At 37.8% G+C, this 142,216-nt stretch overlaps 11 protein-coding genes and 1 pseudogene across 19 annotated transcripts in view; 7 read left to right on the top strand and 5 right to left on the bottom strand.

Annotated features, from left to right (window-relative positions):
* The window catches only part of LOC103700985 (beta-carotene isomerase D27, chloroplastic), a 10,596-nt gene extending 874 nt beyond the window's left edge, over window positions 1-9,722 (top strand). The window contains exons 3-8 of the mRNA XM_008782905.3: window positions 1,593-1,697; window positions 4,646-4,745; window positions 4,969-5,060; window positions 5,170-5,250; window positions 7,901-7,969; window positions 9,394-9,722. Coding sequence (XP_008781127.1) covers window positions 1,593-1,697; window positions 4,646-4,745; window positions 4,969-5,060; window positions 5,170-5,250; window positions 7,901-7,969; window positions 9,394-9,531 — 585 coding nt within the window. The 3' untranslated portion in view covers window positions 9,532-9,722. The remainder of the gene's footprint in view (window positions 1-1,592; window positions 1,698-4,645; window positions 4,746-4,968; window positions 5,061-5,169; window positions 5,251-7,900; window positions 7,970-9,393) is intronic.
* Window positions 9,723-11,142: 1,420 nt separating this feature from the next.
* LOC103700986 lies at window positions 11,143-19,193 on the bottom strand (annotated as a pseudogene).
* A 3,226-nt stretch (window positions 19,194-22,419) lies between these two features.
* LOC103700984 (aldehyde dehydrogenase 22A1-like) lies at window positions 22,420-33,912 on the bottom strand. 3 transcript variants are annotated; one of them, XM_039124531.1, is made up of 15 exons: window positions 33,535-33,912; window positions 33,382-33,425; window positions 33,026-33,290; window positions 32,757-32,858; window positions 31,213-31,340; window positions 30,695-30,817; window positions 28,788-28,941; window positions 26,896-26,999; window positions 26,728-26,806; window positions 25,950-26,045; window positions 25,653-25,790; window positions 24,711-24,926; window positions 24,436-24,627; window positions 22,779-22,922; window positions 22,420-22,703 (listed from the first exon to the last, which is right to left on the bottom strand). In XM_039124531.1, exons 3-15 carry the CDS (start codon window positions 33,122-33,124, stop codon window positions 22,560-22,562), a joined length of 1,719 nt encoding a protein of 572 aa, XP_038980459.1. In that variant the 5' UTR covers window positions 33,125-33,290; window positions 33,382-33,425; window positions 33,535-33,912; the 3' UTR covers window positions 22,420-22,559. The 3 variants fall into 3 exon arrangements, with proteins under 3 accessions (XP_038980459.1, XP_038980460.1, XP_008781122.2); XM_039124532.1 differs by having other exon boundaries at window positions 33,026-33,278; window positions 33,535-33,588; XM_008782900.4 differs by lacking the exon at window positions 33,026-33,290 and having other exon boundaries at window positions 33,535-33,911.
* Window positions 33,913-36,581: 2,669 nt separating this feature from the next.
* Window positions 36,582-47,836, bottom strand: LOC103700983 (proline-rich receptor-like protein kinase PERK15). Its single transcript, XM_008782899.4, has 8 exons — window positions 47,435-47,836; window positions 46,235-46,717; window positions 45,071-45,445; window positions 43,438-43,650; window positions 38,220-38,591; window positions 37,858-38,101; window positions 37,601-37,748; window positions 36,582-37,188 (listed from the first exon to the last, which is right to left on the bottom strand). Exons 1-8 carry the CDS (start codon window positions 47,475-47,477, stop codon window positions 36,814-36,816), a joined length of 2,253 nt encoding a protein of 750 aa, XP_008781121.2. The 5' UTR covers window positions 47,478-47,836; the 3' UTR covers window positions 36,582-36,813.
* Window positions 47,837-53,207: 5,371 nt separating this feature from the next.
* On the top strand, window positions 53,208-54,234 carry LOC103701135. The gene has a single exon (XM_008783110.3). It carries the CDS (start codon window positions 53,252-53,254, stop codon window positions 53,819-53,821), a length of 570 nt encoding a protein of 189 aa, XP_008781332.2. The 5' UTR covers window positions 53,208-53,251; the 3' UTR covers window positions 53,822-54,234.
* A 2,724-nt stretch (window positions 54,235-56,958) lies between these two features.
* LOC103700982 (protein starmaker-like) lies at window positions 56,959-63,454 on the top strand. Its single transcript, XM_008782898.4, has 8 exons — window positions 56,959-57,423; window positions 58,089-58,849; window positions 59,089-59,758; window positions 59,852-59,952; window positions 60,047-60,136; window positions 60,221-60,348; window positions 60,574-60,760; window positions 62,892-63,454. The coding sequence occupies exons 2-7, from the start codon at window positions 58,148-58,150 to the stop codon at window positions 60,716-60,718; spliced, it is 1,836 nt and encodes a 611-aa protein (XP_008781120.2). The 5' UTR covers window positions 56,959-57,423; window positions 58,089-58,147; the 3' UTR covers window positions 60,719-60,760; window positions 62,892-63,454.
* Window positions 63,455-65,241: 1,787 nt separating this feature from the next.
* LOC103701134 (cysteine-rich receptor-like protein kinase 2) lies at window positions 65,242-70,254 on the bottom strand. The gene is made up of 7 exons (XM_008783109.4): window positions 69,131-70,254; window positions 68,341-68,445; window positions 68,105-68,244; window positions 67,767-67,977; window positions 67,429-67,663; window positions 66,268-66,421; window positions 65,242-66,169 (listed from the first exon to the last, which is right to left on the bottom strand). Exons 1-7 carry the CDS (start codon window positions 69,900-69,902, stop codon window positions 65,837-65,839), a joined length of 1,950 nt encoding a protein of 649 aa, XP_008781331.3. The 5' UTR covers window positions 69,903-70,254; the 3' UTR covers window positions 65,242-65,836.
* A 9,872-nt stretch (window positions 70,255-80,126) lies between these two features.
* LOC103700981 (RNA polymerase II-associated protein 3-like) lies at window positions 80,127-88,522 on the top strand. 4 transcript variants are annotated; one of them, XM_026802189.2, is made up of 12 exons: window positions 80,130-80,345; window positions 80,628-80,726; window positions 82,633-82,708; window positions 82,781-82,854; window positions 82,955-83,079; window positions 83,693-83,814; window positions 83,921-84,003; window positions 85,080-85,238; window positions 86,623-86,808; window positions 86,904-86,998; window positions 87,099-87,196; window positions 88,146-88,522. In XM_026802189.2, exons 1-12 carry the CDS (start codon window positions 80,304-80,306, stop codon window positions 88,247-88,249), a joined length of 1,263 nt encoding a protein of 420 aa, XP_026657990.2. In that variant the 5' UTR covers window positions 80,130-80,303; the 3' UTR covers window positions 88,250-88,522. The 4 variants fall into 4 exon arrangements, 3 of the variants coding, with proteins under 3 accessions (XP_026657990.2, XP_008781116.2, XP_038980457.1); XR_603106.4 differs by having other exon boundaries at window positions 80,127-80,345; window positions 82,633-82,854; window positions 87,131-87,196; window positions 88,146-88,488; XM_008782894.4 differs by having other exon boundaries at window positions 82,633-82,854.
* Window positions 88,523-92,794: 4,272 nt separating this feature from the next.
* On the top strand, window positions 92,795-112,373 carry LOC103700980 (protein SEMI-ROLLED LEAF 2-like). 4 transcript variants are annotated; one of them, XM_039124526.1, is made up of 21 exons: window positions 92,795-92,950; window positions 93,122-93,329; window positions 94,452-94,526; window positions 94,595-94,710; window positions 95,660-95,774; window positions 96,563-96,688; window positions 96,795-96,842; window positions 97,541-97,743; window positions 98,569-98,765; window positions 101,173-101,456; window positions 101,632-101,781; window positions 103,694-104,092; window positions 104,341-104,490; window positions 106,741-106,816; window positions 107,356-107,477; window positions 108,246-108,305; window positions 109,064-109,255; window positions 109,364-109,504; window positions 110,950-111,087; window positions 111,589-111,789; window positions 111,872-112,373. In XM_039124526.1, the coding sequence occupies exons 2-21, from the start codon at window positions 93,195-93,197 to the stop codon at window positions 111,983-111,985; spliced, it is 3,042 nt and encodes a 1,013-aa protein (XP_038980454.1). In that variant the 5' UTR covers window positions 92,795-92,950; window positions 93,122-93,194; the 3' UTR covers window positions 111,986-112,373. The 4 variants fall into 4 exon arrangements, with proteins under 4 accessions (XP_038980454.1, XP_008781115.2, XP_038980456.1 ...); XM_039124528.1 differs by having other exon boundaries at window positions 92,811-92,955; XM_039124527.1 differs by having other exon boundaries at window positions 92,812-93,004.
* A 1,265-nt stretch (window positions 112,374-113,638) lies between these two features.
* Window positions 113,639-125,034, top strand: LOC120110205 (ATP-dependent Clp protease proteolytic subunit 5, chloroplastic-like). The gene is made up of 9 exons (XM_039124525.1): window positions 113,639-113,892; window positions 113,982-114,086; window positions 114,204-114,321; window positions 114,409-114,501; window positions 117,319-117,364; window positions 117,457-117,529; window positions 123,878-123,912; window positions 124,019-124,107; window positions 124,510-125,034. The coding sequence occupies exons 1-9, from the start codon at window positions 113,759-113,761 to the stop codon at window positions 124,708-124,710; spliced, it is 894 nt and encodes a 297-aa protein (XP_038980453.1). The 5' UTR covers window positions 113,639-113,758; the 3' UTR covers window positions 124,711-125,034.
* A 3,275-nt stretch (window positions 125,035-128,309) lies between these two features.
* LOC103700978 (protein trichome birefringence-like 6) lies at window positions 128,310-131,784 on the bottom strand. Its single transcript, XM_008782890.4, has 6 exons — window positions 130,841-131,784; window positions 130,530-130,722; window positions 130,265-130,455; window positions 129,003-129,161; window positions 128,579-128,901; window positions 128,310-128,451 (listed from the first exon to the last, which is right to left on the bottom strand). The coding sequence occupies exons 1-6, from the start codon at window positions 131,701-131,703 to the stop codon at window positions 128,441-128,443; spliced, it is 1,740 nt and encodes a 579-aa protein (XP_008781112.2). The 5' UTR covers window positions 131,704-131,784; the 3' UTR covers window positions 128,310-128,440.
* A 4,775-nt stretch (window positions 131,785-136,559) lies between these two features.
* Window positions 136,560-137,086, top strand: LOC120110204 (cytochrome c oxidase subunit 5C). Its single transcript, XM_039124523.1, has one exon. It carries the CDS (start codon window positions 136,594-136,596, stop codon window positions 136,783-136,785), a length of 192 nt encoding a protein of 63 aa, XP_038980451.1. The 5' UTR covers window positions 136,560-136,593; the 3' UTR covers window positions 136,786-137,086.
* The last annotated feature ends 5,130 nt before the right edge of the window (window positions 137,087-142,216 follow it).

Here is a 142,216-nt window from a genome sequence, read left to right as displayed (position 1 = left end):
TGTATCAGTTGGCACTCTGCATGATATATGTTTTCTTTGTGCTAAAACCTTGCATGCAAGTACATGGGCAGACACACAGCCATGTTAAATGGATATTCTAGCTGTAGGAATTTGCTAGGGAAACCTTTTTTTCTTTCTAATCTAGAGTGTCTAGAATACCTATGTGTTGATGAAATATGCATTTAAGAAGCTTCATGTACCGGTTTGACCCATATAATCACATCATATTGAATCTGTGAATCTCATTTTGATAACTTTTACTGAAACAAACAGCATCATTTTAATAAATGAAGATCACAAACTGATATCTAAATATAAGTTTGAAGAAATGCAATTCTACAAAAAAAGTATGCATTTTAAAAATTTCAATAAATTTAAAAAAATTAGTGACTGGAGCAGTATTTGCGAATTAATTAATACTTGCTGATGCATGACCTCCTATGATATGCAGATAGGTCATGCCAGTAAGACTACTACCGCATCATTTTTGTGCTACTATTTCTAAGGAATGGCATACACCTTTATGTTAATATTGATTTTCATGCCACGCAGCAAACTATGCATCTAGACTTTATTTCAGACTCTGTATAACCATACCCAGCAAATTCATATGCCCTCCGTGAATGCCAATACTCATCAATGGCTTCTCTCCATCACCTAAGAAACATATGTTGAAATCAATCGTTGTGAGGAAAAGAGCAAAAAAATATAAAAAACTAAATTTTGTGACTAGATAAGAAGAATAATAATTGCTTTAAGCAAGACTTGTTTATTTGATGTTTTCAAAACATTGTATCCAGGAAATTATTTTGGAAAGGTTGTGAGCTGATCTAGTTGGATTTGATTGTTATACTTTGAAGTTGTCACTGCTCTTTTCACATTCTGCAAAACTTTAGTTTCATTAGGTTGTCTTGCTGTTGGTAGGTTCTTGCATTGTCACATTTAGTCTAGAAGAAAAGCTTTGCCTACCATGATCATAACCGGATGCCACTTTAAATTTCTTAGAATTTTTTAAAATCAAATATTTGAAATTGATCTCGTTGGGGGCATTGCTGAGCTTAATTTATTGAAAGGATATAACATTTGAGAAGAATGAAAGGGCGTCATAAAGCTCTGGACCTGCTATATAGCAATAGGGATTGTTAACGATGCTTTTCATCAGAGAGGGACACTAACAGAAACTTTATGTCGTCATCTCTTATTGAACATAACGTAGCCAAAAGAGGATCACAAAAAGCATATTTATTTGTTTTTGCCCCCTTCTTTTACTTGGGATGGCATTTTTTAGTTTGATTTTGAGCTAGGTGTATAAAGTTTTCTTCAACTGTTCTAGATATTGCAAAAAGGTGTTATATATTCATTATGTTAGGAACACAAGAAATAAGTTGCTATATAATATATAACAGCAACCACCATTTCTTGTTTTCAACTTCTATCTCTCTGGGTTCTTTCCTTGTTCTCTGCAATGTTGTTCTTTGTTATGCCATTGCATACTCTTGCTGGTAAATTGAGGGCATGCAACTTTTTTTCTTTGCCTTACCTCAGAAAATAAATGATGTTCTTGCAACATGTTCATGTTTTAAAAGCTGTAGGAGGTTGGATGGGATTCTGAGAAGCCTGGATATGGTGGGCTGATTGAAGTTGCAAATCGTCTTATGATGAAGGGGAAAAGCAATTTGGAGACTGAGCAATCTGCGGTATTTCAAAAAACTTCTATATCTCCTTCTATATGTGTGCATATACATGTGTATATGCATGCCCACATGTTCATGTAACATGTATCCATCCCATCCATCTATGAATCTATCAATACTATAAGCACGTTTATATCAATCTATATGCATGTGCATGAGCATTCACGTGCATATGCGAGCGCATGTATGAAATGAAAATATGTGGTTTGTGCATGTGATATTTATATAGGTCTTTACTCAAACTTTTGAATGCATTTATGATTAGATATTTCTGTTTTAACACAACAAAAGACCAATAACTTCCCATGCACTCTTACAACTCGTGCATAAATTGGGGCATTTGCATGCATACAGACATGAAATCATGCACACTGCCATGCATGGATATGCACTCTCTGTTTCAATGAATGATACACTATTCATGCTTATGTTTTTCTGTGTAGTGTATGCCCTTCAATGGTTCTATAAATTTATATTATATATCAGGCACGTCTTTACATATATCACATAAAGTTTATTATATATCAAGCAATATTAAATGATAGTCAACTTAATGTTCACTTTGTCTTGATGGGTTATATAATTTTTTGTTTTGTCATGGTTTCTCCAACAAGTTTATAAGCTGGTCTCACGTTTTCAGATGATGATGAGTTGCTTTCCTTTCTCAGGTACTTTAGGGTTTTTATCAGCAGTTTTAGGTTTTTGAGATAACAACTGGATCTTGGCACTTTTGAGATGCCAAGAAATCCATAAATCATTTTGCAGTGCACATATTTGATTTAGAATATAGAAATTTAACCAATATGCAGACATGGATTAGGAGGATGTCAGAGGATAACTTCAGAAAACCTTTCAAATTTCCTTGTATATTTGCTTTTCATCTCAGCAACAGCCTTAGTGAAGAAGATGTCTTTAATTTCAGGTTGCAGGATTAGAAAAAAATAAGGAAAATACTTAAGAATATCTGGGTCTTTAGTAACAAAAAATGATTTGGACATTTTAGCAATTTGAACAGCCTGGCATTAAACAGGAAGCATTAACTTGGTCAGTATCCAGTAAAGCTAAACCCAGCTTAATCGTTAGGGCTTTTTCTTTGCATTGATATGTTATAGGCTAGATGCTTAGAACATAATGGTAAAATATTAAAATATAGCATACAGACCTGTACATTGGTAGTAGCATGGTAAAGTAAAATAGTCCAAAGAGCAAGGAAGAAAAAAGAAAACTGAATTAGCTATCTTGTACCTTGTATTGAAATTCCATGTCATCATAGATTCTGACCATTAAGACCCAATGTTTATATAGACGATAGCTCAAAATCCAGCTTGGAAAAGCTTTTGAAGGATAAAATCAATTTCATGTATGTCAAACATTCCAGAAAGCAGGTTATGTGGACATTCATTAAAAGAAGTTCAAACAAACATGGAAAATGTTGATTTACCATATGTATCAATAGAAGAAGGCATCTGTAATTTAGAAAAAATGGGGGGAAAGAAGGAAAAGAAAGAGAATAATTTGAAGAATTAGGTGCATGATATGTTGACCATTCGCTACGATGAATGGGTAGAGTTGGGGGGTACCCTCCCATTACCAACTAAAGGCTACACCAGACAACAAGGTCGAGAACCAGCAAAATGACTGACGCTCGTTATGAGCGGTTCTCCACAACTAGTCTCAAATGAGCAATTTGCTCAACCGGGTCTTTGGTCCCATCATGTATACGTCTGGGGCATAACAACATCCAAAGGAAAATGGACTGATGCAGTGGTAGCGGGTCAGGTTTATGATAACTTTGGTTACAGCCTAACATGTCTCATTCTCTTGAAATAATCTTCTGGATTTTCTGCTTTCTTAGTTGAGTCTTTGGAGGCCAAGGCTCATCCAGCTGTTCCATGTCACACTTGCCCCCCCACCTGGGACCTAAGGGAAGAGGGGCGTATCAACTCTCTCTCTCTCTCTCTCTCTGTCTCTCTCTTGTGCCTTTTGTTAGCTTGGTTCTTCCTATTCATCCATTCGGGAGAGGGCAGGCATCCCACAAACAAGGAACATCCTTCTTCTCTTCATGTATGTGCAGTATATTCTTTTACTGGTACGTACAGCTTCCTGTAGAGCTTTGTCAGCTTGTATTCTTAAGGAGGTTTAAAAGTAGGATTCTTCTATATCAACTTTGAAATGATCTTCTGTCTTTGCTCTCTGAATTTCGCACGGAGCCTAGCCTCCCTTCCATTTATCTTAACACCCAAATCATCTTAAATTGATAGTGGTTATGGAGACCTTTCATTCTCCAGTGGACTGTCAACAAACTCTAGTGCCTTCAGCTTCTGGTTTATCTCAGGAAGCTGAATGTTCAACTTGATTTCTGGATCAAGAAAAGTTTCAGGTTGACCATAATTCATCAATGGCAGATTATTGAGGCTTAATAACAATATAAGGTTCAAGATCTTCACAATATGAAGATTATCCTATTTTTTGTTTCTTCTTTGACCTTATATTTGAAAAAAAGGGAACAAACCAAACAAACCCCTCCCTCAAAAAAAAGAAAAAAAGGAAAAAGGAAGAAGAAAGAAAAGGAATAAACAACAGCAAACAAAAAAATAGAAAAGAAGTACATGCACATAACAGACATGATTTCAATTATTAGTTTACATGTACTATGGCCGCTGCACTATATTTCTCAAAGTTTGATAAACTTTCTACCTTTTCCTGCATAGACATGTGATCTTTATCTGCTTATTATATTTAATATGGCCTACCTTCAAAGAGCATATTTATTGTTAACCTTACTCTAGTACTTTGTGTCTATGTTATCTTTTTTTTTCTTTTCCGTGTGTGCGCATGCGCGTGCATGTGTGTGTGCATGTGCTTTTGTGGTTTATTTATCTTTCCTTTGTTAAGCATCTGACTTTATTACTTGAAAATCTTTCTCTGCCTATGGGTATTCTGGATGACAGGTCCGCATACTACAATCATTGTTTCCTCCATTCTTACTCATTCTTTTTAAGATGTTCATAGCACCTATAGGTGGTGGCAGAATAGCGTCCATGATGGTTGGTGAGTTATTGTAAATTCAATTTATCAATGATTACTGGTTTTCAATTTCAATATCTTATGTTCTTTGCTTTTCCCGTTCAATACTGTGCTATATAGAAACATTTAGTACACTAGCTGATCTTAAAACCTGAAATTAAGTAGCATAGTTTCCTATTTGAGCTTGATATGCATCTTCAATATTCCATTTTGTGGTGGTTACTTAAGGTTACTTTGTGTTCTGAAGCAAGAGCAACTGCACTTTCTTGTCAGTGGCTGATGGGCCCATGCTCAGTCAATTTAGTTGATCTGCCTGATGGGTCCTCTTGCACCAGTGGGGTACTGTATTTATCTGAAATTTGCAGTTTTTATACATTCATCCAATCCCTCTCTTGATTTATTGTGTCTACTTTTGTTGGTTGGTTACACTGGTACTCCATTCATGTAGGTGTTTGTAGACAGGTGCAAGTATCTGGAAGAAAGTAAATGCATTGGAATTTGTATTAACACATGTAAACTGCCAACACAGGTTAGTGCTGATTTACATATTTTCACTTTAAGATTTATGTTAATTTACTATGTCTTTTATACCATAAAATGACATGAAATTGCTTATTTCCCTGTATCTCTAGCAAATTATGATTGTTTCTTCCAGAAAAGGTGGTGCCTCTATCTAAGAACTATGATTTTCCACAGCTTCTTGTAGATAGGAGAGTGTTTCCCAAGTAAGGAGGCATTGCTACCTAGGAACTTTCGTTTACATAGTTTCTTGTAGACATATAGACATTTGAGGACCCTAATAGGAAATTTGAGAAGGAAGCAACGTGAAAAGGTAGAGAAGAAAAAACTTTTAAGAGCATTAGATTATATTTGGAGATTTACTAATTTGAATCCTCCTTCCGGGACTTCAGAATAAATATTTCAATTTTCTTATACTGCTGGAAGTTGATCGTATTACTAATATAAAATTTCATGATCTGATGAGAGGGTCGATAATCGAGGTTGCTATTCTTTATTATTCGTTCTTGCCGAACCCCTCACCACCATCATCAGGTGATTGAAGGACATATTGAGTTGTCAAGGATAAGTATTTTTACTGCCATTTTAATAGCACATAGTGTAGCATTGTAAAGCTGTTTTGTGTTTATAGTTATCAAGACAAACAAGATTCTTGGTGATAAGTTGCTAGGCCACAGGGGCAGTGACCCAGATGTTAATATTCTTCCCGATAGAAGGAAGGTTCCACAATCAAATCACTGTGGTGTAGCGCAATCCAGTGATTGGTCCCCAGTGTGCAAATGCTTGGTCTGGTCCAATTGATAGTGGTTTATGGTTTATGGGTTAGCATGGTAGTTCAGTTACGAGCATTGTCAATTGCTTGGTTCAGAGGGTGGAGATTGGCGTGATTCTGCATGATTTGACACAATTCAGAAGCAATCTGACATGGTTCATCATGGTAACATGGTTCAAGTGCAGGTTAGTACTGAATCAGGCACAAGTATGGATATCAAGCGACAACTTGCTGCCAGATGACAGACTGGTTATGTTGCTCTATATGCATTTGCAGGGGCATGCTAGCAGAAGAAGAATGGATATTATCCACCTAAAAGACAATTCAATTTATATAGCCATTGGCATGCCTTTTCACATATTAGGAACCATTTCATAGTTTGAGATGCCTTTTGCAACTAGCTATGGACCTAATGGCAATCCTCCATTTTTCCATCTAGGCTTAGAAGCAGCATTGGCAGTGTTATTGATTTGCATCTAATATTAAATGCTTCTCGCTGGCTCCAAATACTGAAACATGTTACAGCTGGACTCAAGCATGTATGTAAACATGGCATCGGCAACACCAAGTGACATTCTTTAAGGGCTCGTTTGGTTCACGGGAAGTATTTTCCCTCCTAGGAATATGATTCCTGGGAATCAGATTCCTAGGAAGAGGATACCTAGGAAAGTACTTTTGACATGTTTGGTTAACCATGGAAAAGTGACTAATTTCCAAAGTGCTTATGTTTGGTTGACCATCCACTTTCCTAGGAAAGTTATGTATAATTCCTATTATGCCCTTAATAAAAATTAGGTCTTTAATGCCTCTTTAATGCTTCTTTAATGCTGAAGGGTCTTTTTGGGAAAAAATAAAAAAGGAGTGATTCCCACCTCATGGGAAAGTAACTTTCCCATGTTTCTCATGGGAAAGTAACTTTTCCATGTTTCTCATGGGAAAGACTTTCCCATGAAATGTGGGAATCATATTCCCATGGGAATACAACTTTCCCATCTCTCTCCTTTGAAAACTCCAACCAAACAAGAGGCATTTCATTACTTTCCCGTTGACCACACTTTCCCCCCTCGTTTTCCTGCGAACCAAACGAGCCCTAAGGAGATACTGTAGTTCAGTTAACTCCAAGACGCCGATAGTTATGCGCTTAAGTACAGCAGTGGTAACCTCGTCCATTCCAAGTTTTATTGTTCGGACTGTAACTGTGGGCTGCGTAATTGTCATGGAGAGAGGAAAAAAAAATTGAAGTGCTATACCTTTGCATGTCAGATATCATCGAAGATCTGCTTGGCAATAAGAATTTGTTAAGCGTTCCAAGAGACAGAAGAGATGTCAATCTGATGTAAGGAATTTAGGTTTAATATGATTAAAGACTTAAATTATGTGTATCTGATTTTTTGCCTCCTTTTTTTTGGGAGGTAGGGGGCATTAGGAACCTTTAGGGCTTCTCTCTCTCTCTATCCTCCTAGAACACTCATTTTCTTGGCTATATGATACTTGGTTTATCTTTGATTGCCCATTAAGAGACCAGAGGAGTTGGCAGCCTTCCAAACGTAGTGGTTTGTGCATCGCTAGAACTTGGATGATTTTTATGGTAGGTTAACTACATGAAAAGGGCATGGTATCAATGCTCAAGATATTTGTGAATGGTAGAAATATTACATTTTACTAAATACTGCAGTATGATGTGAAAAAATAACAGCTTTCTCATTTGTCAAAAGAAGAAGAATTTTCTTCCTTTGGGCAAGATGTATGAAGAATGAATTTCAATCTTTGATGTCCCAGGAATGTCAATACCGTGAATTTCAGCATATTAGAATATATAATATATGTTACTTAAAATTTTTTTCTTTGATTAGTATTTATTTAATAATTATGAGATATCTGCTTTCAGACTTTCTTCAAGGAATGCATGGGAGTCCCACTACATATGGAGCCAAACTTCAGTGACCATAGCTGCCAGGTAAATTGATTTACATTGTTGTCTATAATGCCGTGCTGCTAATCTAGTTTTACCTCATCAGTAACTAGCTTTCCTTGTGTCGGAACACTTCTAGAGCTATCCGATACTGCATCTTTTAAGAGCCATTGACTATAGTCCCATTCGATTGTTATAGGTGGTAAAGCTTTTGTCTGTAAGGCCTTTAAACAATACAGTTAATAAAGCTTTTAACAAAAAGTTGCTTGATGTTTAGTAACTACGTTTATGAAATGTTGTGGAACTTTAACCGGTAACCAAACTGAAAAAATGCTTTTAGTATCAGAAAATGATAATAAAGAATATTATACAGTGATTTCAATTTTCTAAATATTCGTATTATGAAAAATTGTTACTAAAAATATTCTTAATCTATAAATTATTTATTTTGATATTTAATCTAAATGATATAATAAGTAATATTTTTTTACTCATTTAAAATATAAAAATATTTTTATAATGTTATAATATTATAATATAATTATAATATATAATAATATTGATAATAATAAATATAATATGTATATTGTTATTATGTTGTACTATCCAAAATTGTTATTATAAAGTATAATTAACTTATAATTTAGTTTTTATTTTATTTTAAATAATATAATAAATATATTTTTTTTTTATAGGTGATTACCCAGTAAAATAGAATATCATGATAGCAAATTGAATAATTCTTGATTTTAATAGAAACATAAATGTTTGACTTTATTCTATATTTCTTTCTTTATGTAATTCATCAATCGCTAAATAATTAAGTGGCATAATCTTGAAACTCAAAATCCTTAATTACATGACTACAACATTAAAAATGTACCAACTTAAATGATTATGGCAATAAAGGGTATTACATTAATCTTTTTAAAAAAAATTGTTGTGGAGATAAGAATCCAAATCTCTCGAGTGAGCCACCAGAAAAAGCTTCCCAACATATTTCAAAAGGCTTTTGCCCAACAGCTTAAAATTAGAGCTGTTCCTTCATCAATATTTTTCAACTTTAAAAGTAGCTAGAAAACTATTTCAAAATTTGGACCACACATCTTAAAATCATCCAAAAAAGCATCTAATCTTTTAGGAAGAGCTTTTTGACTCTTCAAAAACAATGCCAAACAGGGCCTATGTGACATGCCTTCGTAGAAAAGCAATACTTTTTCACCTCATTTATTTGTGAATGGGATAGTCTGGATAATTTATCTAAATATACCTCCTTGCAAACATGTTGAGCCCCATCAAAATAGCCATGTTGTACAAACCCATTTTCGTGTCATCAGAGTGAGCCACAAACGCAGATATGCTCCATCTCTCTCTGTCTCTCTCTCTCTCTCTTCCTTTGGGAAGTGAGGTGCTTAAGAGGACGTGGAAGCTATCACCACCAGTTACTAATTCGGGTTTCCGTTTGGCAGTTCAACTTTGGAATTCTGCCTCCACCACCGGCCACTGACAAAGCCCTCCAAGAGCCTTGCCTGGCCATATGCCCGAATGCCAGCCGTCGCAGAGACCTCGGCAGAAGTGGTGACATTGACCTATGCCCAAAGCTATAAAAAAACATTCAGAAACCTGTTATTGTTTTCGTTATTCACATGTACCACCGTGATTCTGTAAGCGTAAGATTATAACTGCAAGCCGATTGCACCATAAATCACGAAAGATGTGCGCAGATCTTTTCAAATCCGTCATCAGGCCATCACATTGTCCTGTCAATAATGGATAAGCTTTTCGGTTTAAACTTTAATGGCTGTATGCGTGCTAGTTCATTGCCCGTATCGGGCATCTGCGGTGAGATTTATATTCCTGTTTTGATGGCCGCATAACTAGTCCGTGGATATAATCCACATCAGAAGACAGCAGCTGTAGACAAAAGTCGGACGGTAACGCCAAAAAATGGCAAGCTTTATCCCTGAAAATTAGGATGTTAGAATCTTTCTCAGAGATGATTCCCGCCATCTTAATATTTTTGGAATCACACAAGCCAGAGATTCTTTGGTCAGAAACAATTTTTCACTCTCCCACCGTTTGTTCTCTAGATAGCTCATCCAGGCATCCAAACAGCCAAGCAAATTGTTCGTTTATCGTTGCCGCCAAAAAAGCGCTTCGCCCATCCTCCGGAAAGGAGAAAATTCTGGTGGCAATGAAGAGCAAATCAGAAGTCTAGGTTTTGGGCTATACTGATCATGCGTTGTTTATTCCAACAAAATAACGAACCTGCCATGTTCAAAAGCAGACATGTTCCGCGTGCAAATGAATCAGGTACAACATAAATTCAATCGTCTCTTAAAATACTCCAGCCAAACTTCCTGAAGCCTCTATCTAAAATATAATGTCAATAGAGCTGGATTCAAATCAGGAGCAAATGAACCGAAGACACGCCGAACAAATAAAATATACTTCACCATAAAGAAGCCTCATGAAAAGCACTTTCGGATATGTATCTGCAATTTACGAACATTTGTTACTACTAAATCCGTCACAGCTCTCCCACTGCTCAATTAAAATTCAAATGTACCGGGCAACAGCAGAACATGGGGAATAGTAGGTGCCAAGTTCATCAACTACACCATTTTGAACATGCCTTTTGAGCAAGAAAGTAGGATTACCATTTTGAACATGTTAACTTGCTGGTTTCCCATATATACTCATATCTAATTGAGCTCCTGTGCGTGCATATCCAGCTGACTCAATTATCAGCTTAATTAGACTGAGCCTTGTGTCTGATTTTTGAGACTTCGCATGCTAATAGACACCTCAATGACATTTTAATTATTCTGCAAACCGAGTAATCATAACAGATCTCTTCGCAAATCTCTGTTATTCATAAACAACTGAGTGCTATTAGGAAATAAAAGAAACAATGAGCCAGTCTGCTCATCTACCACTTCGGTGCACGGAAGGAAGTCACCTAGTCTGATAGCAGCCAGACGTCATCATCTTATGCTGTATTTCTACCTGGACATTGACACCTACATATCATCATCACTGCATCTGAGTTTCAGCCCTTGTTTCCTGCTGTTTAGAACTTAAACCATCACATTTTCCCATTCTATGATTAATGTTGGTCCCTTAGACAGACAAAAAAAATACTGCAAGCAGCTCTAATTACAGCAATACTCTGTTTTCAAGTTACCATGGGCTACAAGAAAATAATGATTAAATCCTGATTAAAATGCATCAAAATTACCTTTTCCTTAAAAAAAGATTACAATGCCAATGTAGACAAGCAGCAGAGAACAACAGTAAAATACCAAGGACAGGTAACAAAGAACTATATTCGGAAGTATTTTATAGCTACTAGGATAGCTCAAGAAGAGTCAAATACATATCTAACATGCATGGTTAAAGAGAGGCAACTGACCTTTTTAATTTCTAAAAGATAATTTTTGCCCTTAACAGTAATATCCAGCACCTTGCAGTCTTGAAGGATTTTATCTTTCTTTCAAGAGCTCCCCCAAACTAGAACTCTGTTACCTGGTGCATTATCACAAGGAAGTTTGGATATGCAGCGGCAAACCATGCCTCACAGGTTCGAGAATAGATATGAAAGTAACAGAATGAATTCACTCTATGCAAGGGAAAAAGTTTCGGAAGAATTTGCAAATCATGCTTCGCATTAGCTCTTAATTGTTTAAATACATTAATCAAATTAGAGGATACCCACTCATTTTTCATGGTGTCAACAATCCTGTAATTCTATTGTCTCTGACTATCAAAAGATAGCATTTACTACTACAACCAATGAAAAAGGAAATGCTGCTACAGCAAGAAATTTGCTGCATGTTAGAGAGAAAGAGGGGGGATTGATATCAGAAATTGAAACAATTAATGCATTTACCAAGTAAAACATAAATCAAAACGTTTTAACTGCATATTAACTGCATACCCATTGCCTTTCACTTTGAAAAAGTTAAAGCGCAAATATCCTGTCAGGTCTTTATGCACGCACGCACTAGTAAATGCTGATTAAAGATGCAAAACTTAAGGAATTATATTTCTACCACAATCACATGAAGCTATATGTGAATATGATGAATGCAAATAATGAATCTAAAAGATTTAACAAATAAATTATCCTTAGCATTAAGCAAGAACTGACCATGAATTCAAAAGAAAGAAACTCTTATTTTATCTTTCAGTGAACGTAAAAGCTGATAATCGTAAAAGCTTCCTCATGGCGTAAATATCCACTTGCCCTATTGGATAAAAAGCAAAACAAAAAAAGGGATCTTTAAAAGCTAAGCCACAAGTTCCTGAGGTGAGATAAACACTCTAATGATCACATGACCGGCGAGGTATGTGGTGATTAATTTCGTCAGACCTCTTTTAATCAATCAGTAAATCATACCCTCTCATACAGGTGGAAGAACACCAATTGGCTTTTTGCCTATGCTCCAGGAAAACTCTGCTATGAAAGCAATGTCCACAAATAAACAGAAGATAAGCATTACCTTTTTACCTGTTTGCATCAGCGAAGCTAAAGAGGTGTAAAAATACTGATATAATATTTGGAACTCATATGTTAATAATATTGCAGCTTTTCAATGAAAACCCTTTACAGCATGCATATTGTTAAGTTGTGACTCGATCTAGTCAGAATCTAAAAATGTTGGCAAACAGCAAAACAATAAATGGCAGGATATGTTTTTCTTTGTTTCAAAGTTAAACAGATTGGTGCAGCAACAGATTGCTATGTATGTTAGTCAACATGCCCGTTAGGAAACAAAAGCATTGTACCAGATGGTGCAATGATTTTTTATGATGAAACTTTAATCACTTTATCATTGAATTTCTGCAAGGGATGCATGCATAGGCTTTTGGTTTGATGATGGGACCGGCATAGCAAGGAGGGCAAAGCTATAGAGATGGCATAGAGGTGCCGAGTTGCGGAGCACTCTTGGGAAGAAGAGTCTATACTATAGCATGGAGGTGCGCATGAGCATTGCGGTTGACCCAAGGGGTCAGGTTGCTTGCAGGCACTCGAGAGTGTCACATGTGTTCAATTCGACAGAGATGCCAGGCAGGGGCATAGAGGTGCATACTTGGCTACGGGGCTGGACTGCTGCTTGTTTATATCATTATATGTATGTCCATAGGAAAGACCTAGGAGGGCTGGCCTTGGTGTGTGGTATGTCAGGGAGCTGCCCAAGTGTTTATGAGTCAGAAAACACTCACCTCGTGACAGGGGGAAAGATAGGGATGAAAATCAACCGCTATTGAGCAATAGACAAAAGCAAAGACTTCACCAAGACATGATGAAATTAAGCATAAATGCAAGTCTTGATCTATCAAAAAAGGAAAACAAAAAAGCGTAATCATACATTGGAGTAAGGTTAACGATCCCATCCAGATGGTCGCTTTCTTTCCCGAGGCCTATCTCTAGAACTGCAATGATGAAAATATATAATCAGCAACAAAAACAAGCATAATAAAATAAACAAATTTTTTAGTGATTTGTGAATAGTTATATTGCTAGAGCTACATTTTCGAACCATAATGATGGCCAGCTAAAAACCATTAAAAAAGGAAGCAATGAGGAAATCGTGAAAATTGACTTCAGATGGCTAACCTTTCAGGGTTCTTCTGATTTCCATTTTCACTTGTGTTTCCTCCTGACTTAGAGGCAGGAGTAAAAGAAGTAGCTGGCTGTGATTTATATGCCTCTCCACTAATTAAACCACCAGACACAAAACCACGTAGAACTGGTTTCCCACTGGAAGATATACTACATTGGTTTCTACCGTCACACTGAGGACTCGATGTGGCAGCAACAAAATTGCTTTTATACTGTGTCATCATCCCTGTCCTCAGGGAATTAACAGTAGCTGATCGACTTGGAACAACTTGTGATGTTGCATTTGCGGACTCAGGATTATAACCAATGCCGAGACCGTAATCAACACCACGTACACCTCGCCCACTTGCACCTTTTCCTCAGCTTCCCCCTTTCTTTCCACCTGAGAAAAGTTCTCATCATGTTACTAAACAGTACAAGAAAGCTGAAAATTTAAAGTTACACAATATACAAATCACCTCAACAGTTAAATTTGCAGACTGACATACATCAACAGTATACACTCACTACACTCACCTTTTCTTGCATCACGTTTGGCCCTGAACCTCCCATCCTGAAATTTTAAAGAATTTTGATTCAGTCTTCAAGCAAAATAAAAAAAAAAAGAGCATTGCAACCTGTTATTTCAACTATTTGTTTCTAGAAAACCAAAAGCTTCATGTTTATTCTAAAGAAGAACCTAAGAGTCCAACTAGCATAGCACTAGTATGAAGGAAAAGAAAAAAATGAGACATTAACACAGAACCGTGTTCAAAGTTCAAAGGAGCAGCATTGAGATGGAGTGTGCATCTAAAAGTTCAGAATATGGAAGAAAAGAAAGAGAAGGATCATTCATGCAGATTTTGAATGCATCAATAGAAGAAGAAAGCGAACTTGTGTAAGATGCAGACAGAAAAGATGGCTCTGTAACAGAACAAAGGAGAAACAGACCTACAAGCTCTTACTCGACACTTGGTGCAGAAATAATAAATACTGAGTTTGCAAAACCTTACCTTCATAGCAAGATTCATCAGTTCAGGAGACACATTTTGACCAGCAGCAACTAAACTGTTGACCAACTCACCAGCAAAGCATGCCTCTTTCTGTGTGATAAGAGTGTATGCAATCCCATCTTTATCTCCAGCACGGCCTGTTCTTCCAATACGATGGACATGCATATCCATGTCTCTGGCAATATCAAAATTAACAACTGACTTGATTGATTTTATGTCAAGTCCACGCGCAGCAACATCAGTTGCCACTAGGACATGGTATGTACCAGATTTGAACTTCTGTAAAATGTCCATTCGAGAAGCCTGGTCTTTGTCCCCATGAAGGGCTCCAACTTTGCACCCTTTTTGAATCAACTGGCTTTCAATCTCATCTACTGTAGTCTTTTTAGATGCAAATACGAGAACATCTCCTTCATCAATCATTTCAGGTAATTTTTCAAGAAGCCATGGCATTTTCTCATCATCAGAAGGAATTACATTAACAACTTGGGTAATGTCCTCATTGGCCATCCCAACCTCCCCAACTGTAACTCTTACAGGATCAGTGAGAATCTCTCTGGCCAATCGTTCAACTTTGTAGGGCATGGTTGCAGAAAAAAGTAGTGTCTGCCGATCAGGTCTTATCTGACCAACAATAGATCGTACCTGTGGTTCAAAGCCAAGATCAAACATCCGGTCGGCTTCATCAAGTACTAGGTAAGTTGCCCTTAACATTGTCAGTGCCTTCATTTTCAGCAAGTCGATCAGTCTTCCTGGAGCGGCAATAACTATCTCACATCCTGCCTTGAGTTCTTTGAATTGATCAAGTTTGGACATTCCACCATAGACAGCAGCAACCCGTATTCCATAAGGTTTTGCAAACTTCTTTGCTTCTAGATATATTTGATGTGCTAATTCTCTTGTGGGAGCACATATTACACCTATTGGGCCCTCTTCTTTTTGCAGTTCAGGCTGATCCATAATATGAACAATCATAGGAAGTACAAAAGCAGCAGTTTTCCCTGAACCAGTTTTTGCAATGCCAATAATATCTCTCCCAGAAAGCACGATTGGTAGAGCCTGGCATTGTATTGGTGTAGGTTTTTCATAACCTTGCTTCGCAATAGCATTCATTAATGCAGTAGAAAACCCACAATCCTCAAAGGCTTTAACGGGGCTTGGTGCATCAAAACCTGAAGTACGTATAGCTAAGCTTTTCCGATATTCAGTAACATCCTGCTCACTCATCCCTGGAGGTAGAGAAGAAAAGAACACAGTCAATGGCAGTTCACCCCATATCGAATTCACATTAATCTCCACATAAATCCAAAAGAAACTGAAATTCACAGCCAAGAAATTATGTTCACAGCAAGAATATCACTAAACAAGCAGATCTCTGAATGCAAAGTTACTGCACATTAGATTGAATCAAAAGGTCATTTACGAGAAAACCAACAGATAGATATAAAGAATATTTATAGAGAATAAGCAATGGTAAGTACCTTATTTTGTTCATGGAAAGCACATAAACTAAAGTTATCTATGATGGTCCCCCTTACGAACCCATCTCTGCAAGTGCCTTTGCATGATTACAATCTAAAAGTAAATACTATCATCAAGGTCATGACTTGCTCTCACATATATCTACAGCTCTGAATAATCATAGACACTTATACAAAAGAAAATTATAAACCATATGTACAAATCATAATAGGAAAGGCAAAGGCTACAAATATAACTCAGCCGAGGCAAAAGCAACAAAAATAACTCAACTGGAAATTTTCAGAAATCTTCAGAAATCCTTTAACAATATATAACTACCACAACCCATAAAGTGTCGAACCAACCAACCATACCATTTGGCGTACCTTTATACAGTGTGTGCCAACCAATATTGATAAATATCACCTCCAAACACACAAGCCTATATGTAACAATGCGGAGTTATACCCTACTTCTCTGGTTCAAACCTATACCCGGCCATCTTGAACAACCTTTCTTTTTACTTTACACTGTCTTGAACTCCTAATTGTTCTCCTATTCTCTATGAGGCTTTTGAAAGCCAATATTCAAAAAGAACATGGTATTTATAAAATATCTTCATATCATATCTCTCGAAGCTTAGAAACCATTGTATAACATAGTGTCAAAGCTTGTTTCAAAACTCTTACTATGTGAGCTACCCATAGTATCCACTGCACCAGTACGACATGTAAAATTCCTTTAGATGTGCAAACAGGGTTACATGTTCCTCTGTAGTTCATAATAAATGAATAGATATTTATGTAATGTATGTATGTACGTATGATGAATTTTGAGATTATGTTTTTAATGTGTAAAACAATCATGAAATTTAAGTTTTCATGGCATAATACATGAGTAGATATGTATGTCAATACATGAATAGTTATGTATGATAATTTGAGATTCTATATTCTTTGGATAACTATATACCATGCCTATACCGTTCTAATCTCTAGAAGACATGGGTACATCACACGATACTTTCATCCTTGATCATTACATTAACAAGGAAAGAATAAAAATAACTCAACCTCATAATCTCAATATGTCAACTTTCAGTAGGTAATGAAATATTGCTGAAGTTGATATACTTCAAGGTTACATTATTTGCAGTTGAATAATATGCTACCTAACATGATATGCACATGCATGTCAATTGCAGATTGTGCCTGATATTTATTTCCTGAAACAGTCTAGAAACAAGCATCAGAATTACTTAAGAATTCTTCCTAAGTTGCATATCTTGGTGGATGCTATTGTTCAAGGTAGCCCAAACAACTACAGTCCAACAGCTCCAAAAATATAAAGCTTCTCGTTACAATTTAAAGTTCTTGAGAGAGAAACCAACAAGAAAGCTTAACCACACAAATGTGAAAAATAAGTCCAATCAAGAAGGCTTAACCAAGCATTAGGAATTCTACAACTGGCTGTCAGCCTATGTGAACCCTCCCAAAAGTTGTGTCACCACTTCACATATATCCAATTAAAATGGGGAAAAAAAAGATAAAGAAATTAAAAAGCAGCATTTTACAAAATATGGGAAGCTCAGCATGTGATAAGGATCAACTCATCATTAATGTCATTATTGTGATTGAAATGGCAGAAAGAGCATTCATATGCTTCATCATTTAAACACTTCGCAACTCCACCATCTTGTAGCAAGGTCCATACTGCTTTGTCCTGGATTGGAATGATATCAAGACAAGACCATCCAGGCTCGCCCCGTACTTTTTTGTCCTGAATCAGGATGGTAGCAATACACTAACATCCCGTCTAGCATTGTGGTACCGTACCACCATGCCCTTTTCTTTTCTTTTGTTCTTTTGGTTTGTTCAATTTCTTTTTAACCTTTTTCTGGTCCTAAATGAATATTGATATGTTTTTTAGTCAATGACTGGTGTGTCGTGCCAATATTGGTACCAATATCCTTGGAGGAGGCCGGATCACTGAGAGGCTAGCCAGATCTCCTCTCCTTTCTCTTCTCCCTTTCCTTGGTACCAATATCCTTTCTCTCCTAAACCTGAGCTGCATGTGAGCAGCTAGGATCATATCCAAGATGCCACTTTTTTTTCATTGATTATCTTTTTTCTTATAGCTATAAACCAAGATTCTTAAGAGGTATATATGGTTGAAGAAAATTATAGAAGCACAATATAACATAAAGGAGAGTAAAATCATGACTTGTCCACAATCTACTCAACCCAGAACAAAGAAAATTTTTAGTGTTATTATAACACGCCAAAACACATATGAAGGCTAATAATTTATATGGCAACATTTCCAGAAATGGTAAGCAAGCATGTCTTTAGGTGTTGAGCACGAAAACATGTTTCGCTGTGTTCAAGTTAAACTCCTATAGAAGTCATCAAGTACTCTCATAGGAAAAGAACCCACCAGCACACAAGCAAAGAGAAAACAAGTTCGGACTGGCCAAAAAAAAAAAAAAAACACGCAGCAGTATAAGCAAGAATATAGACAAATAGGAACCCAACAATCAAACAGTAGAAAATGGCACCAACTTACCTGAAATTGAAGGCTTTTCTTCTTAAAAATCCTTGTTGAACAGCTCGTACTCTATAGCGCTATGATCCAACGCTGGAATCGGCTCAATCTTCTTCTTATCCACAACAATCGGGTTATCATCCGAATCATATTCAATCATCCCGGCATCCACCGCCTTCGCCACAGCATACACCTCCTCGTCCGAATCATACCCGGCGCGAAGTGCCTCCGATGCCAGCGTCAGGCCAACGTCCTTCTTGGCCCTCAAGAAGCTCTCCACGGGGTCGTCCTCCTCGTCGTCCGGGTAGTTGTCCTCTTTGTCCTTTGGCTTCGCGGAGGGCGGCGGCGGCGCGCGGATCTCCTCCTGTATGCCCTCCATGAAGGCGTCGAGGGGGTCGATCTCGCCGTCGCCGTCACCGGCGTCGGGCCGGCGGTCGGTTGCGTCGGACTGGTCGTAGTCGATGTTGTCGAGGTCGTGGTCCTCATAGCTGTCGAGCCCCCCGCCGCGGCGAGAGGAAGGTGGGACGTAGAGGCGCTGCGGCGCTTGGGATCGCTCGAAGCTGTAGGTCGCCGGCCGGTTGATGCCGAAGCCTTCGAACCCGAATTTCGATCTCGAGCTCGCTCGCGAAGAACAACAGCAGGATTAGGGCTTGGAGTTGGGGGAGAGGACGAGGTTGGAGAAAACCTAGCTCTGGATCGTTTCTAGGAGACTGGAGAGGGGATCAAGAGGAGCAGCCCTAGAAAGGCCTTCTATTTTGTGGGATTTCATTGGAGAGACCCCGGAGGGAAGAGCGAGAGGAGCCGGAGTTCGGGTTGGCGCTTCGCTGACCGACCATGCGTCAATATCGTTGCCTGCCTCCAGGCGAGGATGATTGAAGCGGGCCGACCGGCCTTGTTTTAATAAAAATGGACCGGTGGTATCGGGTCAGCCGGAGCGGCCAGACCGGGCCAAAAGGAGGTCGGATCGGAGCTTCATATATATATATATATATATATATATATATATATATATATATATATATATATATATATATATATATATATATATATAGCTACAATGGGTGATTTATACCGTTTCAGCACAGGTATATCCAACAAGAATAAAAAATAATAAATTTTGGAGCGCTCTAAGTAACTTTTTTTTTTTTTCCAACACACATATAAGACCACTTAGGCCGCGACACTGTTAGCTTATCTGAATACGTGCTTAGCTTGGAAGGCCACACCGCCGCTGATTATAGATTCGAAACAAAAGGTAGCATCCTTCACCGCCGCTATTGCCATCCTGAATTCAACTAATTATCATGGCCGAATCATCCTTAAGTATGATTGAATTAGTCCATAACATATGCCGAGCACGTCTCACGCGGCCCTCAGCGTGTTTTGCCTTTTCAAATCACCGTCCAAGCCCTTGTAGCAGCGGCACTAGAATTTGAACTCAAAACCTCGTCCCCTGTGGAGGAGATAAATTTGTGCAGAGCACCAACCGTGACAATCCCTTTGGCAGCAGTGATCCCTTCGATTCGTGCATCATGAAGGGCCAACATTTAGCTTGGCCCCCTCTTTCGAAGGATGCTTTGGATAGAAGAAAGAGTAGAGAAAGAGGAGGAACGGGAGGAGAAAAAATACTATGCAATATTTGTAAAACGAAATCTTTTATTGTTTTTTACTTAATTGAATAAGCGAATGAATATAAGTGTCATCTTTTGGGTTTTAAAATACTGCCATAAATTACCTTATTAAAAGGGATATGATAGTGAGATTATTAATTTATCAATTTTGTGGGCGAAAACTTTTGCAATGGTGCACTGCAGGAGAATGGGAAGGGCCAGAGACCCAATGGAACCAAATGAGCGAAGTGGAAGGGAATTTTAACGGCATTATTGGGGATGCTTTTGTACCAAAAAAAGAAAAAACAGAGAATCCTTGGGGTATTTGTAAAAAACCTGACTAAATGGTGGTTTCATTAATTGAAATTGGATTGTTGTGGGGGGGGGGGGGGGGGGGGGGGGGGGGGGTGGGGGGCCTGTTTTCTTTTGCCACTAATGTTACTCATTTCCCATTTTTTTTGCCACTGATGTTACTCATTTCCCAAATTTGTAGAATGTAAGGCTAAAAATGAATCGAATATAGATAAAATAATAATATATCCATATTTATATCTATATTTTAATAAATATAAATATAAAGTATAAATATTAAATAAATACCAAAATCTATATCTATATTTGTTCTAAAATAGTACGGTACAAATTGGATATTAAGCATATCAATATTTGCTTTAAATAAATATGAATATAAATTGGATATTAGTTTATCCATATTTTCTTCCTTTAAATATAAATATAAGTTAAATGTTATTTAAATATAAATTAAATTTTCAATGAAATACAACAATAAAAACAAATATAAATAATATAATCATAAAGGATTGCAATAAAACCCATCATCAACATCACATACGATGAATAATAATCAGGTAATCACCTATGGTGTTATTATTAAACTTGGACAAAGATTGTTTAGATATGGCTGGTATTACTCCTTGTGTATGATTCTTATTTATGTGAGCCACCTTTTGTATAATTTTTATTCATACGAGCTAATTAATGTAATAAGAGTATGAGATTCTGATCAGACTGGAGGATAGTTCAGACATTTATCCAAGACCATCAAAACCTGAACTACTTGCATTTAGAAGTATTATAGATTTAAATCTCGATTATAATGAATTCAAGGAAAAAATGGAACCTGTCAAGTGCCCGCTCATAGTTCCTCGTGCCTGCGTGTCCTGTCTTGCAAACTTAACAATCAACCATAAAAAATGGGGCATCCTGCAGATTTTTTACCGATTTGAAGGGAATCATACGGTATATAACTTTACAGTCTTTACCCCCATCATCCCCACAGTGGACCAACCTTAACATTTCTCCGAGGCTCCTCCACTACCAACCACCTCATATACATCACACCAATTCAGACCAAGATTGGAGCTAATTGGCGTGGTTGTGGGTGCTTCATACGAGATGCTTCAATGTAGTCTTTTGAGAAACAAGGTAATTTTATATAAATCCACGCATCCGAATTTTTAACTCCACAAGTCGTGGACAGGACCGAAATTGTCAACTTAGAACTGCAGTTCTGTTGTTATTAGCACTAAACACAACAGTTATCATACGATTCAATGAAGTACAAAGCCAAAGATTTTCAGAATCTTAATTATTTTTAGTTAAACTTATTTAAGAATTTGCTCTCCCATATTATCCATTACATGCTGTCAACCTTTCATAACAGGGCATGCCAGCTTATAACAGCAATAAATTCTAAAGAACACAACATTTTTTCATCTAAACATTATTATCTAGAAATTGTAGTAAAAAATTAGAGGTATTAAAAACCTTGAAATATTGCAAATATCAGATAGTGATTGTTTCCATCACTATTCAGTGCCACTCTAACAATGATATATATTTATGCAGCATTCCTAATGCTTGGAGTATGATGCCATGCTCTGCATCAACAGCACAGAACAATGCAAACTGACCAATGTGTATGTCAGTCATAGATGAGTTAGATTTTCCTTTTCACCCAAACCAGATGACCAAATTATCTAACTTTGGAGAATGATGTTCACCTTAACCAGAGATGCAAGTAAATGCAGATTAATCTTACAAAATAACAAATACTCTAATAAGGTTAAGGCTGTCAAGTGTCTGTGGAAGAACGGTATCTCAAATTAGGCATCTCTTTCCCATTCGGTTCAAGATGATGAACCTATACAACATCCATGTACCAAAAAAACCCTCTATGAGATCTAGGTGTAAGTAGAAACATGACAGATTCTCGCATATAGGTGTGAGTCAATCACATCTACATCAAAACAGGTCAAAAAAGATGTTCAAAGCTGGGCAAAGGCAGTGTATTTAAGGATTAAAAGATCTTTTGTATAATTGCACATAATACGTAGAAGCAAATCATACAAATTTCATATACCTTCTCAGTGCCCTTTCTAAAGAGTCCTAGAAGCGGAGTTCTGCTCTAAAAGGATCTTCAACACATCGACCAGTGCCCGCAGCCTGTCCCATACATTCAAGCCATAAAGAGCTTCAACAAGTGATTCCTGAAACTCGAAGCCATTCTCCGCAACAGGGTACTAGTAAACAAGTAAAAAGTGCATTAGTAAAATAGACACCACACTTTATTTGGGGCAAGTTTTCTAATAGCAGACCTGGATGGGCTTCGGGATCTTTGTTTTAATGTACGGCCACCATTTGTCCTCAACTACTGACTTAACAAGACAGCAAGCTCGCAACCCTTCCACACCCGCAAATCTTCCAAAACCGCTGTGCTTTACACCACCAAAAGGCAAAGACTACATTGAAGAGGGAAAATAAGTAAGCAGCCAGTGGTGTTGACTGCTAGATATTCCTGAGTGTAATGGAGGGAAATTAAACTAGATTTTACAGCCATGTAAGATCATTAACTGGCCTAGAGCTACAGGTGAAGAACAATACGTCACTTCCATGTTAAAACTATGGAGAGAACACTTGCACAGGGGAAACCAAATATGATACCCTTACGCCTGTTCTAAGTCCAAATCATTTGCCATATTGATCAACCACTTGCCATTGGCACATTTATAGAGGAATTTTTGGTATGCAATGCATCAATAGTAACAGAGGACTGTCCAATAAGAATGAGCACTTCTGTTAAGGGCAAATATAGAAATTAAAAAATTTTATTTTATTTGCGAATTAGAAAATTTTATTTTTATGTAGACTCTAGGACTAGAATTTTGTGGATTCTAGAATTAGAATTTTATGAGGACTCTAGTATTTTAATTTTCTGCAGGCTGTCATTAGGGTTTTGAGCTGTCCATATAAATCCATTACTATATTAATTGATAATACAGCTTATATTATTGAGATTACATAATATTGAAAATTCGTCTTTTCTCTCTCCCTCTGCCTTCTTCTCTCTTCTACTTTTCCTCCTACTTCTTCTTCTCCCTCTGCCTTCTTCTCTCTTCTTCTACTTTTCCTCCTACTTCTTCTCCCTCTGCCCTACGTCATACAAAGCTTTTCAATGGAAACCATACAAAGAGTCTCATGGTTAAATCAGATGTCCAACAGATGAATTTTCTGGGGCCAACAGCACACATCTACATTAACAACCCAGGATTGCCACAGCTATAAACCAACAACCTACTGATTTGCATGAACAGTTCACGTGACTTGATAAAATAGATACAACGTAGACAGCAGAAAAAATATTTGGATTCCAAAAATCTGATGGAAGCTGAAATCCCTGTATCTAAGCAATGGCATATCCAGACTAACATTAAAGCAAGTGTAACCAATAATGCTACCTTCTGATAGCATGACATATTTCGAGTAAGAGTGGAAAAACAAAGTTTATAATGGGTTCTTATATCACAAAATCACTGAGTCTTAAAAGAAATATTTGAAATGAGGAACATCCTGCAGAATAACATACTTAAAATAAAATACCACGTATGTAACTTTAATTTGTTCTGTTTTGCACAATTTTTTTAACTTGTTGATAAACCACAACTTATACTACTAAACTTTGATAGCAGAAAGACAAGCGTAACCACATTGAATGGAGTAAAAGCATGCAAAAAAGCTAATTCTACAAAAAAAAAAAAAAAGCAATACATCAGAGGTAACACTTAACAGAAATAATTGGTGAATAAGGACCATATTGCTGAACCCAAATTGTAATGACAAGGCATAATTTATTAGAAGAAAATTTTACTGTGCTTAGTTATAGATGAATATAGCATTGTGAATGGATCACGAGATTCAGAATTGTATCTAGCCCAGGAAACAAGGCCAACATAACAGACTGCATCTTTCAGATACCTGGCACATATATGTTGATGCAAAATCATTGATTGCTGCAACTCCACAATGCAACTGGGAAGCTATTTCAATGGCACGCTTCTGGTTGCCAGAAAACACGGCACAACCAAGTCCGTATTTCGAGTCATTTGCAAGTTTAACAGCCTCTTCATCAGAACTGAATTTCATGATTGGGATGATTGGTCCAAAAGCCTACAGATCAATCAAATATGACTTTACGAAGAACATTGCATGGAAAAACTAATTTTTTAAAAGCTTTACAATTTCTCAGCTACCTCCTCTTGCATCAATTTCATGGAGTGATCAACATTCACCAGAACAGTTGGAGGAAAGAACTGATCAACTGCATCTTCTCCCAAATTGCCAAAGCTTCCCCTACAAACAATTTCCGCCCCTTTCTCCAGCGCATCATTCATCAGATTTTGAAGTTTTTCAGCATGCTCTTGCATACATATTGCGCCCATATCATATCTGCCAGCTAGTGGTGGACCCTACACAAACAAGATGGTCAATTAAGGATGAAATTCAATTTTATTTTAAATTCAACATTTCAATCAACAAACAAGCACAAGCTTAATTCAACCATCCGCAGATTTAATATGGTCTAGAAAATGTAGACACTGACTATATTACATGAAGAAGCATTGACTCGCAGGAATCTTATGTGCCTGTGGTGATGAAGACAGGTAAATCCAAGAAAATGATGAACAAATCCAATTTTCAAAACACAAAAAATGGTTAGCATCTTGTTATCGCAGGAGTAATGACATAAAGTTATTTAGTAGCAATTTTTGTCTTTCTAACTCATTATCTACGAGTACAAAGACCTGCAAAAAATGGAAAAACAAAAGAAAATAAAGATAATTCAAATTGAAGTTCACTGAAATCAAGATAACTAAATCAAGTAGCTGGAAACATTCTTCCAATCTCCTCATATCATTAACTTCTTCAGAAACCACTTCAGAAGCAAACCAACGTACAATATTTTTGTGGTAAACTACTGTTGCAGGAAGGCTGGTGTTATTAGAAAGTATGAATAGGGCATATACTGCCTGACAGTCATCTCTCTCAAGAATATTGTGAATAAATATATTGATGGCTTCAATTATTGACTTACATTTCACGTTAGTATAAGTGGTTTAATTTGCAGTCGGGCATCTTTAGAACATATGATGTAGAACAATTTAACATCAGCTAAGCTAGACGGATCCACTTACAACGGAAATGGATTTAACAAGTTTGACTATTTGAGCAACAAAAGTAGAATAGATGTCTTTGTGGACATAGAATCTTTCAGCACCAGCACAGTTTTGTCCGCTAGATTGGAGAGCACCTCTAGTTGCAACTTGCACCACCTACAAATGGAAAAAATATGTCAAGCAACAGATCAGTGGCACTCTTCAAAGGTTGCTTCACATAACAAAACATAATACAGATTTTATTTTAAAAGAGAAAATACAATAGAATACAGCCAATACAAATAGTACAATTTAACAAGAAGGAAACATCAATACATGAGGCACATCTACATCCTCGCACACAATAAATGCATCTTTTCCACCAAGCTCCAGGGTGACAGGTATCAAGGTCTCTGAAGCCTTTTGCATGATCTGTAATATATGAAAAAATAAATATGAAAATCCAGCAAATAAAGACATGAATAGGAAAAGTAAACAAATCAACAGTTCATAATCATGACCACTCAGGTGTTCCACAGCCCTTAGCCTATTGAGCCCAAACAACTCTGTGAGGGTTACATTAATGAGATTAACTTTTTCTTTTTTTAAAAAAAAACTACATTCTTTGCTGTTAAATATCTTATAACCCTTCTCTGAGGGATCGCGAAACATGAGATACGGCTAAAACTAGGTTTTTGTACCCTTGAAGCTCTTCCCCTCCTTTATCCAGCCCAGAACTACATAAATTAAGTGGTTCTGAAACTAAGAGGAAAAAGAAATGGAATCAAATACTTGTAAAGATGTAGTGAGATACCCTCAACTTAAACTCCACTGGTTTTCAATTAGCATAACATGCAAATGTTTGGCTACAGAAAACATATTTTCCACCTTCATAGAACTCTGAAGTCAGTTATTTTTGAGAACTGCAGCAGCATGATGAGAATGCCATTTCTTTATTATCAAAATTAATGATCACAAATGAACAAATTGAAACTGTGGGCATCAAAAGTAATTTTTAAGGAAGCTTTGGCTAACTCAATGGTTCAGAAGAACATCAGATAATTAAAAACCATTAACAACCAGGAAACTAGCCAGGACATCCTGTAGGCAATACCATCTTGCCCACTCCAGGTGATCCAACAAAAATGATTTTGTCAACTGAAGATACAAGAGCCTGTCCTGTTTCTGCAAATCTGCAAAGGAAAAGTAAAACTATATTATCAAACAATTTCCTAATAATTCAACTGCAGCACAAACTTGAATTCTGAAAGTCCATGTATACCCTGTTAATATATGAACCAAATTATCCGGCGCTCCTACAGCAGCAAGAGCTGCTTGAATGATTCGAAAATAAAAGCACCCAGACCAACTTGCATGCTCTGAAACCTATTAAAAGAATGCAATTCAATCGGATATGAGGTCATGAACAAAAATTACTAAGGAATGATACTTAGGGGTGATAAAACTCCAACTAGGAATATCATTAAACATATTTCTGCAGTGGAGAACATCCATGTTGGTGCTAGTAATGTTCCAGATTTGAATGCCTACTTTTTTGGAAATGCATTAATAAATGAAATTTACGATAAAGATATTTTAGATCGCCACTCCAGCATAGTCATGTAAATAGAGACAATAAAACTAGCAATGAATATGCCATCTGCATTTTAGTTTCTGCATGAGCAAGGACTGGATGATCTGAAAATATGCAATTCTGACCAACAATATCAGGTTTCTGGCTCAAATGTAAAACAGCAGTAATAGGCCTAGATATGTAGAACTAACCAAACAAATGAGAAACTGAAATTAAACACAAATTTGTCTATATCCAATACAAAGATCAATCAGAGCGCTGCAGGTAGAGTTTTTTTCACCCCTATCTCAATCTCATCAAAAGTAAGAAGAATTGTTGAGTGGACAAGGTCATCATCATCAGCAGGCAGCGAATCATGCAAAAGCCTGGCCAAACTGATCTCTTAATCTGAAAAAAAGGCCCAAACCAAGCCAATTTTCTCTGCTGTGCACATTATTAGCTATCCCCGGTTCAGCATGATGATAAATACTCTCAAATAAGTATCTCAGCAACTCCAGCACTGTAATAAAAAATATCTATTTAAATAGGTATATTTCCCACTAAAAAATTGGTACTAGACAATGTTCAATGTCACCAGTACCATGCCGAACGGCCCAGTTCGGGCGCACTGAGCCATACTGGAGGCTGATCGGGACAGTTCTAGCCTTCAAATCAAGAACTTGGTGAAGAGAGGGAGGGAGGGAGGGAGGGGCGGAGAGCGAGGAAGGCGAGGGGGGGGGTGAGGGCTTTCGAAGCCCTCTCTTCTCTGCGGTGCCAAAATAGGGGCAGAGACTGTTCTAAAATGAAATAGGGGCTTCGCCCCTTTATTTTTATTTTTTTGAATTTTTTTAAGTGAAGTTGTTTCATTTCAAAATAGGATCTCTGCCCCTATTCTGGCACTGCAGAGAAGAGAGGGCTTCGAAAGCCCTCTATCCCTCCTCCCTCCGCCTCTCTCGCTCTCCGCCGCACTCCCCCTCCCTTTCTCTCCCTCTCCCTCCCTCCATCTCTCTCTCTTTCTTTTCCCCTCTTTTCTATTCCCTCTCCCCCTCCCTCCGCCTCTCTTCCCATCCGTCACCCTCTCTCGCTCTCCCTCTTATCCTCCCTCTCACTCTTTCCTCTTTCTCCTTCTCCCTCTCCTCCTCCCTTGTCGGTTCCCACCAGAACCGCATGGCATGGTACCATACCATACCACCAGCCTACCAGCATGCGCGTCGGTTCCAATACTGCGGACCTTTATATTCACCTTTGGTGCTTGCTTCCTAAATTTAGAATTCATAGATAGGTTATTTTTTAACACATCTTCCAGCAAGATGGTCCGATATTAGAGATAAGCTGGTTTTGAATTTCCACATGCCACATACTCCTTCAAGAACAAATCAATCCGAGATCTTGCATAGAAAATTTTATTCATAAGTCCAGCAGCAGAATAATCGTTCAAAACAGATAAAAGTAGGCTAATATCCCAAGGTAAAGAATGCTTCCATCATAAGTGCATAATGAGAAATGAGATAATACCTAGGAATTTCCTTTATTATGCAGAAGTTTCATGAGAAACTAGCTTAAATCAGGGGCAGAAATAAATCCTAATTGACGTAAGATACCTTTATAACTGCAGCATTTCCTGAAAAGACTGCAGCTAGCATTGGGTTGAAAACATTGTGAAAGGGATAATTCCAGGAAACAATTGCCCCTATCACTCCTAGAGGATAAAATTCCACCTTTGCTCTCTTGTGTAACATCGATCTTCCAGAAGATCTGGACACCAGTGAAGTTTGAAACAAAACTTAAAATATTAAGATTCAAATACATTTACTTATTCCACTAATTCAAGAGCTCATTTTACTTCTTAGAATGGAGAAAACAACTATAATTATCTCGGCATCTGGAATACTATTTTCATGACCCTTGATGAATTGTATGCGACACTACATACATGAAACAAACAAAAGTGTGATGTGTGTGCACGTATGCAGATGTGGATACAAAACACAAGCAAATGTATTTTTTCCTTTCCTTCATTTGCCTGTATGTATATGTGTTCATGTCATTTTGTCGGTCTAGCATTTTTCAAGAAACCAAGCAGACACTAAGCAAATAGAAGCACAAACTCAAAGATGACCAATTGCATGAATATGTTTAATATATTATGCAATGTATGATCTTTCCTGTAGGTAGAATTGCAAGAAAATGTGCATTTACTTTGAATACAGGGGTTGATGGTCAATATCCAAAATCAAAGACGTGAAATAATGTTCATAAATAGATATGAACTGCCATCAGGAGTATTATATGGTTGTAACACTAAAAGTTCGGAAAATGGTTCTACTACTTGCATGGGAGATGGCATCTATAATATATAAATCTAGTACATCCCGATAAGTATCAGCGACGGATGCAGTCCTAGTGGTGGACAGGCAGAACTACTGTTAGCACTAGTGTATCTATATCAAATATATCATAGATATCCACAATAGTTAGCAGGACATAGTCATACCATTATCACACATACTGCCATCTTTTTTTCATTGTCCCAGAAAACATATATATGGTAGTAAAGAATGTATAATCTTTACTCCACCTGAAGGTTGGTACAATTGTAAAGAAATGTGCTAGTCCGATGTTAATTTTGAGACAACAAATATTTCTCCATTTGAATAAAACTGCAAGGACAAGTGAGTGCCTATGTGTTCTATGTTTATGTCTATACAAGTGCAGATTTATTCAATGCAAGCACCAAACTTAGGTTTCCTTCTAATGCAACAATAGCCTGTAACATGTAGGGACAAGGGCAGGTCGCCACCAGATCTAATCATAAATCAATTTATTTAGGAGTTCAGATTTACCTATATCCTTCCTTTTATTCCCTTTTCATTTGACCTTTGTCTTTTACCAGTTTATCTACTGCGAAGCATGGCGGACAATTTGAGGAGAAAGAAACAGCAGAATCCTAGAGATGCAGAAAATAAGGGAACCATCTTAGAAGACATAAAATGGATCGTGGTTTCATAGTCTTCTCAGCAGGAGATGGGGCATTTCTCAAGTAAGTTCACAACACATAGATAAGTATGCTTCCAGTCCCCTCCATGCAACCTTGTTAAAAAACAGAATGCAACTCACTCTTTAGTATTCTCTGAGCAAATCTTCATGATGCCAAAATGAAAGATTATATGGATTAGGCTGTCTTCATGTGGTCTCTAATCCCCAAGAATTTTAAAATATTGTGCTGGCTTTGAGCCTATAGCCACTTTTGAATAATTACTCAATATGGGGACATATGGCTTATAATTTAATTTCAAGCCAGCAATTTAGTGGAAAAGAAGAAAAATCGCAACTATGAAGTCACAGAAACAGGTTTTTTACTTAGTGCAAACCTCAATTCAATGATGTTAATTGTCATGTGAACTGATGTAAACAACGCATCAAATAGGTGGTAAGACTGGAAGCAGATAATTACCAACAAAACTTCTACATATGCATTTTTGAATTGGAACCAGATTTTACACTGAACCTGTATTCAGGCTTTAGCCACTTCTCACCCTCTGCTAGAAGCCAAGTGATCTTCTCACATGTTGTCATAATCTCTCCTAATGAAGCATCCACCATTGTTTTTCCCGTATCCCGAGAAGATATTCTATGTAACATAAACAAAAATCAAATTTCTGCATCTTTGATATAGATACCTTGGCATTGACATAAAAACACACACACACACACATACAGATAGATAGAGAACAAATAAAGGTTTTTAATGCATTAATTTGTAAATAAAGAAGGCATTCATAACCCAAATTGAATATCCAAGAAGGTTACGTTTATCAACAAGAGAACAGCTGACACAGAGATCCAAAGAATTATTTGAACACATGCGAATGGAAAGGTCTTCCTGCAGTCTCAATTATTTTGGGAAACAATCAAGGGTTGAAGCCCCTGAACATCTATAGTTCTATTTCAAGAAGAGACACTTGAGCTACACATTCAAAATCAAACCACGACAAGAAGAGTTCTAAATGTAATTATAGTCCTTACTCGCATATAAGCTCCTGATGCTCAATGATGTATTTCAGAAGGATTCGCAGAAACTGACGTCTTTGCTTAAAGCTACTCTGTGCCCATATCTTTTGTGCTTTTCTGGCTTGTGCCACATGCTCCTTAACCTATTCAAATGGATTTTAACCACACTTGGCACTTTTGAACAATAAAATTTGGAAAAAAAATTCAAAAATCAAGGAAAAGGGTGACTGCAAAGACAAAAGAAATAATATTTTAAGGAAACAGATAAAGAACTAAGATATGATATTCATGAGATACAGAGGAAGATATTAGCTTATGTAGATGTCAATGACTATTTTGGTTGCAACATTAGGCTCGTCCATTTTTGCATCTGAATAACCAGCTACATATAGGATGATTATCACATATCCATATTATATATGTTATTGGCATCACCATATCAGGCCAATAGACATTTCCTAAACACTTTCAATTAAAAACATATACAGTTGTCCAAAACATGAGATTTACTAAAAGAACCAAAAAAAAAAAATGCCAGCAAAAGATAGAGCTAGTAATGAAAGTTTTAGCTAATGTGGCTGGAAAAAAAGTGATAACCATCACAATGCAACACCAGTTTGGTGGGTTGTACCTATGCTGAAGATAATACTGCATGACTAATGTTCAGCTCTTAATTAATTTACTGATGTGTCTCCACTGAAGACAACCTTGATTATCATCAAATCCAAACATGCTTTCTCTGATGGAGAATAAACAGAAATGACAAGCCTAATCCCATCTTATATGTCAGGCATTATTAAAGTAAAAGGTCTTAATAACATTGCTGCACAACTGCACAAGAAACAAACAATACAGCAATCATTAATTCCCTTTTTCCATATATCCCCCAACAAGGGAAACATGTTCCAAGTCACCCTAATGTAACTAGATGAGCGTAAGAAGGGCAACTTCGTATAGACATCAAGAATCTTCTCTTCCTATGTATCCTCCTGCAACACTTATATAATGTCTCTTGCCCCTTTATCAGTTACCCTACCATGGCAATGAAACATTCGATAAGAATAGTTACAAATAATCTGTGCCGTAGTGTTGCTTTTTGATTAATAAAAAATCATGAAATTGATGAACTGATTGGGCACCTAAAAGAAAAAATGGAAACAGCAAAAACCCAAATACATGGCCCATAAAAAGTGGAATACTCATAGTTGAAGAAGGTAATGGTGCCCTCCATTTTATTCTCAATTGAAAACTGTTACAAGATAAAACAGAATATATTTCTAAATGAGAAATCAAGAAAAAAATATTAGGATTTTTCTTTAAAAAAAAGGGGTTGGGTCCAGTCCAAGCAATGTATGGGCAGCTTTTCTGTTAAATCCATCTACGAGTTTAAATGAGGATTAGATCTGTTCTACAGTTGATTTTCTTGTGACAGAAATTTTGCAAAGTTATTCTGATTCTCTTTCCAAACGTCCATCAAAACTACAAGCATAACTTAGAAAGTAAAGCTCATTAAATCAAGTTATGAATATCAAGAGATGAAAAAAATCACTATCAACAACCTCATCAGGTGTCAGTGCCGGAAAATACCCCAGGTACATCATCGTTGCTGGCTCATAGCACTGAACCTTGTCAGTCTGCGCCATTTTTCCCTTTCGTGGTATCTACAACAGGTCAAACAAACAAATTCAAAAAAATAGACATTCAGGTAACCCATTTTGATGCATTAACACTTCCAAATAGAGACTCAATACAACCAAGAACATTCAGAAGAAATGAACATTAGGAGACCAAAAACATTAAATTTGCATCAAACAATAAATTCACATACTGAGCAACTGCTAAATTCCAGTAATATCAAAGCGACCAAAATCCTAAAGATGCAAAAGGTATCAACCCCGGTCAACAACAATCTTATACTCCCGATCATAAATTTCCGGCAAGGAACCAGCTAACAGCCACATTGTCACTTTTACTAGTTTAATCTCGTTTCCTCCTTTGGTGAGAGCTCAACTCAGTTCAGATCCTCATCTCTTTGTTATCCGATGTTTCTATTTCCGTCAAAGAGCACAGAATCTTCGAAACTACAAGAAATGCTATAAGATCATCCGAATCAACCAAACAGAACGCGATCAAAACAAGAAACCCTAGAAACAACACAATCAAGCAGCACCAGGGGCTACTCACATAAATGTAGCTGTTCTCCTTGGTCTGGCTCCCATCTTCCAACACTGCCACGAATTCGAGCTCATTAACCCTCAAAAATTCCCCAAGAGGACCAAGAAATCAACAAAAAGACACAAAAAGAGCAGAGCAGCGACAAGATCAGTTTCGGAGTACCATCGTAGGCGTCGACTTCGATGGATGGGACGTTGGGGGGGATAAGCATGAGCAAGAACCGGCAGACCGCGAAGGCGATCCCGAGGACGAGTAATGGCCACCAGAACGCCATTGCCGTAGCTCGGATGAGACCAACGGAGCTCTGGAATCCGGCTAGAAGGTTTTACGGGAAAAAAAAAAACTAGGGTTTGGATTTTGGGTTGCCGGGAAATCGAGGCAAGGATATTAAAAAGAGGAGGGTTAGAAAAGCGCCTATATGCGTTGTTATCTTCCTTTGTTCCAGTCTTTTTCTAGTCCCTGCTCTGAAAGCTACTCTCCAAGAGAGGAGGGTTAGAAAGGAGTGGAAGCAGTGGCAGAAATGGTAAACTGGAGAGACATATGAGCAATTTCGATCACCTACCAAGGTTTTTGTTTTTTTCCCATATACTTCAGTAGCAGTAGACCGTAAGAGTGAGCAGAAACCAAAGAAGCGAAAAGTATTTATATTTTCTTTTCTTTAAATCTTTTGTCGTAGAAACGAGCCAATAGTAGATTTTTTTTGTTGAATTACTGCAGTACCCCTCGGGCCTGCGGGCTGACCCGTTGGCGGTCAGAGCGCAGCAAAGACAGCCCGACGCCGGCAGATTGCAGGCAGATTTCTAGCCTAGGACTTGCGGCAGGTGGCAAATTTTATATATATATATATATTTAGAATGGCAGCACGCACCAAGAAATAAGCTATTTAAAATTAAAATAATTAAAATATTTTTAATTTAATAAAAATATTTGTCAAAAAAATAATTTATAATATATATATAGTGAATTTGAGAGGATATATATATAATTTTAGATATTTATAAGGATACGCATATAAAAAATATAACATCAAAGCTAGACGTGTGATAAGAATAATTTATAAAAATATATATGCGAATAGTGAATTTATAAGAATGTACATATTTATAAAAATATACACATAAAAATTATAAAAAATATATAATTTTATTTAATTAAATTTTATCCTGCACATCCCCTTATCTCATTGTTTTGCTTTTTTTGCCACGTCAGATTAATACAGCACTATTTTCGGTGTATTTTGGGTACTAAACCCTTTCTTGCTCTGCTGGTACTGTCTCAGTCAAAATTCAGTCTCATTCAAAAGTAGGAACAAAAATTCATATTAATAAAAACAAACGTAAAAAAAAGATACGCCCATTTAGGTCCTGTTTGGGGGAGCTTTTGGAGGGCCAGAAAGCACTTTCTGACCCTCCAAAAGTACTTTTAGATGAAAAACTTTGTTTGGTAAATTTTTCAAAAAGCTGTTTCAGCTTTTGCGGGAAGCTGAAAACAGTTTTTGGGAGGAAGCTCCAATTTGAAGCTTTTGGGAGGAAGCTGTTTCAGCTTTTTCGGAAAGCTGTATTTTTGACAAAAATGTCCATATTAAAATAACATAATTTTATAGTTTGTCCCTTTATAAACCTAAAAATCTGCTGGAGCCAAGAACCCTAACCATCAGACTCCCTTCCGTAAGAAAAGGTATTTTTCTTTTCAATTTTTGTATGCATTTCTTGAACCACATTTTAGAAGAAAAAAAATTTTAATCCTTTTCCACACCTTCCAAAATCAATCTATTGTTTTTTTTTTTTATCATCAACCTCGTGGCCCACGCTGAGGTCCTCCTCGAGCGTGGACCACGAAGAAGAGCCCCTGGACCGTGAAAAATTATTTTATGAAAAATTATGAAAAATTATTTTATACTAATAATTACAATAGTTTATACCTTTATTTTTGTATTATACTATAAATATAATATCATATTATATTATATCATAATACATTAATATGTTATGTTAAATAATTTAATATTATGTTATATTATGAAAAATTATTTTATACTAATAATCATAATCTTTTATACCTTTATTTATGTATTATACTATAAATATAATATCATATTATATTATATCATAATACATTAATATGTTATGTTAAATAATTTAATATTACGTTACATTATGAAAAATTAATTTATACTAATAATTATAATATTTTATACCTGTATTATTGTATTATACTATAAAAATTATATTATATTACATTACATTATAATACATTAATATGTTATTTGAAATAATTTAATATTATGTTATATTATGAAAAATTAATTTATAATAATAATTATAATATTTTATACCTTTATTATTGTATTATACTATAAATATTATATTATATTACATTACATTATAATACATTAATATGTTATTTTAAATAATTTAATATTATGTTATATTATGAGAAATTAATTTATACTAATAATTATAATATTTTATACCTTTATTATTGTATTATACTATAAAAATTATATTATATTACATTACATTATAATACATTAATATGTTATTTGAAATAATTTAATATTATGTTATATTATGAAAAATTAATTTATAATAATAATTATAATATTTTATACCTTTATTATTGTATTATACTATAAATATTATATTATATTACATTACATTATAATACATTAATATGTTATTTTAAATAATTTAATATTATGTTATATTATGAGAAATTAATTTATACTAATAATTATAATATTTTATACTTTTATTATTGTATTATACTATAAATATAATATATATTATATTATATCATAATACATTAATATGTTATGTTAAATAATTTAATATTATGCTATATTTCTAAATATTAATTTACTCTAATAATTATATTACTATTATGCTATATTAACATAATATTATTTTATATTACAATAATATTATACTATATCGTATATTTATGTATTAATTTATGTTATGTTTTATTATGTTCTGTTGTATAATACTATGCAATGTCCTTTATGGTAATTTTGTCATACAAAAGTACTTTCTCAGTTTGTTTACCAAACACAAAACAAAGTACCACAACACTTTACGAATGTAGTTACCAAATAGCAAACAGTTTTTTATAACAGCTCTACTTCAGACAGCTCTACTTCCAACAGCTCTACTGCCAGCAGCTCCCCCAAACAGGACCTTAATCACATACTTCAAAACATAGCCACAGAAAAAGGGGAAAAAACAATATTTTTAATTTTTATAGGGATAAACTCCACAGCTACCTGGGTGTATGAAAAATTGAAATATACAACCGACAATCTACCAAACAACCTCTGTCAATCTCAAGCCATCAATCCAAGACCTTGCCTTCTTCCCATAGCAGCACCTGATTCTTATATCGCCATATTGGCTCTCGAGTTTTTAACGGCCAGAAATATTGTTCTCTGACTCTCGAGCCTCAGCGGCCTTCATGAAGATCTTCCGAGAACACTGCTGTTCTGGAGATGTTGTCATTGTCAAAAAGGCTTAGACCTGAGAAAGGTCCAGAAGAGAACATGGAGGAAGTGCCATCGGACTCGTAGGTCGTCGAAGACTGCCTGATATTGGGGCGGGCAGATGGAGTTGGCATGGTATCCTGATACTCTGTGACACGCTGCACCATTTTAAGGGACTGAACCACTTCACCCATTGTAGGCCTCTGGTCCGCCTCAGGTGCAACACAGGCTGCTGCAATTGTGCACACTCGCACGAAGTCATCCTTTGGATACTTACCTGCAAGCCTTGGATCCGCAAGCTCTTCTAACCTATCCTTGTCTCGAAGAATTGGCCGAGCCTGCAGGTTATAGGACCAAGTAAACTGGCTGTCCTTATCCAGTCAAAGTAACTAAATAAGCGGAATGAAGTAATACAATCGCATATTGTTTGGCATTATAAGATGATGATAACAGAAAATCAGATGTGAAACTATGCAAAAAGAAAACTCAACAGGGAACATTCAAGCAAATGAAAAACTTGATGCATGTGTGCACCTTCCCTTTGCGTTTAACTTAATATGCATCCTCCTGGGTGCCCATGCATCATTTTATTCCAGTGCATGCCTTAAACCAATGTCCAAGAGTGCAATTCTGGATTTATGTATTGGCATGTAAAGATAGAGATAGATAACTCTGATCTTAGAAATGATCAAGATAGTTAATGGGTATAATTTTTGAAATATTAAAAAAGAGAGGAAATATAGGTCTCACCCAAGTTACGAGGTTTTCCTGGCCAGATGGTTGCGACATATCTACAGGCTTCCTCCCTGTCAGCAGTTCAAGTAGAACTACTCCATAACTGTATACATCGCTCTTTACCAAAAGATGTCCTGTCATGGCATATTCTGGTGCTACATACCTGAAAAACCACAAGGTGAAGTTTGGCAACACCAGTAACAGGGTACAAGAAAAGAAACCAATTTAAAAGAAAGGAAACAAATTTAAAAGAAAAGAAACAGACAACTAACCCAAATGTTCCCATCACACGAGTTGAAAGATAATTTGTCCGACCTTCAGGTGCCTGTTTGGCAAGACCAAAATCAGAGACCTTGGCATGAAAATTGTTCTCAAGCAATATATTCGATGCTTTGAAATCTCTGTGGATCACACAGGGTTGGGAGTCCTCATGAAGGTAGGCTAACCCTCTAGCAGCATCAAGAGCAATTTTCATTCTAGTGTCCCAATCCAAAGGGCAGCTAGCTCCCAAGGGACCTGAAGAGAATGCAGTCCATGTCAGCATCATATTAGAACTTTTATTGGCCCCCAATGAAAAGGTCAAATGGGACCTCATCAGCATATGGAATTTCCAGGGTTGGCCATAAGTAAATACCATGAAGCCAGGACTCCAAGCTTCCATTTGGAACAAGTTCATAACAGAGAAGATTCTGCGACGAGTCCCGGCTGCTGTAGTAACCAACTAGTTTCACAAGATTTCGGTGATGCAGCCTGCTCAGCATCTCCACCTCAACCAAGAATTCTTTATCTCCCTGGTGTCCTCCAGTGCTAAGCTTTTTGATGGCAACAGCAGTGCCATCACTTAAAGCACCCTTGAAGACACGGCCGAATCCACCCTCTCCAAGCACACTTGCAGGCTCAAAGTTATTCGTTGCTTCTTTGAGCTCTTCATATGTGAGGAATCGTGTGCTGGTGGGATGTGGAAGAGACCCTTCTAAAGAAACAGCGTCTGCAGTTCTTGGCCTCGCTGCGTAATTATGATGCAGTGAAAGCATTAGTCAGTGGATAAAAATCATGTCAAAGCATGAGAAAAATCAGAATCCAGTTACTGACTAGGTTCATTAGTAATTGTAAAAGGAGGGTTCCTTGGAGTCTTACTAAAAGCACAAGGGTCGGATGCTAAAATAAATGGCTACCATTATCCCTTTTTCCATATGACAGCATACCATTCTCTGTTAATAAGTGTCCAACAGATTGCATTACATTAGGGTGTGTTGTTACTTTGAACCGATCACAATCACGATACTCCATATATTGCATCACAGCATACTCTGTTAGTCCATAACCATCTGAGATGTTGCTTCTTTGTCACGACTCCTTAAAAATCTTTCCTCCATCCTTCTAGTTATCCTGGGTTATTCCTCTATTGACACACCAAACCGAAGAAGTATGTTCATTTTCCCATAGTAGCCCATTAATTATTATAAGGCATAGGTGGAAGGAGAAAATACTTCACAACTGATGCTTTTTCCCTCAAACTGAAATGAGAGCACTATCAGGTGACTTGATTTGACACTAGCCTCCTAATGTGGGCCATGTGTTGGATTCCTGTGAGGTGAGTCCAAACTCCAAAGGATATCCAAACACCTTAAGGCATGATATTAGCAATGGATTTTGACATGATAGTCCCTTATTTCAGGTTTAATCCCAACTAATCCCTTTGTTTATAATAAAAACATCTAGCCTTGCAATTTCAGAATAGTGGATGAAATAGCCCCACGTATCCATTAAATTGATCACACTGGCAGCTTTTTTCTTCAAATGACCATAGCATGCTTAATGATTTTTCTACCTTGGGATGTTTGTATTTTTTCTCATTCACCTTCCTCTCTTTGGACCATCTGCTCCACTCATTCCCCTTCTTGCTGCCAGCCAACCAAAAGGTTGTAAACCTCTATCATCTGACTCAAGGATCAGCTGCTCCTTTGCCATTAAAGTGAAAAGATTTGTTTGAGGTGAACTTTTAATACAAAGTAACATGCTTCGATCCCAATATGGTATCCATCCATCATCCAAACTAATTGAACTTCTTGAGAAAGCAATTTATATGAGCTGGTGGGATGTTCTATTCTATTATGAGCATTTTGTTGTAAGAGCACCTGATGTTGTGCGGTTAGATCCCTGGTTTGCTGCATGCTCATGAAGAGGAAATATTGGCATAGAAAACAACGCAAATTAGGCCACTCTTGGGAAGGTCTAAGGCTCTATCAAGAGAACCAAGACACACATGTGAAGGTATTTATTCAATGAACGAATACAGAAATGGAACTCCTTGACCTTAGAATCCTTTGAAGAAGACTTTTATGTTAGGGAGATCCCTTCCTACTACTTAAAAAGCAAGGTTCGCCGTACCGGTACCGAACTCCGTACCGGTGCCGCACTAGTATAGGCGTACTGAGTGTCGGTACGGTACCGTACGCTCGATACCGACCGTACCGACATTGGTGTACCGATACCGGTACCCATCGGTATGGGTACGGTACGCTCGGTACCGACCGGTACAGCGAACCTTGTATAAAAAGTGAATCTTACACAATACTTTTTTTCTTAGAAAAATAAGTTCTCTCACATCTCCACCATCATTCCCATCTTATTCTTTCTCAACTCTGACTGAGCTAGATCCTCAATAAGGATTTCACAACCAGGATTCCCGCATCAAATCTAACCCATGTTGCTAATTCTTTTACTCTTTCTTCATAAGACTATACAAGATTCCCCAGTAAGAGTTGGAGCAGAACATGCCTGTGCCTTGTTTGAGATCATGAAGTTTATTTGCTTGTGGGCTGGTGAAGATGCAATCTAACTCCACTAGCATGATTGGACAGGATGAGGGTGTGAAAATTAGGTTGGGTAGATTGGAAGTGGGCTTTATTAGGTGATCCGGTTGAAGAATGTATGCCCTTAAAAGGGTGTAAAGTCATTTGATAAACTTAATGGTGTGAAACATGGTTTGCTGAACCCAACCGAACCAGACCAGCCGATTACCGGCATGTTCCTTATGTCGATTTGAAATAAAGGGAGAGGGAGAAGGAGAGAGAAGAAAAGATAGATAGGGAGGGAGGAAGGAAGGGAGAGGGAGGGCTCGAAAGCCCCCCCTATTTCGTCTCAAAACAAGAGGAGCTTTTTATTATTTGCCAATTTTGTATTGAAGTTGGCAAATAATTTGCCGACTTCGCTATAGTGAAGTTGCAAACAATTTGCCAACTTTAGTTCAAAAAAATCAAAAAAAAAATAATAGTTAACTCCGGCATAGTACGATATAAATCCGTACTGCACTGTGCCAGTCGCCAACCGGTATGGGTCCTAATATTGGTTGGAAGAACCTTGGACTATAAGTTGTTTGGTGGATGGAGAAGACTACTTGGTCCATTTCGCTAACACAGGAGTCCTATTTGTATTTATTGTAGAAAAAGGGGCTAACATGGGATTAGACCAAAAACAAAGGATCATTATGTCAAATTCCCAAGGAGCAATACATAGTGCAATCAACAAATGTTTCAAAATCATGATCAGATATGGAAGCAATATAGTGGGCACAATTATGAATACTTGGGGCCTATGAGGTGCTCGTATAGTAAGACTCAAATAGACACATGGGTATATATACATACATGAAGAGTGAGCGAGCGAGCGAGAGAGAGAGAGAGAGAAAGGAGGGAGGGAGGGAATACTTCATAGGATTTGGCAACCCATGATCCCTTGAAACTGGTAAGAAGCATTCAACTATGATGTGATGAATGAGGAAAAGTGTGAAGATTTAGTTTGCTGAAGCTTAATGAGAAAACGAAGTTCTAAGGAGATTTTGTACTGTTATGTGGGTCCAAGGCTTGTGTTGATTAAGGCAGCGCCGCCAACTTAAGACAAGAGTTACAAAAATGAAAATGTTGAGATGTACGCGGTGAAACCATACAAGAACTCATTAGAAATATTTATACTGAGAAAGCTTATGAGTTGCATTCGTATATAATACAGTGATGGCTAGCTAACTTCAAGGTACAGGCATGTGTGTTAAAGACAGCAGGAGGTTCACACAAGAGCATAGTTTTATTCTGGGCGGTACTAGCTATCAAGCACATGCAAAGCACATTAGAGGGAAGAGAGAAGAGGTGATCGAATTCAATCTGTTTAGCAGTCGAATCAAAGAGTCCAGACTATATGGGAGTCCAATTAGAGAAAAAGATGGAGTCCAATTTGTCTAGGAATTTTATCAAGGAGGCCTGATTTGAATGGAGGAGAGAGAATGTTATGGTAGTTAAACATGGGCGAAGTTAGTGGGATAATGAACATATTTTTAAGATAAATGGGAGGGATATTCTCAGTACGAAAAGTGACAGACAAGAGTCACGAAGGAATATTTCCTGATTCCAAAACTGTCTTTTTTATATATAGTATAGATAAAGAGATGAGAAAATGATCAAAAAAGAGAGAAGGGAAAGAAATTGTGACAGAATATATGTAAAACTTGCCTAAACAAGGAAGCAACCCTTGATAGAAGTTGGCTACAAATTCATGTATTATGGACCATCATGTTCAAGGGTTGGCACAATATGCATACTGTAAGTTTCATGCTTGGAAAGATGATGGCATTGTCAATATATAGTCAAGTGTGCATGAATACATGAAGCAAGCATGACATTCTTGTATTACCTATTATTGTTTGTTTTTTGGTGGGAGGTAGATATGTTTGGAACACTCAATCCAGAATTCCAAAAATTCAATGCGTCATCTTAAGTCAAACTACTTATGCTGTTTCTGATGAATATAGTCTAACTTGCATATCGCATTGTTTAACAAATTCTAACAGAAAACAAACAGAGATGTGGAACAACAATAAGCTACCCTAGTTCACACTGATTCTTTTTGAAAGGCAATTCTGATATTAAATTCTTTATGTGAAATGTGTAATATATTAAGAGGAGGGAAACACTGTAATTGCATATTAACCTGTAAGATAATCCATCAACATAAATTCACTGTAATTGCATATTAACCTGTATGATAATGAATTACAGTGAAACACTATGATACAGGCTGATACAGATAAATACTAACTGCTACATGGTACATACCCATGCATCATGCCAGTAACCTTGCAGCATAGTATATATTGTGTGGCCAGGTGTGATGTGTACTAACTTAAATATGTGTGTGTAAGCACAAACATGCAAGTTTTTCCCATCAAACTTTTTGGCACAAGTTCCTGATCATTTTTTGTTCAAAAATTTCAAGTTTGTAATCTTAGATTGCTGATATTGTAAGAGTCCTCTTCATGGTACGCCGTACCGGCCCGAATCGGGCAATATAGGACGTACATACCATATCGGTTTGGTACCGGTACGCAGTACAGATGGCGTACCGACACTCGGTACACCAAAAAAATTCTGTATCGTACCGTACCGACACTGTCTAGTATGGCATCGGTATGGGATCCGGTACCGAGACGGCGAACCTTGGTCCTCTTTTTTTCTTTTGTCTCTTAAAGTAAAAAAGTATTGTTCAATATCATAAATGTCAAGTCCTAAAAACATCAAAGGAAATGCACAAGGACCATTGATCAATGCCTTCCTGCAGCATCACTAGTTATATAAAGCCTCGGCCAAAGTTTATGAGGCATAAATTTATGCAAAAAGTGGAAAAATCTATAGGTAATAGAGATACATTTTGACAAACAACTGGAACTTGGAACACAAAATTGACCTGCTGATGCTTCATAACTATATGAAAAAAGATGAAATAGCTATAGGTGATAGAGAGGTTTAAACAACAAACTGAAGCCTGCTTTAAACAACATAACTAAAACTTGAAGCGCATACCTGTTTCTTTGACTGGTATCCTTTTCCTCCCTTTGCCAGACATGCATGAACAGATTATAAGCACACTTATGAAAACAATGATCACAACACCAACACATATTCCAATCACTATAATTAGACTTGAATGTTTCTCATCTCCAGTATCACTATTTGGCCTAGGCCAATAGGACCTTGCAGGTGGTGAAGCACCAGGTGACACAGTCAGTGCTGGAGCTGGAAAATACAAGTGATAGAGAAGCAACCATTTTAGTAAAAAGTTGGTTATTATTAGTAACACTGATAATATAACAAACACAAGTAACCACCAGAAAGCCAATCCTAGACTTTGAACAGGAAAAAACAGGCAGGGTGGATGGAGATAAGCATAGAAAACATCTACCAAGGTAATAAAGATTCATTTCATATAGTCTGATCATGCCCAGTGTTATCTAGTAACCATAGTTCTGCCTCTAATAAATCATTTCTGAAGACTGAAATTATTTTAATCCACTATAGGGGATTAAAAGCAGACAGAACCCTAATATACCCTAAGTTGGATTTGTAATGTACAGCGCTAGTCTAGCTTCGTTTAATCCCCTTGAACCTAACAAAGCTACCTACCATAATTTTTTTTTTTTTTTTTTTGCATGTAGCTTGTTTTAACCACTAAAGAGAGTAAATGTACACAAGAAAACCAACTTTTGCCTCTTTCAAATTAGAAATAACATAGATATGTGAAGAATGACAGGCTTGAGCTTATATTCTTGCATGTTTTCTTATATATGTTCATAAATAAGCAAGATAAAATTGATTATAGGTTGATTTTCATAACGTTAAATAAAGAGAATTCTCAGATCTATTGATTACCAAAATATATAGAAAAACATCAATTTGGTGTGCTCTGAGCTCAAATCATTAAATATCCTTTTTGTGCATTCCAACAATTTACCTGCTTCCAAGCTAAAATTATTTCTTAACCTGAGTTTTGACATTTGAATAGACTTCTTTTAGCAATAGTGTGATATGGTTGGGAAAATGTTCAAGGGAGAAAAAAAAACTAACCTACAATACCTGAGTTGATGTTTTTCTCTTATATTTAATAACAGGAATGTGACAACACAACCATAAGGATATCATGAGAAAAATGACAAAAAGATTACAACAACCTTTTTCTAAGTTAACAATGGATTGATTCAGGGATAATATTGTACAAAAAAGTGCGGCATAATTGCCCGCAGGATACATTTGTGTTTTTACAATAGATTAGATTCGAGTAAATCAACTTATATTAAGGCATATAACTTATAGTGGGGTTCATACGGTTTATTATGTTCAAAATTTATACTTTCTGATGATTTTCTTGTTTGCCACTAAATTTCTGTTTTCTTCTTATTCGTAATATACTTGTTTGAACAAAAATATATCTGTTATGTAGTTGCATATTTTGTTAAGACTTAGAGAAAATGAAGTACATGTAGCAAGAAAATGATGTCAAAAAGTGCGGTTAATCATCAATCAGATTCTAAAATAAGTTCATATCTGGCTGCAAGTAGACAAACTCAAATAATGACCATGATTTTGCCCCAAATAACTCATATCATGAGTTAAATATTTTCCAACACAATGACATGAAGCGAATGTAAAACAAGATTACCAGGAGAAGGAGCAAGTGGCCTGAACCAAGTTAAATTAAGAAGCTTGTAGTTTCCAACCAGTGCAGGGCTAATACGAACCCTATGCAAGGCAAGCGAAGAATTCATTGCATCAACTTCATCCTTGGAGAAACTTATCCCAGTAAGTGGGGCTATATTCATTGTGATATTTAGCCCCGATGCACCAACAACATAGAAGTTATCAGTCTCAAATTGAGTAGCTTGCAAATTGAGCTGCAACGCCAGTTCTTCAAGAAATTCATTACTCCAATTTGAACTCAGAGAAACATTCAGGAGAAACAACTCAACTTTTACTGGGTACACACAATGACAATCTCGGGTACCTCGTCTTTGCACCCTGTTCGGTCCACAACATCCTGCTCCAACAAAAAAGACCATTACACATGCTTAAAGTTAAGGTAAACAAACCCAAAGCTAAAAGATTGGTATTTGAACAGCATTACTCGTGGATGAGAAGTAACCAGGATGATTAAATGAGATTCAATAGTTAAATATCTGACTCGTACCAAAACTTATCAACCACCCAATCAGCCAGCAGTGACCAGGAAACCTCCCCCAAAACCAATATGTATTTCAGGGTTAAAAAAAACATACAATAAGGAGTAGTGTTATTAAATACAAAATTTGTTTCAAAAATAGCAATCTGCAGCAAAAACATGACCTAATATAAACTTTTATTGGAAGTGAATTCACTAAATTTTATAACAAATTGGAAGAGGGGTTGGAAATATAAATATATGATGCAGCCTTGGTGAATCCAAAAATATTTTTTTCAGAAACATGAAAATAAGGATATATCAAATTCTTCTATAAATATGTTTCACATTTCATTTCCATGTTTGCTATATGTTTGTTATATTAATCACCTACAATCAATCATTTCCACTGTGAAGATGCTAAAGTGATCTGTACTTAGATATAAGGTCGTGCATATGGCTTACAAGTTACAACAGAGAGAGAAGTAGTATTACTGCAAGACTTAAAAAAAAAAATCAGGAGATCACTCATCTTATAGTCTTAAAGCTTTAACTGCCTAAACATCAATCTTAGTAATTGACGAAATAGTATTCGGCAAGAATGGAAATCGCTAGAGCTTTCAGAATAGAATGTTAGACTAATATCAACTCATTGTGATTTCAACTTACCAGAGTGAGAAGATGGAGGTTCTGCCGGACCAGAAGGAACTGAGCTAGAACTGGAATGTCCAGGAGCAGAATCCCCAACAGGTGAAGGTACAAGGGCCAATCCCAGTGCAGGATGCTCGTTGTGTTGCACTGAAGGATCTGATAGGCATGATGAATTCAATAAGGGGTGATCCTTAGTTGTTAGTGAGCCATGATCTGGAGGAGGAGCCGAGGCCAGCACTGGTGAGGGAAAAAATTGTGATGAAGAATGCTTCCTGTGTCTTTTATCAACCATAGGAAGACTTGCTGGCAAAGAGATTTCGAGCTTGGCGGGTGCAATCCTGGAATGAACTGGATTCCATCCACCTAACGGAGAAGCAGCTGGAGCTACCACTGTTACTTCTTTTTTATGGCTGCTCAGTTTTGCCTCAGCAATGAGTTCCAAATACAATACAATCAACAAGTAATTCAGCACTGAAATTCTTGAGAGGCTTTTCAGCAACCCTGTAATTTCACAATTAACGACAATATTTAACAGCAATCAGTATAATGAGAACAAAGGAAAAGCCAATCTCTCAACAAGAAATCTACTACTTGTTTATTGTGTGATATGAAACCGTGCAGCACAGAATGAATTGGACAAAGGAAAACCTAATCTCTCTCTTATCCTTCATAGCTAGAAGCAGAGCTAAGTGTCACCTTTCTTTGGTCGGAACCAAAAGGAAAGGAAAACTTCAATAGCCTACCTAAATCTATGAAACAATATGTCTAGAACTTTTAATAATTTTCTCTTCCGTGACCAACCAGGAGATGTGGCAGTTGGGCTTGGAACCACTTGTGTTAAATTCTGTCCTTAAAAGTGATATCGGAAACAGTGAAATTTTTGAGTAAGTTATTGAGAATTTCCATATACTATCAGTTCAAACACAACTCAGAGAGATGGCATTGCAAGGCACACCCCCAATCAGCAAGAACAGAGCTCACCTAGGGGTTAAATCTCCACAAAGACTGCTTCTTTCTGATCTCTCAAAGAAAGAACAAAGCCCTAAGCAAGAAATATAAGTTAAATCCCGAAACCCTAGCTCAAGAAACTGGATTAATTCATCAAGAACCGCCAGTGTTCGCATTCAAAGATTTGCAACACTCTAAAAAAGGAAATTTTGATCAAGAAAACAGCCGAGATCAAATCAAATCTTTCCGCGAAAGAAGCTTGAACAGTACCTCTACACCGATAAATCCGGAACACACCCCCGAAACTCCTCATTCCCGATCCCGTCCGAGGACGAACGACACGGATCCACCGAGCCTGGAGAGATCGATTTGGCGAAGGGCGGGAGAGGGCATGGGGTGCGGTGCAGCTCCTAAGGAGGCTAGGAGCGGGGGCGAGCGATGTCGGCGAGCGGGGAGGGGTCGAGAGGAGGCGAGATCACGCGAAGCAGAGCTCGAAACAGTGGATTCGGCGATGCGGAACGCGATGATCCGAGAGGAAACAGAGATCTCCAGTCCATGGGAGCGAATTTTGAAGCGGAAATGGTGAGCGTTTTGGAGCCTTTGGCCTCGAGCTCCGTCGCTTTTTGCGCCTGCGCTTTTCTTTTAGCTCTCTCTGTTTTTTATCTTTTTTTTCCTTTTTTTTATTGATTTGGGTCGGCAAAACTAACGGGCGAAAGAATAGATCCTATAGAGTGGAAAGGGAAAGGTAGTGGTCGATACCAACCGTTCCTAATCTTTCTTTTATCTCTCATTAATTATTACCTTACCACATAGAATGGACTGTGATTAAGCAGCATCCATGTTTGATGTTGCCAGGGAAAAGTTTTTGTCTAAAAGTCCACCAAGTATATACTCTTTTAAATCAAATGAGTTGAATACTTAGTGATTATGATATGCAAAAATTAAATAGTCATAAAATTTACTAACAGCTCGCGTAGGACATCTAATTATATCTCTGATTTGGACAGTTTTCTGTAACAGTATCATGGCCAAGTATGGATCTAGTCGAAAACGACTAATTTTTTTGATGCCCTCTGAACCACTTGTGTGTCTCCAATCCACTACATTGATAAAGGTACATTCTACTCTATCGGACATCCATGTGCATTTTAGACAAGCCTCTTCTCAAGCTTTTGCATCCCTAGCCATATCATGCTTCTTCCTTCTCCCCTTCCTCTATCAGATGCGGATGAAAGAGCTGCTTAGGACATTCATTCATTTCTTTCTTCCCCGTCGACATTTGACAGCCTCTAACATGTTCAAAGTTTTTTTAGAAATCTTTTGTTGAGAGACTAACACGTGCCCTACCCTCAATTCACCAACTTTAAGTACCTATTGGGGTAGCAATATAAGTTATTTGACGAATTAAATCCTTTTGACACCAATTCTAAGAGAAAGACTAGAGATTTGGAAAGAAGAAACTCACCCATCCAAGTGCTCCTGATTATAACATATTTAGAGAAATTATAGATTTGTTTGAAAAGGTGATTTAACGTGGCCCTACTTTCAATATGATTTGGTTAATCTTATAGATAACTTCAACAACAGTGTCTAATGGAATGGGCTGCCATGCAACTACTTTCTCACCACGACAAAGTGAATCAACTTGAGTTTTGGTTATTTTTTCCCAAAAAGTAAAGCATGAATCAAGTCATAAGCCCTTAAATATTATGAGATCATCAATTTAAAGATATTTTACAAGTAGTCAATGCATGCCAGCCGTTTAAACCTTTAAGTTTCTTGCCGAACAATGGTTGGCAGAGTAGTAGCGTAATATTACTTACTTTTAGATCGCTCGTACTTTGGATCATAGATAGCATTTGTCAAGGTGACCACAAAAAATATCGACACCTAAGTGCCGTATCCTTTAATTCTTCTCACCATGATTAGAGTATTTAAAAATATATATTAAAAAAATAATATTTTAATTATTCTCACCATAATTAGGATATTTAAAAATATATATATTAAAAATTATGATATTTTTAACAACTCAAAATTTTAGTAAAAAGACTTCTGATGAATCTAATCATAAATAGCACGACTAGCCAGTGGCCTGCTTTAATAAGCCCGTACTATAGTAGCTCCTAGTTTATATAGGTCATGGGTCGAATCCGTTCTGAATCATCTGTAACAATTCAAAATTTTAAAAAAAAATTAAAAAATATTATTTTAATTTTTTTAATTTGGTTAGTACTCAAATTTTTTGGACGAATATTCTATATAAAATTAAATATATATTAGAACAGATCTAAGTTTTTTTTATGGTATCTCGGAAGTTGGACCCTTTCTCACGCAACATATTAATATATAATACGGCCCACGCAATGAGAGCCAAGCGCGGCCTTGGTTTTCGTTTGCCACTACTGCAATTATAATGATACCTAGCTTTTGGCACGTGAGGTGACCGATGATGTCAATAGAATGGTTGGGACTTGAGAGTGGAGCCCGCGCAGGGACAACAGGGCACTGCGTACAGGATAAATTATTGTTTAATTTCAAGCAAGTGTCCACTGAAAAAAGATTAAATCTGATGCGGAGAATTTTTGTCAATTTGACCTCAGGCATACCAAAGTGTCTAACTTCAGAATTTTCAAAAATGTCTTATCTCGGCAATAGCTGAAGCAAGCAATATTACATAGCCGTTGGGAAGCAATGAGAGTCTATTAACTGCACACCCATGATTTTAACAGCGATTATAGCGCAATGAGCTGTTACTGAGTAGTTATTACACACCTCGCCAATTTTGGTAATAAATCAGTAACAAATATTGACCCTGTCTTATATATAGGAGAAGTTATGAGACCTATAGAAAAGTTATTTTCTATCTTAACCAATATTTAGAAAATCTGATCGTCGGAGGATCCTTTGCAGGAAATTTTTCAACAAATAAATTTTATTTCAAGTTGGCTTTATACCCTCAAGGTACTACTGGCAGATTCACCGACCACTCACGACGTAAGTTTTTGCACCTCATAGCAGAACCGATCTCAATTGTACCTTGGGACAATATTGATCTTCATTGACCTTGGATTCTAGCGGCAACAAAATCCTTCCACAGCTGACTATATTACAAGGGCAGCTTAAATCTCTCCATGCCATGGATTAGAATCAGATTAATTCATGTTGCATGCAAATCACGGCGGATGCAGCTCATGGGACTGGAATGTGTCATCTCACCATAATGTGAGAACTTACGAGCTAAACCACATCCCTCTAGCAATTGGGTACAAACTTAAATAAGCCTTGCATGTCAATGAGACGATAAAGATTATTGGATTTGACATAAATTGGTGGCTTGGGCACTCCTCTTGATCCCATCATGAAAATAAAAAAGAGACCAAGAGAACACAAAATAGCCACCCCAACGAATTGGACCGTGACCTCTGGTTAATAATTAGATCAATTAATGCGCTTCTTTTAAGTAGTGGTGTTCCTTGTGTGCAACTAGGTCAACCATTGGCCAAGTTAACTTATCTTTGGCACATGCTACTCGAGCCTTCATCAAGCAATATTATCCAATGGGTCAAGTTGGCTCTACACACAAATAGGACTACTTTATTGCCATGAAAGGGCAATTTTGATATACAAGATTATAGAGTTGGTGTATGGAATATGAGACACTTTCTAAGCATTCCATGGAAGGACTGAATAAGTCATGAAAAATTTTATTGACATAATGTTGCGAACACTGATCTCGATGTCGTATGGCATGCTCCTACAATAGAACACCATGTCTGTTATGAAATAAATTTAAATTGCATTCTTTTATTAGCAATCGTTATGAAGAGGCTACGAAATTAATTGATAGAAATGACAAAAATTGACCCAATCAAATTCTACTCTATTTCGGCTGGGTTTGGCTAAGAGTTTTTCTGTTAGAATAGATTATTGGTTAAATTTCTAAATCAAAATTTTAAATGAATCATGTGCGGAACAAAGTCGCAACGTTCTATTTGGATCAAAATAATTTAAATTTTATTGAGTTATGATGTTAGATAAGTTGGGATTGAACTGTGATCTTAAAAAATCTTCAATATGGTTGTCTTTTTTTAATATTAATTATTTAACTATTTTAAAAATTAATTTATAAGAACTATAATATTGATGGACTAAGTTAAATGGGTATGATTTGAGAGATTTTGATCTGATAGTCGGCCACATCACGTATGGGTCAAAGTTTTATATATTGTTGGCTTTACTTGAACCCCGTGCATTACCACCAAGTACGTGTGTGTATATATATAACCGGAAGCTCTTTCATTTATATTTTATTTTATCCTTCTCGAGAGTCGATGTTACAACTGATTAAATAATAAATCTGTAGGTCTTGTCGCAGTAGCAGTGAACAATCATGACCGCTGATTGGGCCCCATCAATCACATCTGACATGACTACATGTGGATTGCGGTGTCTCGCTGCTTGCAAACAGCCCCATGCAACAAATCTTAAATAAAAAGATGGAGCAGAAAAACCAAAAGCATTTCATTGGGAGTATAAAAGGAATTGTGTTTATTTTTGTCAGGAACAGACACAACATGAATAAGAATTGTTGGCTCAAAAGGTCTTGCCTGAGGACAAACACAGCAGGACGAGATCTAAAAGTAAAAAACTCTGATAAATTAAACGAAGGCAAGGCAACTTTTTTGGTGAAATATATTAATTCTAAAATGTTTCAGATGACTCAGTGGGATCCATCTTGCTTGTCAAATTAATTTTTGATTGTTCAGCCTCTCACCAAGAAGGGCATTAAGGAAGTAGTTTTTTGAATTAAATTAGTAGATAAAGTAAGATCAAAGAAGCCAGCCACGAAACAAAGGAGAAGATACAGAATAAAATTGTCCAAAAATTTTTATTTTGAGATTCGATAATCTGCTGTAATGCTTTTTTTTTGGGGGGTACATCGGCAGTTCATATACAACATGTGTGAGTACAACCTAAAGAGTCAGACAGTAAAAAATAATGCATGAGAGATAAAACAGAGGCATGATGTAGTAGAAAGTTACCCAAATATCCAAAAATAATGATAACAAGATAGAACCATTCAGTAAAAAGTTGCATAAATAATCTATTATTATTCCTAAATAAAGCAATTTTGCCGCTTATATGAGTGCGATGGTCAATCATTTTAATATCTTAATTCTTTTAGTTTTAACATTCTTTGAGTTTTTTTTATTCTCTATTTTGTTTGGATCAATTATGTTGCTATAAGGTTTCTTAAAACATCTTGCCGTTGCAACTCATAGATGAATTTTCATAACAAATTTGCATTCAATAACAATGGAACTTATATCTATATGTTGAAGAAGATGCATTAACGAGCCTTTCTGTTTTTTCTCCTTATATTACTTTCTAATCTTCTTGAATAACAAAAATTGTGTTGGACACTTGGAATCGGTTTAACCACAAATTTAGCTACACCTAACATCCGTACGAGTCTATTATAGCTCCTTTCTCAAAATCCAATTGTTTCGTGTATTACATGAGGCTCTATCTACCGCTCCTCCATCCTTTCTTAGAGATATTATTCGCGTTACGGTAAAACAATTTATAAATAAGACTAGATCCTTATTTTTTTTCAATGTATTATGACTAGAAGCATTGTCTATGCTTGCTAACTAATGTAATTAATTAATCAATGACTATCCATGCATCTACGAAGAGTGATTAATCTATACACCAAAATTATCAAGGACCTTCTGCTCTAATATGTTCCTAATAGTTTATAGTTGATGTTACATTTGCCATTGCTTCCTTAATTTCATCATCCAACCTTAATATGAAGAATTGTTCAAACCCAAAATTTAAGGTGCAAAAGATGAATGGTTGTTACATGTCGGAGAGTGCATTTATTTGTAGCAGTAGAGAGCAGCGCGGGCATTAATATAGTTTCAAACATGAGGCCTTCCAACTACTTCGCCATCCAAAACTCCCTCCACCTCTCATGTCCTCCTTTCTCTTCTCTCCCTTCTTATATCCTCCCCTCTCCCCACTCTTCCCACTTCCTTCCCTTCCTCATCTGGCCTCACTTACCCTCTATCGGCAACCATGAGGCCAGGAAACACCCTCCTCCTCCTCCTTGCCATCTCTTCTTCCCTTCTTCCCCTTGCCTCCACCGCCAGCGTCCTCGATCTCCGCCCCCTTCCCCCTCGCAAGCCTCTTCCCCCTGTCGACCCACAAGTCATCCCCTTCTGCAACAAGGCCGACCACCCCAAAGTATGCATCAACTCCGCCCGCTACTACACCCATGAGTTCCCGTCCATCGACGCCACCAACATGTTCAACGTCATGGCCTACGCGCTTAAAAACCGCATCAGATTCGTCCAAGAGAAGGCCGTCGCCATGTCCAAAAGCCAGAAGGTTAGCGACGCGGCGCGGGTCAGCATCAACGAGTGCGTCAGTTTGTATAGCGAAGCTCTCGATAGCTTGAGCACAGCGATGGTGGGATTCGTGACACGCGACGGGGGGGCGTTCGAGGCCAAGCTCAACTCGGTGATCTCGATACTCAAGGCTTGCGACGGAGCCTTCAAAGGGAATCCCAACCCGCTGTTGAAGGAGGATGAGCGGCTGATGAAGATGACGAGCAACAGCATCGCCATGGGCAAATTGTCCTTATAAAGAAGAGAAAGGTGGCCAGGGAACCGGTTTCTATCTGTGTGCTTTAATTCTTCCACACTATATATATGTGTGTGTGTGTGTGATTAAAGAGATGGAAGGAAATGGTTGGAGTTTATAGGATTGAGTTGAAGAAGTGGATCATGGGTGGGTTTCCAGCTCCTTTGCTTAAATTGCAATGGTTATGGGTGTTCTCGGATTATGGGAAGGCAATTACGTCCCATAACCATAAGTTTTCTCCTGCATCAATCAATATATAAGTCCATATATATGTATAAGTATCGATAATTTTTATTAGCCTTATGATTCTCCAAATGACACTGCGTTGATCGGATTATCATGAACAATGCAGTGAATTTACCATGTTTTATTAGCCTTATGTTATAATCTAATGCAAGATAATTTTTAATAGTTTCCTTACTGTTGTAGAATGAATAGTTCTGATTGCTCTCATGGTGACCACCTATAGCTCCTAGAAGGTCCAAGTATGCATGGCAAAGTATCATAATTTGGACAAAATCCAGTGGTCATAATTGATACCATATCTATGGTAAGTATTATAATTTGATCAATATTCAAAGGCCATAATTGATTCATTCGGTAGTTTAATCTATCCTAGATTGTTCAAAAGTCGGGCAGCCACCCAAGCTCGAACCATTTCAAATGAGCCGAGCCTGGTTTTTAAGTTTGGCGAGCCGGCCCAGGCCGAGCTGAAAATTCAAGCTCGACCATTGAACGAGTCGAGCTTAGATTTCCATAAACCAAGCTCAAGCTCGGCCCAGAACTAATTAGTTATATAACATAGAGGACATTACAAAACCCTCTGAGGTTTACGTTTATACACTTACATCCAATAGTTTGTAAAATCTACATCTACAGCTGGTTAAATTAACAATGTCAGTGAATCCATTTACCTCATGTGAAAAGTCAAAATTGTCCCAAAATGAGGAGGATGATATATACATTTTTTTTATATTCTTAAGTGGTTGCTGTATCACCTAAGATTATTTTGGTCATTTTTTAAATTTTTTTTCTAATTTGATATTGGGATCTCATTAAAAATTAGCAGTTTGACTAACGTTCTGTTAAATTATAAATTAAAATATTGAATAAAAATAAATTTTGAAGAGTAAACATAAAGTTTTCCATATTATGGGATGTAAATATAATTTGGGGGGGTAATCTATCCCGTTGGTAATCAGCAGTAAAACCGGAAGACGGAGCTAGGGGGAGATTGATCGATATAGAGAGATGCGTTTAGGGCGATAAGCTAGAGAGGAAGTTGAGAGAGTGACACAAGAGAGGTTGAACGAGAGGGAGAATAAAAAGGGAGATGGAGGGCTTGGTAAGGCTAGGCACAAGCTGAGCTAGTGATAAAAAATATTTTATAAAATGTGCGGCTATATGAGGTGGGCAAACTAACCGACCAAAATGCTCCTCCAAAATGGATTCAGGACATGTAGAATAAAACAATCCAAGGTATCTGGTCCAAGTACCAACATTATGGGCTACCAATAAAAAAAAATATTGTTGTCGAAGCTTCCTTGGTCATATAAAGTGAGATCTAATGGGTGCAATTATCCAAGAATCTCGTTTCCTATTTTGTAGTCATTCTTTTTAGATCCACGAGGACGCACAGGGGTCAACTCCAGGGAGGTCAACCCTATCCTCTAAACCTAACACCTTCGAACTATATAGAATGATGACCTTGTCGAGCCATCCTGAGGAGAGGCTGATATACGACTCACGTTGCTTGTTGCTACTCCATTTGGAGCATATTGTTAGCTAAAAAAAATAATTTCTTCGTGGTTCCCTCAAATTTGAAAGTTCCATTGCATATTTTTGGACCATTGAGGGTTTTTTTTTTTTGCGGACAAAGCAAAGCCAATTTTCATCCCATAGCGAGGAAATTTATACCTCGAGCGGAAGAACTGCTTCACCGCCGAAAATTAGTAAGATATTGATTGCAAAAAAAATAGAATTTTGTTTTTAGTGCTTTGACATCATCTCCATCTAACATAGAAAAATTTACAATTTAGGACAGCTCTCTAAAATACTGGAACTCCAACTCTTTAAACTAACAAAAGATAGCGGAGCACGGAAATTCTTCTTCTTTATTGAATATCTAATTGATTGAGAGACAAACGGGATAGATTCTATTAAGCACAAGCGCTTACCTTTCATTATTAGTGTTGTGCTTCTTTCTCATGAGTTGCACTAATCAAGTTGTAACATGTGGCAAAAGAAAATTTTCGTCTCCATAAAACAAATATCCTATAGCATCAATTTTTACATATAAAATTTGCCCACTTGATCAAATTTCTCTATGACCACTCAAATCTATATCTTTGCCTTCTCCCTCCCTTCGATTCCTCCCTCTCTTTGGGGTCCTAATCCGAGGTGGAGCCTTCCTCGATCCTCCTATTGGATAGAGACGAGTCCTTACCGCTCGTGGTTCTTTCTAGGTCATGCTTGCCAACAATTTAGCAATCTCATTACAAGAAGAAATTATGGTGGTAGGATCGGGAGAGACTATAGGAAGGACACGAAGTTGTAGCTTCACCGCAACAGGTTCATCGAGCCTCTAATGAAAATCTCCTCCACCGCCACTACCTCTGGATTTCCCTTAGCTTCGTTGCGGAGAAAGAAGAAGAAGAGGAAGATAGGTGAAGAAAGGAAGGGGGAGGGAAAGAGAAGAAACATGAATTTTGATTTAATTATTAAGTAGACCCGGTCCTGGTCCTGTGTAATATCATGATCCTTTATTTTTGAATTTACAGTAAATGTCATGAACCTATAGGAAACTTAAAAGCAACTCAAATAACTCATAATTATTTTTTGGGCAAATAATGATTAACTTTTTTGCTAGATCTAAGGGCTCCTCTTCCTCTTCCATGTCCCACTAAACTCCTTGCTTGCCACGCCGTGCAAACTCTTTCGATTCTTTAATTGCGAGGAAGAAGAATATAAAACCATAGAAAGTCGTCAAATTTCGCCAACTTCAAATGAAACTTGTTAAACAGATAATTAAACTCCCGTTTAAGAATACTAACCTACAGTTACCAAAAAATAAAAGGTATACTAACCTTAGCCTACGACTACTCCCATAGAAAAGGGAAAAAAACACCATCTGGTTTTGTATGCGAGGAGAGAAGAGAAGAGAGGAGCGAGAGGGGAGAGAGAGAGAGAGGGTCCAAAGAAGGAAAGGAAAGGTCGAGATGGGGGCGTACGACGACTCCAACTCCACAACGTCCGCAGTAGGTTTGGATTGGGGTTGGGGTGGGAATAACAAAGGACATGGCCGAATTTACCAATCATCATCGCCCCCATCATCACCATCACCATCGCCGCCTTTCTCGATCCAAGGCAGAGGAGGAGACGCGAGCAATCTCCCTTTGACGCTAACCCTAACCCTAGTTGATCGTTTTTATTCCAATTCCGCTCCTTCGAGGCCAGAGACGTTGCTCCAGGAGAAAATCCCCCTTGACTCATGCGTTCCTGTTAACTTTTGCTTCCAAAGCCGTCGGCTTCATCTCTCCCCTCCCCGTTCTTTTGTCGCGCCGCTGGAGAGAAGGTGACCTGAGGTTTTCGGTCGCGCCGCCGAGGTAAGGTTTCTGGGTGAGAGGTTTTCTTGATTTCATTGGGATTCTTGTTCTTAGATGATCGTTACTTGATTCGATTGTTTTTGGTTTTGTTTTTCGATCAGAGTTTCTTGATATTTGGTTCTTTTGATCTGAATTGTGTTCGTCTCTGTTGGATTGTGATGCGTATGTTATGAGATTTGACGGGGTTTTCTTCTGGAGATGTTGATTTTACCTGGATTTAGCAAAAGGTTTCGATTTTTATGAGAGTTCTTGACGTAGTTTTTCTCAATATCTGTGGTTGTGAGCCTGAAAATTTAGATTTTCCCCTCCATATTCTGGTGGATTTCTAAGTTCTATTGGTTTTGGGGTTTCACTTTCGATTTCCATGAGTTCTTCATTTTTTTCTTTATTTTTTGTCAGCCTTTATTTGGTGGGCCTTCGTGTAAGCTGGGTGTCATGGGTTTGAAACATGAAAACAGCCTCAGCCTCAGCCTGACCCTCCCTAAACCTCATACTGATGGGAGCCCCGTGCACTAGGAAACCCTTTTCGTTTTTTAATCAACATTTATTGTGGGGAAGCAATTGCTGTATATGTGGCTCTTGGTACTTGTGTCTTTACTGCATTCTCTGTTTTTTATTACACTTGTTGATTAGTTGTTTTTGTTGGAATTTTCTTCAATTTACAGTCAAGAGTGGGAGTAAGTGTTGATATTTTGATTGCGATTGTGAAGTTGAAATCCTCTCAATGGAAGGATTTGGGGTTTCGGGAAATGCTTTTGCAAGGAAACGGAGGAGTGCAACGGCAAGGCGGCCTCGGCCAGAGTCACAATTCATATTGGAGGGTCGTGATGCCTCACCTCCCTCATCCACACCTTCTTCAGATAATGCTAGGAAGCTCTCTCCTGATGATAGTGGTGGCCATGATGTCTCTTTCCGGAGGAAAGAATTTAACCTGAACAGCTCTGCCCCAAAGATTGCATCAATTAATAAGATTGAAGGCTTGGCTGCCTCAAAAGAGTTAAAGAAAGATGATAAGAAATTTGGAGATCTTGAAGGGTTCTATAGAGATAGTAGTTCGAGAGGTGGGCTGTCCGGAAATACCGATCACAGGAGAACTGGGTCTGAGCCGAAGCGATGCAGCAAAGGTGCCCTTGCTCCAGCTAACTGGAAGGGTGCGAGCAAGGTTAAAGAGAACTTGGAAATTCCATCAAGGTCCCCTGATAGCTATGCTGGCAAGAGTGCTGATGGAAATAATGTGCATGGATCTGTTGGAACTCCTGACGGATCAGCTGACAGCAAACTGAAAAAAGTCAAGCTCAAGGTTGGTGGAGTCACCCGCACCATTCATGCAAAATCAAATTCGGTGAACGAGAAGAATGGTTCATCAACTGCAAAGCCTTCACGTTCTTCAGATGCTTCTCGGCATCGACAGAAGCTGATTCTTCAGGTACCACACTGATTTATTCTGTTGAATAATTTTGGTTAGGATAGTTTTGGTTTAAGAAGATGAATCAGAAGTGTATTCAACTTTATTTTGAGCAGCATTCTGATGTTAAGTTGACTGGAAGAATATACTCCTGTTCCTGCTTAAAACAATAGCACAGATATCTTGAACTGGTTGGTTTCCACTTACTTAAAGATAATGCATTATGTATAACATCAACATGGTTTCTTTTTCTTCTGCAGGATACTTCAGACGACGACTATCCTCCACCTGAGAATCAAAATGGATTGCAAGGAGCTCCACAGAAGGATTTTGGTGGAGGCAGCTTTTCTCATGGGGCAAAGGATAATCCACGGGCCAAAACAGGAGAAGAAAGCCTGTCTGGAAAGCAAACAGATACACCACATCGTATACCCTTCTCCGAGTCTGTTCGTAAAAGTAAGAGGGTGCCCAAGCGACGGGTGTTAGATGGTGAGTTTGATGATGGTATTGAAGATGATGAGCTACGCTATCTCGGGAGACTCAAAACCTGTAAGTCCAGCTCAGATTACAGTGGTGAGCAGGAAGATGATGGAGAGGGCAGTGTCAAGAAAAAGAAGGTTTCTAAGGTAACTAAAAGTAGGAAAAGCTCATATGATGCAGACGAGGACTTTGGTTTGTCACGATCAAATAAGGATAGCAAAAGAAAGTCGAGGGAATCTGATGACACAGATTATGCTGAAGAGGAAGAACCTGGTTCCGATGATGGGCCAGATGCCAAGAGCAAGAAATGCAAGAAGGAACCTGTAGATTCATCAACAGATGCCAGATCTGAACCTCTTACGACTCGTCAGCGAGCCCTTCAATCAGGCAAAGGTGCTCGCGAGAGTTTGATTGAGTTTCCAAATGGGCTACCTCCTGCACCTCCAAGAAGTAAGGACTTGGTTCATAATCTGCAATTTATTTATCAACAAAAATTTCGATGTTGGAGATGATATTGTGTCTACATCTACATTATGATTACAGAACAAAAAGAGAAGCTCTCGGAAGTGGAGCTGCAGGCAAGGAAAGCTGAGGCTGCTCAGAGGCGTAGAATGCAAGTTGAGAAGGCAGCTAGGGAATCCGAGGTTCATTTGTTGTTTCCTGTTTTAAGACTTTCTTGCTATTTATGAGCTTGCATCCTTTTGTATGGAAGTGACCTCATTACTTTTAATATTACAGGCTGAGGCAATAAGGAAAATACTGGGCCTGGATTCCAACAGGAAGAAAAAAGAAGAGAAGATTCGTAAGGAGCGTGATGAAATGGCACAGGTAAATACTGTACTAGTGCTCTCAATTTGCTGCCAGTTTATTCATTCGCCTATACTTACCCCTTAAACCTGTTGCTTTACTCAGAAGAGGGCTGCTGAATCTTTAATATTAGCACCAAACACTGTCAGATGGGTTATGGGACCAACTGGCACGGTGGTTACATTTGCTGATGATGTAGGTCTCCCAAGTATATTCAGCTCCAAGCAATGCAGGTTAGAACTGATCTTCTGCTGAAGCCTCTAAATCTTGTTTCATCTTGTGCCAATTTTCTGATTTAAATTTGCATACTTCTATTTATCAGTCTACTATGTTGCTAGTCATCCATGTACAGGAAGTGATAATTTTATTAATGCCTTCAGTCATATTCTACCATGGTTATTCATTGAGACATGTAGTTGTTAGCTAATTATTTTCTTGGTGCATTGCTCTGGACTCAGTTATCCACCCCCACGAGAGAAATGTGCTGGCCCATCATGTACAAATGCGTATAAATACCGAGATTCCAAATCAAATCTTCCACTGTGCAGTCTACAATGCTACAAAGCAGTGAAAGAACTTGCTCAGTCTGTATCAACATGTTGATGCCTGCTTCATTCATCCATTTTCTGGTCTACGCAGAAGCAGGTAATCCTGCTGTTACACTGATGGTTGTATAATCCAATGTTGGTGGAAGAATGTCATTTATATTATTATTTTAAGTGTATTAAGTTGGATGAATTATCAATGTATCTAATCAAACATAGAGATAGAGGTGTGTGTATATAACTTTGGCCTTATGAAAATGAACAAATGGTGCTAATTTTGCACCCTACCTACCTTATCTTATTGAGTCAAATGAACATGTGCTATCATTTTGCTCTATTTGTCTCCATGATGTTTGACTGGTGGTGCAAGTGATAATCAAATTTATTCATTTTATCGATTTACTAAGTTGAAGGTTGTGTAGGAAACAACTCCTACTCCAATCCATGGTCATCTCCTTTTGTTAATATTTGTGCAATTAGTGTTATGTGTCATGTTGGAATCTACATAGAGGAATAGGCTTATGGAGCATCAATTTCAGTTATATTGATCATACCTTGTCTTTTGTAGGGTTAAAGATCATAAAAAATGGTTGTAGAACTTTCTTTTTTCAGTTATTGCTTTGATCAGGGTTGTCATTTTTGTATATCAGGTTCATGCTATTGTTGTCGCATGCCACTTATAAATTTGAAAGCAAATAAATTTGATTCCAGCATCAGCCTGATATGTTATAAGATAATTGTTAAGTGAAATTAAGTGAAATTGAGTGAAATTGTTAAGCAAATAAAAGTGTAATACTGCAATTCATTATGTGCTAATTGCTAAGTGAAATTGTTATCACTGCTTTCTTAGTTACAGGTGTATTAAGACTTGGTTTCACCTTTGTAATTCTTACATATCAGTCCTCCAATCTTGTTTAAAAGAGAGAACGTGTATAGTTATCTCACCCATCTTACTAGGTTAGGGGGCTAGGGGCAAAAACTTCATCCAGTTTATTCATTCAATCCTCGGAACATTTATTAGAAGTAGATAATTTATCAAACTTGCACTTCGGTTTGCTGTTATAAACAGTGTATAGGGCAATATTAGATTGAATTGAGTCACAGCTGTGGTTGCATGTTTCTATAATTTTCTTTGAGAATACACTGACTATTTGTGTGTTTGAGTTGTCAACCAACCCAACATGCACAATGGTGTTTGGCTAATGGTGGATTATCAGTGCAAGCTTCATAGTACCCATTCATTTATTGCTTCAAGTTGTATTATTTGTTACTGTAAACCTGAATTTTTGACCAATAATAGAATTAATTGTGGTCCCTCAATTTCTATGAGCAACTGATGGGTCTCTAAGACATTACATGATGTTAAACAAATGATTTTTTTGTCCTATGTTGAAAATAATGGACCTTCCATTGTTCTATTTATTCTTGAAAGAATCTACATCAAAGCATATCAGGCCATGCTTCAATTCACATTCTAAGAAAACCATGGGAAAATTTAGTTTCTGAGCTTTGCAGGCTAAGTTGTCATTGCAGAAGCTAATATTATTGAACTCGTTTGATTGTTTTAAGTTATGTGATGGGATATTTTGATAGAACTCCATTTCAAGTATATCTTCAACTGATAATTTTAGAATTTGGTTACCAGAAAACCCGAGTTGCATGATGTGTTTAGGTAAAAGCTTGTGAGTGGAGATTTTTGAATGATTATTCTAAAGCAAAAAATGGTATTCGTCAATTTCCATGAACTTACATATGTATGTTGTCTGGTTGATGGTATTATTTACCTGTGTCCTGTTCAATCTTGAAAATATCTGTGGAAAATTATTTCTAAAACCCACTTCTATGTGACATGTTAAAAATTGTTTCTTACCTGCCACTGAGTAAAAGTTTATTATGAACGATTATGTCAGGCTTAGGAATTTCCAGGTCCATCAAAAATCCAATCATGGTTTAGACTTGGATCACATTTAATCTTTATTTTAAATGTCTTGGCTAGTTCGTGTATGTTGGCAGGTTTATTTGTGCCCTGGGCTGGCAGTGGGCAGACCCCGATCGTACCTTTGTTTTGCCTGCTGACAACCCAAAGGGTCTAAGTGATGCTAAATTTAGTTGTGGAATTAGCTCTTGCAACAATTATTCATTTACAATCTACAGTGCCAGTTAATATTATTCCCAAAATTTTGACTAGACATCACTTACATAGGCCAATCACACTTGGTTTGGTTTGGCAGATACCTGTTTGCTAGAGAATTCAGGCCATGCTTCTGATTTCATCCTTTAGAAATAATGCAATTTGACGAGGATCATCATTCAGCAGTTGAAATGGAGGAAGAACTTGCTGGAGCCTGTTAATATATATGCGTAATCCTATCGTGATTCTACAACTACTGTGGAGATTGTGATCAATGGGCTAAGAGGGGTTTCCTCCAAGAATATTCAACGTCCTGCAGGATTAATATTTAGTGGCTATTTATAGATTCCTTTGGTCATTGCACCCAGCCAGAAACAACGCCTGGAGGAAGGGCCTGTCCTCATCCTGAAGAGGTGGCATCCCTTGCTTTTGCTAGTTGTATCCATGCTGTTGGTTTTCTAGACAGCTTGAACCGCTCAACGAATAATGATGTCTAGCAGATATGTCAAATTTGTAAATTCCATCTACTCAAAGAAGTTGCGCGTTCGTTCTTGGCAGTTCTTTAAATTTGATTGACGGTAGTGAATCATTTCCAACAATTCATTGGTTATGCCAGTTGTTGAAATTTTTTTGATTACTGAATGAAAGCAAACTGTTTTAGCGCATCCGTAAAAGTTCTTTACTTGATTTCTTATGTAAATTAGCACTGATTCTCTTAAACATGTTTGTGACCTTCAAAAGACTAGATTTTTCTGAATATTTTATGATTATTAACAACTTTTCTTTTTCTATTTTCAATTCCGAGATACTGGTCAAGTTGTTTCTGTTATTCTTATGCTCAAGTTTCTGTTTTTACTGTTTCTAGTTCTTCTCCCTAATTTTGGGAAAGACCCAATCTGTGTCCTTGATTATAGTCTTGAATACCGAATTTGTAACTACGATTCTTTCAATGCAAAACTGTATATTTTATGTGGAATGGCAATGATGAAATCAATCGATAACAAGATCATTATGTAAAATAATCAATTTGAACTGAAATTACTTTTGGAGCAAGAAAATTTGTGGTTTTGTGCTATGCATTATCATGTTGCAATTATTTAAGATGCACACAAGCAATACTTTCATGGATGATTTGCATGGCTTCAGAATTTTGCGAACAGCATGCGTTCCCTTGAAATGCTGGAAAATTCCAGGATAGAGGCACATGCTAGACTCATTGGCAGAGTACTTTTTGGGTCAAAACAAACATTGCGTGGATGCTGCGGGCAGGCATTCTGTGGTACATGTTGCATGTATGTGTTCTCAGCTAATATTCACATTGTACAGGCGGTTGGTTTTCACTGAGGAAAACTTTAGACATATTTGAGAAGAAGCTAATCAAGTTGCAGATGCTGAGCTGCATGGGAACATCTAGGTCGGCAACTTGGGCGGGTTGGGTTGAGTTGAGGGCTATTCCTAACCCGTAAACCGACCGAATATGACCTTGGGATTTCTCCAATCTGAGCCAACCCAAACTCTTCTTCGTAAACTAGGTTTGGGTTATGTTGGGTTGGCTTGGGTTGTGTTGGATTAATCAGGTTAGGTCAAGTTGTATGGGTAACGGGAGATGGGGGAAGAATTTTGGGCATTTTTGTTAAGTCGGTACTCTGTTGGTTGATCCTGTTGGGGTGAATTTAGCAATTATACAACTTAACAAGGTTGAAGATATAGCTAAAGCATTTTATATGAAATATAACCATAGTTTATATATTTTACTGATTAGATCAGTTTAGATTGGGTTTGGGTCGAGTTATGATCAAGTTTAGGTCGGGCTTTAACTCAACCCTAACCAACCTGTTGGTATCTTACTGTAGAAGGTTCATAACTTGTTTATGGACATGCTTCTAGCAGCTCCACTGCTAAAATCTGCAAAGGAATTAAGTGGTTTTCAAAGATACATGCAGTGATTTGCTCTGTACGGATTTTGACATCTGATCCTCTGATTCCATGGGCTCCAGTCCATTATTTTCAGTCAATTATTCTGCCTTAATTTCTAAGTTATTTAAGGACAGGAGCTGGAACCGACCATATTGACCTAGGTTGTTTATGATGAGATCTTGATATAAAGTGTCATTGTTACTGTTGGAATTCAATGATAGCCAACATCAGTTTAGCTGTCTTAGGCGATTATCAAAGTGGTGGAGCACCTATCTGAAGATCTACAAGGAAAATATGAGACCAGTAATCACATAACTATGCTGACAGAGCCTAGCACAGAGTCTAATTATTTAGTGATTGTTGAATTTAAACAAGTTGTAAGACCTACTTTAAAACAACGATTTGATTGTTTGACTACATTCATACGTTAGCACATCTCTGAGCGGTTCGTTGAGGTGAATCATGATTCTAGATAGTAGACTCAAATTCAGAGGGAGCATGATAGTGTTACAACTGATTGCCAATGGACTTTTCAGAAGAATCGAAAATTTTCAGCACAGATGTCGGCACTAGTACAATTTCAGCATAGGTTAATCATGAGAGCCCGATCAGTATAGCCACTGCTTTCATGCCAGTGCTATGCTGCAGTTGGGTGGAAATTCTGTTGCTATTGTTCCTTCTTCGTTTCAGTTCCTGCTAATTACCCTAAACTCATCTGGCATTAGCAGAAGCAGTACCAACCATGAATCTGATTACCTTTCAGTACCTGCTAATTAGCCTAAACTCATCTGGTGTTAGCAGAAGCAGTACCAACCATAAGTCTTCTTGGAATATTGGAAGTTGTCACAAGAATTTGAGCAGAAATGTAGGCCATCTGTAGTTTTTGAGAACAGGTGGGGTGTAACGTGTAATCCAATTTTTTTGTATATTGACAAGATATGTGTTGTATGCAATATAACAACCCGTATGGCTTATTTATAACAAAACCCGTAAACATATGAAAGAATCTCTAACTTGGCCAAATTTTGAATCGCATTGCTTCAGTGAAACTGCATGATGATTTATTTTCTATCCAAATTATAAGCAAAACTGCTGTGACTTTCTTCTTCAAAGATAACTGGATGTATGTTATCTCCCTTGCACAGCACTCACTGACATCTGATTCACTGAATTGGGGGACCTCAATGAGGATGTTAAGAGAGAGGAAGTTTCGGACCCCTCGTTTTTAAAACTTGCACCCTTGATGCCAATGAAAGGAGGTCGTGTGGGAAGAGGAAGGTCCTTTGAGTTACTTCTCAACATCTCCACCACCTTCCACATTGGTGGCCTGAGACTAGGAGAAGCTTGTGTGCATAGAAGACCCACATGAAACACCTTTATAGCTTGCTCCTCGGAGCACTGGTCTTGAAGATTAGGATCCAGCAGCTCAGTTAATCTCTCTGAATTGAAATTTTGCCATATCTACCAAGAAGCACAAAAATTTGTCCACAAGAATGCAAGTTAGAGCATGGGAATGGAAGTTTCTGATCAAATAAATATTGGAACAGGGATTTAATTACCAAGGACACGAGGGAATGGCCTTCTGCTGATTCTGCTATGGAACTGTGGTTCTTTCGGCCTGTAACAATTTCAAGAACTAGTATACCATAGCTGTAAATGTCGGCCTTCTCTGTCAGCTGCCCATGGACGATATATTCCGGAGCCATATAGCCACTGAAAGCGGTAAGGATTCAGTTCTCACTTTGAAAATGTTTGTTGAGATCCATTAGTGTTCTATGATTGGAGAATAATTTTTGGTAGAAAAAGAAGCGTTTAAGAACATGCAACCTTTATCCTTGTAAAGAGAGCAAATAGATCAACAAGTCAATCAGGGATATGGATTGGCAAGAAAACTAGGGATCTAAACACCTTTTTAGGCTGTCACTCAAACTTTTCTTCTCAGTTTTTCATCGAAAAAAGAAAAAAAAAGAACTTTTTCTTCTTGGTTGACCTTTCTCCTTAGATGTTAGGTAGTTTCTCAAATAAATGACTGTCTCTGTGTACAGGCTGAATTCCCTATATACAAGGTTCAACAGGCAAAGGAGTAGAGCTTAATAGTTTCACTTGATGAGTTATTTTTCGATCATTGCTATAAAGAGCTACATCCCGTGCCATAGCTCTTCCAGATTGATTTTGTTACCTTTCTCATATATAGGTTGTAGCTCTTAGTAGTTTCTCTTTATGAGTTATTTTTCAATTACTCCTATAAAGGGCTACATCCTCTGCCATAGCTCTTCCAGATCGAACTTCTATACATATCGTCACCTTTCTCATACATTTTGCAACATGCCATGCTAATTTTCATGTACTTCCCTGCTTGGTTCCCCATTAAGGTCCAGCTTCCTGAGCCACACAACTCCTCGTCTTCTACTTTATCCTCAGTTTTGGAGGATCGCATGATATCTCAAAACCTCCTAGCTCTAATTTCTTAGACATCACTCTTTTGTTTTTTTTCGTATGAGGACAAGTCTACAACTTAGATTTATTTGATCAGTTTGAATAACCATCTGTAACATATTCATTTAAGCAGTGTTTACAAGAGATGGTGATTTGAAGCATCCAATATCTCTTATAAAGGCCATGCCTATAACTTCCTTTAATTTGAATTTGAATGCTAAAAACTCCATGTCTGTTAAGAAGTTTGATAGCATTAGTAAACAGGGGAAAAAAGTTCGACTTACAAAGTTCCAGCTAGGCCAGTGCTGAGATGACTCTGATCCCCTGCAAAACACCTCGCCAGTCCAAAATCTGATATTTTGGGCTTAAAGCTTTCATCCAACAATATGTTGCTGGCTTTTATATCTCTGTGTATAATCCTGACTTCGCAAGAAGTATGGAGATACGCCAGCCCCTCCGCCGTTCCAATGATAATATCGAATCTTCTTTCCCAATCCAATGCGTTCTTGTTGAATGAGTCTGCAAGCAAATCAGAGGAGAGCTACTCATGCATGTTCATTGTTTATATCTAAAGCAGGGTACTCTGCAGTAAATAATTACATTAAGATTAAAAATACTGTACCAAATAAGAAGTGATCCAAACTAGTATTGCATAAATACTCATAAACCAGAAGGCTTTCGGGTCCTTCAACACTGCAACCCAGAAGCTTCGCGAGGTTTTTGTGCTGAACTCGGTTAATAAGACTAACTTCATTGACGAACTGATCGATCCATTGTCTTGCATCGGAGAACAGCCTTTTAACAGCAATTTCCGTGCCATCTGGTAGAACTCCCTAGTGATGGAGAGAACAAACCAATCTATTTTTGTTCTTATGCTAAGGATAATTCTGATGGACAGTATCATATAGCAACTAAGGTAGAATCAAGCAAACTTGAATAATATACATGGCTTTCGGTTACCTTGTAAACTGAGCCAAACCCCCCTTGGCCGAGCTTATTCATCTGACTGAAGTTGTCGGTTGCTTTTCTCAAATCTTCATATTTGAAACTAAGATTGGATGATGAAATTGATCTTATAATTTCTTGTGAACCATCTATATCTGCAGCAGGCATCCAAATAGCAAGTTAGTCTCTCAATGTATCAAACTTGTCTCCATTGAACTTAGACATTTGATTGTCTATTAGATTTTTTTTACCATCATTTGAATCAGTGGGCCTTAATTTCATCCAGAGGATAGCTATTCCTATGACTGCTAATGCAGCAATGATTGATCCGAGGGCAACGATCAGTCGACGCCGGGCTGCCATAATCAATGAAGACCCAAAGTGATTATTATGAAAAGAAAAAAGAACTGTCCACACTTATCCAGATACTTCAGTTAGGTGGCACTACACAGTGTGACTCCCATTCAGTCTTTAAAACGTAGCAGAAGAAAGCAACAAGAGACCCATGAATTCAACATTGCAAAGAGTAATTGACTAGACTTAATCTAATCTTCTCAAAAACAAAAGGCAAAAATCAATGATGAACAGCTGAATCATAAGGAAATAGAAGAAAATTTAGAACAGAAGGCTTCTTCTCATGGACTACAATCCAAAACTCAGGAGGAACATCGTTTTTATGAATTGATTAAGCCATCTTCTCTCCTCAATAAAGCCACCAAAATTAACAAAAGAAAGGAGAAAAGTTGACCATGAACAAAAATCAATGTGATTGCCTGTGCTACCCTAGGTCTCCATAAATGAAACATGAATCTGACAACCGATTTTTTATTTTCTGAACTACCTCTAGATCCAATCGATATAAAACATGACCAATATCATCATTGAAACAATAAAACACAAATAAATCAAACATTAAGCATTCTGCTGATAATGAAAACTCCCCAGAAAAGCTGAATAAGGCAAACCAAAAAAAAAAAAAAAAGAAGTTAATTAATGCATGTAACAGAATATAGCAAGCATAACAGGACTCGATTGAATTACCAGAAGAAGAGCCACCACTTTCCACTGTCTTCGCCAAGTAGAACGGCTCCGTCGAGTACCTCAAGTAACACCCTGCATTCAGGGCCTTCCCATCTGCAGCCGGTAAGCACCGAGCCACACTATCTTTTGCACTCTTCAAACAATCCCTGCATCCACTCACATTCAGAGACCTCCAACACTGTGCCATCCCATAGACCGTCACACCTGATGACCCAGCTGAGCTCCCTGCCTTGTAGTACTCCTTACTGCTATATGCTTCTGATGCCAAACTCCTCACCAACCTGATTGCTGTGTCCTCAAATTCTGTGGAATTCGATGCCGATGAATTCCCACAAACAAATGCGTCGAACTCGTCGACCGCGTCGCTAGATACGTTGTAGTCTGCATACCTCAGGAAGCAACCATCAAGATAGATACGGGCAGTGGTGGCAGGGAGACAGTGAGGGAGTTTGACTCTACTCTCTGCGTAGCAGAGCTGACAAGCAGTGGGGGAAAGGTAATTGAAGCACTGGCCAAGGCCATGCACGATGTTGGAGGTGCCCGAGACTGCGGTGCCAAAACCAGCTCTGGTAACATTCTGGAATACCATCTCCATGGTGTTCACAAAGTTGACATCGAAGGCTTCGGGATTTTTCGACTGGTTTCGGCCGCAGATGGTGCGAATTATGGGAAGGGAGTCATCAGCTTTGGCGAAGAAAGCACCAGAGATTAGGAGGAGGAGGAGGAGGTGGTGGTGGTGTTGGATCCATGAAAACAAGGTGAATACCATCATCTGAGGAGTTGGAGGAAGGAAGCTTAGTTTGTTCCTGCAGCCATGTTTGGATGGAGAGATCTTTTCTAGTATGCTTTAAAGTTTTCTTTTCATGGGGTTAAATGAATGTCTTGGAGTTGGAGATGATGGGAGTTGGTGGGTAGAGGGCTTGCCATTGGTGTTATCTAGAAGTACTTGACTTTTCAGCTGCCATTAAAAGAGGAGATTCTTCCAGGTCCCTTGATGCACTCTTGCTTGCCTGTGAAGTTGGGGTGGGTGGGTGGGTATTAGTTGGTAATTTCTAGTAGTTTTGTCGTTGGAAGAGAGAGATCTCCCCTGGAACATGACACCTACTGGAATTGTCAAGAATTATGAAAAAACTTCTTTTATTTCGCAAAGAAATTGGATGTGCACTTTGGAAACATAATATTTGAAAGAAAGAAGGTCCTACAAGAAATATTATCTAAAACTTAAATGTTAAAAAAAAAAGACCATTCCTAGTAGTTAGGAATCATTGACTTTGTAGCCAAACACCCGTCATCGCATGTGCCAGTTATTTTCTTTTTTAAAATTTTCCACACCGAAAAAGTTGATTCCAAGACCGGCATTTTCCAACATCAAATCCAGAGTGGAGCCCACGCCATGTAGAAATTAAAGAAGCACGCCAGCGTTTCTAGCCTTATCTTTTGTTCTGATGTTATGTTTTTTTTTTTTTGTCCGTTACTTCAAGCACCGTTCCACGAAAGGACAGTTAGGGGGCCTGTTTGGTAATTAAATGTAGGATTGCTGCTCGTTGAAAGATTTTCTATGGACCAGCAGACTTTTCCACTAGTGTTCTTGTTAGTGGTGCAGCTGGATATGCTTATACCAAAACTGTATAAATAGCTGATTTACTAAAAAAAATATATAGCATTAGTGGGGTGGCCCAGCACAAAGAGACAATATGAAGCTTGCTTGCCGGTTCAATCAAAAACTTATAACAATACTTATTTACGAGACAAGTTTTAAAAAAACATTCAACAAAATAAAAAATCTCTCTGAGCTAGCTTGGTCATTTGGATTGAAAATATTATTTTACTTAGATGAATCAGGATATCAAATAAACCATTGATCTTGTTATTTGATTCTATCTAAAAGAAAAGCAACTATTATTTGAATTCATATTGTCGAGTAATGGGAGGTCTCTAAAACTACATCCTTTAACTATCACATTTCGAACCTTTAGCCCCTCCAGTATTTTTTGTATAAAATAATAGCTACTAATAGCTGCCATTAGCTGATGAAAAATAATACAAGGTGATGAAGAGATAATGCTATGATTGATTGTCATTTTTCATCAAAAAATATTAAAGTTTTATCTCTAGATATCCTTATTTTAATAAGATGCATGGATAGTGAACAAGCCAAATTCCATTTAATTGTATAATTGCTAAAATATAGCTAATATCCAAATATCTATTGTACATAGGCATAAATTATTAGACAATGAATTTTGCTCCTACACCCTATCCAATCCTAGTCATAGTGGCCAAAGTAGTCCACATCACGTCTGAAGATTTTTTTAGATCAATATATACATCTATGAGAACCAACATACAAACTTTCCACAAGAAGAGAAGGAAGATGAGGATGGAATGATACCCCAATGTAATCCCAGCATGATTGATCGCATAAGATAGCAGGTGTTTGATGACTTCAAAATCATTATATTGTCCTAATGATATTCATTGTTCAAAATTTTCTAGACGTGGCCCAAAAAAGATTTGGACATAAAATTCCAGTTGTGGGTAAAGTAATTTCTGTTGTGGATGTATGTAGTCCCGAACATCTGAATATATGAAGTTTTTCCTTAATATATATCTTAACCTTGAAAATTTTGTCTAGTTCATAAGTATTTATCTTAATAATATTTAGCCAACGATAATGTATTTTCTACATGGTTGAAATGCTTGTCTAAATTAAGAAAATAATTACGACTTATGTTCTTTCCTTTTTTTTAATGACGTGCTTTAGTTTATCATTATGGTGCTGTTTTTCATATGTCATCACATGTATGTGCATCATCAACCTATCTTGCCTTCACATCTAACGTATGGCTGATCGCATTATCGTGCCACCTCGCTGCATGCATGTCTGCCAACTCGCTACATGCATGCCAGCCGAGAGAATTGAACAGTAACAAGCAATGGACTTGTTCCTTAGCTAATGTGTGAGTATACACCTAAAACTTGGCTACACTCTCCAGTAGAAATAACCTTTAGCTTACACTCTTCTATCGGACCAAGTAACAAGGGGCACATATAAATTGGTGCGCTTTTATTTCAACGAAATCAATGGTAGCTTCTCTTGGGAGCCCAGAGTTGCAAGGTTCACATGTATTTCCTAGAACCAAGTTTAATTTTAAAGCATTCCCAATAAATGCATGAGGATAAGGCCAGTTACAACTATGGTGCGACTAAGCCAAGCGAAATTGAATAGTTAGAGGCTCGCGCTCAACCCGGTTCTAAATATCGGAGCTTGAAATTTGACTCAAAATTGATTAAATCTTAATATCTAAACTCAAACATGACTCTATCCAAAAAAAAAAAAAAACAATGCCTAAGATCGACTTGATTCGACTCAAATACCAACTAATCCATACTCACGCACATGTCTGAGACTTCAAGCCTTAGTTATAATTAAAAAAATATAGTTAAAAGTTAGAAGTTAAATCAAATTAGTTAAAAATATACAAAATATTATAATTTTAAATATTAAATTAATAATATATTATAAATATAATATTATATTATTAAAAATATATATTCAACGAGATTCTAGAATTTTTGAATAGAATATTTTATTCAAATTCGACTTAAGCTCGATCATAATTAAATCGCGACCATGAGCAACTCGTAAACTACTCGGCCTATTCACTTTTTCTTTTTTGATACAATGACGGCCCACACCTGACAGGTGTGAGTGCAGCCAACAAAATCAAAAAAAAGGAGATCGCAAAGGGATCAAACACAGACACATGGTTCTCCTAGATAAAGCCTTCGGAGTGGTGAGCTGCATAGAAGGCAACTTAGTCAGCAGTACCGTTCGTCTACTTATAGACATGTGTGGCTTGATAGGAGCCACACTCTTCCAAAAGTCTACGGATGTCGTGGATGAGCGGTTTTCTGCCAGCAGCGCATTTTCGACCTCGAACCCACTCGATCATTGTGACCGAGTCTTCTTCGAGAAAAATGTAGTCCGCATCCAGCACAATTCTCGCATAGGTGATATCCTCCCATATCGTTCTGAGCTTGACACTGATGATAGACATATTAAAAATTTATCGACTCTCGGCCGCCACTAGCCTGGCATCATAGTCTATGATAATAAATTTTATATCTTTATTTATTTTATTTTTTTTTTAGAACACTGCCGTCCAAGCTCGCCGCGCCTATTCACATTGCCAGTCACGCCCAGTCCTTTAGAGTCTGCGTGCACGACACAGTCTTAGGGTCGGCGAGACCAGGCATTTAACGATCTGCCCCAAGGCAAGTGAGAACGCTGGGAATTTTCTATATCCGTCCTTTCAAATCATTTGAGTGCAGTACCATATAACGGCACGTCGGTATGAAGACAGTGGGGATGCTTGTCGGCATGGGAAATCTTATAATACGAGCATGGTGAAGGGACCCACTCTCGATCTCCTCCGCCACGGAAGGCTCGTTCGGTTCACACAAAAAAATACTAAAATATTTTTTTTAAAAAAATAATTTTTAAATATATAATATTTTAAAAATAATTTTAGTATATTTGATTAATCATTAAAAAACATATTTTAGAGTAACCTATGCTGAGCATATATTTTTTTAAAAAAATTGTATAAAGTACTTATTATATCTTTAATAAAGAGGAATGCGTTATCTACATATTTTGATAGCTTAAGAATATTTTTGAAAAAAAAAAGAGACCCTAATTCCTAAGAAGTGGGAAAGTAGCTTTTTATATCTCTTATGGATTTTTCTTTTTCATAAAACATGAAAATTTTATTTTCATGAAAATGCTCTACATCCTAAACCTTCTTGGGCCTGACCCATAATCTGATAGCCCAGCTCTACAGGCCCTACTTCCAAGTTCTAACCCTAGGTACACACTGAACACTATATCATATATTATCAGCATACCAACTAGAGATGAAAGTGGACCAAATAATATCTATCCGAATTAGTTTTTAAATCCGAATCTATCTGGATATAGATAAAAATTCGAACATCCAATCAATATCCGCATCTATATCTATATCTATAAACAAAATAGATATAGATATAGATAGACAATTATCTGATCCGTATCTGAATATCTGATTATATTTGTAACTTTATTGAATTTTATATAGTAGTTATGAATTTTTTACCATATTAACGTACTATTAACTTAATTTATTATCAACTTAGTAATATCCTTAATTCTGTAGTCATAAAGTTTAATTATCGGACTTATATATGTATTTATATCCATATTTTTGGTATCCATTTTTTATCCATATATATTTAAGATAAATATAGATTTAAAATTTTAAATTTCAATAATACCTATATCCATATATATATTCATCAAATAAACTAAATATAAATATAGATATCCATATTCAATCCCATTTAAGTTCTAGAACCAACAAACCATGTTTAAAAAAACATTCATCGTTTTGTAACATGATGGGGAAGAAGACACTAAAGATATATTTTTTTTAAAAATACATCTTTATAAATCTTTCACTTTTATTTTGCACAAGCGTGCCTTTTACTGTTAAAAAACAGAAAAAGTATAAAAAGAAAAAAAAATGATGCTCCATTGGCGTTGCACCAAAGAGACGCTTTGCACCTGCACACCCTAGAAGACCGTCACTCCCAGCCTTTGAGACGCTTTGCACCATCGAAGCCTTTGTGCCATCCAACGCTGTCATGGAGGCGAGATGGATCCTGCTTCTCTCTTTAATAATTTCGGATCCGGACCCACGACTGAAGCCAAAGAGAGCAATCAACCTTTGAAACCAAAAAAAAATAAAAAAGCATTGCCATAACTGAACGACAAAACTAAAGGCACTCGTAAATTTTCAGCAAGTTGACTGAACCATAAATTCTGGATCATTTATTAATTAAAAAAAGATTCTGGATATCAATTACCTGGTATGTCTCTGTGGGTTGACAAGCTCCATTTGAGGCCACTGGATCACAGGCTTTTAGAGGTTTTGCATCCCATCATGGCGGACTTGAGGAGGGAGAAGTTGGTGAGGCCACTTCTCCTCGAGGGAAGTGGAAGCAGCCTTTCTAATTGAGCCTCACCAATAACTTGGTGTTTGATATTGGAACTACAGCATTCCAGGACCTCAGCTGTGTCCATGGCCAAGCCCCCCCTTCCATCTCCGCACCTGAATCCGGAACGAGTTTGTGTTTTAGTAATTTGGATGGTGGTTGTTGATGGAAAGGATTTTATAGAGCTAGGCAAACCTCATTAATTGGAGTGAATCTGACTGGAGATTTGGATATCAAATCTGAAAGATTGCATCAGGATATGAAAGGCAAGTTCATGGTCGCATTCCTTGGCAGATGAAACGAAAGGCAAGTATATGTATAAATACTTTCTTTTGTTGATGTAAATTGGAGGAAGTGGAAAACTTTCCAAAATTTAAGTGTACATTTACGTTGCTGAAACGGTAGAGGAGGTTTATGAACGAAATCTTTCAGGATTTGGTCGGATCGGTAGAATCTTATGGGTGGGATGCAGGGAGTGAGTTCATCGAAACCTTCTCGAAACATTTGCTGTCGTAGAGGCCAGTAAACACGAAACAATAAGGGCAAGTTTAAAATTTTGAGAAAAAAAGGGCTGATCCATATTTGCGGTCCTGAAACAAAGTTTCTATGATCTTTTGGTTAGATTGACAGAATCCCATCATAATTGAAAGGAATCTATGGTCCCTTACTACATTCGGTGCATGGTCCAGATATACCATTGTGCAAATTTACAATGTACCAATTTGTTACTATTATTTTCAGAGATTCCAAGTGCAAATTTGATGCTCCTCAAGAGTGGGTGAGAAGATTCTAGGCCATTAATCCAGGACACCACTGTCACAGAGTCCTATTCCAATATAATCCTCTCAGCTTGAAATTAAGTTGTCAGTGTTACAACCCTCCGGTTTGTCACCAGCCTCACATATGCACTTATCCAAATCAACCTCTGCTGCACAGCAAGCATCACACCTTCTAGCATCTTCCTCACATGGGAATTTAACAACTGAATCAGTTTTCCTTAACAAACTGTAACAGATCTTCCTTCCAGAAGATTCATCTTTCAGTCTATATAAGCATCTCCCTTGTATTCCATTCTGTACTACTGAAACGAAATAAAATTCTTTTCCTCCTCTTCTTCTCTTTCTGCTACTGTTCTAGAGGAGTATCAATAACTAGCACCATGCCGTGCTAGTTACTGTTCACTAATGTTTCAGCTGTGAATTTCTCAGTTCCCTTATTCTATCATGGTATCAGAGCAGGTTCCTGAACCTGTGACGGTCAAGTTCCTTCCCTTCTTCCTTGCAGAGAGTTCATGACCTCAGAATCAATTGAGCTTGAAGTAGTTCTTCCCACCCTTCTTGACGACGAAATGGCGTCTCCAGGATCCATAAATAGATCCGACGAAGCAGCCCAAAGCTTTTCCGACCCAGCCATCTCCCCAAATCTTAAGTTTCTCATTACCAGGATTCAATCATTGGTTCCAACCCAGCTAGCAGCTGACAACTACCTCACATGGCGTTCCCAGATCATTCGAATCTTCAAGGCAAGTGGATTTCTTAGGTTTTTGCTTGAAACATCAATTCTGTCTCCTTCCAACTCGGCGGAATATGATGTTTGGTCATTTACAGACCAATTCCTGTCTAGTGCGCTAAATTCTACCATTTCCTCGCCATTACTACCTTTTGTGATCAACCTTGATCACTGTCATCAAATATGGTCCACTCTAGACAATAGGTTGAATTCAGCTACCAGAACTCATATAATTCAATTGAAAAACGAACTTCACAACATCAGGAAAAACAACTTGTCAATGCAACAATTCTTGAATGAAGTTCGCTCTAAAGTTGATGCACTGGCAGCGGCTGGATCCAATCCTGAGGTAGAAGATATCATTCTTCACATCCTCAATGGTTTACCTCCCTCTTACGACTCATTTGCTACTGCAATTCGAGTCCGGTCCTCGTCCATTTCACTGGATGAGCTATATGCTCTCCTGTGCAGTGAAGAAACCATCATGAACACAAAGGAGAAACAAACCTCTGCAGTTGATTCCTCCTTCGCCTTAATGGCTATCAGAGGACGAGGTAGTGGACGGTTCTCTTATGCAAATCGGGGACGCGGTCGAGCTCGACAAGAAGGATGGGTCAATTCTGGACAGGCTAAAGAATACAGAACTCCTGTTGAATGTCAGATCTGCCATAAGAGGGGACATTCTGCAGTTCGATGCTAGTTTCGACTGGATACCAGCTATCAGAGTCTTCCACAGCCAAATTCTCGTCCTCATGCCAATTTAGCTCAATCATCCTCCAGATCGTCCCCTGGTGAATGGATCATGGACAGTGGCGCCTCCATACATATGACACCGGACTCCTCCCTGGTTCATCACTCGACTCCATACTCCGGTTCAGAATCTGTCACTCTGGGCGATGGCTCCTCCACCTCTATCAGTCATACAGGTTCTGGTACTCTTCACTCTCCCTCTCACACATTTCATCTTTCCACATTGCTACATACTCCCACATCTCTCATAACCTGCTCTCTGTTCATAAGTTAGCCTCTGATAACAACTGTATTCTTACATTTGACTTCCATGGTTGTGTTATCAAGGACAAGACAACCTATCAGATTCTCTTTCAAGGACGATGCTCTGAGGGACTATACAAAATCCCTTTCGTTCAGCCGTGTTCTTCCCCTCAAGCCTACTCAGTATTAACTACTACCTCTCGCACTCTATGGCATCATCGCTTGGGACACCCAGCTGACGCATTGCTCACTTATTTGTCAAGACATCTTACAATTTCCAAGCCTTCCGCCTCTTTCAGTCTCCGCGAATCATGCTGCAGAGCCAAGAGTCACCGTCTTCCTTTCAGTTCCCACTCTGTATCCACAAACCATCCACTGGAACTTGTTCATGCTGACGTCTGGGGACCTCTCAGCAATGATAATGGTTTTCGTTTTTATGTTCTGTTTGTGGATGATTTCACACGCTTCTCCTAGGTTTATCCTATTGCTTTTAAATCATATGTATATAATACCTTTCTTACATTCAAGACTCTCGTAGAAAAACAACTCCCTCATTCAATTAAACTGTTTAGGTCTGATGGAGGAGGTGAGTTTGCAAACAGCAAATTCAGATCCTTTTTCTCTTCACTTGGGATCATTCATCAATTTTAAGCTCCTTATACTCCTGAGCAGAACGGGTTAGCTGAAAGAAAACATAGACATCTTCTTGAAACTCTTCGATGTCTTCTCCTTCACTCATCTCTACCTAATAAATTTTGGGTAGATGCCTTACTCACTGCAACCTTCCTTATAAACAGGCTACCTACACCATCTCTTGGACATATATCACCTTTTGAAGCTCTTTACCATCGTTCCCCAGACTACAACTCCCTTAAAATTTTTGGTTGCCGCTGTTTTCCCTGGCTCCGCCCTCAAGCTTCCAGCAAACTCTCCCCTCGGTCAGCTCCTTGCGTCTTTGTGGGCTACTCCTCTCAACATAAAGCGTACCGGTGTTACAACCCAGCAACTGGCAACATTATCATCTCTAGACATGTACGCTTTGATGAGAGCTGTTTTCCTTTTTCCTTAGCCAAATCTAACACCTCAACTCAGCCTCCACTGCTACCCATTCCCTGCTTAGTTCCTCCATCTTTGTCTCCTACTCTTACCTTCTCTCATTCCACACAATCGGCCACTCCAGTCAGTCCATCTCCAGTCAATTCTCCCCCATTACTACCCCCTTATTCTATCAGTCAGTACACCGAATCCATGCCACGCAGCTATTAATTTTGCACTCGGAACAGAGTTCGTGAATAAAGGAATAGCAGCAGCATGCAAAGCCTTCCCTTTCCCCTGCAGTGTGAGAGTGAAGCGATCCATTAAAATTTATTTTAATAAACCCCAGTTGAGGGGATTGCCAAGGAACAAGGGTTTGAAACAAGCCTGCAAAGGATTGCAGAATGTGGCAGCCCCATATAACAGAGCCATGAAGCTAAGGCAAGTCATTAGTCTTAACATACTCCTTATCATTTGAAGTAGCAATAATCCTCCAACAAAATACACCTTTTTCTTGATAATTAGCAAACAAAATACACCTTTGATGCATGGCAAACACTAGGGCCATCTATGGACGCATGCCTCCAACAGGCTTAACAGAATATAACTTGGGAAAGCAGGAATGAACCATGGATAAGGTTTGGGGAGTTCAAATCTAGAACCATAAATTAAGTTCCAACGATTTTTTTTTTTCATAATAAACAAAAGAGGTATAAGTAAATAGAGAGAAAAATGCTATGAAGGCACTAATTCTCTATGCAAAAAAGCTCCATTTTCTAAACTGATGCTAACTTGGTGTTTTTTTATTTTAATTAATCATTCTGCACTGCACCAACTTCATATACTATTTTAATGAATCTTCATCTACGGCAATTGGATGGATTCAGAGATAGTCTAGGATGGCAGATCAACAATGGTGAGGAATTGTCGCCTTGTGTGCCAGACATATCTACTGGCAGGCAAATAGGACTGCGGATTGGATGGTCTTCTACATGGCGGAGCACTCTAGTAAATTTTCAGTTAGGGACCGCTTCTTAAGAGTATAAAGGAGTGAATGTCGTCAAGTAATAAAAAGCTGCTTTTCGAGTCTCAGACGGAGAAGAGAAGAGGGAAGCATAATATTTAATACAAAGCGGTTGGAAGGTTGGGAATATTGTAGGCCAATTTTGCATCCGCTTCGGTTTCCCTCCGTGATATTTTATTTTCTAATTTTGCTGAATTTATTCATACTAGATCAGTGTAACTTGTCCGTCCTAAAAAAAAAAAAAAACTTTCCAGAGTCCTTGGCAGTTCAAACTGGAACTAAATCACAGGCCATCCGTGTAAATTAAATACTCCATAATTAAATGGGCCCATTGTTTTGGAATTGTTACAGTGGGCCTCCATTTTTTATGGCTCGGCTTCTATTGCCCTACTCTGCGGCCCAAGACTCACTGTCCTGTGAGGCGGTGCCACCGTGTGAAGAAATCCCGGCTCGGCGTCACCCGGCGCCACCAAAAAAGGCCCCTCTTCGTGGAAGAATCGAGAGAGCGCTCGACTGGAACTCGTTTTACCTTCTTCTCGTCTTCCCTCTTCATATGCTTTCTGGGTGGAATCCATGGCGGGGGTTTCTGGAAAGCCCGACCGGGATCGCTCTCTGGTAAACCCTACTCCCCTACCCTATATCTTCTTCATATGGACGATTGCGTTCTTCTTCTACTCCGGGTTTCGCGCATGGTTTCCTGTTAGTTTGGATAACTCTTGCATTTTTGATGACAAATATCATGGTTTTTTGGTTAAAAAAGAAAGAAAGATTGCATTGAGATTGTGATTGAGGTTTAGCGAGCACAGCAAACATTGAAATATCATGTAGTGGATTATGGAATTAAAGAACGGTTTCCAAAAAGATTTCTTTTTTGATTTTTTTTTTAATAATGAGCAGGAGTTTCAAGGATTCCTGAATGACCTAGAAGGGTGGGATTACTTGCTTAAGGATAAAGGTGGGAAAATGAAGGGTCAATCCCATGAAAGCAACAAACCGGTAAGTTGATTACGATGTCTTTTATTTTTCCTTTGATTCTTCTTATGCTTTGATTTCAATTACAATGTGCAGCTAGCAACTGTTTCTTCTGCTGCATCATGTTTAATTGAAACTACCAAACCGAGGAGAGTTATCACGATTGTTACGACGTTCTTACTAAAATTGAAGCTACACTATATATGTGATTATTTATTTATTTATTTATTTTAACTATACATCAAGAAATGGTGATGCATCGGCTTAAATATGTCAAATAAAAAATAAGTTTCTTTTATTGAAATCGTTTTCAGGACGACCTTGATTTTTTGAGATTGATACCTATAACTGGGAGATAAGAATGCACATTTTCATAGCATCTTGTAAGAAAATTAGTGTCCCGACAGAACAACCAAATTATGCCATGCATAGGATTTGATTGTGCTGCACTATGGTTTGCCTGGTTGGGCATCAAATTTAAGGCCAAACCATAGCTTGGGCAATGCCTGGTTAATTGATCCACAAGAAACCATTTTCTGGGTTTGTTTTATTAACACTCCAAATCTTAGCTACCTTCCTTCATAAAGAAGAGATTGACTGTAAATACTTTTTCCTTTTGTTAGATCAAAAGATACTTTACATATATTTTATGGAGACATGAATCATAGCAGTGGTGAGCACATGCATCTAATACCAGCTAAGGTCTAGATAAGAGATAAGAAGTCTGCATTGCTGCTGGGATTCTTTCATGCCTATGTATCTTAGAAGCAAGAGTAGCTTTTATTTCTCTTGCTGATGGTTAAGTTCCTCTGAACACTGCATGGTGTAATTGACCACCATTTTTTGGTTGGTTTCCCCCCAGAAGGAGGTGACCCAAGGTAGCATTCTCTAAACGTTTTTGCTACACAAACAACTCTATCTAGTTTTTCTTTATTTGTCTCCTCATTTGCCCCTATTGCAATGATAGAAACTTGTCAACATCAATATATCCTCGAACTACTAAGACCAATGTAAAACACTGAACATGTGTGGTTCCTGAAAAATGCCTATGACATGTTTAGTTTCTTTGTAAAATTAATTACTTTCAAAAGCAGCAAGGTATGTGGTGCTTATTAAGCTTATGGATCTATATTGCCATTAGTTGGCATTGATTACCAATCATCCTAAACTTTATTTTCATTGAATACTATCGTTTTATTTACATCCATTATTTGGATCTTATCCTCATCTCTTCTAACCGATGAACCAAAATCAGCAGCTTCACCATAGACATATCTTTTTTCACATCATAAGTAATTTATAGTGGTAAAAGTAGTGTTGAATATTAAAAATGTTCGTGTTTTAATGCATTGACATATTGACCTAGTATAGTACTATCGACTCAAGAGGTCATAATTTGATAGCATGATAAGTTATGTATGAGTCCTCAGACTCAGCTTTACACATACTGGCTTGAAGTTTCCTTTTTGCAGAGAACTCTGGAATGTAACTGCAAATGATGGCATGTCCACTTGTTTTACTATGTTATTCTTGTTTTGTTCTTTTATGCTGAAATGAATATATTTTATATAATATTATTTTTATCTGATATTGCATTCTTACATTTGTAAGTATAATTGAGTAGTTGATACTTGAGGGCTTTCAATCTTTTTTGTGTTCTCAAGAATACAATCTTGTTGAGCTGTGCTGCTTGTACGTTGTCTGTGCATGTTGTTTGAATTAGGAAAAAGAAAAACTTTGACTTTGTTCTGATAAAAAAGCTGAACTAATTTGAATATAGTACTGTTTATACAAAATAGATTCAATTTCTTTGAGCATTACATCTTCCAAAATTTTAAATGGGAGACTGTCATTATACTATCTGAATAATATAATGTGTGGTATCTGGTTTAAGTTTATGTTTGAAATAATGCAATGCTTCTTTTTGAAGGGATCCTTGAGGAATGCTGGAAAGGTCAATGAAGATAAGGGACCTTTGAAAAAGGTTCCTGCAGTTGAAGTTAAAAGTAAAACTAATGTTGTTTCAGAAGGTTCTTCTAGAAAAATTGATGAACGATACAACTATTTGAAATATTCAGATGCAATGAGCCGTATGCGTAGCAGCTTCTACAGCGAGGAAAAATTGCCTGATGCGGCTTCAGAAAAAGAGCTTGTAGGCATAAAAACTCTGATTATCTCTTGTTATATTCTCCATTCTATGATATAGCTACATTATCTGAATCAAAACTGATTGCTTCTATTCCTGCTTGCAGGGCAATGAGTATTTTAAGCAAAAAAAGTTCCCTGAAGCAATTGAGTGTTACTCAAGAAGCATTGCTTTATCCCCCACATCAGTTGCTTATGCAAATAGAGCTATGGCATATCTCAAACTGAAAAGGCAAGTTTTTGTTTGAGCCTGATGTTTAGAACTGGCATATTACCTTTTGGCTCTGGAATCATGATGTACTTGATCCTTGTCTCTATAGGGGGGAGTTCTTGTATATTGAGAAAAAATATTTTCCTTTCCATACAAAAAAATTTCCTCTGTTTCCTAGTAACTACTCATTGATAAAGCATTTCATTTCGGAACTTTTTCTTGAGGCAATTATCATATTGGCTTTTTAGTTATCTGTGTTGACCAGAACATACAGCTTATCTCAGGGTTTCTGGAATTTTTTGTGGCATGATGAGCTAGCATTTGCTTCTCGTGTTCTTTGAGAAGTTAGGCTGATAATAATTTGTTTTCTTACAGTGGATAATGGCCATCTTACTGTGAATAGGCATGAGTTACAATTCCTTGGGTAATGATCAGGACTAAATAATCCAAGGAACAGGATTGTGACTTATCATCATGTATATATGATTGTATAATTCCTCGGGGAAGATACATTCAGCTGGGTTTTATTTAAGTTCCTCCTGCCAATGAGAATATAGATCTAATTTCCTGCATACATTATGTCCTTGTGGTTTGGTTTCTGACTGCCTTTGAATCCTTTAAATGTGTCAATTAGATTTGAAGAGGCTGAGAACGACTGCACTGAGGCCTTAAATTTAGATGATCGCTATGTTAAAGCATACTCACGTCGAGCTACAGCCAGGAAGGAACTTGGAAAACTTAAAGCATCCATGGAAGGTATCATGGATTCACACTTAATCTCTCAATATGTGAAGCCCAATTTATGCAAATAAAATTCCATCATCTTGCCTGGTGGCAAATGACATCCAAATTTTGATCACAGATTCTGAGTTTGCTATGAGACTAGAGCCTAATAATCAAGAGCTCAAGAAGCAGTATACTGAGACAAAGGCATTGTATGAGAAGGTGAGTGTTTTTTGTTTAATTGTAACTCTACAATTTTGATATTTTTCTTCAAGACCTGTTGAATCATGCCGAACTAGCCAATCTGGGGCATACCGAACCAGACCGGTCAATTACTTGCCCGGTTCTTTCCATCAGTTCGTAACGGAAGCTCTGCCGCACTTCATGCTCCTATGGAGGGAGAAGGGAGAAGGAGGGAGAGGAAAAGAGAGAGAGAAGAAGGGAGAGGGAGAGGGAGGAAGGGAGGGAGAGAGAGGGAGAGGGATATGGAGAGAGAGGTAGAGAGAGGGCTCGAAAGCCCTCATTGATGAGTTGCCATTGTTTTGTTTCGAAATAGGGAGTCCCTATTCTTTTTTTGCCGATTTCGAATTGAAATCGGCAAATGGTTAACTGACTTTGAGCCCTCCCTCCCTCTCTTTCTTTTCCTCTCTCTCCTTCTACCTCCCCCCTCCCTCATCGGCTCTCACTGTGTTGGTACATCCTGAAATGGCGAGGTATGGATTTGTACTGTGCCGAACCAATTGCCGGCTGGTCCCCCCTCCATTATCGGTTCGGTGAACCTAATTTTCTTATTTGGTATATGGAACTATATCCATGAAATGTTTTATGCACTTGTATCTCCCTGAATTATTTAACCATGATAAGTCTTTCCGTCATGTGGCATGTGTTCCTTTTTTAGCAGCATCTAATGCATATATGAAAAATACGGGGTGGTCTTGCCCGAGTTCTTAAATATTTAGGTGCTAGATATTTAGATTTAAATCAAATTGAGTTGTAACAAGCTTGTAAGATCGGTTGATCTCTTTAGCAAAGTACAATTTGTAGTCAATCTAGAGATAAGAAGACCTTGTCATTTGTTTATAATTGGGCTTCCATTGCACACTTGCTTGCACACGTCCTGCACTCTTAGCATCACATTTGCATGCAAGCACACAAACACACACATTCACATGGATACATGCATATTTACATAACTAAAGAGGTTTCTCCCAATTGTATCCATATGCCTTGTTTATTTATCTTCTAGGAATTTGCAAAGTTTTTTTCTTGGCATGACCAATTTAAGTTTACTGAAACAGGAAATTGCTAAGAAAATTTCTGGACCCCTAAAAAAATCTTTTCAAGGAATTGAAGGAGTGAGTAATTCAGAGATGGGAACAAAAAATGCTCGTGGTGATCATTTAGTCTCGAGAAATTCTCAAAATGCAGCAGCGACTGCGCATGGAGCGCAAAGTAAGGTACAAAGAACATAATCTGGATTTTTCTTTTAATGATTGTTTGATGCTGATGGCTTTATCATCTGTAAATGGAGAAATGCAATTCATGAACTGCATGTAGTATTGCCAATGTATCAAATGGGAGTTACGTGGTTAAAGTATATGTATTAGTGGTGCCTTCTCACCCTCATAGATCAAGTTTACATTCAAGTAAGGTGTCCTGCTACGGGTATATCTTACTGATGTAGGACAGCCTTTATTAGGGAAAATTCAGGGATGCTTAATGGGTTATTTTGGACTAACAGGGTAGGAAAATCGTGTAATAAGCTAAGGTTTATGTTGGGACATGGATATGGAGCGATTTAGGTGCAAAATACAGGCAAAGAGATGAAGTTTTGGGGGCTTATATGAGCTGGTAGAAAAACAGGAATGAAAATTTGTTTGTTTTGTCAAATCGAAGGCTAATTGATGGATGAGTGGCTACTGGTTTTGTTGCTTTTGGTTGCTAGGGTTTTGTGGGGATGGAATCAAATCTGAATTTGAGATTTTAGGATGCTGTAATTAAAGGAAAAGAAGAAGAAAAGAGAGATTTTTTAGGCATCACACCTAGAATCTTGTAGGCATCACACCTAGGGTTAAAATTGCATCACACAACTTCAAAATAAAGCATAATTGCTTAAAATAAATCTGAAATTTTAACTGCCTTCTGATAATGAGAGATTACATCCCTATTTACAAAGTTCTAATACTCCTATTAGGACTTGGACTCCAAATAACAAATCTGTAATTTTGACTAATAAAACCTAATTAAAGACCATAAATAAAATTCCAAAACATAAATAGACCTAACATATGACCTATGAACCATATGGCAACCTATGTCCAGAAAATATGGAAAATTACAAAAATACCTCTGACTCTAAAAACTTAAGAAAATATTAACAAAATTGAACCAGCATTATAGTACTGCTGATTTTAAGATTCTATAATGACTAATTGACCCTAAGCAAGAACCCAAGGAGACTCTACATCATCCAACACATTCCAAATCAAGGCTTGAGCATTCGAACCAATGCTACCCAGCTTCTATGCCTCAAGTTCCCCAAGTGCATGGCATGAATATTAGTGATCTCCCCTGGTACTCCATTCTCTGCTACCTCCTATCTCTGTGCATACACCTGCTGCTAGCCTGATGTACTCCTTTCTCCTTTGTCTAATATGTTCTTACACCTTCCTCTGTAGCCTCTCCACTTGCTTTACTCTATCTATCCCATTCCTCCTCACCCCCTACTTCTTTATCTCCTCGTCATTGGTTGCACTGTGATTTGCATGATTTTTATAAATTTCTCTTTAAAATAGTTCTGAACTTGTCTTATGTTCTGGTAACATTATACAACTCAAACAGAAAGATCAAGATGTTGGCCGCAAACATGTGCTGAAAGCATCAATGCAGGATCTTGCATCTCGCGCTGCTTCTCGAGTGATGGCCACTGCTGGTAAAAGTATTGCAGCACCAAAGACTGCTTATGAGTTTGAGGTTTCGTGGAGGGCACTTTCTGATGATTGTGCTCTGCAAACTCAGTTGCTGAAGGTTTATCTTTTTCCTATTTGCATTCCATTTAGGGACCTCATTTAAGATACTGATGTTTGTTTATGCTATTTCCTATTATTGATTTCAATGATTAGTCAATCCCACCACCGGCTCTACCACAGATATTTAAAAATGCACTATCTGTTCCAATTCTGATTGATATCATCAAGTGCACCACCACATTTTTCAAGTAAGTATATTCTTTCTTAATGTTTTTTTCCTTCTGCGGTGTTGTAAACATCTAATACTTGTCTATTCATTAATTATTAAATTTGTGTATATGATTCTAGGGAAGACACTGAATTGGCTGTTAACATTTTAGATAATTTGGCCAAAGTTCCTCGATTTGACATGATGGTCATGTGCCTTTCATCTGCGGATCGTTCTGGTAATTATCCCCCACCAGCCTCTTCCTTTCCAATGTTAGGTATCATGACATGTGTTAAACTTAATGATCCTAGCTTTATGTTGCCTCTCTTGATAATGTTTTAATTCTTCTACTGCCAAGAAACTAACATGCCAAGATAGCCTGAAACTCGAGTAATATTTGATTGCATGCTTATCTCAAGGCAATTTGTGCGTCCATGGAAATGGTTAAACTTAATAGTCATTACCTTTTATGTAGTATGCTGTTGTTTCCTCTGTCCGCTATACTGTTGATGTCCGGTCATGATACTTCAGACTATGCAAATCATCCTAGAGATGGTTCAATTCATGCTTCAGACCTTATTCATTTTTTGGGATTGAGTCTTCAATGCTTTAGAACTTTTGATTATTCACAAAAAAAGCCATTGATTCTTGATTCATGAAATAGATAAGCAGACTGTTCTCCGAGTGTTAATATAATGCTGACAAAAAGGTGTGGCTTTAGTTTAGGAGAACCATAGTTTGTTTTGAAACAAGCATTTTTGAGAGTCCTACTTAGAAATAAAACCCAATAGCCATCCACCGAGATGGTGGAGCTTATCACTGTTAGATTTTGGCAAGTTTATAACTACCAGAACTTGCATCTGGTGAAGCTAACCCACAATTACAATCTTTATGCCTGGTGATTGCACTGTAACTCTTAAAAGAGCTAATAGACATAAAATCTAGACAGATGTATTTAGCACATTGTTGTAATTTATGAGAGTCATGGTGTGACCACTGCATTCTGTGATATTCAAAGTGAAAAAGTTAAGTTTGTCTTATGTAGTTTCTATTGCTTTTTGATGATGTGATAGAAGCATCTTTCTCTGCCTGAAGCATAACCACAAATGAAAACTGAGCATATCTTAATGTTGGTGAGTTCCACATGAAAGACATTGAGGCTAACAGTTGCCTGTTGCTTCTGACAGAACTCCAGCAGATATGGGAGGAAGTATTCTCTAGCAAGGACATTGCAGCGAATTACATCGAAACACTCAGTCGACTTCGTTCGAGATACTGCAATGGAAAATGACAGGATGACATACTTGGATCAAATGTTTGGCCCGAAGAGAAGTGATTCTATGAGTTTGTGCCAATAGAATCCAATTCGAAATGAAGAAATGGCATGCGGATACTTGTTAATGCTATATTGTTTTATTGAGAGGGTCAATGTTGTATTCTTCAATTTGCATGCGAAGTCTTTCTCTTGAATCAACAATGCTCCTTTGTTTAATCTATCATTCTTAACCATGTTGTATAGTATTCCTATCATGTGCTGATATAATGAAAGACTTTATGCATGCAACCCTACATTACATCCAATATTATATCTACATTCCCGGCTTGTCTGATCCTTGCACACAAACCCCATAAAAAGATATTTTATTTCACCCACTAAATAAAAAAAAAGAAATTTTCCTTGTGTATAACCTCGGATGTGCAAGGTAATAGATAACTGTGTGGACGAAACGCGGGGTGAGAAAATTGCAGTCTGATTTATCTGGTTGCTTAAGGTTAAATCAATATTATGCAGATGGTTATCAGGCAGAATCTTCTTAGGTGACAATTCTCTTGCATGCTTCCAAATGACATGCCATGCTCTTATTGTGCATTATCCAGTCACGGCGCTTGCCAAATCTTTTTTCATTTACTTGTTGCCTAAATATCTTGCTAAGCTTTGGCCCTTGCACGTCTTATAACCTACTGCTGCTTGTCTGTTGCCTGAAGTGGATGTTACAGCAAGAATAATTTGGAGGCTCCATTCGCTGGTTACTGTCATCTCTTGTAACGTTATAAATTTGTGTTTTCTACCCTCGATACTTTGTACTGGCTGTCATAAGCAGAGTATTTTTAAATTGGATATCTTCACTATACAAAACAAATCCAGCTTCTGTCGGAATCTGGATTTTCTGATGCTTAATTCTATTGGTTAACGTTCACCATCTTGTAACAAAAGGGTTGGTTTTGTGGCATTTTTTGCTACAGTATTTGTTTTCACCACGGTAATCTGTAAGCTGTCTGAGCCCATATTCTCTCATACTGCTCTTTTTGTTATGTTTGCTTTCATGGAGCTGATTTGTTGGATTAAAAAAAAAAAAAAAAGCGCATGTGGATATTGTAGGGATAATACTAAATTACAATATATTCAGGGGGACTGTTGCAGAGAGTATGCTGGATTTTGTCGCAGCATTTGCAGATCTGCTGCTTTCTTCGTACCGTCGTGAATGTTCCCGTATTTTAGAGGCTGTCGTTTTGTATTTTATTCCTCACTCGTCCTTAGTTTTGAGTCGTGTCTTGCAAATGTATCTAATGTGTTATCCTTCTCCAAATCTCCTAATCTTTATTGCTGACAAATAACAAATGCTAGGTTGATGATAAATCTTTATAAACCATCAAGGTCCTTTTTAACTATCTCCAGTTTGAGTCAAGGTCCTTTTTCCCTTGCCGCTTAAACCGTAGAAGTCTACTCCACAGATGATAACCTCTCATGCGTTGCATGATAGTTTGTAAATGCATGGATCCTATAAGGTCCATGTCATGCGTAGATCCGGTAAAGTTGATGAACTAGGGAGATCTAGTCCACTGGCCGTAACGATCACCATAATTGCATAATCCATGCATGATGATTTGTAGTTCGATGCTCCAATGTGCTTCATGGGGTCGGCACTATTGCGGTAGGCAACAGAAATATTGGAATAAGAAGAAAAAAAAAAAGTTTATACAATTGACTTATATCTATGAGCACAAACGGTGCAAATTTTCACTACTAAAAAGAAAAACTATAGAGTTCAAAATTATCTAACAAATTCTAGCCCCAGTACAAGCAATCTCTAAAGCACCCAATTACTCTAGAGTCTAGGCCCATAAAATTACAAAATATATATATAATAGTGAAAATTGATTTAAATTCGAACAGATATCCTAAATAGGCTTGGATTTGATATTCTAGAACTTGTAAACTCAATATATAATCAACAACAAACGCATTCATGGACCATCATGCATCTCTATATTTGTAGAATTTTTTTTTCAAGCCCTTTGTTACAAATACTGTCACGAGGTTTGAGAAAATGGCATGAATCAAGAATATTATCTTTTTATCATTTTATGTTTGTTATAATCCTTATAATAGAGATATAAGGCTCGTCACACTGCCATGGCAAGTTTGGCATATAACTCGAAAAAGTCTAAACCCATAAATAAACATCCATCTATGCTTGTTTATCTACGGACATGGCTATACTTAATAAGGCAAACTATATTGTATAAAAAAAATTTAAATGAATCAAATTCACCGTGAATCTAAATCTAGAATAAACTTATCATATTATTATTATACATACAAAAATAAAGATGAAAAAAATAAAGTGGTTTCGATCCTTGTTCAACTTATAGTTTCTCTCGTTGGACCTTCCTCCAGACCTTGGTGGGTGTGCGATTTGCCTCGGATTCTACCAGTGAAACAGTCCACTGCCACACTGTAGCAACTCCAGCTGTTGCCGCTACCGCTGGAACTTTCGATGGCTCGAGCATCTCGGAGTTCGCAGCCTGGGCTAGTTGATTTGTAGATTTAGCTGTTTGATGCTCGCAACCATACAGCTAACTGCCCCCGAGAAAGGTCTCGGTCTGAGAAAGCTGTGGTTCGGTACGTCGCCACTCACCAACGTACAGTTTCATCATAGTGTTTCGTAGACACGTGGCGCGGATGTAATGGATAGCATGGTGCGACTAATTCAAAGGAGTGGTCCTACGCATTTGAGTTGCATCTTTTCATGTGTATCCTTTTGCGAAGCACTGCCATGGTCAAATTTTTAGATGTATGGCCACGGATGCTCTCGAGATTTGAACAAAAATGAGATCCAGTGAAGCAAACAAAACAAGTCAAAAGAGCATTTGTGTTACTATAAAATAATCCCATACTATTAACTAGATTCTCCAAAGGCAACTTGAGAGCAATCAATGGCAAACAAGTGAGTTTTAATATACATTCCTTCGAGTGAAGACATCCATCTAATTAAGTTCCTAGGTTGACGAGATAACATTATTGATGCTGGCGGGCACTCCAAAAATAGGGAGGTTGGTGTGGGTTGCTTGTGCGCATCTATTACAAAGTGGTGGGGTCAAATCAATTGGATTCATTTATTTGGACATAAATGATTTTAAGTCAAATAATTAGTGGTTCCACCTAATTTTTGTATGGGTAATTTTTAGGATTGCGATATTCGTCTTTTTTCAAGTCAGATTTCATAACCACCGAATTTGGCCTTTCTCGACTCTTTTCCTTCCGCTTCTAATTGTTTCAGAGATGTTTGATCTTTCGGAAACATCAAGGAGTGTTTATCTGATTTTTTTTAGATTTTTTGAAAATTTTATTATTTCTACGATTGCGCTCTCTCTTTCTCATCTCTGCCGTAACCAATTGAAATGTGTGTTTTCTTTTCAATTTTTTTTATTTTTTTTTAGAGAGGAGGTGAAGAGCAAAAAATATGGTACTTTATCTTAATTTAACATCTTGGGTTCAAAAAAACACCTTAGCTAAAAGGAGTACATCGGCGCCTATGCTAGGCACCTATTGACTGAAACTTGTAGATATTGTTTCGTTCTAGGTTTTATGAGAACTATTTTTCATGATAATAATTTTGCAAAAACATGTTTTGCTAGAACATGATTTATTGGATTTGTTATTTGGGCGGGAAAAATTGATATTAAATAAGATTTGGAAAGCTTTGAGAGAATCCATCTAAATCTCGCTCAACAACGCTTAGAAGAGTGCTGTGGCTTACAAGTTACAAGTACTGGAAAATAAATATGCTATGAGAGCTGAGGCATTTTGCATTAATTTATCATTTATTCTATAACAAAACTTAGTAATATATATATGCACATATAGTTCAAAAAATAATTAGCTAAAGACCAGGCATCCACTTGTCAAGTTGAAAAACCCAACAAAGATCCTTCCATTAGTGGTTTGGAGTTTGTGAAACATACAATGACAGCCAATTCACAAGGTCTCTCATAGGCACTCAATTGGTGGACCCTCTTCTGGCCATCCCACGCTTTATTCTCAAGCATTAGAGATTTCTAAGGCTCATGCCATTATAAATCAAATTAGGTTGCCACTGACCATGACACGCAAACCAATGCAGTGTTAGCGGACCTTACATTACATTACCAACTAAAACGGCCAAACTATATCTTAATTAAACTATTAAGCAAGATTACATTAAAGCAACCAATGTAATAAAAGATTGCATAGATTACATTTGTATCAAAAAAAAAAAAAAAAGGGAAAAGAAGATGATATTAAAGTAATCACATCTAGTTGCGAAAATCTATTAGATAGTGTAATAAAAATCTTTAAGAAACTTCATCCTCATTTAATTTACCAGGTGTACTCAATGAGATAACCAATATTATTAGGTAAGGACAGGCACCAATGCACCCATTCGGTAATCATGTCTTGGGTCCAAGTTTGGAAGGCTGGGGTTGGGAGCGACTTTAATTTAAGTCTAAATCAATCGCCAATAGCGGGAAAGCCAGGGAGAGTACTACAGGCCGACAGTAGCCTGCTGTCATAAGGAAATCTGAGCTTCCTTCACGTGGTCTGTTTCTCCCTGCTCTCTCTCCTTCTCTCTGTCTCAGATCTTGCCTTTTGCGCCGAAACCCCTTCTTCGCTGCCTACTCTCCCATCTCTTTGGTGGAAGAGAGCAATGGATCTGCTCTCCGGAGCACTGTAAGGCATCTCCCGAGCTCTCGGCGGGCGTTCTCTTTTTGCGGTTTCGTTTTTGTTCGTTTTTCTACGATTTTCCCGGGGTTTTCTGGTTGTTTTCGCTTCCTGAGCTGCTTTGGCTTCTTGAGTTGGTTCGGTGATCTCTTTTTTGGGTTTGTTTCGTCTTTTGAACAGGTAAGGTGGGATCTTGGTGGGTTCTTTCTTTCTTCTCTTGGGTTCTTTGTCGAGGGTGGTCTTGGTTCTTGAAATGGGTTTTATGTCGAGAAAGATTCTCCCCGCGTGTGGGAATATGTGTGTTTGCTGCCCGGCGCTGCGGCCGAGCTCCCGGCGACCCGTCAAGCGGTACAAGAAATTGCTCGCGGAGATCTTCCCCAAAAACCTTGTAAGCATTGCGTGCCTCTGCTCATTTTTCAGTCAATCGGATGCTTTTTTGGTTTGTGCTTGTTTAATTTTGTAGGAAGTTAATGGCATTGTTGTGTTTTGTCGGGGTTTCGCCGGTTATTCGTTATTTGGGTAGTTCAAGTTCTAATTGAAGAGCGTGTGGTTTTTTTGAGGGAGCTGTGTTCTAATTCTCGCTTCTGGATTGAAAGAGACTGGTATAATGATTCAAAAAATGCGGTAGTTTTCTGGGTCTTGAAAGAAAAAATAGATTCTTGGTTAAGGTTTATCTGCTCGTTCGGTCGATTTATTGAGTTACTCCATAATGAGTAGTTTCGTGTTGGATGATTCGATGTTCACTGAGTACCATAAAAGAGGAAACCTTTCCATAGCCTAGGCATGGGTTTATGATTTCAAAATAAACTTCCCCAGTACTCAAGTGTAGTTTTGTCAGCCATGGATGAGAGCTCAGGGCCTTCCATGCTATTGTTAATCCTATGATGGATACATTTATTTTCTCTTCAAACACGTAGAGTGTTGGTTTATATCTTCTAACATTGGATTTTCTATGTACGAAGATATGTAACTCCTGCATCATGGAGCATTTTGAGTTTTGTTTTTTTTTCCTTTTTCTTTTTGTAGTTTTTAAACCCCAGGGATATATGTCTTTTCAGTTTTCTTTGCTCCTTGACTTTCTGACTTCTTGACATGTCTCATTCTGTTTGTACACTTTCAGATTTCTTGGCAGCATCCTCTTGTTGGTCACATTTACATCCATGTGAAGATGTTAGAGCTAATAAATACCGGAGACAACATCTGTTCTTTTAGAGAGAAATCTATCCTCTAGTTTCTGTTGTATCTCAGTCTTGGTTTATCTTTGACCTAGTAGATCACTTTTTGGCCAGTAATATAATAGAACATTCATTTGAGGAACCTGCAGGATTCAGTGTAAAGGGTAAATAATTCCATGTAAGGTAACATGCACCATCTTACATGAGGTATACAGTGAACAATTCTTTGACCTGCATCTTCATGTGTTCATTCCATTTCAACGATGTATGTGTTTTAGTTTTTATACTACCTGCATCTAGAAAACACTAGCATAATTATTTGTTTCCATTTGTAGGATGGTACCCCAAATGAAAGAAAAATTATGAAACTATGTGAATATGCTGCGAAGAATCCACTTCGCATCCCAAAGGTATGGTGTTCTGGCTTAAGTATGAAGAATTTGAATAGTTACTTTTTGTGACCTTTTTTCCTGAGTAGATTGCAAAGTTTCTGGAACAAAGGAGCTACAAAGAACTGCGGTCTGAGCATATCAACTTTGTTAAAATTATTACAGAAGCCTACAGTAAATTGCTCTACATTTGTAAAGAACAGATGTAAGTTGTGGATTATATTGATACTGCATTTGAATTACTAATTTTAACCTTCTTGATTATTGGTCTTAAGCATATCTCTTGTTTAAGCTGGTTCAGTAATTGGCTAATTGCTTTACCACAATTTAAACTACTTCTTGATGCCACTCTCCTCCATATCATTGAAGAATTTGCTCGTGCTTTCCTGATTGCCTCAATCTCATGTAAAAGAAGCTTCACTTGTCCCTTTTTTTTTCACAAAATCTTTTCCAATATCATCCTTTGACGTCTAAAAAAGACAAAGGTCCCTATATTTTCTTAGATTTTCCATCCCAAAAACACTATGTCGAACTATAAATTTCATAGTTATTTCCAGAATGGCTTAAATAATTGGATTATCATAAGATTTCACAAAGAGTGCAAGCATTCATGTGTAATAGTGCATATTAAAGATGCGACTATTGATGAAAAACAACAGAGGCTTGTTAACAGTCCTCAAACTGCAAATGCATCGAACACTCATTCGCCGCTCAATATATCTCATTCCTCTGAAAGCGCAATATAATTGCAACTAGTTATGCAAGCCGGATGCTAATCCTTGTGCAGCTCCAGTTGGCTGCTGTAATTCCCCAAAACATAACATTTGGTTATACTAAGGATTTGAAACTTCCGTTTATTTTCATAGTTATATGCATTTTACTACATTTAGGTGATGAGATGTACTTATCCTTAAAATATAGTCCTTTTTTCCTTATATATTTTGTGATGTGAAAAATTGTCATATGATCTTGAGATATTGGAATGGCACATGCATCAACACATTTAATAAATCCTAATGTTCTGCCCTCTCTGTGTATTATACTGCTGTTATCATAAAATTGTGGGGCTTTCATGTGCATGCATGATTAATGCAGAGCCATTTGGTTATAAATCTTCACAACCTTTTCTTTACTGTATACTTGTCTTGGCACAGGGCATATTTTGCTATCAGCCTGTTGAATGTCATTATTGAGCTTCTGGACAACAAGCAGCGAGACAGTGTCCAAATTCTTGGATGCCAAACTTTGACGAAATTCATTTGTAGTCAGGTGAATTTTGATACTTCTCAGATGCTAGTTTCTTATATTATTTTAGATTTTAAGATCTTGCAATAGCTGGCTGCCAGCATGTACTTCGCATGTCAAGAAATGTCTCTAACTTGCTTACAGAAAGTTCTAACCATTAGGCCCACTGCTTGACTGCTCTATGAATTCCATGGCTAAGACATTAATATAAAGTGGAGATTATGGTATTGGTTTCCTTCCAGTTAGCACATGTTTCTACTGTAATGCAGCATACATTCTCTAACAAATACAATGAGACAAGTCATATTTCCAACTTATCAGACCTGAACTTCTAAACAAATGTTCTTTGCAATATTAATTTATTCGGTAGTGTTATGTTGATGTTATTTTGGGTTTTGTGTCATTGATATTGGTGGGGCATACATGTTCGGTAGTGTTTACGGACATCAAGAGCATTTATAGTATTATTCATCGTGCATGATATATTTATGTTAATATGGTGCTCACAAGATGGGATTATTTTGTTCTTAGCAGTAAAACTGGGCCTATATATCTTTTCATGCAAGTACCTAGCGCAATATAATCTGTTTACCATTGTGTATGGGAAGTTTTTTTTTCTGATGGCTACCAAAATTTGTCAATTTTATGCTCCTAATTTGAAACGCCTTTTTGATTTTGCTCCATTTCTTTGCTAATGCTAATAGTCTTCAGTTATCGTATCTCGGTTTGACCATTTTACCTGTGCAACACTTCTTGTGATTTCTTTTTATGTTTTTGGTTTCTCATGTAATTCTTGACTAATATATGAACAGGCAGATAGTACATATGCACGCAATATTGAATGCTTAGTTCGAAAAGTATGTGTGCTCGCTTATAGGCAAGGGGAAGAACAGAAAAGTCTCCTGCAGGCTGCAAGCTTGCAATGCCTCTCAGCAATGGTTAATTCTTTTCATTTGATGCATATTTAGTGACTTCGTATGTTTGTTCTTAATGCTGTTGAATACATTTTCGATATCTCAATTACAGTTGTTCCTTCTTTTGCAGATTTGGTTCATGACTGAGTATTCTTACATTTTTACTGATTTTGATGAGGTGGGTGTGTTCTTTTTTTGGTGTCAATTAATTTTTTTGAAGATTTGTATTGATATATGGTTTTAATTTCAAACTATCTTCTAGACAATTGTTTTGATTTATGATTCTTATTTCTTTATGCAAACTGTCATTGTATAATTACCTCAGAAAACCACCTTGCTCCACACATAGGCTTTTCATGAATCATCATTCAGAATTAAGTTTTTTTTTTCTTTTTTTGGTTTTCGAAGGGAAAAAAGAACAGACAAATATTTGGTTCCCTTTGCTTCAACTTCTTACCCAGAACATTTTTCTGGGGATGGCTACCTTTTCATTTCAGTCTGACACTCGTGCACCTGTTGCTTTACACTTAGTCTGTTCTGGTTGAGCAGCATTTGTTGCCACATTTATCTTCACTAGCATTTACTTGGTCAAACGTCTATTTTGTTGCATTTTCATTTTTAATCCCCTTCTGCAAAATAAAATAACAAAAAGATGATATAAGGTGTATGGGCAGAGTGTTCAGGATAACAACTGCTTCTGTGGAGGCTGTGGTCTGATGCCTTAAAACCCTTAAGAAGCCATTTTGACCATGTCAATCAATTCGTTGTAGAGTTGATTTAGGTTTTTTTATATTTTGTATAAATTCTGGTTTCTTGGTCTAAGCACAACAATAATACTGATGAATTCAGTTTTTTGATGCCTTGGCTCTGTTTCAGATCATCCATGCTATTCTTGAAAACTATCAAGCTGATGACCACATTGACATTGATAATGAAAGAAGTGACTCACACCATAACTGGGTTGATGAAGTAGTTAGATCTGAGGCAAGAGCTGGTGTAACTCTTGGGAAGGATGTCAACCTAAGCACTACAAGCTTAAGGCCACATTCAGTTCCTAGGGATTCTGCCATGCTAACGAGGTAATGAACTGCTAATAGATGTATTACCGTGGAACTCATCAATGTTCTATTAAAAAATTAAAGAGATATTCTTCCATAACACATTTTAGTTGCCTTTTTCTCATTTTTGTCCCATGCTGTTTTGTTCATTCTCATACCATTCGGCAGTTCTCTCCTTATATCTAATTGTAAGAAGAAATTACAAACAATCTCAGAATGAAATACTTGGGAGAAGGTACAAAAGGAACAACCCCCATGCAAGGGTGTATGTGTATGCGCGCCTGTGCAGGGGAAGAAAGTGGATTATCACCCTTTTTCCATTTACAAAGTGTAAAGAGAAACAAAAAACCATCGGCTGAACAGTGTTGGCATGCATCCTTACGGTTTTGATAGGAATTCATAGGTGAGCACTGTTGTGTGCATGCTCACAAATTCACTTGCTCCATTTTGATGACACATCAGAAAGAATCTTCTTGTACCAGCTTTCTAGACATATTTATCATAATATGGATAGATCTGTAAATGATCATCTCCTTCATGCTTGCCTTTAACTTGTAACAGGTTAATGGTGCAGTTTCCTCATAATAGCAATGCTTCCACTAGGGGGCACAAAGGGAATAAAATGTAAAAAAGCTTGAAAATATTTATCATTCCTGCATCATCTGTCCTTGCTATACCATTTTACCTTGGAATAGATCTTCAAGACATTTTGTGCACTAGATGGCCCTTATTATGTTTAGAATAATGTTATACGAAAATAATGATATTCTGTCATATCACTTTAAATATTTTTTTATTCTTTTACTCCTAAAATAAAGTAGTTTTTATTAATCACTGTTTATGTAGGGAGGAGCGTGAATCTCCAGAAGTGTGGTCACAGATTTGTGTACGGAAGCTTGCTGAAATGGCTAAAGAAAGCACCACAATGCGTTGTGTATTGGATCCAATGCTTGCTTACTTTGACACAGGAAAACATTGGGCTTCTCGACATGGATTGGCTTTGTTTGTTTTATCTGACATGACTTACTCAGAAAAGAGCTCAGGTAATTTTGCTCACATATTGTTTTTTACATTTTTTGGCAGGCGCTATATTCGTTAGAAAATTGAATGTGGTTTATTTTATAGAGTTGGCAAATTGATGCTTGTTGGAAACTATAGACTCCATTTATGAATCTTGATAATCTTCTTTGTGAAAAAAGATAATGTTGTTCCATTGAGCATTTTGAAGCTTGAAACTTTTTGAGCAATGCACGAATAATGATTTGACTCTTTTCTTCACATTACTAAATAATCAACTTCAGTTTGTTGAGTATGCAGCTATCCCTTTATTCTGGTATTTTTGCAGCTGTCCTTTTCGTAACATCATTATATTAGTGGTCATAAAATACTTAAGTGGGAATGGTAGCTTGAACCCGACCAGACTTGATTCATAAGGCTGGTTTCTCCGGTTGGACCTGTTTGGATTTGGAGCTAGTTTTTCAATATGGGCGCACTGGTTCATTTGGGCTTCATGCACCCTGTTTGTAATCATGTCTCAAGTCTTATATATATATTGTTTGGTATCTGGGCGCTAAATCAAACATCTTTTTTACTTTTAATTACTAGATATACGTTCCATTCTCGAACCTTGTTCAATGTATTCTATCTTCTAAATTGCTTTATTTTCCCTTTCGTAAATTTCTTTTCAAGTTCCTAATTATAATCTGTTTTCTTGAGAGAAAAGGAGGGAGGCCCACCTGCACTATAATTACTAAACAAAAAGATGCGTAGCATCAAAAAACTACAGATACATTGTTCTTGAAGGTTTCATATGATTACACTTAATGGGTTTTATTCCATGTACTTGGATTCGTGTGTGCATATGTTCTCAAACTTTTGCTGAACGCCCTTCAGAATAAAGATTCATCTTATATCATGCAGAGTGTTGTCTGTAAGACATGGAGGGATGTTTTCAGGTTAGCAGTGGCAATGGCCACCCCAGTATCCTTATCATCAAGCCACTAAATAGCCTCTTGACGAACATGTTTGATTCTCATCTCCAGTGTCGTTCAAGGAACAATAGTATTTCATTGAACATGGCCTTATAGTTAAATGTATCAGTTTTGACTTTGATCAACTAAATGCAGCCATCTCTTGGCAAGGGATCCTGCAAGGCCATTAACACTCTATAGAACATCTAAATATTTTTTTTTTTTGAGAGAGAATCCAAATTTTGAATTCTTGATGATCTCAAATCTTGTCTTCGTAGTTAAACCACCAGCATACTTTCAAGGTTTGTTTTCTCCTCACTGTTCTTTTGTTGCATTATTTGCCATCCAAGAAATGATGCAGTGGGGGTATTCCTTGTTTATTTCATACTTATCATCACTTGGGGCATTTGCTTTTTTAGATCAAACATTGTGTTATACCTCATCTCTCATCTAGTTGGTGAAGGTGGATTTGCTTGGATATCATCAAATGGGAATAAATTATGTCATGGGCATCACACTTGGATATGGGTCCCTATTGGAGAAAATTCTTAAAAAGGATCGCGCATAGTCTTACACCTACACCCTACACTTGTACTGGGTTTGTGAACCGTTGAAATTAAAACGGCAAATGCATGCCAATCTAATAAATTAGAGGCCTTGCTTTCAAGTGGGTCTTGTTACTAATGTAGACATGAGATTATGTGGAGAGCATAATACAGACTTTCTTTTCCTAGCTTATCCATCTATTTTTGTTGGCCCTTTTTTGACTCCCGTACTCTTTGCTCTTTGTTTTTCTTTAATAATATCGAAGCCTATAAAAGATAAATAACTGGAGCTTGGGAAGATATTCTAGGGAATCATCTCATACTTTCTTATTTTGATGTGAGCAGCCCTGTAAGGCATTGGCAAAAGATTGTAAAGTGGCGTATTCTCAACCAAACTCGTCTTTCATCTATGTAGTAGACATGCACAAATTGAGACTTTTTCATCTAAGAATATATTAGGATTATTTGATATTATGTATGCTCCCCCCAGGATCGTCAAGACACCAACTTGCCTTGCACTAACACTCTTGGACAAGATTAGCGTCAACAGAAGTCAATTTTGAGATTTATCAAGTCTGTAACTTTTTCTTTTCATCTTTTTGCTGCAGTAATGTGTATGATTAAGATTGTTGAAGAACATAATTTTAGCTGTTAGTCTGTGAAAATCGTGCAATCTGAAAATAATTTAATGTAACCAACATGCAGAAAAGCTTAAATGTACTTCAGAATTTATTAATTGTCAGGTCACCTTATATTGCACCTGTTAATATTTTATTCGTGCAAGTACAGTGCTGTATTTTCTTATTGCTGGATTATCTTTTTCTCTCTTTGCAAAAGCACATGTTTCATTTGCAATTCCTGTTCACCCCTACCCCATCACAGATGATTGAAGAAATTTCTAATGACTTATACTGTCTACTTTGCTTATCTTCCAGGAAATGAACAGCTGATTTTGTCTGCTATCATCAGACATCTGGACCATAAAAATGTTGTCCATGACCCTAAGACAAAATCTGATATAGTTCAGATTGCCACTATCTTGGTTCAACATCTAAGGTCACAAGCAGTAGTTGCTGAAATTGGAGCAGTTAGTGACCTGTGCAGGCATTTGAGGAAAAGTCTGCAGACATCAGTTGAATCAGCTGGACCTGAAGAATCAAATTGGAATGACTCGCTTCAAAATTCTATCGAGGATTGCCTATTGGAGATTGTTAAAGGAGTATGTTTAGTGTCTTCACTACTTTTTCTGATTGTTAATTCTGTTTAATCCATTTAGCTGCTTGATTCTGTTCACGGAAAAAATGCAACAATGTTAATTTTCTAATTCATTTTTATTGTAATATTTATTGATGTATTTGTTTGTTTATTTTCTTTTTGGAATCTCCACATGCTAGATTGGTGATGCCCGTCCACTGTTTGACATGATGGCTATAACATTGGAGAAGATGCCAGTTATCGCAGTTGTTGCTAGGGCAACAATTGGATCTTTGCTGATTCTTGCTCACATCATCTCCTTGACATCCATCCGATCACATTCACAATCAGTGAGTTCATTGTCCATCTATATTTGGTATAACACAAAAAATGGATTTTTATATGTATCAAGTGCCTTTTGAGTTAATCCTCTTAGTTTTAGGTTATGTGTCTCTATAACCTCTTAGTTTTAGATTATGTGTCTCTACAAACTCTTATAAAGAAAATCAGGTTATGATGGGCATGCTTTATGCCCAAAACTACAGCCTAACACGAGCCAAATAGCTTATTCAGTCCTTTTGAACCCATTAGACCATGGAAGATGGATGGTTCCATTTGACTTGGTGTCATGATGCTTATTTGTGGGCCATTCAATTATCAGTTTCCAATGCCTTGGCATTTTCAAGATATGCAAGGGTAACAGAGTATTTCAGTGTTTACCAATAAGTTGCCTATGTTTGATTATCCCTGTAAATGGACTATCCCACACCTTACAGGGATCATTCCTTCTTTTTTGCATTTGGTTTTATATGATGGTTCTTGAAACAGTTTCAAGACTCCAAACTTATGTTTTAGAGATATACAGTGTCTATAAGTGACATCTGTCATGTATATATTGTGATGGTTGTTGACACAGTTTCAAAATTCCAAACTTAAGTTTTAGACATATACAGTGTCTATAAGTGATATCTGTCGTATATGTATTATGAAAGTTTAGCTATAACAGTGCTTTATAATAATCTTAGTAGATGTAATTTAGTGACACCACAATTCCAGAAGTATAATGCTGTTTTTCTATAGCGATATATTGAAGTACGTTTATGGAATTATGATTTTAGTGTAAAAGATTCATACTGTGATACCACTATCTTGTACCTTTTTTAACCATTGCAAACGTTAATAATGCACTTAAACGCAATATAATCTTAATTTAGAGTGATCTTTCGAATTTTTGAATTCCATGAAATTCCATTATGTCAGTTGTAATAGCTGTGATGGCTTCAGGGAAGGCAATCATCTGCCAATAACTGATTATTGGAACCATTGTTTTGTTTTGTAAACAAAGTTTCGGGTTGAACACATGAGAAATAGCAGTCAAAAGATAAGCCCGCTCAGAGATTAGTTTAGGAGAACTATAGTGTGGAATTCTCTATACTGCAAATTATAATGTATCCATGGCTGAAAAGCATATTCCATGTTTCACAAGCTCTAGAACCAGTTTATTTGTTATTGACCATGTAGTATAGGAAAACCAGTTTATTAAATTATTGACATTTATTTTACTGGTAACAGACTAAGGTCTGTTACCATGTTTTATTGATTTTTGCAGTGTTAGGGTAAAGCTAATCTTACAGCACTGTTGTACAGATGATATTCAAATCTCCTATTTGAATGTGCCATTTACAGCTAGTACATAATACAGTATAGACTGTGAAACAGACCAGAAATCGAAAATTATACACCAGCTGTGCAACCATGCCCTGTGAGATTTTATTTGGTATTGAAGCATCATTTGTATATGCATTGCTTCCTTATTTGACCATTTTTATGTCACAATTTGATATGTGTACTAATTACAAGCACATCATACTTCATGGTCATGATATTTTGCATTTTGAAGAAGCTCGTGCTGAGAAAAGGTAGTGCACTTGTAAAAAAAACATTTAGTGAGTTGACAGAGGGCCCCTCTTCCCCAAAATTGCCTTGCAAGGAAGAGGATACAAATGGATGGTGTTTTGTTTTAGGTTCATAATCGGCCAAGAAATGGGATAAGGATTGTTGCTCAATGTCAAGAGACTTACAGTGAAATGGAGCTTGTGAGGTTAACCTTTGATGCATGTGGCAAAAACTTGCGAGCTGTATTTATGCTTAAGTTATTTTTTCATTTCTTGCAATGAAGTTTTATTTTTTGTTGCTTCTGATTTTTTTTTCTGGATATTGTAGCTTACCAGATATGGCCTTTCATTGGTTAATAATGTGTAGGTGTTTCCGGAAGAACTCCTACTGCAGCTTTTGAAGGCTATGATGCATCCAGATGTTGAAACCCGCATAGTAGCACACCAAATATTTTCAGTAACACTTGTTCAAAATCCTAATCATCCAAGACATGAATCAGAATATTTATATGAAACTAAGAAGTGGCAGTATCGAACTACATCAGTATTTGCCTCAGCTACTGCTCTACTCGAGAAACTCCGAAGGGAAAAGGGATGTCTAAATGCAGATAAGCATGCAAATGATTCCCATGAGGAGATCAAGGAAAAAAGCATGGGTGATGAAGAGTGGAAACATGGTTGGCCCCGAAAAAGTTCACCATACCTTTATAAATTGAGCTGTTCTATTATTGATAGAATTGCTGCTTTCAACCGTTCTATGGAGGCTGTAAGTACTTGCTATATCATATGTACTTGTACCACGTCACTTTGGTACCTCGGTTTGATGGTTTTCACATCAACTAATACTATTTGTGGCATACATCTTTTTTAGAAGTGTCTATGTCCAAATGACATAATTAGCTTTCAATGGGCCCCTAAATTTCTTGAATTGCATTAACTTTTACTCTCCTATAAGTTCTTTTAATTCCCTGCATTGTACTTGTTATCATCTGATGTGTCGATGTATTGATGCAGGAAACTAATATTATGGTGTTAACTGAAGATCAAACTGCCCAATTACTTTCTGCCTTCTGGATACAAGTCAATCAGGCTGATAATTTGCCTTCAAATATTGAGGCTATATCTCATTCATTCAGCTTGACACTTCTTTTTTCCCGTATCAAGGTAAGTTGCCAGCTTTATAGTTATATAAATTGTTTCATCTATTATAGATAACTTCCCAAAACTTTCCTTTTGTTTATAAGAGCAAATAAATTGCAATTAACCATAAAAAAGTTTGCATGACAGGCAACTAGATGTGATTCATGATCCCGCTGTCAGAATTTTCCCCGTTTGGACGAAAATTGCTGAAATAATCATAGTTTAAAAGTCACATTGTAAAATAGGCAAACTTTCATTCAACGGAGCTTAGAGTACATGGTTTCCATTAAGTAGAAAAACTAATATTTTAAAAGAAAATTAATATTATTCTCATTTCTATTTCTTGGGTTTATTATTTATTTCTTTTTGTAATTCTGTTTTTGGTTTGTTGTGAGGAAGAAATCTTATTGTAACGGTATCAAAATATCAAGAAGAATATGAAATTAAAAAAGAACAAGAGGAAGAGAGATAAGAAAAGCTGCGAGAGAAAGAGGAGAGGAAATAGACATAGAAGAGAGAAGAAAAATATGCTTTATGGTTTGCTTTGGTCTGTGCAGCATCTAACCTATTAAAATCAAGTGCTGGTAACTTATTAGGGCAGAAAAAGACAGTTCTGCCCTTAATAAGTGACAGGTCATATATAGCATGAGTTTGGGCAAAGGCTCGATAACAATAAAACATACAATAGAAAATCCCAAAAGGCAAACACCCCCTTCAACCTGGAGCATATATATATTAATCAAGCCCAACTTGACGCCAAGATTCTTTAGTTGATTTCCTCGGAGAGCCTTAGTGGGCAAATCTGCAAGTTGGGAACCAGATCAAATATGAGGCATAGTAATCTCTTTATTGGCAACTGGCTCCTGAACAAATGAAGATATAAAGATCTACTAAAATATTCTCAGTCCTCTCAAGGAAAACTGGATTAGTTGCAATGTGGATGGCAGCTTGGTTATCACATAAGAGGGGAATAGGATAGGAGATACAAATCCCAATTTCTACATATTAACTCCCATGTAGCTAATGCAATAGCTCTATACTCTACCTGTGCACTTGACTTGGCTACTACAAACTTTCTTGCTTTTCCAAGAACAATATATGCAATGAGAACAACCATACCATGAGATGTCTTCTTAAAAAAGAGCAAGTGATCAGCTTGACTTCTTTTGAATCCATCATCAAATAGAGCATGACTGAACTTATCAAACCGGGCATCTAGAGATTGTTTCAAATGATAAATTGATTTCTTCAATCGACAAACAAGTTTTGAATCTTTAGGTGAAGAAAACTTGGGGGTGTATCCATATAAACCTCTTCATGTAGGTCTCCATATAGGAAAGCATCTTTAACTTCAAGCTAAAACGTGAACCATCCAAGATTTATAGCTACTGAAATAACAACATGAACAGAGTTGAGCTTTGCCACTGGAGAGAAGGTTTCAAAGTAATCTGCTCCATAAGTTTGGGTAAAGCCCTTGGCTACAAGTCAAGCTTTATACCTCTCAAGAGAACCATCAGGTTTATACTTAATTTTATACACCCAATGTCCAACTGTCTGTTTTCCTTTAGGTAAAGGCACTAAATCCCTGGTTCCTTTTGTTTTCTTTGGTAGTGCTCCCATATCATCTATTATAGCCTTTTTCCAACCAGATTGTGCTAACTTGAGGTTGTGTGACAAATTATGAACTTCACTTGCTTATTGAATCAGTTTATGAGCTGGATGGCTTAATTTCATTAGCTTTGATATTGTAACAATGTAGTTTCATAAAAGGGGAAAGAAAACCTAAAAGAGGTTCGTGAGAGTTAAAGACTTACAACCATTTACCATCAATGGAATCTAAGAAAAGCAAAAGCTACAATTCAATTAACTCCAGATTTTTTATAGAACTGAACTGTAGACCTACATGTTTTAGTCACCTCTTAACTAAAATTTTCCACATGATCCTGCAGAACTGGTATACTATGGTCTGCATTTCTTTTTTGTAATTAAAGAAAAACCTCAAGAAAGTCTGATAAGCTGATAGTTTTTCTGAAATATCTGCTTCATGGTTTTTTTGTCATGCTGTAGAAAGTTGATTTGAAAGGCTTCTACTGAATGCATTGGAAGAATGAAGAGAAACTGCCACTAACTTCTGCTTTGAATTTTTATAGTGATTCGAGTAAACCACATGTTTATTTTTCTTATGTGATGACTTTTTGATAAATAATTAAAGTTAGATATCATCTGTAGTTTTGACCTAATGCTGTAAGAAAATTCTCTTTCCTTGTTGCGCAGAATTCAAATCATAGCAACACGGTGCGATTCTTTCAGCTACCATTATCTCTAAGAATTGCCTCCCTAGACCCAAATGGTAAGATAAGCACCAACTTCTAGTGACTATGATTGATGATGCTTAAATTGCCTATCGTTTTTCCATGTGTTGGATCGATTAAAAGTGAACAATTTTAATAGAATGATGCTATGTCTTCGTTTGATCTATAGTCTAGAAGCATCCAAATCAGCTGAAATTTGATAGGTATATACTTAAATATTTAGATCAAGATCAACGGTTTGGATTTGCAAATTATACAATGTATAATATACTTTCGGCTCACTAGTTGTGTTGCTACTGTTCATTTTGTGCTTGTTTGATTAGGCATAAGATCTCTAAAATAAATGATTTTTAGTCCTAGTCTTTGGGCATTTATACAGCATAGATTGTGGTCAACAGTGTCGATTTTCATTTTGAGAGGTGCATTATTGAGTTCGGCTATGCACTCTAGTGAATTTGGCCCCAGTGCATTGTTGGTCAATATAATGGCTTTGCTTTTTCTGTATCCTCTTAAGGCATCATCTTTACTATCATCATTTACGGACTGCAATCTGCCATTGAACCTTTTATTTTGACAGGAATGCTGTCTCCTTCGTGTCAGAGATCTCTTTTCACTTTGGCAACAGGCATGCTAGCATTTGCAGGAAAAAGCTATCACATCTCTGAATTGACTAACTCGCTATTCTGTATATCTTCTGATGTAAGATTTAAAATTCAGAATTCTATCTAGTTCATAAGTTTTATCAGCATATTGCTAATCAGATAATGCCAAATGTTAATATGCAAGAATTTGTGTTAAACACTCTTTCTGGGATTTGCTTTCTGCAATGCCACGTGCAAGGCCAAGCTCCCAAAAATATACACATTAAAATACCAGTAGTATTAAATATGCACCTTAGCAAGTTTCCTTTATTTGAATATGTTTTCCATTGTGTTAACCCAATTAACACCTTATATGTTACTCTTTATTATCTGCAAAAAACATGCACCATAGTGCCCCCTTCATTGGAAAAAACATTAACACATTTATAATGCCACCAGAACAATTGTCATTGCTCCAAAAATGTCCTTAATGATTTTAGTATGGCTCTTTGGTACATACACTTTCGACGTTATCAGTTTACTAAGCACCCAAGCGATTACCCTTTAATTGGCACAAGTGGTCTTATACTATGTTATAGGTTTTCAACAGGTAAAATATTAAATGCATTGCTGTATTTTCTCCTCTTAAACAATGAAAAAACCTTCAATACCGGACCTCCCTACATAAAGCTACTCTGCTTCTAAAGTTTTTTTTTTCTTTTTTTGTGTAATTTTTAGTTTTTGTTCCGAAGTCCTGCCTCCTCTCATAACTACATAATGTTGCTAGTACATTTAGTTGTATGGCAACTTTAATCTGCAACTATACCATCTGCATTAAGTTGGTTTTGCAACTGTTCTATAAGATATGAAAATGTTTTGCTAACAGTTTCCTGAAAACCAGCGGGGATGTCTGGGCAACAGAGAAGCTACTACAGAAACCTGCAATGTCAGTTGGCTAACAGAAAATCTTTCTACTTCTATTGGGTGGTAGATTTATTTATTTATTTCAAGGTTTTAAGTATTGGTACTTGTACTGGTACACTGGTAACCCTTTTCGTTCGGTCAGAACAATTGTTGGTACAGTATGCTGGTCCAATACCTAATTTATCAGTATGGGGATGTACTTTGTAGTAGTTCCCCAGAAGCTTGTATGCTATGCCTGATACAGACTGGTACAGTCTGTAGCTTCAACCATGATTTATTTATTTCCTGTTGTTCTCATTTTTGAATCTATTTGCTTGTACTAATTGACTAAATTAGTTCTGATTCTTTCTTTCTTTCTAACTAATAAAAATGTATTCCTTTTTTTTTTGGAACTGACTCTACTTCATTTATCCAAATTGTGTGATGTTATACATTCATGCTTACTAATTATGGTTCTTCTTAGTCCTCTACTATAGTCCTTGTTAAATAACTTAAGATATGGCCTTTTAATTTTAGTCTTCATGTGTCCCTCTGGAAGTGCTGTTGATCATTCTTTATCAAGTTGATCCATCTTTTTAAGTGGGACAAAGTTTGTTGGTTACGAACTACTCCATATAATAATCTGGTTATTATATATTGAAACAAGGAATGAGAATGTATGGATATCACTTTTGAGGATAAATAAAATTTTAAGTGTTTTGGTTCAAAATACTTCAGGATACTTTATAAGATTCAACTTGTCTATCTAGTGTTCACTATGTGGAAATTTTCTTTCTACAGATTGACCCATATCTGAGGGTTGGGGACGACTTGCAAATTTATGTGAAGTCTCAGTCAGATTTGAATGTATTTGGTTCTGACATTGATCAACAAGCAGCTACATTGATACTAGCTGACTTGAGAAAAACAGTAGGCGACTCTGACCAGCATTTATTTGATATCATTGTTCAAGAGCTTTCAAGGATAACTGATGTAAGTTCTTAGTTGAGTGGGTCTTTTGACAATATCTGCTGCAACTAACAGAGTTTGCTGAAATTTAATGTGGCTGCATAATTGTTGCATATTTTCTTGTTTCTTCAGCTGGAAAAAGATGTCTTAGCCAAACAACTTACTGAAACTTTCACACCTGAAGATGTGCCCTTGTTTGGTTCAATGACAACTGTTGACTGGGTCAGCATACAAGCTCTTGCAGTTTCTGAAGAATCACTCTCATTTGATGAGGTATACTAATTTAAACTTCAGTTCCTTTTCCATAATAACTTGGATGGTCTTAGCTTTTCTGGTAAAAAAAGGTCATAATTTCAAATTGTTCTGCAGTCCCGCATCGGGCTTGTTGGTATGATGCTTATATTAATAATTTTATGGGACAATAATTGGTAGTTGTTCCCATATATTTATAAACATAATGAAACCTAACGAAAACAATCACTTCAACTAGAAGGTATATATTATGAAATGTCTCTAACACCATGGTTTTTGTTATCTGTGATGCCTAATCTCAGGGACTGATATTTAACGGCATCACTGCTAAAGTATACATAGTAATGTTATGATTATTCAATATTTGATCATTTTAGGATCTCATCTTTAAAACTTCTAGCCCTTCAAATCGATTGATTAAAGTGTGTAGATCATTTGATCAATACAGGTGCATTCTAGATATGATTTGTACAAGTATTGACCTATTGGATGATTTACATATGAATTTTTATTATGCGATTTTGTTAGCGACTTCTATTTGCAGAACAGTTAGAGTCACGGAACTTGTTCTGGAGTAGAGACCTATCTTCTTTATCACTAATTCACCGGGAAAAACTGTCATCTTCTCCAGAATTTTCTAGTTGCTCGTCATTTGCATATATTAGATCCACGTAGTGGATCATTATGGAGACAATGCGTACTTTATGGTGATAGTAGCTATTTGTGAGACATTAAAATGGTCAAATGACTGAATACAAAAGACAAGTTGATGAGGTTTCTGGAAATTGATCTATCCATGAATTGGCTCATCTGGAATGGAAAACTGAATGTATTAGCCCCTAGGCTACAGCAGTATCATTGGGTCATGATTGGTGCATATATGGAGTCTCTAACTGTACTATCAATGTTTCTGTTGTAACCCAGTTAAACCAAAAATTTAGAAATCGACCTTCAGACATTGATTTGAAGTAGTACTGACAGAGGATTTGGTTCTGGAAATTAATTGGGCAACACAAAAGAAGATGGCAGAATTGCTTTGCAGGTGCAGACATCTGTTTGATCTGTCGCAGTGTTGCTTCCCATTATGAATACCAGCTAATTTTTAGAATTGGACAGACGGCTGTCTGCAGTTCCTTTATGTACTTACGTATAAATTTGTCATAGATTTTCAATTGATAATATATCAATGTTTACCCTTAGTAGGAATTTAAATTATGATTAGTGTTCATGATAGAATATAAGATCATTTCAATGGTAGAACATTATTTCTGAGCATTACCATAATTGATCTTATCGATAGTTCTTAAAAGTTGTTATCTTGCTTTGCTGTTTTCTCTATTAAAAAAATTAATGGAGTTGCGAATCTTGATGACCTAGTGAAAAGCTTGTTGGTGCCACTGTCCTTGCTTGGTATGGCTATGACGTGCACTGAAATTGAAGATTGTGTCTTTTGCATGATGTTACAGGAATGTTCAAGAAGTTCAACTATAGATGGTGATGTAGTTAGCGAATCTCCAGCAACCGATATTCACAAATTTATCCCCAGGATGCCTGCATCACCAGCCTTGCCCGATGTTATTAATGTTGGCCAATTGCTAGAATCGGTATGTTTTTCCTCTGAATAAAGCTGTGCTTATGCTTCTGATTCTGTAATAATTAATATTCTAATTTTCACAGGGTTTGGCATTGGTAAAGAATGATTGTATCATCTTAAACCATGTTTTCCAGCATTGCATGCATTTCGGTGATATTCTCCATTGTACGTTTTGGTCTTAGAAATATGGTTGGATATCAATCAGAAAACCTACACTATTAAGTTTTTTTTTCTTTTTAACTTGAATAAAATTGCTTACTGGCGCTTCTGCAATCCAGTCTTAGTGATTGCTGTGCTCGGATAATTAGACTTTCCAATTAAATATGCTAAAATTTATTGTTTGAATGGCATAGTGGCAGATCCATATAGATATGCAATAAAATATATAAGCAATCCATCTTATAGGCCATCACAAGAAAGCTTACAGAATGATCATTCTCATCATCTTGTTTGCCTTAATTTTTTTAATCACTTTTCTTTTTTCTTTTTTTATCTTTTTGTATATTACCAGGCACTCCACGTAGCTGGTCAGGTGGCAGGAACATCTGTCTCGACCTCTCCCCTCCCCTATGGGGCTATGGCTAGTCAGTGTGAGTCCCTTGGCATGGGCACAAGGAAGAAGCTTTCAAGTTGGCTGGTTGGCGGTCATGACTTGATACCAGGCAATCCAGCGTCAGCTTACCCAACGGGTGAGCAGTTGGCAATTCGAACGGTAAGCCAGCAAAATGATCTGCCTCCGAATTACCTGAATTACCTTGTTGCAAGCGAAATTCATATCCGCGGTACCCATGCAGGTAAATGCTTATGGTTGTGAACAGCAAGCTTTGATCCCTGTGGAACCACGTCCGGCACTGAGACTGCCACCTGCTAGCCCCTTCGACAACTTCTTGAAAGCTCTCTACTACTGACCCACATGTAGTGTGATTATCGTGTATCTAGCTAGGGTTGAGAATTTGGCCTGCTGGTTCTTACTTCGTTGCTTTAGGGAAACCTTAGGTTCCCTCATCAGAGGATGCTCGTTTGCAGTGCCCGTAGCATATCAATGGTTTGTATGATAATATTCTGTGAGAATACTTAATGTTCTGGCTTCCAAGCAGTCAAACGGGTGTTATTTTGTGAGGGGATGTCATCATGGTCATGATGCCAATGGATGCTTTAGTACCCTCTCTGAAGAAGTATGAATTATGGATGCCATATTGTTGAGTCTGTGAAAGGTAAAATGAATCAAGATTCTCAAGACCAATCTGTACTTGTACAGGATTGGTATAGATTGATTTGGTGCACTGATATTTGGTATGCTCTCTGATTTGAATATCGGTTACCTGCATGGTATGGTATGGTATGTTGTGCATGAGGTGAATCAGGGTTGAACGGTGAAATGAATCTTAAAATGTCAATGTTTTCAAGGTTTCAATAACTAATTGGAGATCTTTTAGTTTTTCTTCCAAATTTAACAGGAGTTCTGTGTCAGGAGAATGTGTTTTCCTTGTATGAGGAGGTCTTCTGCTCCCTGTAATTTTCATATCTTTCGGTCTGGAATGGTGTGGCTTGGAAGCTATTCCAAGAGGGAACTTCCACGACATCGTCAGCGTCAACCATATATTACCTGTCGCCAACTGTGGATTCATGTTTTGGTGTCTGGCATTACATGATGAATTGCTGGATGCATCCACCGCCTAAGATATCATTTAAAAGATGGCAACGGAAGAACCGAGGCTGAAGTGTGAACTAGATGGGATGAGTGGGGCTGCCGATCTTGTAGCTATAAAATTTGGGTGTCCTCATAATTGAGGGGGTTGCAATGACCATTGGGCAAATGATTTTTCTCATAAACTAATTAAGATATTCAACCATTAAAAAATCAGTTTACGGAGGGGGAAATTATATTCTTGTTAATGTATTATAATGAGTTTTCGACTACCAAATATTAAAAGTCACTTTGAGAGAATGATTAACTTCCTTGTCATACTATCATGGTATATACCATTCATTGAGAAAAATTCAGCTAAATGCATTGCCCATAAGTAAATCATTAAATCAACAGCAGTCTCCATGGTGTCTACGTGTTAATAACATGTTACCAACGTGCTAAGAAAAGAAATTAACCAGGCCTGGCAGCGGTGTTAAGAGCTTAACATAATCTCAAGGAACCGGAGATGTTGCAGGGTGCGTAGATCAAACGGCTCTTAACTACAAACCAATGACATCTAGAGCCGGGTAACGGGAGATGTTGCAGGGTACATGGATCAAACGGCTCTTAACTACAAACCAATGACATCTAGAGCCGGGTACTCAAGGCTAAGAGCATCATCCTGGAGGAGGACTTAGCAGAGGTGATTGAGCGAATTTTACAGAAAGAGCCGGAGATGTCCAACCATCCGTTCTAGATGACATTTGGAGGCTGCTGAGGAAGTATGATGTATGATGCCTTTCATGTGTTTCGAGAAGCGAATAGAGAAAATAAATAATAAAATAAAAATAATAAAATATTAAATAAAGAAACCTCCTTCCTCTTTTTTTTTTTTTTTTTTTTTGCTGAAAAAAAAAAATCTCCTTCCCTCACCGAAATATTTCCGGCGATGGCAAAGAGCCAAAGCGCGGGGTCGTAGCTCTCCGCCGCGTCTCGTCTTCTCATCGGATAAGAGAAGCGAACTCGAGACCCGAAGAAAAGAAGCAAAGAGATGGCCATGGCGAATTCCTCCTGCGTCGCGGCGCCCGCTGCTTCCCCCCTCAAAACCCTCGCCAGAAACCCTCCGCAAACCCTCCACCTCCCCTCCCGAATCCGCCTTCTCTCCTCTTCTTTTGCTTCTTCCAAGTACTCTTTCCTCCTCTCTTCTCTCCTCCCTCTCTCTTTCCTTCTCTTTTGCACGGTTTCGTCTCAGTGCTTGCTCTCTCTCCTTGCAGGAAGTTTAGGAGGCTCGTCGGCACCTGGAGCTCTCCTAAGGCCGTCTACTCGAGCGGCTCCTGGGCGCCGGATCGATCTCACAGGAAAGGGGTTTGGTCTATTAGGTATAAGCTACTGTTTCTCTCTTTCTCTCTTTGCCCGTCCCCATTTCCTCTCTCTTGATTGCTTCTTGGTTTTGTGCAAGGATTCCATTCTTTTTACTGTTTTTGGTGGTGATTCAGGGATGATTTGGTAGTGCCGTCGTCTCCCTACTTTCCAGTGGAGGCCCAAGGAGGGCAGGGGCCGCCGCCCATGGTGCAGGAGCGGTTCCAGAGCGTTATCAGCCAGCTCTTTCAGCATGTATGGATTAATGTTTTTTGGACACTAGGGATTGGTTTTATTTTTTTTTCTTGAATGATGAGAGAGTAAAGATTTGGTCTTTTGTAGAGGATTATACGTTGTGGTGGACCTGTGGATGATGACATGGCGAACATTATTGTGGCGCAGCTTCTCTACCTGGATGCTGTTGATCCTACCAAGGTCTCTGCTTAGTCTTGTTTGCTGTTTCTCTTATGATTATTAGTAACTTCATCTTAGGTTTTGTTTGGTTGCTGCGAATTAATAGCATAGCATAATCTCCTTGGTTTTCACCCGTTCTTTTCATTTCTGGATTCTTTCTTCTGTGGTGAACAGAGGTAGTATTGATTCTGGTTGCATGGTTCTTCTACATAAGGAAAATGTCTCCTTTAGCTGGAGGGCCTACAGGGCACATACTAGATGAATAGAGTAGCCTACTACTTTGGAACCTGATACTTCTTGAGGTTTATAGATTTTTAATTGCAGTACTTGTTGCCAGAAAGAGCTTTCATGGGTTGTTCTGTTTTGAGTTTATAGAAATAATTAACAAAAAATGTGATGAAATGCTCAAGGCATGTTCTTATGATTTAATTACTGTCAGTTCTTTGTCTACTTTTATTACTTTTTTAAGTTAAATCTGGTATTACTTAGTGCTTGTTGAGTTAGTTGCTAGGGTGTTTTCAAACACTTTTCAGAAATCGGAAAGAAACCAGCCATGCCATCCCAAGTAACTCTTTTTCAGGTTCATTTTCATGACCTCTAGGTTGCCTTTGGCTGTTATCCTTTCATGAGCCACTCTCCTTCTCGGGTCACCCTTAGTCCCCACTGCAAATGGCTATTATCATTTTAAATTTTTAATTACATCTCCACAACTCTACATTCAGTCAATATAAATCTTCCTTTATTTTTTAATCATTTGAAATTCTACTGTTCCTAAAATAAAGTGCCTTAATGTTCTCATTTTTGGGATGCCCGTGTTACTCATTCGACAATCTCTACTAGATAATGCTTTGACCCATGTGAAATTTGTCAACCTTGTTATTGCCTGATAAAAATTTTCTTTTAGTCTTGCTTGCTTGTTGAAGCATATATTTTCAGCCACTCTGCAAATTATTGAACATGTTTTCATCTTTCATTTCATTCAATGATGTAAAAGATTTTAGATGAGAGAATAACTTCATTGTCATTTCATGCCCATAAAATTTACCAAGGTCTTGCACCCATATAGTATTATAGAAAAAAGTTTTCGTGGATCTGAATTATGTAAATTTATTTATGATTGCATACACAAGATAATGCTGAGATGTAAGCAAATGAATACATTATAAACGAACAGAAGAAGTATAACAGCTTTTGCCCATGCTTAAAACTAAATATGAACAGTTGGCATCATTTTTTTTTCTTAGTAGAGGTTGGATAGGTAGTCTTAGAAAAATGAGGAGCTTGCATGTCCAATCATTAAGCTTCAATCTATAAAGGCGTATTATCTAACTAGTTGAGAATAACTGTAACCATGAAACAAGTGTTATCCCAACTAAATTATTTTCAGACTTATTCATCTTTGCTACTATTGTTGATAAAAACTTGTTTAGATGCTTTCACATAACATCCGTCTTTTATTTGGTCTTGTTCCATTATGCTGCCCTTCTGTTCCTATCAGATCTGTCTTAAGTCTTGCTTGTGCATGCCTAATGGATCTGAGTTGGATCGTTGCTCATCGGTGCAGCTCCCGTGCTTTCTTTTGAGGATACAGGATTATATTCTTTTATCTATTGATTTTTATCCTTGGAATCTGTATTTTTCAGCTGAATGCAGAACTCTTCTAGAGTTCAGATTGTATGATCTTATGGTTGGTCACATCATTCTCAACCACAATATAGTGTAAAAAATCATAATAAATGACTATAATTCTAAATTGATGGCTGTGATGATGACCGAGCTATTGTAATTTGATGAATCACTGTCTATCATCAGTATGTAATATGAATAAACTACTAAAGTTTTTTCCATGAAATCGTATGATTGAATTTGAAATTTCAACTTTGAGATAATGGAGAACTACCTTAAGTTGGCAAAGAATATGGTAAACTTAAAAGGGTTTATAATATGTCAGTTGGTTTCTTCCTCTTTAAACACTAATGCATAGGAGCATGCAAAAAGCTATTTATCATGTTCCTGTCATGCATCTAACTTCTTGGATTGAGCTGTAAATAACCATCACTTTTGGACCTGTATGCCATTAGAATCTTAAGCTGGTGCTCTGATCTTTGACTGCCTGAATATCTTATTATTGACATTGGAGGTTCTTCAGAAGAAATTTAATTAATGAAGTTACATTGGAGTTTGTTAGAATGAGAAGCAGTGTCATTTCACTACATAACCTTGTTATGTTGACTCATCGTATTGGCTTTCTTCAATAAGAAGAATAAACATGAAAATGCCTAAGGAGTGGATGTGCGGTGCAGTTCACTTGGTAATGCATGTCAGGTTTTAAGGAGGTGAAGCTAAAAAAATACATTGAAGCATTGGCAATACACGACAAAACCAGATAGTCCAGGTTGGCAGCCACGCTTTTTAGTTGTCATTCATGGATAGTTCTAAGTAAATCATGTGTCGTCATTTGTCATGATTCAAGGTATAATAAGTACACTGATGTTTGACTGGACAGAAACAAATTGAATGAGGATGTTATTAGGTCCTGTCAAACTGCTACTGAATTTTTTTTGCTTTCATGAAAGTATGCAAGTGGGATTATAAGTGCAGTGACCAGAGTGAAACTCTGAACTATTTATTCTTCTCACACGGGCCATTGTTTTATAGATTATCAAACATTTCTTCCCTCCTTTCTAAATCATTTGTATTCATGAGAACTTTGTTGCAATTAATGAAAGTCTATTTCCTTTAAATAAGATAGTTAACTTAGTTTACAATTTATAGCTATTTGTCATTTATGTGAATTCTTAGAATCAAGCTTAATTTGTCACCTAATATTCCTGATAGGATATTGTCATATATGTGAATTCTCCAGGAGGATCAGTTACAGCTGGTAATACCTTCTGTCTTTATTCTTTTTTCAGTATGTCTTATATATCAGGCATTTTTGTTACTGAGGCAGTGGGATTTTGTGCTTCCCTTTAGGCATGGCAATTTTTGATACGATGAGGCACATCAGGCCTGATGTCTCCACTGTTTGTGTTGGACTTGCAGCTAGGTAATGACATTTAATAGTTTATCAGCTTTTGTCATTTGGTTAAACAGCTGAAAGTGAGCTTGCTTTTAAATCAGTCTTTAGAACTAGTTCTACCAACCAAATTTTCTCTTTTTTTTTTTTGGTGAAAACGGCAATTCATATAGCTCTAACCTGAGTACATCCTACCAAGTCAAAAGAAAGTAAAGAGTACAAAGGGGGCGGGAGCTCTGCTCTGGATGTCCACAAGAACTCCCCGGAATGTCGTGCAACATAGGAGGCGACCCAGTCTGCAGCCCTGTTCGCCTCCCGAAAACATGTGCAACCTGATGCTCGCCTAGCTCAGCAACCAGCTTGCGAATATCGCAAATAAGTGGGTGACCATCCCCATACCGGTCAGCACACCGAATCCACTCGATCACCGTCGATGAGTCTCCCTCAATGTGCACCCGCTCAGCACCGAGCACCCGTCTCGTATAGGTAATCCCCTCCCAGGCAGCTCGAAGCTCTGCCCCAACTACAGTAAGACCTGGTACATGACGACCCCCTGCTGCAACCAAGCTGCCATGATAGTCTCTGATCACAAAACCAACCCCTCCAGACCTCCCATCTGCCGCCACACTGCCATCAAAATTCATCTTGAGAAAACCAGGGGGTGGGGGCACCCAAGAAACAAAAGCAAACCTGGGCGCTGTAAAAGCGAGACGAGTGTCCCAGATGTCCCCGGCCGTCCTAAGAGAACCCGTAGCAGCGCATGAGATCACCTCTCTAGCCTGAAGCACTGCTCTAAACACCACCAACCTCGGCGAGGATCTCCTGCCCTCAAACAAAACCGCATTCCTGTCCAACCAAATGTGATAGGCCAGGTATGCTCTGAGAACCCCTACCTCAACAGAACTAGGCTGCCGGAAAGAGTCTCTCACCAACTGCAGCAGATCCTGTACCGACACAACCGACAGGGGAAGAGGAACAGGTGACCTCCTCCAAATCTCCCTAGCCCTGGGACACTGCAGAAGAACGTGCCCAATAGTCTCCTCACTGACCGTGCACACCTCGCAGCACTGCGAGATCCGCATGCCCCGCCGAACTAGCACGCTCCTAGTTGGAAGGCAGCCCCAGGCCACCTTCCAGAAAAAGAGCGCCACTCGCGGATGGGTCCGCATCCTCCAAATCCACCCTCCCTCTAGCTGTCGAGCTGGCTCCACCCTGAACAAAGCCTGTAGATCCCTAGCGCGAACCTGCGTTCGCCCCGTCGGCGCCCACACCAACCTGTCAGTCTCCCCTCGCATCGGCACCGGGAGGGCTAGAACCATCTCCGCCAAGTGCGTCCCAAAGGCCTCCCTAATCATCTCCTCCCTCCATCGGCCCTCCTCAGAGATCAGCAGGTCACTAACCGTATGGCCCGCCAATCGTCCCGAATCCACCAAGGTCGGCAGACGACTGAGCGGCTGTGCAGTCACCCAGCAGTCTTCCAACACATCAATAGAGCGACCGTCACCAATAGCCCATCTAATCTCCTGAATGACCAACATAGCCCTGGCACACATCTCCCTCCAAACCGGAGAATGATAGCGAGTGGCTCTCACTCCAGGCACCAACACCCCATACTTCGCCCTCATCAACGAGGACCACATACTGCTAGGCTCCAGAACAAATCTCGCGACATGTCGGGCTGCCAACACCTCTCGCCTATCCAACAAAGACTGCAACCCCAGGCCCCCAAACCTGGTGGGCTGACACACCACCTCCCATGCTAACAAATGGATGCCACCTCTGCCACCATGCCTTCCCCATATGAAGTTTCTAATAAGCTGCTCAATGGGCTTCAAAACCGACACTGGAATGAAGCAATTGGAAAGTAAATATATAGGAATCGAAGAGAGAACTGACCGTACCAAAGTGATCCTGCCCATCATAGACAGGGAGTGCATCTGCCAGCCCTCCAACCTCTGCCTGATGCTGAGCTCAAGTGAACAGCAGTCCCTGCCTCGCAGCCGCCGGCCTGAGATCGGGACTCCCAGGTATCTCATAGTGCCCTCCTGCTCACCCACCCCTAAAGTCTCCATAATGGAAAGCCTCGCCGTCCGCTTGGTCTTCGGACTGAAACAAACTGCTGACTTCGAAAAATTTACCCGCTGACCAGATGCATCACAATAATCTCGGAGAATCCTGGCAATAACCCGGGCGTCCTGCCGCGACGCCCGGACTAACAGCAAACAATCATCAGCAAACAATAAATGGAAAATCGGGGGGGCATCAACCGCTGGCCTGTACACCTCCAACTCCTGGGCGATCACCGCCTGACGCAATGCTCTAGACAGAGCATCCGCACAGATAATAAATAGCAGAGGAGATAGGGGACATCCCTGTCGCAGCCCTCCCGATGGCTCGAAGAAATCAGATGGCGTGCCATTTACTAAGATGGCAAATGACGGAGCCCTAACACAGCCCATGATCCACTGAATCCATATCTCATGAAACCCGAACCCCAGCAAAGACTGATGCACAAAATCCCAACGCATCCTATCGTAAGCCCTCTCCATATCAAGCTTGACTCCCATCAAGCTCCTCCTCATCGGGGCCCTACCAAGATCAAACATAAACTCCTGTGCAATAAGAACATTATCGGAAATACTGCGCCCACCAATAAAAGCCCCCTGCTCTGGACTAATCAATCTCGGAAGGATCTCCCGCAACCTAACGGCAAGTATCTTCGCCGTAGCCTTGTACAAGGTGGTGCACAGGCTAATCGGACGAAAATGACCCGGCTCAAAAGCATCCTGCCGCTTCGGTATCAAGGTGATGAAAGTCCGCTGCCAATCAGGCGCCATCACTGCTGTACTGAAGAACCAAATTTTCTCTTTTACAAAGTACTTTGCAGTTATTTAATTATTACCTTGTTTGTATTTTTACATATTCATGAATGTCTATGCAGTTGCTCATGAATTTTGTATCATGTTATGGTTAATTGGTTACAGTGACATGCCATGATTAGGGAAACACGAATTTGTGATGAAATATTTTGGACTCTTGAAATTCTTTATTCTGGCAAAATCAAGCAATTACAGTGGTGAGCATGTAATTTTTTTATATAATTCAATGGTCGGTGCATTTTGTTGTACTGTGATTATTACTATAATTTTCATGAAGTAAAAGGTTGAGGAAATGGGACACACTAAACTTGGTCGCCATACTGCATCAAAAAGTTTTCCATCAGATTACATTGTATAGGAACCTGCATGTCATAGCATAAACTGTGTATTATCATTCACAATAACATCCTCTCTGTACCCTGCTCTTCTCTTTGACTTTGTCTTTTGTCTTTGCCTTCAATAGTAGGTAGTGTAGCATTCTAGACTAAATTTCTCTACACTAAATTTCTATTTGATTTTGTCTTGTGTCTTTTCAGAACCCCAGAAAAAAATTAATGTAAAATTTATATTTTATGATAGAACTGAGAGACCATAGAACAATTTCTTATAAACCATCTTGATGGATGGTGAGTTGGTTGTGACATCACCTTGATAGTTTTAAAAGCTTTTGCAAGATGATAGGAAGGGGTTGTAGAAGTAGGAGGTTTTTGTAAAAATTGCATGGAGATTTCATGAGTGTGTATACATCTAAAGAAGTAGTTTTGAAACCTAAACATTGGCTGAAGATTATTGTTGAGAATGTTAAAGGTAGGTACTGTTATCAAACTCAATGTGAACCACATCTGAGGATTGATGTGAAGAATATTGTACTTTCAATTGCCATGACCATAACCATCCAGTCTTGTTCAAGAAAAGGGACAATTTTTCTAATTAATGTTTAGGCTCAACCAAAGTCCATGTGCAGCTTTGTCAATCTCTTTTTTCTTTTTCCCTGAGTCAAGTCAAAAAATGAAACGTGGAACTGAAGCAGCAAGGTTAGTCATATACTTGGGATCTCTTTTTCCTGGTTTTCATGACTGGAACGTATCATGGTTTTATCCTTCTACTCCCGAAACAAATATACTATCCCTCATTGCCCTGCAATTTTCCTGACTGAGATGATAAATGGCCCTGCCTAAACTATATGCTCGAAGTATTCTAACATAAAAATGGTACTATTTTAGTTCCTCTGTGGGTCTCTAAAAATGTTAGGCGAGTGGCCTTTCCAACATATAGGTGAGAAGGAACTCAACCTCTATCTGTTCTTAATTATAAGAATAGCTTGATATTTTTCAAGATTCTCCTTCACCCTCCTGGTTCTGCCTTTTTAGATTATTTTTTCCAGTGCATACTTTTCTCTTATTCTAAATATCCAGGTCTTGTAAAGATGAAATGGATATGTATAGATAGTTATTCCATTGTTTCATATAAATAAGGTAAAGGGAGTGTGAGGGGAAAAAAGTGAACTGTGATTTAATGCTTCTAATGCATGTTTTGAAAGTAGCATGATAAGAGTCCATAACTATCTGACCTTGATCCGAATGAAGTAAAGATGGGCTAAAAAACATTGACTTACGATGCTGATCTTAGAGGGCGTATATACTAGGAAAGATGATTCTCTTTATCTGATACCCTTTGGATTGAACAAAAATAAGAAAATGAAATATGCATAGTGACGCTAGATGCTGTCAGGAGCAAAGAATATAATGCATTAAAAGAATTAATGTATCAACAGTGAAACCTAGGTATGAAAGAAGAGTCTTATAGGAAGGTGAGAAAAGTTTTATTGATTGAGACTGATTATTTGAGAATTAATGACAGCTTTATGATAATAAAAATGGGGATGCATAGCAAAGTTTATGGATATAAGCTCATACGAATGGGTATGTGATTCCAGGTGGACTTTTTTCCTAGAATATAATGTCAAATACGAGTCATGTCAGTTTCGCTAGATGCAACTTTTCAAAATTCAGTAGTTTTTGTTGGGCAATGATTTTATGCTCACTCCCATGCTACTTAGGTTCTTTACCCTCAACGCAACTTGTTTTTTCACATGATGGACATTACATGTAGAAGTCAAACAGGCTTCTAGTTCTTGCATGACTATGTGAAGTTGGTTGATAGGGATTAGGCTTGGTGTGGCTAAATGGAAAATTTAGGGCATTCCATCTACACCTATCATTTGGGAGGGATGGAAAGGAAGAAGTAACTGATTGCTCAAAGCCTTCAGTGCTGGACAAAATTCGAGGAGATTGTTAGATGTCGTAGAAGTTTTTAATACACAACCTAATGTTCTCATGTTCAGCTTCGCCCTTGTTTCACCATGTGTTAACAGTTTAGCACCATTATAAAATATCTTGCTTATGCTTATTATGCCATGTACTTTCTAGAGCTACATTTCAACCATGCAAAATATTGCAAATTATCAAGAAGTAACATTTGCTCCAGTCTCATTGCAAGATGCAAACCAGGCAAAATATTGCAACCCACCAATTAGATGGGATGATTTTGTTGGTGGTTGTATTTTTTTTGAGGAAAAAAATAGGTACAAAGTCTATTCACTTTCATATTGGTTATGCTTTTCATATTTTCTAAATGTGCTATACATTGCATTCCAGTACACTACTCGCTACCGGACCGAGAGAAAGAAAAGAGGGGGGGTGACCATTTATCGACTCCCGGAAAGCGAATCTCATCAGATTCTTGGGGGAAAAAAAATGCACATGTACCTTAGAAAGTAAGGGCCACCAAATATGCTGTTGAATCCATTCCAAATTGCAGTTAAGCAGTCATCGTTTTTGCTACTTTGAATAGTCTAACAGCAAAAATTAGCTCTCCCTTCTCTCATTCCTAATTCTGCTCCCACTCCTAATACCAAAGATACGAAAGACTGCTAATTTTTGAGAATAATTGGTGGGAGTACTACAAAATCATTCCATAGATATGATGGAAGAACTACATGTAGTAAATAATTCAGGGGACACGTTCTGTAGTTCAAATGGGGACAGTGGGCATGCACCCTCGATGCCATAGCCTCTTTGCATGGAAGACAAGAATTTGACTTATTTTTATACATTAGACTAGTAATTACAACTTGTCTCGTCATTTGGAATTTATTATTAAAAAATGAGTGGTGAGATATATTCTATTTAAATACTTTGCAATCACTGCTGTAGGATGACTTGAATATCTGTCTTTGAATGTGCTCTTCCTGTACTTGAGAAGTAGTTATGACAGTTCATTTTCACCTGTGCTTCAGTTCGTCAGTGATGATCTTATACATGCACCCTTCTCATCATGGCTTCTTGTTAATTATAATGCTTCTTCTTCCATCCCTTGGTCCAAATAGTCCTCAGTGTCTGTTTATATTTTCTGTTCTATGTTAGATGCTGGATTATTTCTAATGCACATTAAAGTCACTGACTTTTTTTGTCAATGTTGCTTGGCCTTTCGAAAACAGCATGGGTGCTTTTATTCTGAGTTCTGGCACCAAGGGTAATTCTTCTGAATTTTACTATGACTACACTTTCCAAGATCTGGCCTCTCGAATAACTTGAATATATTGTTTCTTAAAATTACATCCTTTTCTTCTGCAAACCAGGGAAACGGTATAGTTTACCAAACTCCAGGATAATGATTCATCAACCTCTTGGAGGAGCTCAAGGTGGACAGACTGATATTGACATCCAGGTAAGGTCTGACTTTGATGTTGTATCTGTTACTCAAGTTTGTAGATGTTTCTATTTCATGATGTATATCATGTTTGGCTGACTCCTTGTAGAGTTGGATGAGAATCCCCCCATGAGAAAGTCCCACACTGCTGTTGATTGGGGTCTCACTTTCCTGTTTCAATTAATCATTTAATCATTAGGCATAGCAAAAAGAAAGTAAAAGTGCCTTATGCATTATCCTTCAATGTCGGCTTCTAATTGTTTACAAAACATCTACTTCCTTTGGACAGAGAAAAAGATCTGTTGTTTAGCATTTTATTCTTATTTCTTTTTGTGCCTTTCTTAACGAAGTAAATGAAAATTTTGACTCATATCTGGGCCAACTCTTGATTCTCATGAACGCTCTTGTACTGCTTTTCAGGCAAATGAGATGCTGCACCACAAAGCTAATTTGAATGGGTACCTAGCATATCATACTGGCCAAAGCTTGGAAAGGATCAACCAAGATACTGACCGGGACTTTTTCATGAGTGCAAAAGAAGCTAAGGAGTATGGTCTAATTGATGGCGTGATCATGAATCCTCTGAAAGCCCTTCAGCCACTAGCAGCTTCTGATCCGTAAAGACCAGTTGTATCTGTGCAATGAATCCATGTTTGTCATGATGTGCATGTAGCCATTACTGGGATGGAATGTTTGCCACCGACTTACCCTGTTATGCACCTAAGGAGAACTTTATTCTTTGTATTGCAGAAAGTTTGCATTTACCAAAGCTTCTAGTGTAGGAAGCAATACGTCTTCTCAGTTTTTCGAACAGCTTCTGTACTATTGTATTGAAATTAGAGTACCGATCAGCCTTACAAGCAGCTTTGGAACTTCTCAATCTGCTCGAATGCCCCTTTAACTAAATGTTCTCTGCCTTAATGTTGTGAATCATTTTCATGTTAATTGTCTTCATCTGTCATTGTAAATATGAAAGAAAGATGTATGTTTGCTTTTCTTTGATTAGAGTTATTGTTGGATACCACTATCATGCGGACGATCGGCATTATTGATTATTTAGATTTTCTTTTTTGTTTTCTTCAGTATATTTTTGTGGGGGGGGGGGGGGGGGGGGGGGGGGGGGTGCAGCCAAATTATAAGATGGTCATGCCCTTGATGGTACAATTCCATGAAACTGAACCAAAGCAGCAAGATTTCTGGTTTTTGCTTGTCTCGATAATGGTCTCGCTGCTCCCTGTTTCATTTGTGGTTGGGGGTTTCGAATTTGCAACCCTGCGGCTAGTATGATGTTGTTGGAGTGAGCTTGCTAACTTCGAGCAACTCGCAAAGTATCCCTATCTTTGGTCGTTCTTTTCAAATGAAGATCGGAGGTTGTGTGGCCTGGAAGGCTTTCCTCCTGTTAATTTGCACAAGCCTGTAAAATTTACGCAGGCCATCTTTCAAAACGCACAGAAAATTACATGTCTTGTTACCAATATCCCATAGAAAATTATATTCATGCCTATGAATTTGGACAATTCACAGTCCCCTACAAATTTGATGATTTCGTAAGTGCAATAATAAACTATACAATTCTGTATATGGTTCTAGAGTCTGTTAAACTAACCAAAATGCCATAGAAGATTTGATTCATGAACTTCTGTTACTGTTTTAAGAATGCTATGATGACCTTTTGCCTCCTGTGTATCCCCCGCGGATTCCACCCATTATTCAGCGGACTCCGCTATATCTCATTCTGTATTCCCCTCGGAAATTCACTAATTATTCACCAGTCTCTGCTATATCTCCTTCAGCATCCCCCTCGGTTTCACTGATTCTTCACCGCTCTCTATTATTTTAAATGCTCTAAGAAGGTTTGGATGAATCTGATATCTGTATCAATCTGAAAGATTCAGTTCATGAAACTCATACTATTTTTGGAATGTAATAGTGGAACTGCCTTTTATATATTCTACTATGTTGGAAATGTTTTCATGAACTTTCCATTTATATCCTCCTGCGTGCATCTTCCAGATTTGAAATCCAAATCTCCAATTGGATTCACTATAATGGCGCACTGATGGTTGCTAAGCCCTATAAAAAGCCTCAGTGACCTTGTCAGTCCTTCCACCAACCCAATCACCATCGAAATTTCTCAGAGAAACACTTCTGCCTTCCTCTTCTCCAATCCAATTCATTTCTTCTCCAATCCCATCATGAGGAATTCAAGAAACATCATCCTGATCAGACTTCGATGGAAGGGTGGCTCAGCGACGGACACAGGAGATAACCCGGAGGCGCGACTTCCAGTGTCGACTCCAAGATATTGGTGAGGCTCGAATAGAAACACGGACCCATCCCCCTTCTTCAACTCAGAAGGGGTCTCGTTGTCTTCTCCCATCAGAGGTCGATCGAGGTCCGATCCGGGACCTCAAAGCGACGGATGGGAGAAGGTTTCCTTTGAGACGGCCGTGGCAACGGAGCTCGTCAGCCATGGGAGACTACCGATGTAATATATATATCTATAGATTCTTTTTTGTTTAAAAGCCTCTCAGTTCTCTATATGAATGATCTAGACTTTACAGCGTATTTGACTTGCATGAGAATTAAGGTTGGCGTTTGGCTTCGTTGTTTCAATTCCCTAACAGTTGTTTCTCTCTGTTCTTTTGTTGGTGGAGATTAGATTTGTCCCTGCCGACTCCATTTGCGTGTCTGGAAGCGAAAGCCTTGAGATGCAACTCCTCTTCCTCTGCACCTCCATCATGGTGCTAACTATTTAGCCAGGCCTTGAGGATCCAAATGAACGAGTGCTGCTTGACAATTGGATAGATCACTACGTTGTAGGAGGCCAGTTGGGGAGGGTGATGAACCAAGATGGGATCAAATTTTAGCAAATCCTGTAGTGGGAGTTATATGTCTGGGGATGGCGTCCCCTTATGTAGGTAGCCCCGGTCCACCAGGAAAAAAAAAGAGAGGCAAGCTTGTGTACGATAAATATATAATTTATGAGAAGGCTTTTATCTTATGTCCAATTTTTTAAATTATTGTGGATTATATGTATATGCGAACCATGTCTTAGGAGTTTTTTTTTTTTTTTTGCAAAAAGTTATATATTTAAAAAGGATTGGTAAGATTCATGAATATGCGTTTATGGTTATTCATGAGGATTGTTGGTGCATAGAAGATAATTATTAATATATAGATCGGGCTCGAGTCGGGCATAGCTAAATTTGAGCCCGACTTGTTTTAACAGGCATGCTCATATTTAAGCCTGGCCCAGCCCGTTCGGCTTAAAACTTAGGATTAAGTCCATCCAACATGTTTCAGGCAGTCCGGGCGGGCCGTCCGTGCCTTCGAACAGATCTAATAAGAAGAGTCATCTTGGTGCATGTTCGGATAATCTAACAAGATTTGGACTGAACTTTCTGTTAGATTCGTGGACTAGAAAGCCCATTTGAATATGGCCCATACCAGTCCAACACTCCTCTAACCTGCAGGAAGGGAAAAAAAGGCCCAACACCCACGCTAGCTCGAATCTTGCCGGAAGGGAAAATGATCTCGATGGATTTTGTTTTCTTCTTGGCTGGGATTTAGGCTGAAAATTTAGTAGAAGATACAGGCTAGATGAACCAACGAGTCTTATTATTATAAATTATTTTTATAGAAATATCCAAAAAGATCCTCACATAATAACAAAATCAGAAGGTTGCCATTTGCCTTCTGTTTCCGGAAGCTTGCTTCAATTCTCACTGCGCCCACAGCCTTTTGTACCACCTTCTTAGATAACAAGCTGAAGGCTTAACAATTTTCTGTAAACTCGAGTGAAATAATTGTAATTTAGAATTTAGGTGCAGAATCTCTTACAAAGTATCCTATTGGGTTGAATTCAATTCTTCCGAATGGCAGAATAACTATTTTAGCCTTGGATTTGACTATTGGAACAGCATGTTCAAGAGCCTCTAGTTCTGTGAAAGAACCACTCCAACCTGACCTAAAAAGCAAATCTCTGTTCTTTTTATCTAATCGTAATGAATTTTCTGAGTCATTCTGAGCCTTATCTTGCACAGCCATGTATACCAATCCAGCAACTAGTTAGGTGCTACCAACTGTTCTCTCTCGCATAGGGTCTTGAACATATGTAAGGGAGCCCTAAGCCAATCGACAAAAGGAAGTTAAGCATGCTATATTAGGAATCATAAATAAGTGGGCTAATGTCAATCACTGAACAAACAATATTGGGATTACAACTATCATAAATTAGAAAACAATTTGATTAACTTAATATTCTACATGAAATACAGCAGAAAGGATATACAAAACAGCAGTCTGACCCCAAAAATTCTTGCTCCTCTTTCTTCCATAAGTTTCACCATCACATGCTAACTATTCCAATCAATACATAAGCAAGTATTACAGGCACTTGTTGTATAAAGTAGGGAGCTTTAAAAAAAAATCATGAACAATTCAAGGCATAGGAGGAATTGCATGTCACTAGACTATCATTACTAACCTGTAGAAACTGGTACTCGTCTAGATAGTAGATGAAAATATAGCAGCTCATTCCACGTATCTGGAACTCCAGGAAGGCACCAATGGCTGCAGTCCTGAATGCCTGTTGGGGGTCCTCTCTCAGGTTTTCTCCCATATATAGATGGGTGACCATCTATTCGAAGTCCAGATAAGTTAGTTATGTTCAGGATAGTTACTGGGGTTTTCATTTGCTTTACAACCTGCTCCAAGATCATGTTCTTTTCAGTAATTTGTCGGCCAGAAGTGTCATTTAGGGGTTGGGTGCTCTCTTTGCAGTGTCCCCCAGAATTCCATTCACCACCACTGTTGAAACAAAGAAGTGCAGCGAAAGCATCATGAGCAAAAGACCCTAACTTTCCTTCTGAATTGGATGTTTTTAGCCTTGAGAAATGGAAACAGCTAACCTGAAATGTGACGGTGCTGAACTTCTGAAGAAAACTTGAGTTTTCCCTGGAGCAGCATGTTGGTCAACCCAGGATGCCCAAGTCGTCAAAGCTTTTCTGAAAGCGGTAGACACATCAAGGTGGGGATGAACCAGGTCTCCTTCCTGGTAGTAACTTATTCTGTTGAGGAAATAAAAGAAGTTGATAGATGTCTTCAGTGCTTCAGAAAACAACAGATATAAAAGGCTGCCAACTTATATGTTCGCATTATGTTGTGTCATTAACATACATCTTTTCACACTTCCTCTTATTCATACTTACAGAATAAAAGATCTAAGTAAATTAGGGTAAATCGATTTTGGATCCTTTTTCCATATTTTTATATATTACCTTATACAGAAAAACAAAATGTCATCTCAGAGAAAACAGAAATGTCAGACTTCAACGATTCCACCTCACAAAAGTTAGAATTCATACATGATTCTCAGAATTGTTAATTTGATGGTTGCAGTTCTCCAACATGTAAAGCCATCAAAAGTTTTGTCCGAACAACTACATTGCTTTCCCAACAGGTCGCCATAGGAGATAACTGAGCTAAGGGCCCAATTCCACTCAAAACACAGTAAAAATATCCTACCATCAAACTCCAACTAAGCTTTAAGCACATGTAAACAGTATGCAAGCCCTAAATCTCATGAAAGAAATCTTATGCATCATAGTATGCACACATAACACCAAGCAAACAAGGATTGGAAAAGGTGGAGGGGCAAAGGTTGACAAGCAGAATCAGGGAAAGTAAAAACTGAGAATCAGGTCTAAATGAACACTGATTTTGAATGTGCCAATATGTTAGTGCATTCCAATTAATCCTTCAGTAAGAACGAAAGCTGAAGAAGGATCCATAGTCAAACCCACCCTAATCTGAGATTCGGTTATGACACTCAAAGATTTTGTAACCAAAGTAATAGAATTCTAATAGAATAGTGTTACTGTACTGACACCAGTTAAGAATGATCTGCAGTATATCGCTTCCAAACTTAAGCCATCGAGTGAATTTTACTAGAAGACGCTGATTACCAATCAGGAAAAAAAATAAATATTCAAGCAATGCATTTTGGTGTTCTTTGGTGAAATCTCTAATCCATTGTCAGAGAATTATATTTTTCATTTTATTCATTTTATTAAATCAAAACTTCAAACCTTCAACAAGCATAAAAAAAATAATAGAGAGAGCATGTTTACATTGGATACATTCTGCATAATAGCTCAAAAAATGCACTCACCCAGCTTTTGTTTTGTAGTGTGACCACCAATGAGCAGTATTAAATACAAGGATATCAGCTCCTCTCCATCTCGACGAACTCCTGTCAATGGCATCAATTCGTAGAGTTTTCATCCGCCTCTGTCGTACTCTTGCCTTACTCTCACGAACCAAGAAATGAGTTGCATAGTATTCAACACTGCATTGGTAGTCCTGCAGCAACCTTCTCAAAAATCAAGGAGTGCAAAAGCTTAATTGAACTAAAAGACTTGTTTTATCGGTATTACCAGAAATTTGAAATTATAAATTCCCTTGTTTTTCGTGATCCTCCGCCCACGAGCTTCGTAAACTCGCCTAGGATCTGAGACAGCACCTTGTAACAAACAAAGCATGGATTCCCACTGGTTCCTGTTAATAGAATCCCCCACAAATACCAGTCTCTTTCCTCTAATCAACTCCAGCATTTTTATAGGGTCCAACCTAAACATAATCCAACAACCCCATATCCCAATCCAATCAAGTACTAATTATACGGATCAAATTTTAGAAGCTAAAGTTTGGAAAGGCAAGAGGAACAAAAAGAAGGGAGACTAAGTACCTTGAGATGTTGCAATTATATGGCTGCCACCTCCACTTCATGTAGTCTTTATCCATTCTCCCATTAGCCTCACAGTTAAATCCTTCATCTATAAAGGGGCAAGAGTTGCTTGTATATAGAGGATAACTCTCATCAAAAACCCATCTTCCATGAGAAACATCACATGTTTTTGCACGCTTACCCTCAATTTTCTTCACAACTGAAGATATATTTTTCCCATTGGCATTATAAGAGTTCGCATCTCTGATCAAATTGTCAGCCAAAAAGTTCTCATTTCTCACCTTATGAGCATCAAACTCGGCGTTTTTCCCATCAGCCCCCGGAGTACTCGAACTTAGACCTTCCTGTGACAAATCAGAGCTTTCCCTTGGGTCGGAGACAGCCAGATCGCTGTTCTTCCTCTCGTTAACTGAATCTAAAGCTTCGTTAGAGGAATTAATAATCCCTTTCAAATGGGCATCATTAAAAATGGCAACTTCCCCGTTATTAATTGAATCTAGTGCTTCCCCAGGAGAACCACCAGATTCTCCCACTTGAACATCCACCAAAATCCCATTTTTTCCTTTCTTGTCTAAATCCAGAGCTTCCGCAGAGAAATTGCCAGCTTCCTCGAAGATGCTTGCTCCCCAAATACGATCTTTAGACCCATTAACAAAGAGAGTGACGCCGGAACCAGCAAAGGCCTCATCTTTTATGGTTCCGGGGCCTCCACTGAGCCGGAGATGAGACTCCGTCGAGCCAGAGGGGGTGGTGTTGAGGACCCAGAAGGAGAAAAGGAAGCAAAAGAGGAGGGAGGAGGGGACGGTGAATGAGAAAACCAAGAGCCTCGTGGGCTTGATGGAGAAACTCCTCAGCCTCTCCATCGTAGCTTCTCATAGGAATGGAGCCTCTCCAAGTCCTTAGAGAATGGAAGAGACATGCTTTGCGTGATAAAGGTCGGTGAGGAAGGCGAAGGACAAAATAACAGCGGTACAAGTGACGTGGAGGAAGTGGTCTCGATTAGTGGGATGTGGTTCGTTAAGTCATTGGATTATCGAGAATGACCTCAACTCGCGTCCAATTTAAACTGCGGCCCAAACTAATTGGACCGGGTCAGCTTTGCGTTAATCCGAGGTGACGTTGAGTCCAGAAATGATCACCCATAGATAGGCCCAGAATCCAAAGGCTGGCCATTCCATTTGGGCCGATTAGGCTTAATGTGCTGTGTTATTCAACGGTTGTGATGCGATGTTACCATCGGATCTTGGGAAATATTCTATCTAAAAACCGTCGATTTTAGTCTAATTGGACGGCAGAGATATGTTCATGATACCGCGATCTTTCTGTAATTCTGCGATCTTTCGAGGTCTTTTGATGATCTTGTATTGACCAATGGATGGCTCTGCGTCTCCCACTCGTACCTTCCTCGGCTGCGTAGAGGCGAAGGGCATCGTGTTCTTCCCCGCTCCTTCCCGAGTCTCTGGTGAGCACTTTTTTCTCCTAAATATTTCTCTATTTCTTTTCATAATTAGAGCGCCCGCTCTATTAGGTTCCCAATTTGTTCGGCACTTAGATTTCTGTTTAATCGATCAACATTTTGTTTTCCTCTTGTTTTCTGGTGGGAAGGATTCTGATTGGATGTGCTAATCTCCAAATCTTGTCCTGAATCAACATCTTTTTTCTTTGTAATTTTTCAGCCGTCTCCTTCCTTTTCTCATAGTTTTGGTTCTTTGGGTTGGGGATCTGAAATGGGGTTGTTCCATTTTCTCTGTTTTAGAGATGAGATGTATAAAAGAGTATTTAATGATCGGCTCTTCATCTTTTTGAGCTAAGATGCTGATGAAGTTTCAGTAAGAAAAAAAATGGGATGAGATAGAGTTGGAAAGTGACCTGTCTTTATGATAGGGGATCAAGCCGATATTTTTTATTTTGGTCTGCTCGAAGTGTTTTATATAAAGCATATGCATGTTTGGCATATCGTTAATGGTGTATATCTGAAACCTCTGAGTTTGATTTTGAATAAAAGATAGTTTCAGGGACTGACAATCTTTCTGAGATAAGGATGATTCGGAGGCCAATAATGTCATCATCACGTTAGATATTGAGTACATAGAAGGAGCCTAGATGTTTGCCTATCTAGACCACAATGTTGTGGCTTCCTGGAATAACTTACTGGGACTTTAGATAAGAGAAGACTAATAATATGATTGCTTTAAAAGTTTATAGCTCACATATTCATTTCTAACAAAGAGGTAACTTCAAGTTTTAATATATTCTGAGACCACAATGAGATTGCATAGCTTTATGAGGATGTTAGAGAAGAATTCAGCTGAGAAAGAAATAAAAACATTTTGCCTAATGGAACAAAAACCCATGCTATTGATTGCTTTAGTAGATTTAGAATGGCACAAATAGGAGAACATGATGGAATGGATATATGGTTTATTATCAATAAACAAGCAGGCATCTTTATACCTATTAAACGGACAGGACAGAGAAGGCTCTACCCTCTCTAAAACTCAAGAAGAATGATAGAAATTCATAGAAAAATCCTATTAAGAACCCCTAGAAAAATCATAGAAAAACCCTGTTAACAACCTCCCCTAGAAAAATTATAGAAAATACCATTAGTTTTGTTTTTGTTTCAAGTTCGAAATTGACCAGACTCTTCTTAGCTTAAAAAACATAGAAAAATCCCATTAACAACCTCTTTATTCTGTTTTTGCTTCAGGTTCAAAACTAATTGGACTCTTCTTAGGTGATTATTTTACCATTTAAAATTTTGAAGCAAGAGAAAAACCAAAAGAGGCTCTTAAACTCCTTTCTCCACCCCTATCTAAATATACCCAAGCATCTTTGGTGGCTTCCATGGAGCTAGCAGGGTTGCACGCAGGGTGCAAGTTTCTGCTAGGGCCCTTGCTGCACTTCTTGACCTACTACCGCTTTGACTGGCTGGGTAGCAAATCAGCGAACATACCCATCTTCTTGGTATGGGAGCCCTTCTTCACTTTATGCTAACGGAGTGGCACGCGGTGTTCCCTAACCTGTAGATCATGAAGAAGCCATGGACATGGTGCTAGGTTGCGAGGCCCCACGAGATCAGACCAGGGGAAGGTGATGCACCTTGGGGTGCTCCTCCACTACACCACCTCGAAGGCTGAGATGTGCTAGTTCACGGTCTCTGGCCTTAATGCCATCCACGATGTCAATGATTGGGAGGAATACATAAGTCATACCTACTCTCGGTGGCCCCCAAAGTGCTGTCAATGGAGCACACCCTCGACTGAAGGGAGCTACTCTACAGCTATGTGTAGATGGTGCCGGTCGGCCTTACAAGTGACGTAGCATCGTGAATCCCAGTCAGCGGGGAACCTGGACTCCAGCATCATCTACTTGAGCTATATAGGGAGAAAGAAATGCTACGCCTACTTCAAGATGGGAACCTCATGCCTAAGATCTCTGGAGTACGTCGTGGCACAATGGTGCCCTAATCGGCTTTCTGAAGTCCAACTTGACCACTCCAAGGATCTTGGGCATGGGGGTCCCCACCTTAGGGTAGATGTAGTGGTTCTTCCTCCCCATATAGCCCAAGTGGATGATATCGAGGTCCAGGTTTTCCACCAACAGCGGTTCATGATGCCACGTCGCTTGCGAGGTAGACTAGCACCATCTCCACATAGTTATAGACCAACTCCATCCGGTTGAGGCATGCTTTATTGGTAGCACCAGAGGGACCACCGAACTAGAGTCCAGCTTCCATCCTCCTAGGTGTTGACAGTGTGGATGGGGTTGAGGCCGGAGACCTCAAACCAGCGCATCTCATCCTTCGAGATGGTGTAGAGCACCCCAAGGTACGTCACATTCCGTTGGTCCAATTCCACAGGAGCCCCGTCTCCCAACATCCTGTCCATGGGCATCATCATGATCTAGAAGTCCACAAATGCAGCATGCTGGTTTATCACTGCAAAATGGAGGAAGGAGGGCTCCCACACCAAGGAGATGGGCATGTTTGCCAACTTGTGCCCTGCCCTGTTGAAGCGGAAGTAGGTCAAGAAGGATGGCACGGGCCTAGAGTAGAAGACAACACCCCTGCATGCCACTACCTACATGCAACCTGCTAGCACCGTGGAAGCCGCCTAAGACACTTAGATATATTTAAAAATAAGATTGGAGAAAGGAGTTTAAGAGCCTTTTTTGATTTTTCTCATATTTCAAATTGAAAAAAATACTTGAATACCTCCTCAACTTAAGGTCATTTTCACTTAGCACCCCTCGAGTTTAAAAAGTTCCAACTTGGTTCCTGAAGTTACTTAAGTGGTTCAATGTTATCCCATCATCTATCTCCATTTACTTGAGCTTATGGAATTGTATCATATGATGGTCACATGATAATCTTAGGACTAAATTATCATTGACTAAGACAAGTGCTCGGCGAAGGGGTTTGGCAGTCCTCAAGCTCTCGAGGTTTAGGGGGCAACGGCGGGAAGTGCAGCACGATGCTGAAGCATGGCGGCATAGTAAAGAAATTAAAGAAACCCCCAAAATACAAAATAATGGCAATGGTAAAAGTGTCCTTTATGATGTGTTAACGACATTGAGCACCGGATAGGGCTGGGGACGATGTTGAACCACTTAATAATTTTGTGGATCAGATTGAAGCTTTTTAGACTCGAAAGGTACTAAGTAAAAATGACTCTAAGTTGAGAGGGTGTTCAAGTAATTTTTCCCTCAAAATTTTAAATCATAAAATAATCAGCTAAGAAAAGTCCAGCTTGAAATAAAAATAGAATAAAGGGGATGTTAATGGGATTTTTCTATGTTTTCTAAGCTAAGAAGAGTCCAGTCAGTTTTGAACTTGGAACAAAAACAAAACTAACAGGATTTTTCTACCATTTTTCTGGCGTGGTTGTTAACAAGATTTTTCTACCATTTTTCTAGGGGTTCGTAATGAGATTTTTCTATGAGTTTTGTAGCATTTTTTCTGAATTTTGGAAGGGGTAGATCTTTCTCTCTCCTATCCGATTAATACGTATAAAGATGAGAAGGACCTTTTCATTGATTGGTTTTAGTTATATGATTAAGTGTATATTATATAAGGTTTATCGGATTATTTTGTAGCCTGGTATGTGTTAACTTTTGAATGCACTGTCCATGTATTCCAGTTTAGGCCATCCATATGGCTTTTGTAGACACATATAACAAGGTGTCCCTATTTTGTATGAATGTGACTTACTGTTTGATTTTTTAAAATGCGATACTGTCCAATGATAGTGCATGGTTTGGGATTGGAAGAGCAAACTTAAGAGCTTGCTCATCATAATTATGTACTACGTGATTTGAGCTGTTTGCCATGTACTGATGCACATTTTTTTTTTTTAATCAAACATTTGATGTTCAACTGCATGGCATACTCTTTTAAGTGCTGCTTCCTGGTTCCTTTCCTGCATCAGCTGCTTGCAGGCAAGGGCCAGTAAAAGCGACCTCCTTGTTTTGTTTATGCAAAACCTGCTAAGCTTAGTTCTCAATATTTTATGAACATTATTAATGAGATTTGGCACACAGCAGAAGATAGATATGTAATATCCAATCATGAAAAGCTATCTGAATTGAATTGGTGTCCGTGCTAACTTTTCCTTGTCTCTCAAAACAACTTGTTTTGGCAATAGTTTTAATTTTAAGTTGGAGGAATGTCATTTCATATGAATCTGCTGTACTAACCCTTCTCATGCTTTATTCACAGATTAGATTTTGCTGCTTGTGGGGTTCCAGCTGAAATGGCTGCACATAAAATTGCACACGCTACCTTGAAAGGACCCAATGTGGTTAAGGAGATCTGCATAGGCCTTGCACTGGGTCTCTTTGCTGGAAGCCTGTGGAAGATGCATCACTGGAACGAGCAGAGGAAGACAAGAACATTCTATGACATGCTAGAGAAGGGTGAAATCAGTGTTGTCGTTGAAGAGTAGCTGCTTCAGTTGTGCTGTGTGCGGTGATTCTTGCTTTGGTATCTTGTACAATCTAATAACATGGTTGTTTGAGTTAGCTTGCACTGTTATCAGTTCATGTTAATGAGCTCAGTTACTGAGAGTTGGCAACACTATTCATGTCTTCTTTGATACAAAACACTATTCATGCCTTTCAGAAGATATCTTATGTAGTTGTGTGTTATTATACCTATACTTTGGAATCAGGTGTAACATCTTATTTTGGGTAAGAAAATGGGATGAACTTGCAGCCACAGTCCCCACACTTTATTTTGATATTCAACATTGTGCCACTTTTTTATGTGCCTATGTATTCAGTTTGCAAATACCAGTCCTTTGTTTCTCTTTGGTGTTTCTTTACTTCTGTTTTTTGATCTGTTTCTGGGAAGGGCATCCATTACCATAATTTTGAGATTTCCTGAGCTGAACTCGTGTCTCAAGCTTTTGCTTTGGTGCATGAACAAGCCCTTTACCTTGTGTGCTTGGTTCATAGCTGTGCATCATCTGATTACCAGCAGCTGGTGCCAAAAAAAACACTCTTAAAAGAGGAAGGTATATCTTCCTGTCTTAGTCTAGCATTTTCTTTTGTATCTTTGTTACCTATTAACTGATTGGCGCTGCCATATTCATTGTGTAACAGACTTCCAACTTAGCTCTCCAAGTTAGTGGTATCTTATACGGCACATTTCTCTTTCATAGAATTTGTAGCTCTATCTAAACAACAGACACCTTAGGGTCACTTGGAGTGCTACGATACGGTTACTAATCTTTGGCATTCACCTTATTAGTGGTTGTATCAGCAAGGAAGAATTACCTGTATGTTTTGCTTTCAGATAGGTGTGTTGATTGATATGACAGAAGTTTCTTGTTAATGATCAGTAATTTTTCTGCCTGATAGAAAAAAAATGATCAGCTAAGTTTTCAACTCTAGCAAGATCCTACCTAGCCTAATATTTCCAAGAGCAGAGAAAAATGTTTTTAGTGACTACCACCTCGAGTAGATAAGCTTTCTGTGTCGCTTGCTGCACTGCCTTGATCCTATCCTTGCCATACTTCCTTCCCAAAACACGGATTATTCTGCAACCAAGCTCACCATTGTTCCTGTTCCAAAGACGACGGACCGCTTACCATTCAGAGTCTCTTGAATCCTGAGTTAGGGATACAGATTAGCTGGTCCTGACATCCATTTACGTTTGATTTGTTTGCTCTTCTGGGTTAGGCTTACCGTTTGGTGTCTACTGAGAATTTGGATTCTGGACCAGATTTGGGTCGTTTGCTTGTATACTCCGAAGCCCATTACCACACTGTTGGTGCATTTCGTTTGCAAAAAGAATTAGAATTGGAATGAATTGGAATAGGAGTTGAGATTGGATTTTGACGGATTGGAGCATTCTGATTTTCTTCTAAAATCGGAATAGGAATGAGACTTTCTTCAAGCAAACAGTTGGAATAGTAGTTACTCATTTTCATTCTTATTTCAGAGCCTAGCTCCCATCAACTACACATCCCCTGTGTATATCAACGAACCAAGCTCTTGAACCCATTTCAATATTGCTTTTCAAGGCCTGATCCATCTCTACTAATCCTGCATTACAGCTCCTTTATTGATCATTCCTTCTGAATTAAGCTCTCATTCCTCGGCGAGTCTTCTTTGTGTCTTCTATTTTATGCAAGAATTAGGCAAGATTAATGCCATCATTTGCCCATTCCATGCACGCTAGAAGTTCTCCATGTTACACAAGGCGATTCTGTCATAGGATAAAGCGGCGATTGAGTGATGAGCTGGGAGGTTAGGATTTCACAGTCCCACAATTTAAAAAATTTGACATTAAAACCGCGTTTGGCATCATTGCCATTTTTTTTAAAAAAAAATCTAACTATAAAAATTCTATTTTTTTTCAAATTTTTAATAATAAAAAAAATACTTGATTCGTATTTTTTTATTTTTTACAACGAGGGTCAGCGACGTAGCCGACTATGAGGGAGAGAGAGAGAGTGGGGATAGAGCCGGCGACGTGGTCAAGGACAAGATCGAGCTCAACGTCGGGTAGGAGGGGCAGTCGAGAGAGCAATAAAAGTTAAAGAAGTTGAGATGGGGCCAGTGATGCATCTAGAGATTAGGAATAGCTCGGTATTGGATGGAGAGATGGTCGACGAGGCTTGGGGAGCCGGTGTGGTTGGGTGAAGGCGACAGAGCTAGAGGAAAGGTTGGGTTGGGGCGACGAGCTAAATGCAAGATTGGACGAAAGAAGAGAGGTTGGGAAGAGAAGAATGAAAATCCACTTTTTTTAAAAAAAAAAACGAAAGTAAAACTTTTTAAATTTTATTTTTTGAGAAATAATAAAAGAAAAAAATAGAAATAAAAATATGATAATCAAATATGTTTTCTGTATGGGATTTTGTGTTTCTATTTTAAAGAAAAAAAAACACCAAATGTGTTGAATTCTACAGTAACCACTTTGTATTCTAGCAATGAGCACACGCAGGTGCCTTCCTAAGAAGGGGGTATAGACAGGGAGTCAATCCCTCTATCGGTACAAGCATGGCCCCTGCTACAACAAAAAGGAGTCAAAGGGATGCAGGGGTTACATGTGCAACTCCAGGTGTTTCCATTACGTGCAATAAATTTGAAGTTTTCAGATATCTTAAAATATTCAAATGCAAATTAATATTTCTCTATTTTGAATGTTCATAATGATGATAAATTTTGGAAATGTCTCATGTTTAAACTTTGATCATATTTAAACTTTGATTAGCTACTACATGATTCAAAGGTTATATTAGGAGAATCTTCTCCTACATCCGATACTATCTTAATGTAAAGCCCTAAAGTTTCATTTTAAATAAAAATATAAAAAATAATAATTGACTAATACTAAGTAGGAAAGTGCTAGAGAAGCTACCGGTATGATCATTGAAATTGAACCGGTTTGTCGCAAACAAAAGCATCATATCACATGCTAAGAATGGTGTTATCTCTAATATAAGTTTATGATGCTGATAGCCCTTGATGAAGCTGTTTGCATGGCACAAGTCTCATGAAGACGCATCTTAAATAATTCAAACGTCTAAATTATGTTTGTAGATAATGGATTGACTAGGATTGTATCATCCATGAAATTTTTCTTCCTTTTAATATAAAATGTGCATTCCCTGCACAATTTTTTTTTTAGGCTTTCAAAAGAGAAGGCAAGCTACTCAAACAGAAAACGTCTAAATGACGAAGATTAATAAATCATTTGAAAATATTTTGAATATCTGAAGAGATAAAAATATAATCGTCTATTGCATACTCCTGTCGTATAACACGTTATAAATGAATTCAATCCAATACATGTTATAGAATTGTAATCAGCCATCTATGTGATCTATTTTTAAATCATTTACATGCTTCGGTGGCCATGTCATGCTATGAAATCATAGCTCTTCATTGCACTTTCTCTTTGACAAACATTCCCATTTGTTACCACCAAAATCCAATCTAGTAGATGAAAGGCCGCTGACAGATCCACACGAGAGGACAGATATCTAATATGTGCTGGATGACTTGCACATAGTAAATGAAGAAGAGCTCGAAGGTCGTTGGAGTTGATCCGACCAGAAACTCTCTGATACTTGAGTCAAATAAGACTTAAGAAATATCAGATGAGAAGAGAGAGAAGAATAATATAGAATAATTTAGGATGCATATATGGTATCTTGAGCTTCTTTCTATAGTTGAGGAGTTTTTGTCTCGCTGGGTTGGACTCTTCAAATTTCCGAATCAAGTAGAAAATTATCTTTTAGTTTTTTTTATCCGAATCAATCTAGGAATATGAGTCATACTTCGCATGTCAACTTATGATGGTCAATCTTAATTTTAGCCGCATCAATATTTACATCATACTTCAAGTATACTATAACAATATCCACTACCAAAGATTTGCTTCACTGCCATGGCCATGAAATATCACTTGCCGATTCACTTAGTACCATGAACATAGCACTAAGGTGGCACGTCATGAATGGCCCAATGTGTGGTGATTGCGCCTACTCTGGGCTCGTTTGGTTCGCGGAAAAAGAAGGAGGGAAAGTGTGGTCAACGGAAAAGTAATGAGATGCTTCTTATTTGGTTGGAGTTTTCAAAGGAGAAAGAAGGGAAAGTTATATTCCTATGGAAATATGATTCCCACATTTCATAGGAAAGTCTTTCCCATGAGAAACATGGGAAAGTTACTTTCCCATGAGGTAGGAATCACTCCATTTTTACTTTTTTCCAAAAAGTCCCTTCAGCATTAAAGAAGCATTAAAGAGGCATTAAAAACCTAATTTTTATTAAAGGCATAATAGGAATTATACATAACTTTCCTAGAAAAGTGGATGGCCAACCAAACATAAGCACTTTGGAAATTTGTCACTTTTTCATGGTCAATCAAACATGCCAAAAATACTTTCCTAAACATTCTCTTCCTAGGAATTTGTTTTCCAAGAATTATATTCTTAAAAGGAAAAATACTTTCCGCGAACCAAACGAGCACCTCTGTGTGAATCTCTTCACTCCTCTCTTGCCATGATGTATGGATGACCAAGCATTTGGCATGGTGGCTCTCGATAGAGTTGCTATATTATATTTTTCCTTATTTCTTTAGAGAACAATTTTGTCTCGAGATTTGTGCTCTACTCGACTTGGCAGGCACCCATAGGCCTGATCTGCCGGTAGACCGAGTTTAAGCAATAATTTCTCCTTATATGCTTAACATGCGCATGCGGCCGCCAAAAAGTCTCTAAAGAATTGGCGACACCTAATCTCATTGGTCTTCAGTAGTAATCAGTCATACGCATTCTCCCCCATCCATCAATTTTTTTATACGAGTCTTGGAACTTTAAGAGTCATTAAGCTAAAATAATCTTTAGAGGATGGCAGACCTCTCTCTCTCGATCTTCCCTTTGACCATGTCTTGGAGAGAGGCTTCAGGTTCGAACTCGGCATTCTCATCATAGTTTATAAAATAATAGAGGACAGAATCGGCGCTGATAATGGAGAATAAAGATTTGAAAGTGATGTTTATATTATTGTATGATGTCTGTATTTTCTAGCTAGTTATTTACTTTTGCATGAATATAATAGTGCGCAAGGTGAACAAGTTCCAAAAGCCTCGGCTAGGCTAGCTACTAAATCTAGAGGAAACTCAGGAAAGTGGTGAAAATTCTACTCATGAATTAAGAATAAGAGCCAATCAATTCTATCCTCGGCACCAAATGTCCCACCACTGGTTGTCGCTTCATTGCTTTTAGAAAGTAATTTATACCAAAGCAATGCTAATCATGTTGCATCAAAGTCGTATCCTAAGTTACATCTCATTTTTTTTAAAAAGCATGTGTATCTACCTACAATCAAGTTTCATCTCTTTTGAAGAATCCAAAATATGTACCA

The sequence above is a fragment of the Phoenix dactylifera genome, chromosome 3, assembly GCF_009389715.1.
Source record: "Phoenix dactylifera cultivar Barhee BC4 chromosome 3, palm_55x_up_171113_PBpolish2nd_filt_p, whole genome shotgun sequence".
In the NCBI taxonomy this organism is placed as follows: domain Eukaryota; kingdom Viridiplantae; phylum Streptophyta; class Magnoliopsida; order Arecales; family Arecaceae; genus Phoenix; species Phoenix dactylifera.
The sequence above is the reverse complement of the archived record's forward strand: the minus strand, read 5'-3'. Positions and strand labels throughout refer to the sequence as shown.

Bases quoted from the DNA above. Each gene is read 5' to 3' on its own strand.
- LOC103700982 (XM_008782898.4), top strand. From the start codon at position 58,148: ATGGAAGGATTTGGGGTTTCGGGAAATGCTTTTGCAAGGAAACGGAGG. The intron at 58,850-59,088 runs GTACCACACTGA...TTTCTTCTGCAG, and splicing joins GACAGAAGCTGATTCTTCAG to GATACTTCAGACGACGACTA. The intron at 59,759-59,851 runs GTAAGGACTTGG...TTATGATTACAG, and splicing joins ACCTCCTGCACCTCCAAGAA to AACAAAAAGAGAAGCTCTCG.
- LOC103700981 (XM_008782894.4), top strand. From the start codon at position 80,304: ATGGCGGGGGTTTCTGGAAAGCCCGACCGGGATCGCTCTCTG. The intron at 83,080-83,692 runs GCAAGTTTTTGT...TGTGTCAATTAG, and splicing joins GCATATCTCAAACTGAAAAG to ATTTGAAGAGGCTGAGAACG. The intron at 83,815-83,920 runs GTATCATGGATT...TTTTGATCACAG, and splicing joins ACTTAAAGCATCCATGGAAG to ATTCTGAGTTTGCTATGAGA.
- LOC103700980 (XM_039124526.1), top strand. From the start codon at position 93,195: ATGGGTTTTATGTCGAGAAAGATTCTCCCCGCGTGTGGGAATATGTGT. The intron at 106,817-107,355 runs GTAAGATAAGCA...TTATTTTGACAG, and splicing joins TGCCTCCCTAGACCCAAATG to GAATGCTGTCTCCTTCGTGT. The intron at 108,306-109,063 runs GTCAGTTGGCTA...TTCTTTCTACAG, and splicing joins CTACTACAGAAACCTGCAAT to ATTGACCCATATCTGAGGGT.
- LOC103700978 (XM_008782890.4), bottom strand. From the start codon at position 131,703: ATGGAGAGGCTGAGGAGTTTCTCCATCAAGCCCACGAGGCTCTTGGTT. The intron at 130,723-130,840 runs GTACTTAGTCTC...GATTATGTTTAG, and splicing joins TATAATTGCAACATCTCAAG to GTTGGACCCTATAAAAATGC. The intron at 129,162-130,264 runs GTGAGTGCATTT...TTTCCTCAACAG, and splicing joins CACTACAAAACAAAAGCTGG to AATAAGTTACTACCAGGAAG.
- LOC120110205 (XM_039124525.1), top strand. From the start codon at position 113,759: ATGGCCATGGCGAATTCCTCCTGCGTCGCGGCGCCCGCTGCTTCCCCC. The intron at 113,893-113,981 runs GTACTCTTTCCT...CTCTCCTTGCAG, and splicing joins TCTTCTTTTGCTTCTTCCAA to GAAGTTTAGGAGGCTCGTCG. The intron at 117,365-117,456 runs GTAATACCTTCT...GCTTCCCTTTAG, and splicing joins AGGAGGATCAGTTACAGCTG to GCATGGCAATTTTTGATACG.
- LOC103700984 (XM_008782900.4), bottom strand. From the start codon at position 33,646: ATGGCGTTCTGGTGGCCATTACTCGTCCTCGGGATCGCCTTCGCGGTC. The intron at 25,791-25,949 runs GTATTGATGTTT...TTCCATTTGTAG, and splicing joins AGGATGTAGATGTGCCTCAT to GTGGTGCAAGTTGCAACTAG. The intron at 24,927-25,652 runs GTAAGTGGATCC...TTGTTTGTGTAG, and splicing joins TTGTTAAATCCATTTCCGTT to GGTCCACCACTAGCTGGCAG.
- LOC120110204 (XM_039124523.1), top strand. From the start codon at position 136,594: ATGGCTGCACATAAAATTGCACACGCTACCTTGAAAGGACCCAATGTG.
- LOC103701134 (XM_008783109.4), bottom strand. From the start codon at position 69,902: ATGATGGTATTCACCTTGTTTTCATGGATCCAACACCACCACCACCTC. The intron at 67,664-67,766 runs GTACAGTATTTT...ATTTGCTTGCAG, and splicing joins TTTGGATCACTTCTTATTTG to ACTCATTCAACAAGAACGCA. The intron at 66,170-66,267 runs GTAATTAAATCC...GCTTCTTGGTAG, and splicing joins GCCATTCCCTCGTGTCCTTG to ATATGGCAAAATTTCAATTC.
- LOC103701135 (XM_008783110.3), top strand. From the start codon at position 53,252: ATGAGGCCAGGAAACACCCTCCTCCTCCTCCTTGCCATCTCTTCTTCC.
- LOC103700983 (XM_008782899.4), bottom strand. From the start codon at position 47,477: ATGAGGAGTTTCGGGGGTGTGTTCCGGATTTATCGGTGTAGAG. The intron at 38,102-38,219 runs GTATTTACTTAT...CATTCTCTTCAG, and splicing joins CTTGGAGTCCTGGCTTCATG to GTCCCTTGGGAGCTAGCTGC. The intron at 37,189-37,600 runs GTGAGACCTATA...TATAACCTGCAG, and splicing joins AGGAAAACCTCGTAACTTGG to GCTCGGCCAATTCTTCGAGA.